The 142,382-nt window shown below is 50.9% G+C and overlaps 2 protein-coding genes and 2 long non-coding RNA genes across 12 annotated transcripts in view; 1 reads left to right on the plus strand and 3 right to left on the minus strand.

Moving 5' to 3' along the window:
• The window catches only part of ZBP1 (Z-DNA binding protein 1), a 13,962-nt gene extending 6,156 nt beyond the window's left edge, over nt 1–7,806 (minus strand). Inside the window, exons 1-6 of one of the 2 annotated variants that reach the window (XM_086330926.1) lie at nt 7,531–7,806; nt 4,744–4,953; nt 3,918–3,983; nt 3,346–3,519; nt 2,005–2,166; nt 744–947 (exon numbers count right to left, since the gene is read on the minus strand). In XM_086330926.1, coding sequence (XP_086187052.1) covers nt 744–947; nt 2,005–2,166; nt 3,346–3,519; nt 3,918–3,983; nt 4,744–4,953; nt 7,531–7,564 — 850 coding nt within the window. In that variant the 5' untranslated portion in view covers nt 7,565–7,806. The remainder of the gene's footprint in view (nt 1–743; nt 948–2,004; nt 2,167–3,345; nt 3,520–3,917; nt 3,984–4,743; nt 4,954–7,530) is intronic. The other variant, XM_086330927.1, reaches the window with a different exon arrangement.
• Nucleotides 7,807–27,181: 19,375 nt separating this feature from the next.
• On the minus strand, nt 27,182–84,641 carry PMEPA1 (prostate transmembrane protein, androgen induced 1). 8 transcript variants are annotated; one of them, XM_086330935.1, is made up of 5 exons: nt 84,379–84,623; nt 42,168–42,415; nt 34,976–35,130; nt 31,872–31,925; nt 27,182–31,369 (listed from the first exon to the last, which is right to left on the minus strand). In XM_086330935.1, exons 3-5 carry the CDS (start codon nt 35,084–35,086, stop codon nt 30,821–30,823), a joined length of 714 nt encoding a protein of 237 aa, XP_086187061.1. In that variant the 5' UTR covers nt 35,087–35,130; nt 42,168–42,415; nt 84,379–84,623; the 3' UTR covers nt 27,182–30,820. The 8 variants fall into 8 exon arrangements, with proteins under 8 accessions (XP_086187061.1, XP_086187059.1, XP_086187055.1 ...); XM_086330933.1 differs by lacking the exon at nt 42,168–42,415 and having other exon boundaries at nt 84,379–84,641; XM_086330929.1 differs by lacking the exons at nt 42,168–42,415; nt 84,379–84,623 and adding an exon at nt 83,404–83,897.
• Nucleotides 84,642–85,231: 590 nt separating this feature from the next.
• LOC147360521 (uncharacterized) lies at nt 85,232–93,433 on the plus strand. The gene is made up of 2 exons (XR_015138653.1): nt 85,232–86,160; nt 92,648–93,433. It is a non-coding gene; the product is annotated as an uncharacterized LOC147360521 (long non-coding RNA).
• On the minus strand, nt 93,171–95,825 carry LOC147360522 (uncharacterized). The gene is made up of 2 exons (XR_015138654.1): nt 95,578–95,825; nt 93,171–93,402 (listed from the first exon to the last, which is right to left on the minus strand). It is a non-coding gene; the product is annotated as an uncharacterized LOC147360522 (long non-coding RNA).
• Between the last annotated feature and the right edge of the window lie 46,557 nt (nt 95,826–142,382).

Here is a 142,382-nt window from a genome sequence, read left to right on the forward strand (position 1 = left end):
GGTCCTCTGTGCCTCCCTGGGCACTCAACCACTGCCCCTGCGGACCCTTGTCCCTGTCTCTCTGCTGTCTGCCTTCTGGCAACTCTGGAACACCATCACCATCTTCAGTTAGAATCTTCACGTGGCCCCCGGCCCAGTCCCCAGCCCCTGCCATCTTGCTCCTGCCTCCCCTGCCAAACTTCAGAAGAGAGCTGGCCACGCTCTGTCTCACCTCCTTCCGCTGCCCTCACTCCTTCTGGCCCCTCAGGTCACTGCAGACCCCTTGTTGCCAGATCCCGTGACCCTCCTTTGATCTCACAGCCTCTTCTCTTCTGGAAACTTGTGCCCTGGCATCCCCAGGGCTCTTCCTCTCCCAGGCCTCTCTGCTGCATCTCCCCTAGCCTGGATGCTCAGTGCCAGCGAGGACTTCGCCTCAGCCCTCTGGTCAACAGCACCTAGGTGGCTCCTTAGATGCCTTTCCAGCCCAGCCATCTCCTTTGTCTCTGCTTCATCTGGCCCAGGAAATGATCCCTGCCCATTGTAGAGATGAAGACATCGAGGTTTCCTAGGTGGGTAGCAGGAATGGGAACCCTAGTGTTAACTCTGCCAGACCCCCTTGCTCTACTCTGTGGACAGCCTCCTGGTGGGATGGGAAGAATTTCCCATCATGCCTCTCTCCCCACAAGGACTGGCTCAAGTCCCATGTATCGAGGAGGCCAGATGGGGTGGGGTGGGGGCAGGATGGCAGCCCACTGTCCCGTTACCTGGGGGGCTGTCACAGGCGCCGTGGGCAGAGCCCTTGGCTGGGTTGCTGTGAAGTCTCATCTCATTGCCATGTCCCATCTGAACTCGCCTGAGCACAGACTTCTCCATCCGGATGTCCTGGGGCCCCCAGGATCCAGCCTGGGAATCCAGAGTTGAGGGATCAGCAGAAGCCATTGGAGGGAGGTAGCAGGGAGCCGTGGAGCCTGGTAGAGGACACGGAAACATGACCCTTAACCCCCACCCTCTGATACCGCTCTTCCCACCCCCTCCCCACCATGCACACAGATAAATCCTAGCCAGACAGAGGAAACAAGACTCTGAATTCTTTCTGGACACCAGCAGACTGGAAGTGACTACTTTAGGCTCTGAATTGAAGAGCAGGTGGATCGGCAGAACAATTAGCATGGGTTTCCAGGGTTTTATAACTGGGATGCCTGGGGTGTCAATGGGGCATTGAAAACCCAAATACTGAGCTCGCCCTCTGTTCCTAGCCATTCTCACCCCTCTGGCCTATTGGGAAAAAGTCTCCTTGGGGTGACCTTCGTGGTTTTCAAGGAAATGCTGTAAAAGTTTACTTTAAAATGAATTTGAGTAGAATAAAAGGTAAACCATTTAGCAACACCAAGTAAACAGTCAGCCAGGGACTCAGCCAAAATTACAGAAGGTGGAGCTCAGAGGACTGAAGGTGGGGGAAAGGTTGATTTAGAGTCTAGAACAAAGTCCTCATTTCACAGTTAGGGAAATTGTGGCCCAGAGTGGGGAAGGGCTTTCTCGAGGTCAAGGGGGTGTCCCAAATTTGGGGTCAATGCTTTCACTCATGTCCCATAGCTGGACTGAGAGGTGGCCCTGTCCCCTCTCCCCACAGTGCCTGGTACGGAGTAGGTACTCACTTGCTTACTGTTATTTCATCAAAGCCAGGATGCACCCAGTAAGAGGGATCCCAGTTTGTGAAATGTTAACATGAGGGAAGAAACAGTGTCTTGGAACAAACACAATGTTACAATGATGCCTTGTGCCATCTTAGTGAGAGAGAATGAATGAAGTTGTTTCTTGTGGAAAATGTGGCAAAAGATGGCAGAGTAAAAGGAATGCAGGAAGGGTTTGATCCAGGCACAAGGAGAGACAGCCTGATTCTTGGGGAAGCCAGAAAGGACCTTGGAAATCTGATAGCTGCCCTTTCTCTCTGGAGACATGCACCCCCTGCTCCTCAACCCACCCAGATGGACAGGACCCCTCTCCCAGGCATCTCAGAGGACTCACCGTTTTCCACAGAGCCCATTTGTCTCACTAGGAGATTCCCATGTCCAATCTGGATATCTTCACAGTTCTGGATGGAAATGTGGCTGTTTGGTCCCTTCTGACAGATCATGTTGATTGGATTTTGCTGGTAAATAACCGGGGTGGACTGATTTCTAGAACCTTCTGCAAAATAATATTCCACTCAATCCTTTTGGCCTCTCAAGGGGATGGAAGTTCCAAATACTAGTCTACAGCACCAGAATCTCCTGGGTGGGTGGGGCGGGGGTGGGGGGTGGGGCTGGTTAAAACACGAATTCCCAGGGGCCCACCCTGGGGTTCTGAGTCAGTGAGCCCAAGTGGGCCCCAGGAGCCAGAGTGTTTACCAAACGCTGCAGGTAAACTTGTACTTTGTCCCACAGGCCACCCTACCCATGTGTCCTCTGCCACTGTGGGAGGGCAGCTGGTGCCTGCTTGCACCCTCTGCCCCCTCCCACTGCAAGGAAACCACAGCTCTAACCTCCGCTTTCCTATAGGGACCTTTCCTCTCGGGACCTTTCCTCTCTCCCTTTAGGGAGCTGTGCACGGGCTGCTTCTAACCATGGGAAAAGCTTTGTTTGGTTCACAAGGCAGTTTTAATAATTTGGAGTAGTCACCACTGTTTAACATCTAGCATTTAAGATGCTGAGACCCTCCTTGGGTGCCATAAGCAGGGGTGTTAGCTCCACGTGGGCTCCACACAAAGGGCCACATTCCCACCTTCGTGGGCCCTTAGCTCTTGTGTCTTTGTGAGCCCTCAACTCCATAAAAAGTATTTAAAATTGCATTTAATGACTGTGTTTGGATAAAGGCAAATATAAATCAGCTGGAATTATTAGTTATTCATTCTTACTATGATATCCATTTTTTTCTTCCAATTTAAAGAGAAATTGAAGCATTTGGTGATCTCCTAAAAGTACTGGAGTCTCTAGGCCTTGGGCCTGCTGTTTGTAATGCCTAAGTCAGTTCTGGGACTCCACCTGTGGGAATGTAAGCCCAGCCTAGCCGACTCCTTCAACAACTTTAAAACTCCAAGTTGGGCAAAATGCTTACAGAAAACTGTTCGCAAACTCAAATTGAGACCTGTGTCCCAGGGTTGATACAGTCAGGGGTGGACCCCACCTCCAGGAAGCCCTCCTTGGTTACTCCTACCAGCATTCCCCTCCCTCCTGGAATCCCCTGCCAGGGACAGGTCAGCAAGACTCCAGCTTCTGACAAGGTGGGGCAGCCAGAGTACTTAGCAGGAGCCCAGCAAGGACCAGGGCTTGAGTGTTACAATTTCTCTTCACAGCTCTGCCCTCTACCCTGTCCAGAGTAAGGGCCTACCTGATCGATAAATTGTCCAAGAGTTTGATTTCTGGTCAAAGTCCAGGAGGTGCTTGTCCCTCATTGCATACAAGTCTGGGTTGACTTCCTTCGCTGTCTTCATCCCCAGGGCCTTGGCGATCATCAGGGCTTTATGGGGCCCATGGGCTTCCAGAAACTGGTAGATCTCTTCCTCTGGGAGGTGGGAGGCCAGTGGTTAAAGAGGACCCTGGAGGCTGAATCTACTCCCCTGCTTACCAGCCCCTGTGCCCATTTTCCTCATCTGTGAAATGGACACAATAATAATACTGCACCACAGAGGTCGTTCTGGGGGTTGGGAATTCTCTTCAGCGGCTCCGAACAGTGCCCGCCCACGCTAGGTACACAGCAAATGCTAACCATTCATCAGACAAATGATTTCTCAGTCACTTAGCCTCTCCCCAAGAGACAGAGCCTTGCCTCTGAACACTGTGTGCAGTGGAGGGACCTTTCAGTGGGTGTGGTGGTTGTCGCTGGACACGTGTAGCTTCCTGAATGACCATGAGAGTCTGGGGGCAGAGGGAACTGGTGCTGAATGAAACCAGGATGCTTACCCTGTTTACTGAGCTGGGGGCCTGGCTTCTTTGGAATTGCAACTGTATCTTGCTGGGGCCTCTCCGCTGGAGAAAGAAAGACAGTCAGAGGGTGAAGGAACGGGAGAGGGGATGTGGATTCTGCCAGACAAAGGCGGGCTGCTCTGTAGAGGACCCAGCACACGGGTCTCCAAACTCAGATTCTAGAGTTAAAGGAACTTAGCTTCAAATCCTGCCCCATCCACTTCTGGGCTTCCCTGGTGGCTCAGACTGTAAATATGGGAGACCTGGTTTCAATCCCTAGGTTGGGAAGATCCCCTCGAGAAGGGAACAGCTACCCACTCCAGTATTCTTGCCTGGAGAATTCCATGGACAGAGGAGCCTGGTGGGCTACAGTCCATGGTGTCGCAAAGAGTTGGACATGACTGAGTGATTAACACTTTCACTTTCAGCCCCCCCTCCCCCAACCCTGGTCCTGCAACAGCTTTTTGTAAGTACTTGACACATGTCAGCTGTTTAGGTCCATGGGCTGCAGAACCAGAGAAGTAGATCTCATGCGATGCTAAGACTGTTCAATTATTATTGTGTCATTGGTAGTGTCATAACCATTATTATTAAAGTTTTGTTGAGCATCTACTATGTGCTGGCATGGGCTTAGCCCTTTGCATCAAATCCTCTCGCCTCCATTGGCCAGAGAAAGAAATCAGGATGCAGTGAGAAGACTGCATGCACCCTCAAGGGCAGAGCCCATACTTGAACCCAGGTCCAAATCTGGGCTTGGCTGATACCAGGACCGCTCATGCTGGGTCCCGCACCCCCACCTCCCCCGCCCGCGGTGACAGGTTACCCCGCTCTGTGGGAACCACTTCTTTGGTCCCGCCGTCGCCCAAGCACCACGTCGCAGGGCCTGCGAGCATAACTCCTTTTGACTCCTGCTTCATCTTGTGGAGGAGCTGGTTGAGCTTCTTCTTGGGCACTTGGAATTTCTTTAACAGTTGGGCGGTCTTCACAGGGGAGCCAGCATCCCTCAACACCTCCAGAATCCTCTGCTCAAGGTCTGGGAGAGCAAGACAGGGGCAGAGACAGAACTGAGGTCCCCACGACGCAGCCTGGGCCGTCGGGAGCCCTCAGAGAGGGATCCAGGGCAGACGGAGGAACAGAGGTCAAAGTAGACATCCATCAGTGTCTCTGTTCAGGGAGGGGTGCGTGGGCTGCTCAGAAATGACCTGGGCCGGACAGTCTGGTGGCCAGAGGAGCCACCAGGCCTTCCGAGTGTCCCCCGCCTGTGTGAGCACTGGAGGACAGTTGGGAACGGTCAGCTCTCAGGTGTCCTCAGAGCAGAGGAGAGTGGAGGCCGCAGGATGCAGGAGGGTAAGGGCGGAGCAGAGGAGCGGGGGGAGTGAGGCCTGTCCCTGGTGCTCTCCATCCCCCATCCACCCTGCCTTGTGGAATCTACTCCTTGGGCTCACCATCCACAGGGGCGATGTCACTGTTCATCCCCATCAGAAACCTAGCAGGCGTTCAGAAACAGAGCTTTCACCCTGCTGCCCAACCATGGAGTCCTGGTGGTACTGCTCCAGACTCTCTCAACCCCTTCTTCTCCTTTTCTCTGCCTCCACTCCCCACTCCTTGTCAGCATCCCCTCAATGACAGCAGTTCCACCAACTCCAGGTTCCCTCCAGTCCACCCTCCTCTTGGCTGGCAGAACGGGTTCTGCCAGCCTCATCTTTACCCACCCTCAACTGCCCTTCAAGTGCCAACCTGTTTGAATTCCTTTCAGCCATACTCACCCCTGGGCCTTTGCACATGCCGTTCCCTTTGCCAGGCGTGCTCTTCCCCCCCTTTCCACCTGTCCACTGTGAGTTCTCACTCAGACTCCAATGCTGGAAGGCTGTCCTGAGTTCCCTGATCAGGTGGGATGCTGGTCCTGTGTGGGTCCCCTGCAGAGTGTCCCCAGGGATCTGCTGCTGTGATTGCCAGATTCACTGTAGTGGTTCTGTGTATAGCCATGGGCCAGGCATGCAGTAGGGTCTCAGGAACTATTTACAGCATTTGAGTGGAGGAGGGACTGGATGAAAGAGTGAGTGTCCACTACTGGGTAGGTGTGTGCTCAGATGGCCTGGGCAGGGGATGGGCGCTCCTCCAAGGCCTCTGTTTCTGCCTCCCCTCTGCCAGAGTTAATGGTCCTAAGCAGGATGCCTCGAGGCTCAAAGAGGAACTTTCCAAATGGCCCCAATCCTCGCAGGCAGGCTCCCATAAACCCAAGCCAGCTGCCCTGCGGGGAGTGAAAGAACTGGTGGACGCAGAGCCAGCAGTGCATGGAGCTGGGAGAGAAAGTGTCTGCCCCTGAGAACGCCGTGGGAATGCAAAGCAGGGCCTTTCTTGGGAAGACCAAGTTACCCTTCCAGGGCAGCAGCCCAACCCTTTGACCTCTGGGTTCTTGCTGGATTCTGAGTGGGCAGCACTAGGGGATGACCTGTTTACCAGCTCTGCGCTGGGCAGTGTGGCTTGCTCTTATGAATGGAATGTTTGCATCCTTCTGGGGGCAGGTGATGGGTATTACCACCCCTGGGGTGACCCAGCCTGAACTTCACTCACTAAACACTACCCCCGAGACTGTCATACCCATCCAACCCACTGATGCTTTGCCTAGCCTTGAAAAGAGTTTTGATTCCTGAAAAACCTGCTCCTGGGTGAGCCTCTCTCTCTTCCTCCTCCTGCAGTCCCCTGACCTCAAAGAGGAAATGGGGTCCATGCAGTGAAGGCTGGGCTTGCCTCCCCCACTGAGTCTTCTGGCTGCTGAACCAGAAATTGAAAAATGGGATGAGGGATCAGTTAAAAGGAAAACCTGCTGGGGAACAAGTTAAATTCAGTTACCCAGTGCCCCTGACATGTCTCCTTTGGAAAATATAACAGGAACCTGAGAACCAACCAGCCTGGGATCCTGGGCCACTCCCAGTTAACCCCCCTCCCTGACACAGCATATTTTCCTGGGTTTGAGCCAAAACTCTGCCATCTACCAGCTGTGTGACCTCGGGTCTCCATTTCCCCTTCTTTGAAATGGTGAGATTCGTGACTACTTCAGATCGTGGTGAGGTTCAGATAGTTACTGATCACAGAACAAAGACAGACAAAAACCGCCTCAGCCCCCAGCCCACATGCTTTCAGTGGGGACCCTAGAAAACAGCTCTGTTCAGTGCCAGTTAAGTTGCATGTGTGCTGTTCAATGAAAGAACAGTAGCAGGGGGAAAGCCACGTATAAGCACTTGCCACTCTTAGCAAAGCAACTTCTCTCCTTCTTCAAAACCAAAGTGAAGACGGGTGTTCAGGCCCCAAGCTCAGCCGTGGTTCCCTGAGTCATTTCACCTGTGCCGCCTGTGATTTCAGGAGTGAGGTGGGAACCTCAGCGGGCTTCCCCTGAGGGTTCCTGCAAAACGCACACGGAGCGTGTTGCAAGATGCCTGGTGTAGAGCAAGGCTCTGAACCCGATGCAATGCTCTCTCCCTCTCTTTCTTACGGTTGTGCCTTCAGATATTAGCCTATCGTGGTTGTCATCTGAACCAAGAAAAGGAACCAGAAGAAAATTTAAGTCCCACCCGGGCACTCCCATGGGTCCTTAGAGGGAAAAAAGTACCTGTGTCTCCTGGGTCAGCAGGGACCTCGGCCATTCTGGCAGCAGCTGTGAGGGGCCTGGGAGACTTGGAGTCAGCAGCAGGCTCTGACTCTGGAGCCTGCAGAAGGTGGGTCCGGTCAAGGCTGGGTGTACTCTTGTGGGCCAGGCTGGTGCTTCTGGCAGCTGTGAAGACACTCCAGCTTCATCCGGACGGCTGTCGGCTGTCAGCTGTTCACACCCCAGAAATGGGGCCCTAGGCAGCCAACCTTATCAGTCTCTGGAGAAAATGAAAATGAAACTTCTATGTGTGGTTTTTCAGAGAAACAAAACCGAAAGCTGAATTGAGCAAGACACAGGCCTTCTACTAGATATTGGTAGGGAGCTGCTGAGATGGAGGAGACCAGAGCTTCTTCTGGGGCTGAGGGGTTTCCCACTGCTGTCCACCTTGACTCCCCTAGCCACAGGCCAAGATACCTGGGTGGGTGGGTGGGTGGCTGAGCACCTGTGATCATCAAAACCACACAAGTGTGTGCATATCAAACCGACGACAGTGTTGATGTATGGCAGAGACCACAACTTTGAAAAGCAATTACCCTCTAGTTAAAAAAAAAAAAGGAAGACTCTCTTTAATGAGTACCTATTATGTACTTTCCAACCTCATGTGCCCCTGACTCATCTAGAGGTTAGGGTCTAGTTAGGGTCTCTTTTCTCAGGAAACTGAGGCTTGGGTCAATGAGGCCACTTGTCCAAGGTCACAGAGATGCTCAGGTTCTAACTCAGCCCCACCATTTACTGGCTGTGGGACCTTGGGCAGGTTATTTTACCTATTTATGTCTTAGTTTTCTCATCTATGAAATGGGCTAATAAAAGGAGTGACCTCAAGAGGTGGTGGCGAGGACTAAAAGGGTTAATTCAGGCACCTCTACAGCCGTGAACACAGCTGGGCACCCACTGACCTGGTTCTAGAAAAAAGACCCATCGCTTCTGAAACTTCTTACAGGGGCCACTGATCTCCCCAAACAGTTCAGAGACACTGCTCAGTCCAGGTGACGGAAGGGGAAACTGAGGCCAACAGAGGTGAAGGGCTTTGTGCGAGGCAGCCCAGAGGGTCAAGGGCTCAGGGTCTCAGCTGAGGCCAAGGAGTGGGTGCCAGTCCTGGGCTCCCAGGGGGACACCATCCCCAGCATTTCTGCAAAGGGAGGCACTCGGGAACAAGTACAGCCATGGAAAGGGCCCCGAAGGCTTATCTCAAAGTTCTCTTTGTGTTCCCGAGTCCAAGTCCTCCCGGCTCACTGCACAACCGGCCAATGAATCAGAGACGAGGCGTTGAGGCAAGAAATACAACTTTATTCGGAGAGCCAGCTGACCGAAAAGACGGCGTACAATTGTCTTAAAATAACCATCTTATGGGGTCTGGATGCTGGGTTCTTTCACAGATCAGAGGTGGAGGGAGATGAGGAAACAAAGTAAAAAGGCCACTAATCTTGCAAACATCTCCTAGAATGGCAAGCCTCAGGCAGGGGATGTGTTTATTTCTTCCTTCCTGCCATCTACAGGTGGACAGGGTTCTGAACAAAGGCACTCTAGTTTAACAGTCAGGCGGAGGGGGCAGGATTCTGAGGCAGGCCAGTATGCGTGATTGTAACAAAAGCAACAGAGAGCAAATTAGAAACAGCTCCAACGTGGAGACAGAAGTGGTTTATTCCTGCAACATTTGCAGAGCAAGCAAGAAAAATCCCGATGCCCTGTCCACTCTCAGACCAATTAAGTCCCCATCTTGGGAGGCAGGGCTGGAAGTCCTAGAGGACTTCACTTGAACCAGAGGTGAAGTGTTGGACAACTCAATAAAAATAGGAAGCCGCAATGATGGTTTTGCTCCTTTTTAATGTCAGGAGGAGAAGGGGACGACAGAGGATGAGATGGCTGGATGGCATCACCAACTCGATGAACGTGAGTCTGGGTGAACTCCAGGAGTTGGTGATGGACAGGGAGGCCTGGCGTGCTGCAATTCATGGGGTCGCAGAGAGTCGGACACGACTGAACGACTGAACTGAACTGAACGGAACTGAATGTAAAACAGAAGAAACGTGTGTCTCTATGTGCGTTGACAACGTTCATTTTAAATGAGGATTAATTGGGTGTTTTGGGAGAGATTGTCAGGTGTCTTCTGAACTCAGGCTCAGGCTGAGTCACTGTGGGCGGCTGGGAGGCGCCACCCCGGGACTGGCCACTAGGTGGCGCCCGTTCACTGAGTCCCGGCTCCCTTTGCCCAGTTCCTCTCATTTAGCGGGGGTGGCTCTCACCTGCCCCCATCCTAGGATAACCCCAACTCCATCCGACCATATTCTGGCTTCTCAGCCATGTGGTCCTTAGTGTGGACACTCCGACTTGAGCCTAGACCTGGGTGCCTGGGAGGTTTGCAGGTCACACTAGAGTCTGATCTGAGGGTCAGCTGCTTCTGGTGTGTGTCTGTATGCACATGTTCGGGTGGCCCTGTGTCCCCATCACCCACCTCTGAGCTGCAACCCTTCTTCTCCCTAACAGTGTGTCGCTTCCTCTCTGAGCCTTGGTTTAATTATAAAACAGAAATAACAGATAAGAAAAAGCATGTTTATCTGTCACTTAGTAGGTGTTTATAAAATTTGCATCATTTAGAAAGTGCCATGTGGTTGATAGATCTCCATAACATAACTTTAGACACTGTGCTGTGCTTAGTTGCTCAGTCGTGTTTGACTCTTTGCCACCCAATGGACTGTAGGCTGCTAGGCTCCTCTGTCCGTGGAATTCTCCAGGCAAGAATCCTGGAGTGAGTTGCCATGCCCTCCTTCAGGGGATCTTCCCAACCCAGGGATCAAACCCAGGTATCCTGAGTTGCAGGTGGATTCTTTACTGTCTGAGCCACCAGGGAAGCCCAAGAATACTGGAGTGGGTGGCCTATCCCTCCTCCAGGGGATCTTTCTGACCCAGGAATTGAACCAGGGTCTCCTGCATTGTAGGCAGATTCTTTTTGAGCTGAGATGCCAGGAGAGCCCAAGTTTAGACACTAGGCAAAAAAAAAAAAAAAAAAAGCAAGTGAGAAAGAGGAAGGAAAAAAAAACAATTTAATGTAGATGGGTCCTCCTTCCTTTGCGTTCCATGGTACACCTGGAATGGAAACCATGAACCTGCTGTGAACATCTTACCACATTGAATGGAGTTCTTACTTTTGAAGTTTTAATTAGCTTGCATTTCCTCTTCTCTACTTAAGAGAGTTTCAAGGTAATTTTGACTATAAGGATGGTCTTTCACTGAAATATCAGTGACTTACACTATACAGAAACTTCTTTCTTTCCCCTATAACAGTCTGGCAGGTAGCCCAGCACCACAGTGCTGAGACCCAGGCCCCTTCTATTTTGTTGCTCTGTCATTTCTGGGCTTTATGTTCTAAGATGGCTGCTCAAGCTCCAGCCATCACAACTCCATTCCTCACAGGAGGAAGGAAGCAAGGGAAGAAGAATAAGTATCTCTCCTTTAAGAACACTCACGAATTGCACAGACATTCCCCTGACATCCCTCAGTCTTCTCAGAGCCCAAGAGGGAGGCTGGGAAAGGTCTTTATTCTGGGCTACAATGTTACCTAGCTAACACTGGGGGATTGATTAACTTCCAAATAGGGGATAAGATATTGGAAGATACTTAGCTGTCCCTGCCATTTTGAAGCTGTTTTCACCCCCAAGAAAGGAGCAGGGAAACCTCCTCTATGCTTTGAAGCATATCTGTTCAGCGGAGCTTCTGTATTGAGCAGGTCTGAGGCTGGCTCACAGGTAGTTCCTACACTCTCAGAGACTCCCGTCCAGGGTGGAAGACAAAAGGGGAGAGGATGCTAGGGGCTCCCTGCTCTCCCTGGGAAGGACCTCAAAGGCCACAGGAATTTCAAAATGGCGCCACTGCCTGCTGGAGCCCAGGTCCCTTTTTGCCTTGAAAAGCACACTCCTTTTTCATTGCTTGTGTTTTTCTGGAAACTATTAGAATTCTCCGCCCCAACCAGATGATAATTACATGTTACTGATCTTGAGTCTTTAAATTTCTCTCTCTTTCTCCCTTTTAAAAGAGAGATATTTTTGCTGCACATTCTGTTGGCAAAACGCAGTCTCCTTTCTACCAGGCAGCCTGAATGTTATGATCATGGTTTCTCTGTGAATTCACCTCAGGGGGAGGGAGTGGAAAGGTCTGAAGGCACCAAGTGGGGACAATAATTACTACCTTTGTCCAGGGGCAAAGGTCAAAGGACCAGAGGTGGCCAGAGGGAGACAGAGATTACGCAAGATCTCAAGAGTTATGGTAGAGGGCGGGGAACAAAGATCAGACCAGGGGCTACGGGAGGCAGCACGTTCTCTGTGTAGCTTCCGAAGGTTCTGCCCCTAAAGGCGTCTTCCCCAGGCTACATTCACTGCCCTTCAAGGAACAGGTCAGGGAGGCTCCTTGGGCCATCACTGTCTCCTGGAGTTGGACAGACTTGGGATTCTGATCCGGGGTTCTGATCTCGTGGCTCTATGCCCTGAACCCCTCACTACTTTTTCTGGGCTTCAATTTCTCCCTTGGAGAAAGGGGATCGTAGCAGCTCTGCCAGGGGTCTTTCTTTGCAAGCTTCCCTAAGATCATCCCCCGGAAGGTCCCAGCAGAGCACTGGGAGCAAAGTGTGTGCTCCAAGAGCAGGCACTGTTGTGTCTTCATACTGTGACCCCCATCTGTCCCTCTCTGAATGACAAAGCAGTCCCATTCACTCATCTGGTTTTGCATCAAGTGATTCCGTGTGCCTCCTTTATCCCAGGCTATGTGCTGGGTGCTAGAGCCGGGAGGGAGTGGGGGTTGCTAGTCCTCTTGCTAGTTCCTGGTTCCACTTCTCATTTCAACTGCAGAAAAAGCCAATCTGCTCAATCGAGGTATTGATGGGTGACTAAGGCCAAGTCCTGAGTCCCCCACCACTCCTGGAAGTGTTGCCTGGTAAGAGGAGTTGAGCAGCTCAGTTCAGTTCAGTCGCTCAGTTGTGTCTGACTCTTTGCAACCCCATGGACTGCAGCATGCCAGGCCTCCCTGTCCACTCCTGTCCTAGAATTTACTCAAACTCATGTCCATTGAGTCGGCGATGCCATCCAACCATCTCATCCTCTGTCGTCCCCTTCTCCTCCAGCCTTTAATCTTTCCCAGCATCAGGGTCTTTTCAAATGAGTCAGTTTTTCACATCAGGTGGCCAAAGTATTGGAGTTTCAGCTACAGCATCAGTCCTTCCAATGAATATCCATCCTTTAGGATGGACTGGTTGGATCTCCTTGCTGTCCAGGGACCTGTCAAGAGCTCTTCTAACTAACACCACAGTTCAAAAGCATCAATTCTTCAGCACTCAGCTTTCTTTATAGGCCAACTCTCACATCCATTCATGACTACTGGAAAAACCATAGCTTCAACTAGATGGACCTTTGTTGGCAAAGTAATGTCTCTGCTTTTTAAGAAGTTGTCTAGGTTGGTCATAACTTTCTTCCAAGGAGCAAGCGTCTTTTAATTTCATGGCTGCAGTCACCATCTGCAGTGATTTTGGAGACCCCCAAAATAAAATCTGTCACTGTTTCCACTGTTTCCCTATTTGCCTTGAAGTGATGGGACCAGATTCCATGATCCCAGTTTTCTGAATGTTGAGTTTTAAGCCAACTTTTTCACTTTCCTCTTTCACTTTCATCAAGAGGCTCTTTAGTTCTTCTTCACTTGATATTTCTCCTGGCAATCTTGATTCCAGCTTGTGCTTCTTCAAGCCCAGCATTTCGCATGATGTACTCTGCATATAAGTTAAATAAGCAGGGTGACAATATACAGCCTTGACGTACTCCTTTCCCGATTTGAAGCCAGTCTGTTGTTCCATGTCCAGTTCTAACTGTTGCTTCTTGACCTGCATACAGATTTATCAAGAGGCAGGTCAGGTGGTCTGGTATTCCTATCTCTTTCAGAATTTTCCACAGTTTATTGTGATCCACACAGTCAAAGGCTTTGGCATAGTCAACAAAGCAGAAATAGATGTTTTTCTGGAACTCTCTAGCTTTTTCGATGATCCAACAGCTGTTGGCAATTTGATTTCTGGTTCCTCTGCCTTTTCTAAAACCAGCTTGAACATCTGGAAGTTCATGGTTCGCATACTGTTGAAGCCTGACTTGGAGAATTTTGAGCATTACTTTGCTAGTGTGTTAGGTGAGTGTAATTGTGTGGTAGTTTTAGCATTCTTTGGCATTGCCTTTCTTTGGGATTGGAATGAAAACTGACCTTTTCCAGTCCTGTGGCCACTGCTGAGTTTTCCAAATTTGCTGGCATATTGAGTGCAGCACTTTCACAGCATCATCTTTCAGGATTTGAAATAGCTTGACTGGAATTCCATCACCTCCACTAGCTTTGTTCATAGTGATGTTTCCTAAGGCCCACTTGACTTCCCTCTTTTGCATTCCAGTCCCCTATAATGAAAAGAACATCTTTTTTGGGTGTTAGTTCTAGAAAGTCTTGTAGGTCTTCATAGAACCATTCAACTTCAGCTTCTTCAGCATTATTGCCCGGGGCATAGACTTGGATTACTGTGATATTGAATGGCTTGCCTTGGAAATGAACAGAGATCATTCTGTCATTTTTGAGATTGAATCCAAGTACTGCGTTTCGGACTCTTGAGCAGGAGAACACAAGTCACGGGGTGGGCAGGGATCAGGGCATTGAAAGCTATGATTTGCAACTTGTGATTTTCCCTGAGGGCAGAAGAAGCCCCACTGGAAGGTGTTCATCCAAGGTGAGCGGGGGATTTGGAGAGGTCGCCTGGGTGCTGGAGAGTGTTGGCAGGAGGTCAGCAGGGGAGGGGGCTGCCACCTTGAGGAGGCTGTATGAGTCCAGGGGAGGGGGCTTAGCCAGCATCAGGCTCTTCTCCCCTTCTTCCCCCTGCCCTGACTCTTTTTAGAAAGTCCTTCCCCACATCCCCCCAAAATAGATTGAAATGAATTCACATCTAACTCGTATATAATCATCTAACTTGTTTATAATCAAAAGATTTTTTTGATAATGCTGCTTCTAAAATGCTTTGCCTACAAGAAATTCATTTAATTATAATTGGCCACAACTCCTCCACCAAGGGGTCAGTATTCTTGGGCATTCTTGCACAATGAAGAGATCTCACCTATAAATTCGTTTCAGACATAATGAAGTATCCTGAAATTTTTATGGTGATTAAATGGAGCAATTAATGAACCTGACATAATGCTATGTCTTCTAGATGTTTAATTAAACAAACATCTGATTTTGCAAGGTTTTCCCCCATATTTTGGAGCTCAAGCATTTTCATGGGCTCTTGAAGCATCTGTAGGTCTGAGGTACTAAGACTTCTATACCTAGAAGATAAAATGGGGAAACGCAGGGACTTCCCTGGTGGCCCAGTGGCTAAGATTCCATGCTCCCAATGTAGGTGGACCTGGGTTCAGTCCCTGTTGGGGCAAATAAGGTCCCACATGCCATAAGTAAGACCCGGCAGAGCCAAATAAATAAATATATTTTTAAAAAAGGCCTTCACCTTTAAAAAATAAAATAAAATGAAGAAATTCAGAGAGACAGACCATGAGGGCCAGGGTTCCTGGTCTTTGGGGGATCATGGCCCCAGGAGAGTTGTGCTCTGGGGTGTTGTCAAGCATGTGATGGAAGATGGGGCAACGGCAGAATCTTTTACATGTTAATTCATGACTTCTTTTCATTTAAAAAAATGGGAGGAATATGCGGAAAATATGCAGGTAGAATATTGTTTTTTAAAAGAATGAGTAATTAAAAATGTGTTGTTTTAAAGGCGGCTTAGTTGAAATTTCCAGGTGGCTCAAGAATCCGCCCTGCGGTAAAGAATCCACCTGCCAATTCAGGAGCGGCACGTTCCATCCATGGGTTGGGAAGATCCCCTGGAGGAGGAAATGGCAAGCTACTCCAGTATTCTTGCCTGGAAAATCCCATAGACAAAGAATTCTTAACAGACTATAGTCCATAGGGTCATGAGTCAACACGACTTAGTGACTAAACCACACCCTACAATGTGACCCAAAGATGTTTCTTAAAAGACTTAGCAACTGGATAGCAACTGATTTATTTAGTGCTTATTATGGACCTTATTTCCAGTGTTTTACATTATTTTTTCAATTCTTCTAGCTATCTTATTGTTGCATTTGTTCAGGCACTAAGTCGCGTCCAACTCTGTGACCCCATGGTCTGCAGCATGCCAGGCCTCCCTGTCCTTCACTGTCTCCCTGAGTTTGCTTAAACTCATGGCCATTGAATCGGTGATGCCATCCAATCATCTCATCCTCTGTCGCCTCCTTCTCCTCCTACCTTTAGTCTTCCCCAGCATCCCATGAAACAGTGAAGTGAAGTGTTAGTCACTCAGTCATGTCTGACTCTTTGCAAGCCCATGGACTGTAGCCTACCAGGCTCCTCTGTCCGTGGGATTCTCCAGACAAGAATACTGGAGTGGGTTGTCATTTCCTCCTCCAGGGGATCTTCCTGAACCAGGAATTGAACCTGGGTCTCCTGAATTTCAGGCAGATTCTTTACCATCTGAGCCACCAGGGAAGCCTGGTTCTTAGATGCTATCTTCTCAATGTGCCTTCAGCAGGAGCGGGGGAGGTGGAGCAAGCTCTCTTGTGTTTCTATTATAAAGGCCCTAGTCTCAGGATTTCCCTGGTGGCCCAGTAGTTAATATGCTGCCTTCCACTGTAGGGGGCGGGGCATGGATTTGATCCCTTGTGAGGAGGTAACATCCTGCATGCCGCACAGAGAAGTCAAAAAAATAAATGAAATGAATAGCTTTTTTTAAAGACATTAATCCTATCGTGGGAGCTACCCCCTCATGACCTCATTTAATCCTAATTACCTCTAAAAGTCTCCACCTGCTAACACCATCATGTTGTGGTGTAGGGCTCCAACAAATGAATTTATTGAGGGGAACCAAACATTTCACTTCCCACTTCAGTTCAGTTCAGTTCAGTCACTCAGTCGTATCTGACTCTTTGTGACCCCATGAATCATAGCACACCAGGCCTCCCTGTCCATCACCAACTCCCGGAGTTCACTCAGACTCATGTTCGTTGAGTTGGTGATGCCATCCAGCCATCTCATCCTCTGTCTTCCCCTTCTCCTCCTGCCTCCAATCCCCCCCAGCATCAGGGTCTTTTCCAATAAGTCAACTCTTCACATCAGGTGGCCAAAGTATTGGAATTTCAGCTTTAGCATCAGTCCTTCCAATGAACACTCAGGACTGATCTCCTTTAGGATGAACTGGTTGGATCTCCTTGCAGTCCAAGGGACTCTCAAGAGTCTTCTCCAACACCACAGTTCAAAAGCATCAGTTCTTCAGTGCTCAGCTTTCTTCACAGTCCAACTCTTACATCCATACATGACTACTGGAAAAACCATAGCCTTGACTAGACGGACCTTTGTTGGCAAAGTAATGTCTCTGCTTTTCAATATGCTATCTAGGTTGGTCATAACTTTCCTTCCAAGGAGTAAGCGTTTTTTAATTTCATGACTGCAATCACAATCTGCAGTGATTTTGGAGCCCCTCAAAATAAAGTCTGACACTGTTTCCACTGTTTCCCCATCTATTTTCCATGAAGTGATGGGACCAGATGCCATGATCTTCGTGTTCTGAATGTTGAACTTTAAGCCAACATTTTCACTCTCCTCTTTCACTTTCATCAAGAGACTTTTTAGTTCCTCTTCACTTTCTGCCATAAGGGTGGTGTCATCTGTATATCTGAGGTTATTGATATTTCTCCTGGCAATCTTGATTCCAGCTTGTGCTTCTTTCAGCCCAGCATTTCTCATGATGTACTCTGCATATAAGTTAAATAAGCAGGGTGACAATATACAGCCTTGACATACTCTTTTTCTTATTTGGAACCAGTCTGTTCTATGTCCAGTTCTAACTGTTGCTTCCTGACCTGCATACAGGTTTCTCAAGAGGTAGGTCAGATGGTATTCCCATCTCTTTCAGAATTTTCCACAGTTTATTGTGATCCACACAGTCAAAGACTTTGGCATAGTCAATAAAGCAGAAATAGATGTTTTTCTGGAACTCTCTTGCTTTTTCGATGATCCAGCGGATATTGGCAATTTGATCTCTGGTTCCTCTGCCTTTTCTAAAACCAGCTTGAACATCAGGAAGTTCACGGTTCACATATTGCTGAAGCCTGGCTTGGAGAATTTTGAGCATCACTTTACTAGCGTGTGAGATGAGTGCAATTGTGCGATAGTTTGAGCATTCTTTGGCATTGCCTTTCTTTGGGATTGGAATGAAAACTGACTTTTTCCAGTCCTGTGGCCACTGCTGAGTTTTCCAAATTTGCTGGCATATTGAGTGCAGCACTTTCACAGCATCATCTTTCAGGATTTGAAATAGCTCAACTGGAATTCCATCACCTCCACTAGCTTTGTTCATAGTGATGTTTTCTAAGGCCCACTTGACTTCACATTCCAGGATGTCTGGCTCTAGGTCAGTGATCACACCATCGTGATTATCTTGGTCGTGAAGATCTTTTTTGTATAGTTCTTCTGTGTATTCTTGCCACCTCTTCTTAATATCTTCTGCTTCTGTTAGGTCCATACCATTTCTGTCCTTTATCGAGCCCATCTTTGCATGAAATGTTTCCTTGGTATCTCTAATTTTCTTGAAGAGATCTCTAATCTTTCCCATTCTGTTGTTTTCCTCTATTTCTTTGCATTGATCGCTGAAGAAAGTTTTCTTATCTCTCCTTGCTATTCTTTGGAACTCTGCATTCAGATGGATATATCTTTCCTTTTCTCCTTTGCTTTTTGCTTCTCTTCTTTTCACAGCTATTTGTAAGGCCTCTCCAGACAGCCATTTTGCTTTTTTGCATTTCTTTTCCATGGGGATGGTCTTGATCCGTGTCTCCTGTACAACGTCATGAACCTCCGTCCATGGTTCATCAGGCACTCTGTCTATCAGATCTAGTCCCTTAAATATGTTTCTCATTTCCACTGTATAGTGTCCATATGAGCTGAGCACTGTCCTAAGTCCTTAGAGGGGCAGAACCCTGACACGTTAGTAGGCAAGAGTCTGATATTTAAGACTGGTGTTCTCATTAACAGTTTTTACATTCTTTCCATGTTGAAATGGTATTTTGGATATATCTGGTTGAAAACAAAACTTGGTGACTGTATGTCCACACCTGAGCAGACACACACAGCCCTGAACACAGACACACACACACACACACACAGGTCCGTCCATGCCTTCTTCACAGGGGACCCGTCTCGCCAAGGTGCTCTGACCTCACATTATAGTTTGGTGTCTTTTGCCAGCACTTTACAATTTGTTGTCTGAGCCTGGGAGCCCCAGAAGCACACCCTGAGGCACAGAGTTGAATGCAAGTAATTGTTTGGGAGGTGATGCCAAGAAACCCTGGGAGGGCAGTGGGAACCTGGGGCAGGGGAACAATGGACCAGTTGCCAACAAGCAAGCCACCTGGGTACACTTGGGGGCATTAGGAATACTGGGCACATGGGGAGCATCTTCTTGGGGTTCCCCACAGAGGGCGGGGAAGCTGACGTGCTTACCCTCCACTCCCATCCCTGGAGGAGGCTGCTCACAACCGTGTAAGTCCCCCAGGCTATCTGGCCTGCAGTATGGTGGGCAGAGAAGCTTCTGGACCACAGAAAGCCTCAGGCACCAGGGCCGAGGAGCGCTGGCTGGAAGCTGGACCCACGTGGACAGACATGGAACTGGTGAAGCAGTTTTCCATACGATGGGGAAACCAGTGGCATTTGCTACAGTTCTCTGGACAAGTCACTTTTCTAGGGACTGAGGCCCCAGTGGGTTAACTACTGGAAAGGGACAAAGGGCAGATGAGATGATTATAGAGCCAGACCCTGACTCCATCCTTTGCAGCTTCCCCTGCATTTGCTCACGCCTGAAAAGAACAGGCAGGAGTCTAACTCCATGAATTTTAAAAATTCATTTTTGCATTTGCTCACTCGATCAAGTTAGATGCTTTTAAAGACAAATTTAATTATTTTGAGCTCAATAAAAGCCTTTTAATAAGCTGAACATCAGAGTTTCAGCCTTCTGCTTTCAGGGTTATCAGTCATGGCAAGGAGGGGGCACGAAGGGGAGGGAGACAGGTGGTGGAGGGACGTGGAGAGGGAGAGGGGCATATCACACACATGGGCAAGAACACACACACACACCATTCACACATACACACACGGATGGATATTTATTTTAAAATTTTATTTGCACATTTAAACCTATAATCTGCTCTAAATCATTTGATTGTATAGCTTTTATAATATTTTGTTTTATTTTTAGAAAAAGTTCTTTTACTTCAGGACAACTGAACAAAGTGTTAAAGAAAATGCGATGCTGGTTTGGCACAGACTTCTTGTGTGTTCTGTCTCTCCCGTTGGCTCACACACTCTTCCTCACTCTGAACGTTCCGTCTATGCCTGCGACTGAGACAGGAAGCCAGACACACATGCTGAAATAATTTCAACAAATATCAACTCTAAACCAACTTCAAGCAGTCAAAATGGCAGGGCTGGTTCAGGCACTGCTGCCTTCCCCAGCTTGGTGCAAAGGAAACAGCATGGACCACACAAGGCAAGAATGTTGCCGTGTTCATAAAAAGCTTTCTTTTTTCATTATTCATGCATTTACTTGTCCAGTGTAATGGCACCTACTGGTTTCGACTGTCCAGCACCCAGCCCCCTTCTTCTGACACAATCACTCCAGTTTTCCTTTGGTGAATTCCCTCACTCCCATCTCATCCACAAAAGATGGGAGTAAGTTGACCTCAGCTCCAGGGCCAGAGCAGGGCGTACAACTCAAACCAGGCCAATCAGAGCACTCTCTTCTTGTGACTGCAGTGATTGGCTGAGAGATCGGTGCATGACCTGAGCCAGCCAATAGGATTCTATTCCGGGACTTATGATGGAAGATTGGGAACAAATTTCTTCTCACTTGACTTAGAGCTGTAAGGAAATGAATCTGGAGAAAAGGCAGTGAGAGGATAATCTGCCTGAAAAAGAAATCGGGAGAGATGATGACCAGTTTGATGGAGACAGACACCTTCCTAACATCATGGTGTGTACATCTGGACCTGGTCTAAGCCCTGCTCCCAGCCAGTTACAAGAGTCAACAATTCCGTCTTCTGCTGAACACAGTGGCAGTTGGTTTGAGTCACTTGTTTTTGGCCACCTGCATGGCATGCAGGATCTCAGTTCACAGACCAGGGATTGAATCTATCTACCCTGTGTGGAAGGTCAGAGTTTTAACCACTGACCCACGAGGGAAGTCCCTGGGTCACTTATTATATAAAGAATTAATGAGAGCATACATTATTATCAGACAGAAAGCTAAAATACTGGAGGACCTGATTCAAGGCCACTTGGTGGGCATCTAGGGATGGAAAGCATTTTTGAAGGAAGAGAGAGAGGACAAGAACCCTTTTGCCACATGCTTGGTATGTAGCCTCAGCTTTTTCACCCTCAGTTTGGAACACTCTGTTCTGTAACAACATTAATATTAGGTGCTTCTTTCTTTTACCCTGATGAGATACTATTCCCTATTGTATGCATGAACTATTCATCACAATTTAGTTTATAAAGGTATTGTTGTTCAGTCGCTCAGTCGTGTCTGACTTTGCAACCCCATGGACTGTAGCACCCAAGGCTTCCCTGTCCTTCACCATCTCCCAGAGCTTGCTCAAACTCATGTCCATTGAGTTAGTGATGCCATCCAACCATCTCATCCTCTATTGCCCCTTTCTCTTCCTGCCCTCATCTTTCCCAGCATCAGGGTCTTTTCCAATGAGTCGGCTCTCTACACCAGGCGGCCGAAGTATTGGAGCTTCAGCTTCAGTCCTTGTAATGAATATTCAGGGTTGATTTCCTTTAGGGTTGACTGGTTTGATCTTCTTGCATATATATATGCAAGATATATATATATATCTTTATATATATATAAAGGTGAAGGAATTATAAACCTAGATGTCCAACCAAAGGGGACCAGTTAATTTGGAAATCTGCACAATAGAATGTTCTGGACATATGAAAAAATGTGATATATAGAACTGATTTATGGAGAAAAGTGTTCATATTATATTAAAGAAAGATGTTTATAAAACTAGAGTATGATTCCATTTTTAAATACATGTGATTACATATAACACAGAAAAGTGCCTAGAGAGAGTATGGATTATCTTTTAGCAAAACACAGATGATTTGTATTCCATATTTTCTAATATTTTTCTACAATACATGTGGATTGCTTTGTATGTCTTGTCCTCTGGGGCTGCCATAACAAAATATGCAAAAGAATGGTGGGGAGGAGGTGCTTAAAGAACTGAAATTTGTTTTCTCACAGTGCTGGAGGCTGGAAGTCTGAGATCAGTGTGCCGACCTGGTTGTGTTCTGGTGAAAACTCTCTCTTCTTGGCTGACACATGACTGCTTTCCACCTGTGTCCTCAGAAGATTGAGTAAGAGAGAAAGAGGTAGAGAGAACACAAGGTGGGAGTTTGGGGGAGTTCTCTGGTGTCTCTTGTTATAAGGACACTAATCTCATTCTGGGGGCTCCACAATCACTATCTCACCTAAACCTAATTGCATTTCAAAGGCCTCATCTCAGGGGTTGTTGTTCAGTCGCTCAGTCGTGTCCTGTTCTTTGTGACCCCGTGGACTGCAGCACATCAGGCTTCCCTGTCCCTCACTGTCTCCTCACCTTCTCCTCAAGTTCATGTCCATTGAGTTGGTGATGCCATCCAATCTTCTCATCCTCTGTCATCCCCTTCTCCTCCTGCCTCAGGCCTTCCCAACATCAGGGTCTTTTCCAATGAGTCGGCTCTTCGCATCAGGTGGCCAAAGTATTGGAGCTTCAGCTTCAGCATCAGTCCTTCCAAGTTTTCAGGGTTAATTTCCTTTAGGTTTGACTGGTTTGATCTCCTGGCTGTCCAAGAGACTCTCAGGAGTCTTCTCTAGCACCACAGTTTGAAAACATCATTCTTCAGCACTCTGCCTTCTATATGTGGGTTAGGGGCTCAATATTTGAATTTGGAGGTGGGGGACAAAATTTAGTCCATAGCTCTTTGTAATAAAAAATAACAGAACAGTCCTTTTTACTGAATGAGACTTTGCAACACAATGAACAATATACATGTAGTCACAACAATGTAAAGAGCATTTACTGAGTTTCAGTTTTAGGATCAACTCACAAATAAAGCACAGAGGACTGAATTAGGATACAAGGCAGAATAGGAATGTCACTTGTCTTGATAAGTTGGAAGTAAAAATGGAGAGAAGGCAGGTAGAAAGGAGGTGAAATAAGATTGGGAGGAGGGGGTGAGCTAAAGACCAGGCCGGCGGCAGCACAGTCTCAACTTGCCAGGTGGGGAGTCCAGAGATCCTGTCCCCTGGAGGGAGCACAAAATAGTGTAGATAACAGTAGTTGAAGTCACAAAGACAATCATAAAAGGAACCCAAAATAAGAACATCTTTATGGGAAGTAGGGAGATGTGCCCATGTGTTAGATCCTCGTTTGTCAAAGCAAGAAGCCAGTAGGTAATGTCTAGACTTTGGAAAACCACAGACTTAGAGGCAGAAGATTATTGTTTTGATGACAAAGTGGTCATTCTCAGAAGGAAGAGGTCTAAGGACTGTCATCACCTCCAAGAACTGGGCTGTGAGTTTGGGAAAGATGGAGCATGGGCCGTTGCTTTGGACTTGCTGTTTTACTTTGATTAAAAATGTAAAATATACACAATTTAAAAGAACTGTAACTTCGCCTGTTACAGATGATAAGGGACAACATCCTGCTGATCTCAGGGGGGCTCTCAGTGAGGGGACAGGACTCACTGACTCACCGCCCAGGCCTGTTTCCGGGACGAAACTAGGATTCAGATTCATAAAACAACTCACGTCTGCAGGACCTTGGGGGGTGGGTGGTGAAACAGGTGAAAGAAGCCCAGGGGAGTTTCTCAATACAGTGAATCTCTTGTGTATGATACTGTACTGCTGGATACATGACACCATGCATGTGTCAAAGCTTGACAATATAAAGAATGAATCTTGAGGTATGTAAATTAAAAAAGCATTTAGGAGGTCAGAGGATCCCAGGATGGCAGAACATGGCAAGACAATGTAACTATCTGACAAATGTGTGTCACGGCCTCAGGGAAACGGGTTGGGGGAAGTGGTGCTGACCTGAGTATCTTTGGAAATGTGTGACCAAGGGGTTGGGGGAAACGGTGCTGACCTAAGTACCGTTTCTTTGGAAATATGTGACCCTTGATAGGATGTGATGAGAAGGGCACTTTACCTCTGGAGTCTTCCTCCCCAAAAACCATCACCCCAGTCTAAACCATGAGAAAAACATCAGGCAAATTCTGATACATCAGACATCCTACAAAGTACCTGCCTAGCACTCCAAACTGTCAAGATCATCAAAAACAAGGACAGTCTGAGGCTCTGTCACAGTGAGAGGAGGAGCCTGAGACCTGATGAATAAAAGTCATGTGGTGTCCTTGGTGGCATCCTGGACCAGGAAAAGGATGGTATGGAAAAGCTAAGGAAATCTGAATAAAGTTTAGACTTTAGTTAATGATAGTATATCAACATTCATTAATTAACTGTAGCAAGTATACCAGGCTGTACAAGATGTTAATAATAGGTGAAGCTGGATGTATGGAAACTCTACTATTTTATCAGCTTTTCCATAAACATTAAAGTGTTATAAAAATAAGGCTTATGTTTAGCTTTATGTTTTTTAATAAGATGCAAAGGAGAATGGGATTCTTTTTCACCTCTGAGTGTGATGCCTGGAGCTGCAGCCATGTGACGTTCTAAAGCAGAGACTGAAAACTTTCCTGTAATGGGCGAAATAGTAAATATTTTAGGCATTGTGGACCATTTAGTCTCTGTAGCAACTGGTCAATTTTTTCAATTGCACAAAAGCAGCCAAAGATGATGTGTAACTAGACTGATGTGGCTGTGTGCCAATAAAACTTTATTACAAAACCAGGCAGCTAGGGATTTGATCCCTGGATCATAGTAGTGTAGAAGGCACTGGCTTTGGATCATGAGGATGGTGGGTGATGAGGCGACCAGTTGACTTGATTTTTAGGTAACTGCTGAGGCTCCAGTCTCTAGGAGGGCCCATTGCCTGCCCCCACCCATCTCAAGTCCATGTGAGACCTGCTGGAGGCCAGGGAGGGGCTCTTCCTGTTTCCTGCAGCACACACCAGCCTTGGGGGTGCAGAGGGCAGGAGGTATCTTGTCACGTGTCCCTGGCACACGGAAGGTGTGAAATATCTGCTTATCAGATTGTCTCTAAATGAAACTTTCACTCCTCTCTTGGTCACGTGGTCCACCTGGTGTTCCTAACCCTGCTGGATTTCTCTGTGCCCCCACGTCCACCTTGTCCGGTGCTCAGCTTCCCCCCTTCCAAGGCATCACATTGCCTGGTGAATCCCCTTGCTGCCTCTGCTCATGCAGTCACCTGGTTTGGTCTCTACCATCCTGGTCTTCCTTTCTCATGTCCCTAAGCTCCAAATCCAGCCTTCATAAAACTCTTCTGGCTCCGGACAGTCCAGTCTTCTTGCCCTCACTGTCCTGGGCCATGATCCTAGGCTGTGACTCTGTCTCTAGAACCAGAAGGTGAGCTCACTGAGTTCAGGATTGGATCTGATGCACCAGCAGCCTCCAGCAGGGCTCAGAAAATGCTTTTTTTTTTTTTTCTTTTTGCAGGGGCCGAAGGGCAGTGAGTGCAAGGTGAAGCTGCTCCCTTCACTCAGATCTTAGCATCATGCTTGGCAGCTTGTAGATGCTGTTGTTGTTTTTGTTTAGTATTGTTGCTGTTGTTTAGTCACTAAGTTGTGTCCGATTCTTTTGTAACACCATGGGCTATAGACCTATTCTTCTGTCCATGGGTCTCTCTAGGCAAGAATACTGGAGTGGATTGCCATTTCTTTCTCCAGGAGATCTTCCCGACCCAGGGATAGAATCCAGGTCCCCTGCATTGCGGGCAGATTCTTTACCACTGAGTCACCTGGGAAGCCCTTCAGTAAGTAACAGCTATAGAGGTTTCGGCCATTATTGGGCCAATACAACAATGTCTGCTTTAGCTAAACTCAAAGTGGGGAGGAGTGTCATCTTTTTGGTTAGAACTCGTGACTCCCCTCTCAGGTGGGGGACAAGCTCTACTCTGACACTATGGCTTGGGGAGGTGGTGTTGTCTGTGTGCTTGGGACCTGAAACCTAATCCAGAAGCTTCGAGGGATATTCAGTGATATGAAAACTGTCCCAGAGAGCCTGTTATTAATAAGTGGCTAATACTTACGTCTTCCAGGCACCCTTTGGCATTATCCAATCAGACTCCACCTCACAAGCACTGCTGTTAACCCATTCTGCAGACCAGGTGAGCAAGGGTCAGCAAGGGGAGTGGCCACCAGAGAGAGGCACTTGGGTTCCAGAGCTGGGCTGGGCACAGCACCATGGTCCCTGCTCACACCAGCCAAGAGTAATGAGTTCTCTTGGTGTCTCCCCAGTTCTTTATAATCTGAGGCTTATCTTCACTAGATAAGAGGAACAGGTAAGGCAGAGGTGTGTTTTGGCTTGATCATAGGGCTCTATGGCCCAGAAGATTACAAAACCCTGGAATGAGGCCAAAGTGTTCATCCCTGGAGATCAACTCAGTTTTGGCAGATTAAAAAAAAAAAAAAAAACACTTTGACTAGACATGAAAAGTGTTAATCGCTCAGTTGTGTCTGACTCTTTGTGACCCCATGGGCTATAGCCCCCCAGGCTCCTCTGTCCATGGAGTTTTCCAGGCAAGAATACTGGAGCGGGTTGCCATTCCCTTCTCCAAGGGATTGAACCTGGGTCTACCCACATTGTGGGCAGATTCTTTACCACCAGGGAAGTAATAAGAAGTAGTAGTGGGCACTGCCTCAGCCAGACCCTGTGGCATCTTGTCCCTGCTTCCACGTGAGTGGCTGCTAAGGGCTTGCACCTGGCAACATCTTCAGGGGGCCACCCTGGGACCTGGGGGACCCCTCTCTGCCTCACTCTTAGGCAGGAAGAACCGGGAGCATCTGAGAGCCTGCTTCTCTTGGGGGGAGGGGAGGTGGATCTGCAGAGCTTGCCACAGATCCCCTGGAGATCAGCCTGAGGCTGGGGCTTTGCCTAAAACAGTCCCCCTTGCACAACTTTTTCCTCTGCCCTTTTCCTGACTCCCTTCATTGTCTCACTTGGGAGCACAACCTGGATATGTGCCTTCACACAAGTATACGCCTCTGGGAAGAGCCCCACCTGAGACAGTTTCTTGCAGCCCTTATCAGAGCTTTCATCATGTCCTGGCAGATGATATCCCAAGAGGAAATATACAATGTTTTGTAAACTCTTTACCCCCACGAGGCCCAATGTACTCCCTGCCTGTGCAAGTGCTTTCTCTGAGCGCCCTGAATGCTGCCTGAACTAAAACAGAGAGGTCAATGGAATTGCTTAAGGCCACAGAGCAGCCCAGCAGAATTTGCTTCCTGCCCTCGAAAGCCATCCAGGGTTTGGTGCTGAGAGCGGCAGAAGGGACAGGGGAAAGCAATGCAGCTCAAGAAAGCGGAAGAGCCTGGCTCCAAAGAATTGTAAAATTTATTGTATAAGTATTGCAGCTTTTCAGAATGTCATCATTGCCACTAATGATTACTGATACACAACAAGCGATTTCATCAGGCCTGTGGATTGGCATCCAAATACAGAGTCTTACGCAGCAGCAACGTGGGCACTGCACCCAGCGTGCCACGGAGTTTACACACATGTAACTTGAACAGAACTTGGGAAACGGGGCTGCAAAAGAGAGCGGTTCCAACACCAAGGGAGCAACGTAAAAGCGTCGCCATCAGCACAACCACCGTGGAATCAGGCAGGCAAATGAGAGCGCAGCGGGTCCTTCTGAGCTCTATAGTACAGCAAAATGTGAAGCGCAGTTTCCGGAAAACCAAACTGAACATTTTTCTCTCCTTTATCACCAGGATGTTTTATGGATCTGGAAGCTTGGTGTTGCATGTAGAAAAAAAAAACAAATTCTCTGAAACGTACAATTCACAGAGCAGACAGACAAGGAGGGGAATGGGTTCAGTCCTTGGCCTGCCCCGGTGTTCGCTAGACGTGGAGGGGAGTCGCTTTCAGCTCCTGGCAAAAACGTGAGGACGCGGACGGCTCTGAGTGCACTCTGCTAAGGCCGTCTCTGTAGACCTGGGCTTTGCGGGGGAAACGTTTCCTCCAGAGGAAATGTGATGATGGAAATACAGGGAAATAACGTGAGTAGAAAAAGCTGAGCTCCGCCACCTTCTCTGAGCGCAGCCTGGTCCCCCTCCAACCAGCCACTGCCGAGGACCCCTCCTCTTCAACCTTCTCCTGGAAAAGTGGGCCCTCCCAAGGGATGCTCAAAGGCCTTTCAAGAATAAGAGCATGACAGCCAACACCCAGAGGAAGGCTGTATCCTCAGGGCTCTGGGTTCGGCAGGGAAACCAAGAGCTCTGCAGAAACGCACCCATGGTCTTCTTGGGAGGTGCCCTGGCCCTGACAAGTTGCTCCACCATGAACTTCTGCAACTGTCATTTGCTGGGCACGGAGCCCAGGCATGATACTGTGGCATCGAGGACTGGACTACAATACTGGGGCACAACAAGGAAAGGATGCTCTGCCCTCAAGCCAGCTGAGGTCAGTAACCCCCGCCCCTGCTTCCTTTTCTAATTCGTTGCCCATCTGGCAAATGCAGACCACACCTTCCCCCCTACAACCCCAGTAACAAGATGCAAGTTTTAGCTCAAGAGGAAGGACCTCGGGGACCCCTTGGTCTGGCCTTCATCTAACGCTGGAAACAAGGTCTGCATCTAGGTTCTGACCCAGATGGGAGTTAAGTACTGACAGGAGGCTGGAGGGGTGGCCTGACCAAGGGAGGCACAGCCAGGGTGGAGGGAGGGTGGGTGGGACACGGCACGAGGGTGATGGGGGCATTTTTAAAGCAGTCACCTCTGTCGCCCACGAGTGGGAAAGGCAGGCCTGGGTGAGTTAGGGGCGCTGTCCTGGAACACTGCTGCCAGGGGACAGAAGGGGTCAACCGCTTCCTCAGTAAGGCACTAGGGAGACGCTTCACATAAAGGAAAGATACGTTTTTTTTAAAAAACTTTATAAATGTGTCCCTGTACCTTTCAGGACAAACTCTAGGGATGTCTCTGCATGAATGATCTTTACAAAGAATCTTCAAGAGAGAGGCAGAGGTTAGGCTGAAGACCCCACAGAGAGGCAGGTTTTATTGTCAAGGGACCAGAACTTTCTGCCAGGCTGGTGAGCGGGCACTCAGACACCTCAGTCACCTATTGGTCACCATGTTCTTACAAGGTATATAATAGAAATAGTTCAAATGGTCAGAACTTCAAAACTGTTCTCAAGTTTTTCAAGCAATAAAAAAGGTTGTTTAAAACAATAGTTATTGCCTCTTATCCTTTTCTTTTCTGTTAACCGGCTAGTTGGGATTCTGTCGAAAATGAAGAGACAGTTCTGCAGGATGGGCGGGGTGGGGGGGTGCTACTCTCTTGCCAGGGGTGTCACCCCATGGAATATTAGCCCGTCCTTGGTGGCAGGAAGGACTCTCATTTGCTCAACTCTCTCCCGGTCATCTCCATCTGCACACACACACGCCACCAGTGAGGGGTCCCACCAATATCTAAGCAGTAAAATCCTGGTAAACAAGAGTTGTGTCTGACAAAGACGCTTGTGAAAACACAGACACACAAAGACACTAAAAACGATGGTTTCCACAGGGAAGGGAATGAAAATGCGAAAAGAGAGAAGGGGAAGAATTCTGCTTCTACGTCCTAAAGCTTGAGTTTGTGTTGGTTTGACAGTTTTTCTCATTTTCACCCTTTTGCAGTGTCCTGGGAGAAACCTGGGCATACCGCTCTTTCGTCTCTGGTCTTCTGGTTATGGGCCTGTTACGTGAGAACTGATATAAAGACAGGGGTGAGGTCATGCGGCTAGTCCTTTGGGCCTTTCCTACACGCCAGCAGGCTGCACCACTCAGCTGGTGCAGTGTGGAGCCGGCTGAACTGCCGAAGCATCCTGCAAGCCTGAGCCACCTAACTGCCTCTGGCAGGGCTCTGGCAATGCAGGCAGGGAGCACCTTGGCGAGCCCCTTCCTATGGGGACCTTCATGGTTCAAAAAAGAAGAGAAAAAAAAAAAACACCCAAAAACTAAGATTCCTTCAGTAACAGTTAGTCTTCATTTCGGGAAGAGCAAAGCCCACCTTCCTGGAACTTGGGGCCTGGAGTTAACTTTTCCTATTTCATTTGCGATCCAAAGGCTGTCCTGGCCCAGAGGAGGGCTAAACAGGTCTCCTTCAGGAGGGAATGTAGACCGAGGTAATTACCTATCACTAGATGAAGGCTTCCACTCTGCAGGAGGTCAGCCCTGGGGAGCCTCTCTCCAGCCCCAGCGTGGAGCCCACGCTCTGCCTGAAGTCGACCGGGATATTCCGACATTTCTCCCTTAAAAGTCTTGACACACGTGGATAGAAGTTTCCATCAAACAAGCACTGACATATTTATATTAAAAAATAGTGCAAAAGCTCAACATTTATATAAATAACTCTAAACCCCTGCTTTGTAGTTTTTTTTTCTTTACAAGGTAATACACACTTTCTCAGTTGGCACTCAAAAATTGCCATTTTTTTTTTCTCTTCTAGTTCAGAAAACAACTTTTTTTTTTGTAATAGGCCTCTTCTAATACAAAAATACTCCTGCCCTCGCACATACAGTTTCTCTTATTTTATATATATTTATATATATAATATTGCAGATCTTTAAACAAAGGTTTTGTGCAAATATGTCTTTAAAGTTAAGTGAAATCATCATAAACAAACAAAAGAAAGTAAGCATTCACGCACGCAGCTCAACTAGAAACAGAAAAGACTAGTGTAGAATATTTTTTTTTCTTTTGCCTTCAAGACACAGCTCAACAAAGAAACGTGGGGTTGTTTTTTTTTTTTTTTTTGCTTTTTTTTTTTTTTTGCAAGCTTTCTTAGCTTGTGCATTCAGACCAGACAGAACACGTAAATATTTATACACAGAGAGGTGGGGGACGGGGGGAGGAGGATGGTTACGCGTCGCATTTTCTGTGTGTCGCCCCGGCCTCCTCTCTCTTTTCTTTCAAGAAGTGCGGAGTGATTTACGGTTTTTACCTACTGCGGCCCCGGCCCGCCCTCGGGACTCCTAGAGGGGGTGTCCCTTCTGTTTATCCTTCTCTTTGCTCCAGGCCGCTGTGCTCTCCAGGGGGGCGATGTGTGCGGGGTGCAGCCGGGTGCCCTCCAGCAAGGAGGCCGGCCCGCTGCTCTGCTGGTGCTGGAAGGTGGAGGCGCCGGGATAGTGGCCGATGACCTCGCTGTAGGTGGGGGGCGGCCCCTCCATGCGCCCGCCGCCCCCGTAGCACGTGGCGCTGATGCCCGAGTTACTGCTGGGGGGGCAGGGGCCGCCCAGCATGGCACTTTCCATCAGGTCGCTGTCGAAGATGGTTCTGTTCGGGGGTGCGCGCACTGACTCCCGGTTCAGCTCCAGCTGCTGCTCGGGGTCCCGCAGCTGGAGCGTGCAGGGGCCCTGGTAGGGTGGGGGCTCCTCCCCGTCCGACAGCGAGATGGTGGGTGGCAGATCGATCTCGTGCTGCAAGTACGGGTAGGTGGGCTGGAAGCGGTGGAAGCGGTCCCGCTGGGCGAAGGCGGGCACAGCCAGGCGGTCGGTGGGCCGGGGTGGGGCATACACCTGCGGCTGGAGGGCAAGAGCCAAGTGAGGGTCCTTCCCCCACGTGCAGCAGGGCCCAGCGTGGGGGTGGGGGTGTTGGGGAGTTGGTGGAGGGTGCTGCCTATGACTCTGCTCTCTGGGGAGTGAGGATGGGGGTAGGGAGCGGAGCCCGGAGTCCAGCGCCTGATGCCTGGAGAGCCCTGGAGTGTCACACAGTGGCGTCACACGGTGGAAAGAGGGGCAGCCCGAGTCCTTCGGTGTCGCAGAGATTAAGGGCTGCTTGCTGGGGCTGGGGACCGCACAATGTCCTGGCGGGGACCATCCCGGCTGCCCAGGAGGGTTCTTCAGAGAAGAGTAGGTGTGGGCCTCGAGCAGCCACTCTACTAACAGGGGAGGTGCCTCCAGCCTGGGGAAGGGAAGCTACTGGGCAGAGGGGCGTCCACGACAGCGGCCTCGGGAGCAGGGGACGGAGGGAGTCCCCCTCCATCACTTGGGAGAGTGATGGAGGGTAGGCAGTGCTAGGACTCACCTCTGGAATTCCATTGCCTGACACCGTGCTCTCTGAAGGCCACAGGCATCCTTCCTGTATGGGTAGAAGGCCACAATCAAGATAATGAACATATCCATCACCCCAGAGTTTCCCTGGGGACCTGTTTTCTTGAGGATCCCCAGATAAGGCGGTTATCACCGGCAGTCTTGGGGGGTGGAGGGCGGGGGGCGGGGCGGGGGGGGGCATCGCCTGGAAGATTGTAATTTCTGATATGGCCGTTAGGGGGCTCTGTGAGTCTCAACACCATCCCATCAGGAAAGCAGTTACGCCACACAGACTCACTGGGGTCTAGTTTATTCCCGGCGTGTGGATACAGAGAGCAGATACATACTGTTACTGTTAATATGGTCACCCAGGGCCCTTTCGGTACTGATGTTAGGAATGCCTTGGTGCCAGGCACTGTGCTCAGCTCTTTAAAGCACTAACTCAATTCTACCGACAAAACACCATGGAGCTGAAGGGCATCTGCCCAGCTGCTAAGAGGCAGGGCTGGGATCCAAACCTTTTCTGCTGCCTCCAGACTCATTCCGACTCAAGCCGGCCCTGGCAGGCTCTGTGGCCCCCGGGTGGGCCCCTGGCACAGCCCACATGGGCATCAGGAAGACAGATGAGGGCACACCTACCTGCTCCCCATTTAAGTTGGGAGCCCTGGAAAGAGGTGCAAGCAGCCAAGGTCAGCTTGGATCAATGTGAACTTGCCTAAAACCCCTCTGTGAACCCCTCCATTCAAGGTTCAAGCCATGTCTGCCCACCCACTAGCCCAGGGAGTCTCCACTAGGGAGCTTAGGAATACACCAGTCAATGCTGCGAGGCCCCACTGCAGGCCCCAGGATCACCGCCATCCTTGTCACCTGACTAACCCCAACTTGTGCACCTGGAGGTCACCTCCTCCTCCAGGGAGGCTTCCAAGGACCACCCACCCACCAGAGGCCCCTCCCCAGGCTCCCACAGTATCTCTGCTCCTGTGCCAGCCCGGCCCCGCTGTGAGTAACCCGGCATCAGCTTGCTGCCCTGCACCTGCCCCCGGCTGAGTCTTAACTTACCCTGTTCCCTGACTCAGTGAATGGCCCTGACACCTTTCCAGGTCCCAGTGCCAGGCCCATGCGCTGCTTCTGGCAGCTCCTTCTCTCACCCCCTCCACTCCCCAACACTTCCTTCTCTTCCTAAAAGCATCCCTTGAAAGCCTGTCCAGCCTGCTCATGGCTTCTCCATCTAGATCAGGGGTCTTAAAGCTGACTGCATCAAGGGCCGGGGGGTCTGTCACACCACTAACACGGCTGCTGCCGGTGAAAGCAGCCACGGTAAGAGTCCAAGGGAATGAGCCAGGAGAATCTGATGGAGCGGGCAACCGGCCCAGGTCTGTCTATACCCAGGTGGCCTCCGACCTGCCCTCAGCTGCAGACTTCGAGCTGCGATCTGTCACTGCGGTGGCTGGCATCTCCGCTGTCATCATCATGCGGTATTTTCTAGCTTCTCTGGCGCAGCACCAGCTGGGACGTGTGGTCTCAGGGCACAGGGCTTACCTGAACATGAACCCCACCCTCTGACAGATGAGGAAATGAACTCCCAGGGGTCGCCCTGAAAAGAGGCCACAGCAGGACAGCTATGGCAGGGGTGGTCCCTGTGCCAAGCAGACAATGGCTGTCTCTGGGTCTCTCTGGGAGGTCACGGGGCCCCAAGACTGTGCAGATGTGCCCTGTCTAGCAGGAGCCCCAGGGGACCGCTACACGTATTTCAGGTCTAACAAGCCTGTGTTTACCCAGCCGGGCATCCCCAGGGGCCCGTGCAGGTGGCTGGTAGATGTCGAGGGGTACTTTCTTTTAGCCTCAGATGTTCAGGAACCAGAACCTGGATCCTGGCCTCCATCTGTGCACGAAGTCCCAGTGCTGCCCACATGGCTGTCCCCTTTCCATGGTGACCAGGATCCCTCACATGGGAACCTCTGCCATCTCCCCAGCTCTCACCACTAACATCACCCTTCCTGTGACCATGCGGGAGGATGGGCAGGAGAGAGGCTCGCCCCTCCCATTTTACAGATGTGCACACTGAGGCTCAGAAGGGGTGAGATGCCCCGCCCTGGAGCACAGCTACCGGGCTGCAGTCTTCCCATTTGTCCAGAGTACCCTCTTTTGCACCAGGATCTGAGAGGGGTAAAATAGGCCTCAAGCTGTTGCTTAGAAGCTGTGTGCTGGGGCTGCTGCTGCTAAGTCGCTTCAGTCGTGTCCAGCTCTGTGCGACCCCATGGACGGCAGCCCACCAGGCTCCCCCGTCCCCGGGATTCTCCAGGCAAGAACACTGGAGTGGGTTGCCATTTCCTTCTCCATAGAAGCTGTGTAGCTTCAGGCAAATGTTCCCGCCTCTCTGAGCCCCAGTTTCTCCTAAGATGGGCAGATCACTAAGTGCAGATGTGGCAGTGCAGCTGCTGGCTCCGTCCCTTGGGCAACAGCACATAAACACATAGGTGAGCCTCAGATGCTTCTGAGCAGAAGCGCAGTGCCCTCGGGCACACTGGGCCTGGGGGTTGGGGCGCCCCGTGTTCGCGGTTCAGGGACCTGAGCAGACGTGCTCCTTGCCCTGGCAGCCTGGCGACGTACACAAGCAGAGATGCCCGAACCCGCCAGGGATAGGCCTGCCAGCCCGAACGTGACCAGAGACGTCCCTCAGAGCTGAGAGGCCACGCTGGCCGCCCCGGCCTGCTTCTGTCACTGCCCCCCCAACACAGGCTCAAGGACGTGCTCCCCGCAGAGCCCGGGGGCTGCCCTCTCTGTGATCTGCAGCCTGCCAGTCACGCACCTGCTCCTGTCCAGGTTGTTACACTCCACCTCACAGGTGTGGAGATGGAAACTGTTTAGAAATGGACTCTGCACCGCCTCCTGGTCCATCTGCTGAGCAACACCCACCGGCAGGCAGGGGTGGCCCGAAGGCGCAGGCGAATGAGGGGGGACGTGGGTGCTGAGATCTGGGGGAGGGCGAGGGCCCATCCTGCTGGGAGCCGCTCTGTCTGCCCCAATTGTGAGCACTCAACCCCAACACCACACGCACTTGATGGGGGCATCCAGGCCCCTGGAAGCTCAGGCACTCACCGAGGACAGGGCATCTTCCCTCCTCCTGCTCTGGCTGTGCCGGCCGATGAAGGAGCGAGCGGACAGCTTGTAGTGGCTCAGCAGACACGTGATCACCACCACCATCACCATGACCACCACCACGATGATGGTGATCTCAACGAACTCCAGCTCCGCTGCAAGACCAAGGGGACATGTGAGACGTTGGGGATCCCAGAGCAGGCAGGGGCTCGGGGCCAGCTTTCCTGAGCACCCATACACCCCAATACACACACACACACCAGCACACGCACCCCAACATCCCTATACGCCCCCAACACTCCGCCACACCCATACCCACAAACACAAACACAGATAACACACCCACGCACAGACATATTTATCACACACACGACGCACAGAGACACCACCCTCGACAGGATGGGAGGGTATGAGGGCCACCCCCACCTCAGACGGGAGGGTATGAGGGCCACCCCCACCTCCAGGAAGAGGCCTCAGAAAAACCACATTCCGGGAGGTTGCAAACACTGCAACTCTCATTTCTTTTTTGGGGGGTTGTTTTGTTTTTTTCCCCCAGAAAGCGGAAAAACCCTCAAGTGCTGGAAAAGGAAAGAGGTTATTTTGATCCTGCCAGAGTCGGGGCGGTTTCTGCTGACTCGAGCGGGTCTGTGTTGGGGCCGATCGGCAGCTGGCCATGCGCCCTGCCAGCAGAGCCCCCAGCAGTGGCAGGTGAGAGGCTGGGGGCCCGGGCAGTGACCTGGCTGCAGGGGGCTGGGGGGCACAGCCAGCCTCCCCTGGTCTGAGGCTGCCCACGGACAAGCCAGGAAATGTGTCTCCCCAGATCCCAGAGGGCAGGCAGGAAGACCCTCCCCGCCCCCCTGCCCCTTGGCACTGACAAGCAATTAGCCGAGGTCTCCCCAGGGGTACAGGTTCAAGCTCAGGGCCACTGACTCAGCGCTTCCTCTTTTCAGACAGACACAAGGAAGCTGGAGGAGTGGGGGCGGGCGAAGGGGGGCCTGGAAAGCAGGCAGTGAGGTGCGCTGTGTCCCGTGTGCCATGTGCCGCTCACTCGGGCCCTGGCCGGGGCCTGGGAGGGCAGCCCCTCCTGCCACCAGCCTCTGCTTCCAGCGGGAGATCGACGCATCCCAGGTGGACGTTCCTGCTGGTTCAGCAGAACCCCTCCGCACGCAGCCCGCCCACCGCCCTCTCTGGAGCCCTGGCCACCCCTTCTTCCTACCCAGGCTCTGCGGGACACCCACCTTCTCCCACCATGTTAAGCCTTTTTGCCCAGGCGTGCCAAAGTCTGCCTGATGCTGTTAGTTGAGTGGGTCTGCCCCCTGGGGGACCCGTAGCAATGTCTGAGGACACTAGTGGCTCAGACTGGTGGCACTAGTGACACACTAGTGACACAACCGAAGGCGCTCCCAGAATCTAGAGGGTGAGAGCCAGGGTGTTGCTTAACAGCCTACAGTCCATAGACCACAGGGACAAAGAATGTGCCGGGGCTCAGCGTCTGTGCAGCGCTGAGCCTATATACGGTTGCCTTTTCATTATCCCGCCTCACAGGTGAGGGGACCCAGGTTCAGGTCACGTGACAGACTGCTCGCTGGTGACTCCCTCATTGGATATGGGGGTGGGAGCCACATCCTTATCTTGCCCTGGGAGGGACCAGGAGGGACGATGAAGTAGCCAGGGACTTCGGTGAGTCCCTCCTGATGCCCTAGTAGGCTGGGCCCCGCCTGGCGGGAAATAGGACAAGCCTCAGACCCTCAGAGGGACTCGTTCCCTTTCCCGCCAGGAGGGTGCGGGGCCTGAGCTGGCAAAGGCCAGGACGTTGGCCTGGAACCCAGTGGCTGTGGCCACACCTCCTGCCTCCCCAGACAGGCTGGTCTGGGGCCTGTGCGCTAGGGCCTGGGATAAAGCTGCCCATTCAGGGGACACACAGGCTGGCTTTGTGCAACACCCACACCCCCTCCTCAGAGGGGCCTGCAACCCCTCCTCCAACACCGTGCACTCTTCACCCCAGCCTGGACTTGGGGGTAGGCACCCTTGCCCTCCTCCGCCCGTCTCCAGGGGCCCTGCCCACGCCTGGCCTGAAGCAAGGGAGGTGTCTGCGTCTCCGTCCCAGGCCTGGTGGCCTGCAGGCTCCTGGCCAGGTCGCTGCCCTCCTCCAGGTAACATCCAGTGAGGAGGTAACAGGGCTGGAGGTGTCCTATTGGGGCAACAGATGAGGCCCCACGGGCTGAGTGGGCGTGAACAAAGCCCACATCTCTCCTGACCCCCAAAGGGCGGGAGGACCTGATTTCTGGGGTGCAGTGTCAGAGTGAGAGAATCACCCCCAGAAAGGAGCCCAGGGTGCTGAAGACACTAACATGACCGCACTGGTTCCTGGGCCACAACCCCACACAAATCCACATGGGGGACGACGGGGCGAAATTCTCAGGAGACCACGAAGTGCTTCCAGGCTCTATTCTGGAAGCCAGAGGCCTGGGGTCGTGGCCAGAAGGGAAGGGAGACTCCTAAGGGTTGCAGAGTCCCTGAGGTGGCTCCAGGGCCGGCACAGCACTCCATGGGGACGCCCAGGCTGGCTCTGTGACCCTCACTCACTCTGAGTCCATCCCGCTTTCCCCACATGGAAGGGAGAGGCTGTGTGGGGCCCACATGGTCAGCACTCAGGGAACACTCCCTCAATGTGACCATGGTTAGTAGGGGCTCCCCAGCACACCAGCCAAAGCAAACAAAGACAGTCCAAACCCATATGTCTGAAGACAGAGGGTCAAGCAGGACCCAGCTGGATATTCCAGGGTGTGCAAAGACACGGGGTCTTCCTAGGTGGTGTTAGTGGTAAAGACTCCACCTGCCCATGCAGGAGACGTAAGTGATGGGTTCAGTCCCTGGATCAGGAAGATCCACTGGAGGAAGGCATGGCAACACGCTCCAGTATTATTTCCTGGAGAATCCCATGGACAGAGGAGCCTGGCAGGCTACAGTCAATGGGGTCACACAGAGTCGGACACAATTGAGCGACTGAGCATGTGCAAAGACATGGAGACATGGGGACAGGGGGATTGAGGGGGTAAGGAGAGGCCCCCCAGCCAACAGGTGATACATCCCAACCCATAAGGCAAAAATAAGCCTAGGCTGGGTGTCTTGACCTTGGCCATGGGGTGAGGGGGCTCTGGTCCCCTGGATAGCACAGTGAACTTTCACACTCAGGGTGCTCCTTCCTAGAGACTCTGCCTTCAGGGGACATGAACTCACCTCTTTGGGACATGCATCAGAAAGCATCTGCTGGAATACGGGGCAAATGGGGGCCTGAGGGCATTTGCATCCACAGTCCCGTCCCCACTGAAGCAACAAACAGAGCTGTGGGTGGCCACCCTCTTAACACAGGCTGTGCTGTCCACTTGCCCCAAGCTCCACCTGGGCCCTAGTTCTGCTTGACCTCATCTGCCTGGCCCCTCTGGATCTTCGTGCTCAGCTCCTCACTCCTGCTCCCACTGCAGGAATACACTAATTGAGCAAGAGCTCCTCATCAGGTCCACAGGGTGCTCCAGACATGCACTGCTAGCTGAAACCCCAGCAGGCCAGACAGCTCCCAGGCAGGCTGGGTCAGTGCAGCCATAATTCCCCATCTCTCCAGAACCTAGAAACAGTTGGTGAAGCTGCCTGGCCTTTAACACCGGCAGCATATTCAAAGAATTTTAAAAGCAACGAGAGGCCAAAGTCTGCAGGATGGGTGGCTTCTAGACTTCCAGCCAAGAGAGGAGTCCCCAAGACACAGAGCCACACTGATCCTGCCTCAGCGTCCTCAATCTCACAGGCTCCCTTTACCTGGACGTGGGACCAGGTGCCCGGCACACTGGCGGAAGGCATAGGTCCAACTGCTGCCCTCCACTCAGTTCAAGTCTCCTGTGACCACGGGGCTCACAGCAAAGCCTGGTCACAAACAAAGGGGAATCAGAGCAGGAGGGGGTGGCGGGCTGGTCCCCAGCCCAAACTCCCTGTTGTCATAGCAACCACTCACTGGGACTACAGTCAGGATGCTAACATGTACAACACGTGCACCACCCTGCGCTGAGCCCACCTCCCCCAGGTCTACGAGCGCCATCACCATGCTATTGTGTAGACAAGCCAACCAGGGGACAGACAGAAGTTCCTCCAGATCAAAGGGCAGGGCCGGTCCCAAATCCATGAGTGAGAGGGGAAAGGGCCTTTATCTCCTGATAAATGCTCCCAGCTTTCCCGAAGTATCTGTCAGTTCTCCCACCTATGTGGGAACACCTCAGAAGATGCCTATCCTTCCATCTGCCAGCTGCTGGCCGTGTGACCCTGGGCATATGCATCCCTGAGAGCTCCAGGAAAGATGAAAAAGTACATGTCAAGGGCTCAGAATGGGGCAGGAGACAGTGGGTGATCCACTATCACCACCGTCACAACCCCTACATGCCTTTGGGACAGCAGGCTCCCCTCATCCAGGCTGATGCCCTGGAAACACTGAGCATGCTTTCACGGGCCTCTGTCACAGGGTCAGTCAGAAAAGGTCACCCAGGGTGGTGGCTGGACTTAGGGGCACCAGTCCCGGCTTAGAGGACCTGTGCAGAGAACAGGAGTCTTTGGGGAGGAAGCATCACACTTCCCTCATTCTGATCTGGGCGTCAGGTCCGCTTCCCATGGGGCAGCGGTCCTGTCATTTTTCTTGGTAATTTCCCCTTTGGGGCGGGTGATGGATGCAGCAGGTTCTCTGGGGGTGGCCAAGCCCATCTTCCACATGCAAAGTAAGGTCACTCTTATTTAATTGAGGGTCTTCTTTCCTCATGAATAACTTCAAATTAACAGCTTCGTCCGCCTCATTGGAGCAGCCTGACTGCTTTTGTGTCTCCTCCTCCAGAGACGGATGCAGTCACTTTGAGGTGTGCACACGGGCATCTCTGGTCCTTTTCCAGCTCGCCTGACACTAGTGAGGGGTAGCGTCTGGGAGCCCCCTCAGGGCCAGGTGTGGCCCGAATCTCTTTGGGTATCATCATATTGAATCCTCAGCTGCATTCTGTGAAACAGACACTAATATGACCCCCGCCGCCAACTTTACAGATGAGGAAACTTGAGGCTGCGAGACGGGAGATGACTGGCCAAAGGCCACACAGTTCAAGACCCCAGACCCCCAAGCCTGTGCTTTCAGGGATGGGTTAGGCCAACAGCCCCACACCCAATGGTCCTGGGTACCGTGGTCCCAGAATGTCAGGAACAGTGTTGGTTCAAGTCAGGCGCTTGTGTGGAATGGGACTGGTTTCCAGGGTAGATCGAGACTGCCTAGAGGATCACTTGCCATGTGGTCCATGAAGCCAGTATCTTGCCCAGTGGTCCCCACCTCCCCACCAGCACAGAGGAAAGCCACAGGATGGTTGTTAGAAAGGCCTCATGCCATGCATTCGGGGGAGCTCTGGGCACCTCCCACGAAACTGCATAAAGACACAGCTGCCTTCTCCTCTGTCTCTATCTGAGTGCCAAGCGCCTGTCCAGGACAGGACATCCTTCCCCACTTAGTTCCCACAAACCCCTGAGGGGCAGTGTCGGTCCCGTCAGGCCAGGAGTCAGAGAGCAGTCCTGACCCCATGGCTTCCTTCCCTGGCAGCTGGGGGAGCCAGGATGAGCTCTCAGAATGCGTATTTTAAAATAAAATTAAACTGAATAAAAATTCATGTGAGGCTTTAAAAGGAACCCAACTCTATCAAAATATAGTTCTCAAACTCTCAACCAGACTTTCGATAAAGAACATACAGGACCACACAAGTGACCTGGGATACTAGCACATTAAATGCGACCAGGCAGGTTTCCATGGATAGGAAGTCTGTGGTTTCTACTGGCGACCGGATTGCAAGTAGCTGCTGATGCCCTGTGGTTTGGTACCTGTGTTCCTGTTAGGGGTGGTTAAGGTGAAGATGCAATTCTTTTGCAACCAAGTTTATGGCTCCCTGTTCTGAGTGATGGAGCCAGACCAAAACCAAACGCAGGAGCCTCAGTTCAAACCCCTGTCTGGCTGCTTCCCGGCTGTAAATGGGGAGAGGGCTGGTGCAGAATTTGCCATGCAACGTGTGGGCACAACCGTCACTGGGTTTTCAGTTAATCATCGGAAAAGCAGCCGGATGTTGGAGATCTTTTCTCTTTCCTTGGCTAGAGAGCTGGGCCAGAGTCCATCCAGCTCCTGCCAGCCCACAGGAGGTTTCCAGACCAGACGACCCCCCCTACCGCCCCCCGCCCTGTGTCTGCTCCGGGCGGAGGGGCAGCCGGCGTGCTCCCTGGTTAACAAGCAGTCCGTGCAGGCGGCCCTGTCTGGCCTCCTGGCCACACACTGAGGAATTAGGAATTGGCACTGTCTGAAATTTATGAAAATCTAATCTCGTTAGGCCTGCCTGGATGAGACTGGCCGGGGCAGGCCTCATTGTCATTCTGAGGAGCCCCAGCCAGCCTGGGGTTCCTGCCATTTCATTTACTGCCCCTCCCCCCCACCGCATTTGAATAAGAACCCAGCTCCTTTTCCCCCCTGGAATTTCAAATAAAATTGAGCCAGACGTCAAAGGAATAACTTTCTGATCACTCCTGGTGCCATTTCAAACACCCCTGACGGTACATTGATTTCTTAGGGTAAGACCATTTGTGAGTAAAAGAACGGATCTTTCTCTTAAGGTTCGGGAGGTGGGCAGAAATCTAGGCCAGTTTTCTCATTTTTAAAGACAGACTGTACGCTTACCCAGCCCCTACTCTGTGCCAAGCATGCAGCTGGGCGCCAGGCGCCTGATAGCGGAGCACGTAACCATGAGTACTGTCCACGACGCTGTCCAGTGTTGGGTGCAGGGCGGCGGGGGAAAGCCTTGCACTGGGGCCTGGGGCTCCCCGCACTGCTGCTCACGGCAGAATTCGGAGCACTGATTCAGAACACGAAGTGTGCCCCCAAGATTCCTGGGTTCAAATCCCAACTTTGCCACTTTAACTGTGACCTCAGGCACATCACTTAGTGTCCTCATTTGGGGGAGAAAACACAGAGGGCTGACCCAGTCCCCATCCCATCTGGCTGTGGTGAGAACTGTATGGGTCAGTTTGCAGCCACAGACTCAGGTTGGCAGCGCCTCTGCGAGGAAAACACCCGGGAAGCCTCATTATGTGGAATCCGGAACCCCACGCCCTGGGCCACACCTATCCTCTGCCCCACACAGACCTGAGCTGGGCGGTGGAATCACAGTGGCTGGAGAAGGCCCAGCAAGGCGGATCCCTCTGCCAGCACCGTAGCTGACAGATGGTGCAAGCTGGGAGCATCTCTGAAAAGCAAAGTAACAATCTCTCAAAACTTTCAAGCGAGAACTCCTGACCAGACAAATCACCTCCTGGGTATTTATCTCCACACGCAGGTTTCCTGGGATTCTCTGCCTTTAGCTCTCTGCTCTAGTGAGGATTTTGTTCTGTGCTCTGTGAAAAAAAGTGAAAAAAAAAAGTGAAAGTGTGAATCGCTTAGTCATGTCTGACTCTTTGCGACCCCATGTACTGTTGCCCACCAGGCTCCTCTGTCCGTGGGATTCTCCAGGCAAGAGTACTGGAGTGGGTTGCCATTCCCTTCCCCAGAGGATCTTTCTGACCAGAGCATCTCCTGCATTGCAGGCAGATTCCTCATCATCTGAGCCACCAGGCAGGGAAGCCCATGTGCTCTGTAAGAGGACCAAATACAGCCCACTCCAGGGCCTTTGCATGAGCCCCTCCTTCTGTCTGGAATGATCTTACCTACGAGCCTGTGCTTGCTCCCCCCTCACCTCCTTCCTGGTCTCCATTCCAGTGTCACTTATACAGGAAGCATGCTGAGCATCCTGTCTGCATCAATGTCTGCCCTGGTCTCTGGGACCCATGTCCCAAGCCTGCTTCACGGTTCTCTGTAGCCCTCATCAGGGGCTTGTGCCTCTCCCTCCCAGAACGCCAGTGTCCATCGCTCATTCTCTGTGTCCCCAGCACCTTCCCTAGGGCAGGCACACAAGAAATGCATGGCATAAAGGATTACAGTGTTCTCAAGTATAAAGAGGAGTGCAGGAAGGCCCACTGCAGGTGAAAAGGCAAAATCCCTGGGAACCACTTGAAGTCCGCCCCCTCCAAGGGGCTAACACAACCTAGGAAGGCGCTGCTAGCAGATTTGTGTACAGTGACAAATTACACACAGATTTGTGCTTCTTCCTGAGCAAGAGAAGCTATCCAATGAGACGGGACCATCCTTGTTTAAAAAAGCACAGACGTGTATTTTTAATAAAAGTGATTCGGGTGAGGCATATGAACTTCTGTGAGTGACTACATGCAGCTACATGGCCCAAGGGTCAGGCATGGTTACCCTGGGGGTGCCCGAGAGGGGATGGCTCCTTCCTTGTAATACACACTCCTGCACACTCACCTTCGAGCACGTGCAATTACATTCACAGTAAAAGAGACAAAGCATCTGTCGATCTCCAAACCAGGTGGCTGGTCCCTGGAATGGGGCTTCCCAGAGGTCTCCTGGCAAAGATGCTCTCATCTTGGGTCTGGCAGCATTTCTCGGGGTTGGGGGAGGCTGGGTCAAGCCCCTCAGTCTGGGATTGAGGGCAGTGGAGCCCTGGCCTCGGGTGCCTCTGATGGGCCCTGGGAGTTTAGGTGCTGAACTAGGGTTGCTCTTCGTGGGGCAGGCGAGGTGCCCTGGCTGAGGAGGCCAAGGTGATAACCAGGTGCCAGGTGGTTGTCTAGTCCCCTCACCTGGAGAGGGGAGACAAGTGTGGCTGAACACAAAGCTGCCCTGTGAGACTGTGTCTCCCGACTCTCTCCAGCACCAGCTGAACTGACAGCCGCTCTTGGGATGAAAGTGTTGTATTGTAGAGCAAATGGGACGACAGAAGATGGGCCACACTCACACCTCTCCCTCCGTCCACCTGAGCCACCTCCAGCCTTTCCTCCCCTGGCTGACTCCTTCCCTCCCTTCCCTCTTCCCCCACTGGACTGCGCCTGCGTGCACAAGTATGTATGAACACACACACACTTTTCTGCTGGGCTTCCCCCTGACCCCTCCCTGAGCTCCCCAGCATGCGGGCATCACTCTCTCAACTCTTGTCTACCCTACTCTGCTCAAGAGCATCTCAGGATGGGAGGACCAGATGTCAGCTCTGTGGCCTGTCCAGTGGAGCCTAACAGAGAAGGCTCCACACTGGCCTGTCCCGGTGTCGGTGGAAGCATTCGGAAGCCCAGGGGACCATACAGTCAAGGTGCACTAAATAGCCAGCAGATACAGGGCCAGGTTTAAAGGATGTGAACGATAAGTCTTCAGTCCCACATACCCTTCTGTGCTGTGCATCTCCTTTAACTAGTAAGACACCTAGTCCTGCATGTAGGCGAACTGCCTTCTTGAACCCAAGTGGCAAAGTGTGCAGAGCTTCACTCATTTTGGGGCTTCAGCCCACACATCCCGAGGTCACCTTGCAGGAGGTCACCTGAGAGAGGGCTGCAGCTGGGTGATGGGTGAGCCCTGAGTCTCAAAGTGTGTGTGTGGGAATGGGGAGGTAAAATCAACTCCAGGGCGAGCAGAGGGCCTGTGTAATCATTTTAGAGCCTCGTGATTAAACGCTCCTTCAATAAGGAAAGACAAAGCCGTGCCTTTTATCTTTCTTGCTATTACCCAAATGGAAAGAACTAATGGGATTTTTTTTCCTATTGTCACCGACACTGAACATCTTTAAACACCCACTGTCAGCAAAATATCAATCACCGTTCGAGAGTTATTGGCGGAATGGAGTGAATTTGCGGTGAGAGAGAGCGGTTTCTGTCAATGGACACGGAGCTGCAATGGAAAGTTATTTAAAATAAATCAAATGCGCTTTGTTAATTGAGGAGAGGAGGAGTGGGTGAGTGAGCTGTCTGTGGTGGCAGCGTCAATGACCGTAATCAGCTTGGAAGGCGTCGTGGCAGGACCTATCAAAATCTAAAAGGCACGCTACCTTTCCAGCTTGCAATTTTAACTTCTAAGATTGTACCCAACAGAAAAATCCGCAGAAGGACCTGAGAGCATACACGTATAAGGACACTTCTGCGGGGTTTTTTGTGACGGTGACCAACCAGAGACCATCTAAATTCCACTACGCTAACCCTCGTATATATGTATCTCACTGTCTGGGCATTATATGACCCCCAAATCCCATTCCTGGGCATGTATCCAGAGAAAACCATAATTCAAAAGGATGTATGCACCCCAGTGTTCACTGCAGCACTATTTACAACAGCCAGGACATAGAAGCATGTCCATGGACAGAGAAATAGATAAAGGAGACGTGCTACATACATACCATGGAATATTACTCAGCCATCAAAAAGGAACATATAGTGCCATTTGCAGAGACTTGGATGAAACTAGAGACTGTCATACAAAGTAAGTCAGAAGGAGAAAAAGAAATATCATTTATGCATGCATGCATGCTCAATCATGTATGACCCCAGGCTCCTCTGTCCAAGGAATTTTCCAGGCAAGAATACTGGAGTGGATTGCAATTTCTTCCTCCAGGGGATATTCCCAACCCAAGGATCAAACCCTGTCTCTTGCGTCTCCTGCATTGGCAGGTAGATTCTTTGCCACTCTGCCACCTGGGAAGCCCGTATCACTTATATGTCGAATATAGAAAAATGGTACAGATGAACGTACTGGCAAAGCAGAAACACAGTCACAGCTGTAGAGAGCAAACTTATGTGTACCACTGTGGGAAGACGAGTGGGACGAATTGGGAGACTGGGATGGACATACACACACTATGCATAAAATAGATAACTAATGAGAACCTACGGTTTAGCACAGGGAACTCTACTCAGTGATCTGTGGCGACCTCCATGGGAAGGAAATCTAAAAAAGAGTGGATATGTGTAGCGGTATAACTGATTCCCTTTACTGTATAATAGGAACTAACAACACTGTAAAGCAACTAAACTCCAATAAAAATTACGAGCACACAAAAAGACAGGTAAATCCTACAGTGGGGTTTCCCAGCCTTGGTGCTACTGAGATTTGGGGGCTGGATAATTCTCTGTGGTGGGGCCTGTGCACTGCAGAATGTTTAGCAATATCCCTGGCCTCTGCCCACTAGAAACCAGTAGCACCATCACGGTCAAGTTGTGACAACCAAAAGCGTCTGCCGACACTGCCCAGTGTCTCCTGGGGAGCACAGAACCATGCCTGGCTGAGAAGAGCTGACCTATATAGGTTTGAGGATGGATGGCTATTTTTGCAATTATTGCCGAGAAATAATGAAACTGGAACAGTATCTATAATATGCACCCATTTTTATAGCAAAAACAAGGATAAAAATCAAATTGTTCATGATGACTACTATGAAAGAAGGCATCTATCCTTTATACTTTTTGTATTTCTATGTTGGTTGCATTTTTTATAACACACACGGACAGCTTTAGTTTCACCAATCCTAATTTACATACGAAAGAGACCGGGGCGCGTGCGCTTGTGTGTGTGTGAGTTTCCGAACATGGTGACAACGTGACTCTGGCTTGCCCTCGCCACTCGGGAGTCACCGTGTGCTCCTTGGAAACCAGCAGTGTTTCTCTCAATTACTGATTTTCAAGAGCCTGGTGTTTCCCAACATGAGCTCAGAGGGGCTTGGGGGCAGCGCCAGGAGAGGGGATGTGAAGGGGGCTTGGTCTCCAAGCCTCTCTGACAAAGAGCTCCGCTCTGAATTGGCCCACAATGCGGCCGGGATTGAGCCACTTCTCAATAGCTCCTCCATCAAAACGGTGGCCGCGTGCTGGGGGCCTTTGGGGTCGGCGGGACCGGTTTGGTCAGGATGGGTCTCAGCGCCAGCTGGGGGTGCCCGTTTCCATTAGGACCACAAACAGCCCAGCTATTCTAGGTCTCATCCAGGGCAGAGGCAGGAGATGCAATGATGGTCAAGGTCACATGGCAGGAGAGGCCGGAGAAACTGTGAGGGCAGAATGGGTTCTCCTGCACCCCTGGGCTCTCTGGAATGGAATCGGATTCAGCAAATACCAGGAGCAGGGTGAGCAGAAGCCCTGGAGCTGGCTGCCTGGGCCCAAACCCCAGATCTACCCGTGGCCAGACGTGTGACCTAAGGACATGGCTAAATTCCTTATCAAGTGCCCAGTACATGTCAAGTAGCCCATAAGCATCAGCTGTTATCCTCAAGGACTTGCATGACTCTCCTGGGACCCGGGCCTCCCACTTTTCACGACAATTGCCTCCTGACAGCCTGCACGGTCCTCTCGGCCCGGCAGCATCTCAGCTGCCCTCTGAGCAGAACCTCTGCTTCCGTCTGGCAGGGCCTTTGCCCAGGCTGATCCACCTGCCCGGGACACCTTCTCGCCTCCTGTTCCTCCTAATCCAGCTTCTGATCCCAGGTCCAACTGCCCCTGCAGCCACTTCCTTCTCTGGCTTTCTCTGGCAGTTGTAAGCTCTCCCATGTAACTGGAGGCTTCTTTTGTAAACAGCAGCCAGCTTATCTGCTATGACTTCCAGGAAAATGCATGTCATGACTTAGCCATCCCTTGGTCTGCGTCTTACTGTCATTGTCCGTCTGCCCATCAGCATGAGGTCTCCTTGTCCTGCAGCCTCCCCACAGCCAGCATGAGACTGGCAAGCAGGAGCCTTTCTGCCCAGTCTTTAAAGGACTCCTCTTCAACCCTCAAAGCCCAGCTATGGTTACTCCAGAGCAACTTTTACATACTATTACAGTGCTGAACCCTGGCCATCACCATGTGGGACTCCCAGCTCCAAGGAAGGAGGCCATCCCCTTTACTGGTCTCTCTCTGGTATCTGGCCTATCCTGGTGCTCAGGCAGCAAAGAAACTTGCATTGGTCAACACACAGTCAGGCAAGCAGCCAGAAGCCTGGAACATCCAGAGCAGTGCAGGGGCTCGAGATGTAGACCTACAGTGGGGGGCTGGTGCTAAGATCAGCCAACAAGGAGTGGCAGTTCTCACCTGCCTTCCCAAATCCTCTGCTTGGAGCAGAAGGGTACCTTGTATTACGCACTCAATCTGTCTCCCCACCCAATCCCATATAATACATTCAAGCCATAACTTCCAAATGTGGCTGTATTTGGAGATGGGGCCTCCAAGTAAGTGATTAAGGATAACTGGGGTCACAAGGGTGGAGCCCTGGTCCTATAGGATTAGTGTCCTTATGAAAAGAGACATCAAAGGGAATTCACTGGTGCTTCAGTGGTTAGGACTCAGAGCTTTCACTGCTGGGGCCTGGGTTTAATCCCCGAGTTTGAGCAAGCTCCGGGAATTAGTGATGAACAAGGAGGCCTGGTATACTGCAGTCCATGGGGTTGCGAAGAGTCAGACATGACTGAGTGACTGAACTGTGAACTGCACTGGGGAACTAAGATCCTGCAAGTTGCAGAATGTGGCCAACAGAAAAAAAAAAAAAAAGGAAGAGAGACCACAGAGCTCACTTTCTCTGCACACATGCCAAGGAAAGCCCATCTGAGGACATAGCAAGAAGGCAGCCGTGTATGCCTGAGGAAGAGCCCTCACTGGCACCCTGAACTTAGACATGAGCTCACTAACTAATAGTAGGAGCTGATGTAAGGAGACTGGCTGGCTGCAAGCTGTGGAAGTGGCAAACCTGCCCTGCGTGGGGGGCAGATGGCTGGGGGGTGGGGGGTGGGTCTGTGGAGACACAAATGTACCTGTGGGGATAGCAGCAGCCTGCCCACAAGCCCATGCATGACGCCCAGGGCCTCTGTGATCTTATTTTCCATGAGGGATGTTCTCTTCTGTGGTCTACTTCCAACCTCAGGAACTCTGCTGTCCCACACGATCATTCTAGGAGCGCATTCACCAAGCACCTGCTATGTGCTGGGCCCAGACCCTGGGAGCTGAGGTTTCCCAGGGTGATAAATAAATCCTGCTCTCCACAGCAAAAGGGTCCAGACCTGTGCTGCCAGAAACCTGGCTAAATTTATTTCTGGTACAGATAACTGATGGTCTGGACTCTCCCAAGGCCATTCATTCTAACAACACACCTACAACAGGCATGGCCCCAGCTCCCAGGGCTTCCCAGGTCTGAGCTGTCATCTCACAGACCTTTCCCAGCAGCTCCAGGGTTGGGGGGCTTAGTCCTGTGGCATTCTTGTCACACGGACAGGCAACCTGAGATTTGGAATTCACACAGATCTCTTCATGGGGCCTGGTATCCTAACTGCTGTCCTCTGGACCAGAAACTCAACACAAAGCCGCAGCACAAGCCACCACCTCCCGGTAGCCCCAGCTGAAGTGGTCCCTCACTCTGGCTCACTTCCTCTTGTCTCGTAACAAGAGCAGCAGCCGGCAAAGGCCGATCCACCAGGGGCCAGGCTGGACCACAAAGTGACACACGCACCACATGCTGGCCAGGGAGGTAGGATGGCTCATCGCCTGGACGTGGGATGGAGGTCCAAGGGAGCGTCCGGACCCAGGGGGAGAGTTTATTTATAGGCTTGGGGGGTTGGGTGGGGGCTCTAGGAACCAAGGAGGGATATACTGACAGTTGGCCACTGCATGGACCCCCTGGCTGAGAGGAGCTCAGGTTGCGGGGGTGACTGCACCCCTGCAGGACCCCGCCCCCCACGCCCCAGCAGGTGGAAGTATTAGCGTCTGTCTCTGCCTCTCTCCAAGGGCCCACAGGTCAGGGTTTGTCTGAGGGTGTCTGTGCATCTGTCTCCCACTGTTGACTTCCTATGTCCATATGTCCTTCTCTTTGAGCTCTCTTTCTGAGGGTCTCCTGTGGGTGCATGTGTGCACGTGTGTTTCTGTGTGTGTTTAAGATTGTCTGGTGTCTAAATCTGTCCAGTCTTTCCCTGTGGTGCTCATGAATCCCTTCCTCTTTCCTTTTTGGATGATGAACGAAGCAAATCCCCAGAGGGCAGTGACAAGCCTTCCAGACGCCAGACGCCTCCCCGAAAGCGGTTTGCCGCTCCATGGTCTCCACCCCACGGGTGAGGCTACTCCAGCCCTTGTATCATTTCCTCTTGAACATCTTCGAGCAGCAGAGAAATCCCAAACAATGGGAAGAACAAGGTTCTCTGAGGGACGCAGAGGCTCAAGGTAAGACTGAGATGTGGACCAGCAGGGCAGTGGGAGGCAAGCGGCCTGGTTTCAGACTTGAGTCCAGACGTCCCACCTCCTGTGTGTGTGACCTTGGCCCCCTGCTCTGCTTCCCTATCAAAAAGCACGGATCAGTAACAGCGTCACCTGCCAGGATGACTGAGGACTACCTGAGCCAGTGTTCATGGGGTTCTCAAGGCAAGCATACTGAAGCAGTTAGCCACTCCCTTCTCCAGTGGACCATGTTTTGTCAGCAAATTCTGACATTTTGAGCAAACTCCAGGAGATGGTGAAGGACAGGGAAGTCTGGTGTGCTACAATCCATGGGGTCACAAAGAGTCAGACACGACTTAGCGACTGAACAACAACACTAGCACCTCAGAGAGGCCTCCCAGTGGCCCCACCCCAAACATACTCACCTCTCACCTCACTCTGCATCTCCCGATGGCCAGTCTTGGCCACGAGGGGCAATGCAGTGTATGTTAGGAGCCTGGATTGTCTGCTCTTTCCCACAGGGCTTCCCAGGTGGCTCAGTGGTAAAAAATCTGCCTGCCAATGCAGGAGACGCGGGTTAGACCCCTGGGTCAGGAGGATCCCTTGAAGAAGGGAATGGAAACCCACCCAAGTATTTTTGCCTGGGGAATCCCATGGACAGGGGAGTGTGGCGAGCTACAGTCCATCCGACTCTGCAACCCCATGGACTGTAGCCCGCCACACTTCCCTGTCCATGGGACTGCAGAGTCAGATATGACTGGGCACGCACACATGCACCATGGCTCTAGGGGCAAAGGACAGTCCCTCCCTGGTCTGCTCGAGGACAGTAATGCAGCTGCAGAGTGCCCAGCGTGTAGGACAGCGCCTGATAAGAGTAACTGTCTTTATTGACGTGCCTGCCTGCTGACTGCTGATCTCACCTCAGCAGCAGGAAAGCTCCACGCAAAGACCCTTGTTTATCTCGTTCTCACTGAATCCCTGGAGGGCAACACCATGCTTGGCACAATATGCTGCCTTCAATTAATAATTGAAGGAGGAAGGAATTCACGTCCAAGGTCCACTCTCCAGGACTCACATCTCTCTCCCAGAGGCCAGGGGATAGATGGGTGTTGATGTAACGTGGAAGGTCTTTTCAGAAAACGAAATCTGCAACTACCATATGACCCAGCAATTACGCTCCCGGGCTTTTAGCCCAGAGAAACGGAAACTTATGTTCACACAAAAACCTGTGCGTGAATGTTCATGGGGTCTTTATTTGTCTCAGCCCCAACCTGGAAGCAGCCCAGATGCTCCTGGGCAGGTGAATGGTCAAACTTACCCTGGGTATCTCCGTGGCACAGAAACAACAGAAAGGAATGAACTATTGATACATCGAATGACCTGGGTGGATCTTTAGAGTCATGCCAAGTGGGAAAAAAACCCATCTCCAAAGGTTACATACGGTATGATTCCATTTATATAACAGTCTCAAAATGAAAAAATTATAGAGATGAACAGATTACTGGTTGCCAGTGGTTCATCTGATAAAATTGCATAGAACTGAGCATGCACACAGGCATCCACAAATGCACGCACACACATGCTCACTCACTCGGATGAATGAATGTACACGGGGGGAACTGGAACAAGGTCAGTGCATGTCAATTCCTGGTTGGGATACTGAACTATCACTACGGAAGACGTCAGCACCGGGAGAAGCCGGACGATACATGTAAGAGTTCTCCCTGTATCATTACTCACAACTGCATGCGAATCTACAGTTATCTCAAAAAGTTTAAAAAGAAAAGTGAGGCCGTATTGGGGCCCCGTCCGGTAGAGGGCAACACCAGCTACTTCAAGCCACCCCTGGGGTGTGCACAGCCCAGGCCTGGTGCTGGGCGAGTGGTTTACTTGTGGATGGGGGGTTAGGAGCCGAAACAGAAGCCGCTCCCCCTACCCCGCCAGCCTCCCTCCGTCTCCCGCTCACAGCATCTGCCATCTGGCTGTTGCAGCCAGCCAAACGAAACCATCTCTCGGCTGTCATCTTTCAACTTGCAGGTCTGGCTCCCAGGTTTGAAGATTAAATTCTAAACATGCCATTTAAAATTTAGAAACGAAGAAAGATTTTAAGTAACCTCTAAGCCCTGTCTTCCCCCCAGCAAAGACCAAAGCACCTCCTACTTCTTTCCCAAAGGGAGGGAGAGCAGCTGGAGTTCCCCCAAAGTATCACCACATCCCCAATACAATCCAGGACCCCAATTCTGCAGGTCAAAGTGTCACATGTCCCCAAAGTAAAGAAGCACCGCTAAGTGTCAATGTGTTGCCAATGACGAAGTACCTGCAAGCTCTGCTGCCAGTCACCACCTCAGGCACAGAGCAGTCAGGAACTACAGGGGTCTGTGAACAACAGACCAGGGCATCTTGGGAGACACCTGAGTGTCCTCTCAAATACTGTTCACCTGTCTTCTCTGGAAACTTGGACTGGATCTGGAGTTGACCTGTCATGAGCACTGGTCCCTCTTCACCTGGGGTTCAGTCCAGCCCTGTGGTAGTTCTGGAGAAGCTAGAACACTCCAGTATTCTCACCTGGAAATTTCCATGGACAGAGGATTCTGGCAGGCTATAGTCCATGGGTCTGAGTACACAATATTTAAACTAATTATGATGACAGGGAGAGGAAGGGGTGGACACCTAAGTGGTTCAGAGAACCTTGCAGCGATGGGGGTCATGAATGAGGCTGGCTGAAAACAAACCTACGAGATGCTGGGCCTCTGGGGGAGGCAGCAGCTTGGAAACCCCCAATATGGTCAGACACAGAAACGACGGACCATAGAGGGAGGAGGGTTATTCAGAGTCACATAGCTACCTGGGCAAAGCTGGGGGTGGGGCCAGCATAGGCTTACCAGTCCCTTAGATATCAGCTGCCCACACTGGCATACCTGGCTGGGGTCAGCACGATGCACCACTCCAGAGAATAAGGGACATGATCTTGCCTGTCCTTCCATGAGCCTGCCTCATACTCACTGAAAGCCCCAAGGAAGCCTGGTGTGATGAATAAATGGTAGGCATGACTTCTGCCCATCAGACACACCAGTGGGGAGCATTTTAGCTTCTATGACTTGGCTGGGCTGTGCTATAAGCTTTACGTGCAAGCTATCTATCATTCACCTATCTACCTACCTATCAATTAATTATCTATACGTATCTATCATTCATCTATCATGTCTATGCCTTTCAGTCATCTATCATCTATCTCTATTATTCATCTATCATCTATCTGTCTGTCTATCTGCCAATCAAGGCTCCCAACCAGCCACATGTCCTCTGTCATCACCTACCTGGACAGATGCAGAGACCGCCAGCCTGCCCACAATCACACACTACCTTGAGGGCAGGCTCTGAGGGTAAAGGCAGTGGTTCTCACTGGGGATGATTCTGCCACCAAGGGACCTCTGGCGATGCCTGCAGACACTCTGGTCTTCCCACCTGGAAGGGGTACTGCTAGCATCACGGGGGGGAAGGGGCCGGGGATGCTGCTGAGTACCTCATAGCACACAGGACAGCCCCTCAGAGAGGGATTATCCTGCCCAATGCTGCTAGTGCCGAGGTCCAGAGACTCTGGAGTCACAGTGCCTGGTACATAAAACCTGCTCCCTAAACAGCAGTCAGGCAGCACAAGAGTCCTCGTTTAGGCTCAGCATGAAGACAGTGGCAAGGACGCGAGTTACACGTGGCTGGTTTAAGGACTAACAACAGCTCAGTCTGTAAATCTGATGTGAAAATAGACAAATGATGGAAAAGCCCTTGCTCAATGAACACCCGGATTATACGTTTCTGAGGGTTAGAGATGGAGCAACTCCCTCTTGTCCTAGGCACACAGTAGGTGCTTCATAAACGCTTGTAAAAGATGCATGTGTGCTCAGGTGTGGCCGACTCTTTGTGATCCCATGGGGTTCTCCAGGCAAGAATACTGGAGCGGGTTGCCATGTTCTCCTCCAGGGATCGAACCCACATCACCTGCACTGGCAGGCAGATTCTTTACCACTGAGCCACCTGGGAAGCCCTGTGAAAGAGTACATGAGTGAGCATGAGAGAAAGCAGCCCGTGTTGTTTCCAGGCTCTTCTCTGGAGGATGGAGAATGAACCGACTATATGTGGGGCCTGTATCAGTGATAAAAAGGATCTCTAGATGAGATGTCAACCCGTAGGAAAACCAGGGTTTCTGACAACGTCTGGCTTCTGCCTTTTACACAAACAGCAGTCACTATCTGAGAGCCCTTTTACCCAAACACAGAGAGACTGTAAGCCCCGGTGCCTCTAAGAAACCCAGTGTCTTCACTCAGTCTTGACAGAGAGCTGCAATGCCCCGGGTGGCCTGGGGTATAGCCTTCAGATGTAAAGCAGGGGCCCCTGATGGCTGGGGAACTCGGCATGGCCATCTTCCTGGCCAGTCTTCCTGAGCCTTGAGTTCCTACTCATCCATCCCAGGTTCTACCACCAATGGGGTGAGGCTGTGTCCAGGCCTACAACAAAGTGTGCCGTGATCGATTAGTGATGTCTGCCCCTGGCAGGACACACAAGAGACGCTGGTTCCAACTTCTGGTGGTTACAAGAAACGCTGCCTCACTGGGATCTACTATGCCCTCCAAACCTGCTGCCTACCTGAGACCCAAAGGGCACCCTGACCCTGGCATGGGTCTCCTTCCTGCCAGGGCAGTAAGGGGCAGTGGGCAAGCTGCCCTGAGCCTCTAATTCTAGACTCTACAATTTGCAGGTGAACATAAGTTTTTTTTTTTCTTCTTCTTTTCTTCTTCATCCTATAGAACGGCATCATTTGTGGCTTTCCCAGGTGAATCAGAAACTTCCCTACCTTTTAGTCAATCCTTGTTTTACAGAGCAAGGACTAAACCCTGATTCCTCCCCGATCCAGGTTTCACAGCCAGAAGATCCCCATGCCCTCACCATCACCCTTTCCCTGAGATTCTCTGCTCCACGTCTTTCCATTGCTGGCTGGGTCCACCCTTCAAGTCCCAGCACACATGTCAGCCTCTCTGAGAGGCCTCTCAAATCCCGTCCAGCACAACCTCTGGCATGGTCATGTGACCCTGTTTTAGTTCCTTCCTGGCATTACCACTGTCTGAAATAACTACTTTCTGCTCTCCCACTAGAGCCTGAGCTCCGTTGAGCATTGGCACAGACGCTTTTCAGTCACCACTGTCCATCTATAGCTGCCTCAGGGGCACACACAGTAGGAGCTCAACAATCTGATGGATGAACGCACAGTGTTCAGTGCCCCAGACACTGGGGTTGCCCCCCACCTCCCTCCACAAGCCGCATGGACACAGGCACCAGGCTATGTTTGGCTGGGAGTAATGGTATGTGGAAGGCTGAAGTTGGGAATGAATGCTTGAGTAGAGTCTGAACAATCTGGGTCATTTCTGGAACCAGCCCCAGAGCCAGGGGACCAGCTCCACCATCAATTTACCACCTGACCTTGGGCAAGCTGCTTCTCTCTGAGCCTCAGTGTTTGCATCCATAAAATGGGGAACGGACACCCATGTTTCCTTACAAACCTAAGCACGAACTCCCCACTGGTACGAGGTCCAGATCCAAGGTCTTCATATTAATGCCAGTTGCTTGCCCAGATGGGTCCCCCAAGACCAGCCTCCAACTGCCCCTTCTGACAAAGAGCTGCAAACAGCAACAGCAAAATGGGGTTCCTTAGCAAACAGCCCACTCTGAGAAGACCCAATGATGGGGTGAAGTACAGCTGCTGTGCCACGTTGGCATCCCCCCATCCTGCATTAAAAAAAAAAATTCCTTACAAAGTACCCACTGCCTACAAGAGTCAGTGTTGCCAGTCGCCAGGAGAAACCAACTTCTGGAGGAAGAAAAGTTCAATTGACGAGCTATAAATATTTCTGTTCAATTCTGCTGGGGAGCTGGGCTCTCTGGCTGAGCAGGCCCCACTGAAAAGAAAGGCGGCCCACCAGATTTGTTTCGAATTATGAAAATAGATGTTGTCTCCCAGCCACATCTGTTTTGCCTGACAAATGAGCAGCGATTCGCGTCCTAAATAAAGCCGCGCACCAAGGCAGTCTTGAAATTCCAGCTTCCCCAAGAAAAAGAAAAAAAAAAAAAAGGCCAGGCCTCCCAGATTTGAGACTCCGACACGAGACTTTTTTCAATCTCCTCTCTCAAGCTGCAGGCTCTTGGGGCGTCTGAGCCACGCGCACATCCTTAAACTCGGCTTTCAAAGCTCACATCTCCCAGTGTGAACAGAAGCTGCTTATATTAGAGGGAATGGGGTTCCCGCTGTTCTTTAAAAAGAAAAAGAAGACCAGGAGACATATGATCAAGTATAGAAATGCAACAAAAAAAGTCCCCCCAAACTCAAGCCAAGAGTGCATTTTTGATGTGCTGGAAAAGGCCAATTTTTGGAGCGTACATCAATAGCGGGGGCACTCGTTTCTCTATGCCACGCTGGCTTGGTGACTGGGTTAATATCATCATTTTCCTTTAATTACTCCAAGACAGACCCAATTAAGTGCAGACATGTCTGCCAGCCCGAGGATCCGATATTTAATAGCCCATCCTTCTTTAAGGACCATCCCTGCTCAGAAGCTTGGTAAGGGGAGTGGGGCCAGCAGTGTGCTCGCAGGCAGTACAGACTGGTGATACTGTTCTGGGCTCTCTCTCTTATTTTTAAGAGGCCCCTGACCTTCCTTTTGGATCGTTCTCCTTCAAGATGGATGTTATAGTAATGTGGGAGCAGGTAGAGACCCCAGTGACTGTATAACTAAAAATATTACAGTTCAGCCGCAAATCAGAACTTACAGATCGGGACTCAGAGACTTGCAGGGTGAGGTGACACACAGGACAGACGGCCCTCTTGTTCCCCTTTGGCACTCAGTTCACCTGCCCCCACAAGGCCGGTAATAAACCAGTGCCAGGCACAAAGGGAGATGCCGTGTCACGGGCCACTCCTGCCTGTGGGTTCTGTCTGTTTGGGGGAAGAAATAAAAGGATTGGGCCAAGAAGCCAGATCTCCCATCTCTTGCAGATGAAATGTCCAGGCCCACCCACCGCCCCCTCCCCAACCTGCCCAAAGAAGTAGATCGATGTGCTGGATCTGCTTGGCCTGGCAAAAATGAGATGCAGTTTAGGGATCCCAGGAGACATCTGGTCGGCTGGCCGGCCCCAGCCCCCTCCTTTTGTGCCCCCTACATGTAAAACCCAGAGGGCAGATTGATGAGTGCGGGGTGGAGAGTGAAAATTTACAGCTTGGCAGCCAGGTCAACAGTGATGACAATAGTTCTGGAGGTGGGGGGAGTTGGGTTTGGATGGGGGAGGGGCGGGAGGCAGGGCAGCGGGCTCTCCATCCAGCAGCTCCCACTCTAGAGGGGAGCTCTGGAGTCTGCCTCCCTCCCAGCCTAACTTTCAGCTGGATGGCAGTTACACTCCATTTCCTAACTCCTGGGCCTTGTGGCTGCCCCAAAGGGGAGGAGCGCTTGAGAAGACTCCTCAAAACACACCCCAACTTGCACTGCAGGGTTAGGAAACCAGAGCAGCCACTTGCAAACCACTGGCAGGACAATGTCTGTTTGCAGGTTCAGGTCCTACAGGGCTGGCGATTGGCGTCTGGGGGCCCAAGACCCTCCGCTTCACAGGCTGCCCCCACTTCACTGAGGCAACAATCACCTAGTCACTATGGCAACGAGGTTAATGCATGCATCTATTTCGAATAACTAAAACCCGGGACCCCACTCAAGTTGCCCTGATATTAATGTTTTCATCCTCAAAAAGCTAACCTCTGGTGTTTCATTAGTCTATATGTGCCACCAAAAAAAAAAAAAAGAATGCAAAAGAGTGATAAGAAGTGGGGGAAGTTGTAGGGAGGGGGTGGGAGGGGTCTCCGCTCACTCTTCAGAAAGGAGAAAACCTGGATGTCACTTTCTCTCTTTTTTTGGTGATGGTATAAAATTAGCACAGTCAAGTAAATGTGTTATAAACACAAAGACGCTGCCAGAAGGCGAAGTGCCTTAATTTAAGAGAGGGAAGATGGCGGAAGAAGAAGGTTCTGGGCAGAGGGGGGGTGAGGGTGGCGGGGAGGGGTGGGGGGTAGGAGAGAGAAGGTCGGTCAGATGGTGGGAGGGGTGGCGTCTACAACCTTCCTACTCAGCGTCCCGTAACCAGAGGGAAAAGCCATTCCCCCCAGCCGCCCCCCCCCCACCCCGGGAGCGCACATCTGCAGGGCGTCTAGACGGTCATAAAGAGGACAATTAAAGAAAGAAAAAAGCTGCAAGCCCCAGTCACCCCTCGCCTCCTCCTCTCCAGGGCACCCGACTGCAGCCCGCTCACTGCCCAAACAGGCGAAAAATTATAAAAACAAGAAAAGCCAGCGTGGGCAAGGGGGAGGCTAGGGCGAGTGGGGTGGGGGGAAAGGGGGGAGTCTGGGCCGAAAACAGTTTATGAGCAAGTGTTTTGAAATTCTGCTTTAAATAAGCCGGTAAATGAATTCAACCTTGTCAGATCTCTCTCCCTCACGCAGACCAAATATCCCGCTGGCGTGCTGTCTAGACACAGATAACAAAGGACTTTTTACGGCGCCCAGAGACGCGCTGACAAAGTCGCCATTTAAAGATGCAGTGTTGCTTTCTCCGTCGAAACCATTTGTCAGATGGACTTCAATGGAAATGCTAAGTTAACGGTCTGGTTCGGGGTCTGCGGGTGGACGGGGCGGGGAGCGGGGTCAGGCTGCCCCAGGAGAAATAGAAAACGCATCCTGTCTGATTGGGCCGTCCTCCAGGTTGCGCAGAAAAGAGGACTGTTTGACAGTCCGCGGCCCGCTGGCAAACGATTCTCGATCTTGTTTGAAGGAGCCGGCTGCTAAAATCTGTCTACACCCAGGCTGGGCAGATTCTGTGCGCTGGAAGGGTGGCAGAAACACGGGGTAACGTGGAAGTGCCCAGGTGGGGCTGGGGGGCCGGAGGCGGTGGGATGAGAGGCTGTTTCCACCCGCCTCTGGGGGACACTGAGAAGAAGTAGGGGGAGCGGGGATCTGGAGCACTTCTGACTGCGCTGTGCAGGTGCGCCTTTGCCCCACCGCAGAGTCAGGCAAAGGCAAAACGTCCTCCCTTCCCATGCTGGGACGGGGATGGGGGTGGGGTAGCCACAGGGGCGCATGCCCGGCACACAGGGTACTCCAAACACCTCCAAAAGCCAGGGGACGTGTTTCTACTCGGCCAGCCTGCGTCAGAGAGAGGAGACACCGCACCTGAGGTCTTGGGCCCCCGCCCAGGGTGTGGCCAGGACCTGGGGGGGCCTGATGTGGGGTGGGGGGGTCCCCAACATGGGGTGTCTGGTCTCTTCCATTCAGATTTGCCAACTTCTAGAGGAAGGCCTGGCGCCTGCTGGGAGCCCAACAAAGAGTCATTCTTTCCATCAACCCTCACTGCCTTCTCTGCCAGGGTGCTGGGGTTCTGGTCTCTTTGAGCCTCAGTCTCCCCACCTCTGAAAGGGGGTCCTGGCCACCTGACCCGAAGGGCTGTCCTGAGTATTAAATGCCCCCACCACTGGCTCCACACCCTGCAGGCCCACTCCCTGGTCTGGGTCTCACTGCCCTCACCTGGGAAGTGGGTACAGCCTTACTCGTAGGCAGAGAGGGGGAGGCAGTGGGAACACACAGAATACCACCAGGATCGGGGGTCCCACAGTCTATACCATCCACTGGGAGGACAGTGTGCAGATGACATAAAGCCTCAGTGGCCTCCCCTGCTGGTACTTACAGGGACCCCAATCCACTCAAATAAAGGGGGGGGGGTGTTGATTGTGGGCTACATGTCAGAGGACTCATGACAAGCACTTCCCCCTGTTCTGTTTTTGGTTTCCAGACTCATCTTTAATAACTGCTTTTAAGAGGCTGCTTCTAATCTCTGCTCTTCCCACAGCGAACAGCCCACGGGCTCTGCCGACTGTGGGCAGAACCCCTGGTTTCACCCAGACACACGGATGTGAAGGTTCTGGAAGACACCCACTGCTGTGGGGGATACGACGCTGGGGTTTAGAACAGTGTTCTCTCTGGTCAAGAGTTCAACCAGAGCAACAGGAAATGGGAGCCCATGGTCTCCTGTGCCCAGGGCAGGGCCAGCGCTTGGTCAGCACTGCTGTCTAACAGCTGGACTCCAAGGCTACTGACGATGTGACTTGGCCGGGTGACCTATGCAGGACTAGAGAGAACCCAGACGCTTCCTGCACTTGTGAGTTCCTCCTACACACACCTGCTGCCAGTCTCATCCCGCAACCACAGCAGACATTACTAATCAAGGAGTGCGCTTCCCCCCCCAACCCCTACCCCCAGCCCAGGCCTGGGGAGATTCCTGTCCCCAGAGTCCCAGGAAGTTAAGTGAAACATTTTTCTGCAAACTCTACTCCAAACATAGATGTAGGGAGTCTTTGAAAGGAAATGATAAAACATGGGGAGTAACTAGAAGTCCTGAAGGACAAGGTCTAGGGAGCTGGGAGGACCACTGATGGACTGACCCCAGGGATTATCACAAACACCCAGACACATCTCTCCGAACCTTTGCCCACACAGGCTCCTGCTGTGTGGGCTCCTGCCTCTCCATCCCGTTCCACTTTCCCAGACACATCTCAGACCCTCAGGGCCTCCCAGATGGCTCCTGAGAAGGAGCAGCTCTTCCCATGAGTGGAGGAAAGTGTCCAAGGGAAAGAAGCCTAGTTCCCCTCACCACGGCCACTGACCCTGACCATCCCAGGTCCTCTGTCCTTCTGTCTTGCTCTCAGCTGTGACCACCTCGAGGTCAAGCTGGTGGTCCAGGGCCTTCACCATAACCTTGACCCTGCCCTCCCTCCCCTTACACCAGGTCCAACTGCCGTCCCTGGTACCCTGGAACATGGCAGGACCACTTCTGCCCTGTCTCAACCCCATTCTCCACGCTGCAGCTGGAGATGGGTGTCCACTGGCCTCTGTTACCCCTCCCCCTCCAGCTCTAAACCCTTGCAGGCTCCCCATTACCCCAGCATCAATTCCAAACTCCCCTGAAACCTGGTGAGATCAGACCCCATCCTCCAAGCTCTAAGGGCCCCCGCTTCACCCCTCAGCTCCAGCCATCCTCGTGGCTTTGAAGGTCTCAAAGGCAACTCACAGGCTCTCTGACCTCTGCAGGAACTCTTCATCCCTGGGATGAAATCTTGCTTCTCCTTCTGCAAGGCTGCACCAACAGGTATTGTGGCTTGAATGGGTGATGGATACCGTGTGGCATCCCCATTCTAGGAGCTTCTCCCCAGCACAGCAGAGCTGGAAGGGGTCATTCAGAGCAAGCGACTGGCTGCATCACACAGCAAGTCCTTGGCAGGGCCCAGCCCCATTGGGGTGATTCTCATCCTGGGCACATCACCCCAAACCCAGCCCCTGGCTTCCCCAGCCACCCCCACCTCCCGATGCCATCCTGCACCCTAAGATGCTTCTCTTCATGACTGCCATGGCCTCTGCCCAGGTTGTCTACTGGCTCTGAATTCACCAGGGGGTTAGGAGGCTCTATCCCAAGACGAACAGCATCACAATTACCAAGGTCAAGAGGGATGGCACTCAGGGAGCTGAGTGGGTTAGCTGATGGGTTAGCTCATGTTTGCCCCAATTTACAGATGAGGCAGCTGAGGCTTTTAGTGCCTACAGACCTCACTAGTTAAGAACCAGGCCTAGAATTAGAGCTTCCAACTGTCTCTCTCCTTGGTCAGCGCCAGCTCCCAGGCAGAGACGCCCTGAGCTTCCTGTCACCAGTGGTCACAGACAAGGCGTCTTAGGGACATTTTGGTCTACTCCACCCCGGATGAAGCACCCAGACATGGGGAGAATATGGGGCGGACAGAGCCTGGAGGCTGGGGGATGTGGTAGGGACACATCTCTTCCCACGGGGTTTCTTGGGCTTGGGCTGGGCCAAGCGCTACCCTTGGGATCCGGCTGGCAGCCTGGCCCAGATCTCCTGGCACGGGCTGTGGGGTTTTATTTAGATGGTGTCCGCTGGGCAGCTCTGGGCACACAGGCCCAAGTGGGCGTAGCTCCATCAGGTTTCACGGCGCGTCTCCGCTGGGAGCAGCCTCCAGCATTACAAATCAGTGCGTGTTTTGCTGGGAGGCTGGTCACTGGCTGAGGAGGGGAGACAATGGGCTTCTTCCTCTGAAATGGGTGTCCCTTCACCCTTCCCCTCCCCTTTCTTCTCTGGGGGAAGATTCGGCCCAAGTCCCTTTCTCTGGGGCCTCTCTCCAACCCCTGACCCTCCAGAACAAAAGGGAGCGTGAGCGTCTAGACCGCCGGTCTGAACGTGAGAAGAGGGCATTGTATAACAGGGACGGAGGCCTGCCTCCCGGGTGGAAAGGTCGGGGCACAGCAGGGGCCGGGAGGGGTGTGTGAGGGCCCGACACCTCTGGGGTCCCCCTGCCCGCCCTCCTGGGGGACAGGGATGTGGCCAGAGCTCAGTCCCGAGGATCCGGTTTGGGTGGCTGCCAAGGCTGGATGTGCCATCTCCAAATGAAATGCAGGGAATCCCTCGGCCCATCGCTAAAAAACTAATTCACTCGAGGAACTAATTCACAGGAAGCCCTAGGAGCAGCGCCTGAATGCAGGCACGTACAGAAATGTCAGGGGCTTCCCAGGTGGTTCAGTGGGTAAAGAATCTGCCTGCCAATGCAGACACACAAGCAGACACAAGTTCGATCCCTGGGTCAGGAAGATCCTCTGGAGGAAGGCATGGCACCCACTGCAGTATTCTCACCTGGAAAATACCATGGACAGAGGAGCCCGGTGGGCTACAGCCTGCAGGGTTGCAAAGAGTTAGACATGACCAAAGTGACTGAGCCTGTAAACACACGCACATAAAAGTCAGCTGTTTATCATGACCAGTTTAGAAGCTTCAAGTGCGTTCCGGGCTGAGGTGACCAGGCTGGGTTAGCAGGGACCCTGGAGGTGAGGAGTGTCTTCCTGCATCTGGAAGGACTTGCTTTGAGTAGCGGAGGGGATGTGTTCTTGGACATCTGGGCGGCAAACACTGGCTGTGTGACTCTACCTTCCTACTCACCCTCTCTGGGCCTCTAGGACACCTTTGTAAAAAGAGGCTAGAGTAAGATCTGTGGTTTCTCAGACTATGTTTTACCAGGAAGACCTCTGCTTTAATAGAAGTCTGACTCAGGAGCATTGATCTATCGAGTGGATACAGAGGCAGCACTGCTTGGCCAATGTGAGGCCTGGAGGTAAGAGACTGTACAACCACCCCCCATAGCAACTGGGGTCCATCAGACACCCTCTTCATTCTGGGCACTGGCCCAGCCTCTCCAATGGGCATCAGCCCGTTTGAGACGTAAAGGCACAGGCTGCTACCCAGGCAGCCAGGATGAGCAGGAGGTCCCCACGGCAGTCTCAGACTCCACATCTCAGGGAGGAGACAGGGCACCCAGAGGGGACGTCTCCCTCCCCCTCCCCAAAACTGCTGAGGCGTGGTGGGGGCCCTGCACCCATCTCTCCAGCCACTGCTATCCCCCCTTTATCAGCCTGCACTGCAGGTGCCTGGAGACAGGCCTGTGGAACAAACTAATCTCCATGTGACGAGGCTGTGAGCATTTAGACGTCTGTCTCTGTCATTTATCAAATTCTTTGAATTTTTCTCAAATAAGGAGCATGTATCACTTTTTTTCTATCAGAAGAATCAGGCTATTTTCACTGTGAAATTATCATTATCTCTTTAGGGCGGGTAAACATTGCTTTGGGCATTCCAAGAGGTCTTCATGGAAAGGCAGAAGCCTGAAAAGCAAGCACACGGCTGGGCTAGCCGATAACTCCTCTGCTGGGCCTCTGTCCTAGGAAATGCTCAGAGAGGGCACAAGGGCTTCAAGGCCAGTCCTGACCCACCACAAACCCTGGGGGTGGGCCCTGGACGCCGGCATTGCTGGGGACCCTGCTCATCAGAATCCAAGACCGTGGGGTTTCGAATCTGTATCTCCTACAAGAAAACATAAAAATTCTGGCTCCGGGCACACCCCCAGTTTCCAGATCAGCGCCCCAGTGGGCAAGTCCAGAAGTTTCTGTTTTTCAGTTCCATGTCTGAGTTAAGAACCCATGCATCTGATAAAACGGGCTGCACTGGTCCTATGGGACACCCGCGTTTACAAGGCTGATGGAAAAGCAGAGGAAACAGAGAAAGCCAGCCCCAGCCTCCAGGCCCGCCTCTCCCCAGTCTCTTCCTGTGGGACTTGGGGAAAGCTGTTTCATGTTCACTGGTTCCCTTACTTCCTGTCTGCCCCACTCAAGTGGGGCTGGCTTCTCGTGGCTGTGAACTTCTAGAGCATTAGACCCAGCACACAGTAGGTGCTCAGCGTGGCGCCTTGTGTGTGCGTGCTCTGTCACATCTGACTCTTTGCGACCCCACAGACTGTAGCCCGCCAGGCTCCTCTGTCCATGGGATTTTTCAGTAACTGTTCCCTTCTCCAGGGGATCTTCCTGACCCAGGGATCGAACCCAGGTCTCCTGCATTAGCAGGCACTTTCTTTACCAGCTGAGCCACGTGGGAAGTTAATGTGCTCAGTAAATGTGTTGAATTCACGAATGAAATACTGAGGCAAACTACCCATTAGTGAGGCTCCTACATGAGCACAAAATAATAGATGACACACCCACCCAGCCTTCCAGCACACCTGTTAGTTAGGATGGGCTGAGGGCTCCTTTCCTACACCCACAGAAGAGCTTTGAGTGGGGGGCTGGGCAGGGGCCTGGAGCAGGCTCTGAAGGGGAAGGGGCAGATTCACGGGGGTCAAGGTCCCCCACCGTGCCGCAGGGCTGGGTCACCAGGGTCTCTTGGGAAGGATGGGACAAGGGTGAAGGAGGTGCCCGGGGAGCCCAGGTAAGCAAGGCAGGGTCTGCAGGGGGGCCCCCTGTTAGGCAGCAGCTCCCATTCCTCAGAACTCTTCTCCTGGCCCCTGGGGGGAGGGGAGAAGGAACTTTCCCCCGAAGAAAGCACTCGTCTGCGGTGGAAAATGGAATGGGTCAGAGTAGAGACGGGAAGATGCCAGCACCCTCAATCCCTCCCTGAGCAGGGAAGACACTGGCCTGAGGCTAGAGAGCAGGCTGAGGCCAGGTCCACAACTCCAGGTCTGGGTCTTGTCCACGACACACCTACCACAGGTGGCTCAGATCACCTCGCTGGTACCCAGCCTCAGTACTGATGCCACCCCCACTGTGCCTCTACTTCCTGTGGACAGCGGGGTGAAGAGAACCCTGAATGTGCCTGGGAGGGGCTGGTACCTCTAACCTTACGGGAGAAAACTTTCCCTGGGTAGAACGCCTACTCATGCCTCAAAGCCTTGTCTAACTTTCCCCACTACAGCCAAGGGCTTCCACGCCACTCCTTCCTCCCTTCTCATGGGCAGGTCCTAGGGTTCCCAAAGCCATCTCTCCCTCAATACTGGCCACGTCTTAACCATAGGAGAGGCCGCATTGGTGGAGCATCTACAAGGCACCTATCACTCAGTTGAGCAGGTCTTCTCTCCCGAAGTCCTCACTATGACCCCATAACGTGGGTGGCTCTCACCACCCCCATTTTGCAGGGGAGGAAACAGAAGCTCAGAGAGCAGCCACCCCAAAGACATTCTCCTAAGCTTCAGAGGTCAGAACCTGGCTTTCTTCTTCTTGGATCTGGATCCTCTGCCCGCTCACTCCCTGCACGCCAGGCCTGGCCTCACAAGGACTCTGAAGGCTGCTCCCCTTCAATGCACATCAGATGTGCTCCTGGAACCACAGGGTGGGGCTGATACCCACGGGGCAGCCAGGATCAAGGGCCTGGTCCCTCCCCCAGAAGCCCCCCTCCTCTGCTCCTTCAGGGAAGCTGGGTGTCCATGTGGCCTAAGGCTGGGAAGAGATGGACACGGCCAGTCCTGGTCACAGAATTCCTCGAGGGCCGAGGCTGCCAGATGGAGAAGAGGCAGGACGGCTCTCCCACACTGGCAAGCACCACTGGCTTGAAACCCACTGACGGGGTGACCCATGGAAGCTGGAATCAGTCAGCCTGGAGTCTGGGGCCCCTCTGCCCACTGCCACCTCACCTGGACACTCTTCACAGTCGAGAGAAAGGGCAGAGCTCTGCGACCCCAGGCCACCCTGGACTGGCCAGGCCAGTCCCTCCTGGCGCTGAATGGCAAGGCTGACCAGATCCACAAGGACCATAACCATTCCCTGGCCAAGCCCGTAGCCCACACAGATAAGTGTGGGAGCCAGACTGCTAGGGTTCAGGGCCCGGCCCACCACTCACCAGCCATGAGCCCTCAGGCCGCGCCCTCCCAGCTTCAGCCTGTGCGTGTCTATACAAGGGACCTAGAGATCACAGTCCTGCCGGGGGGCGCCGGGAGGACTCCACACTACAGCGCGAGCCCTGGCCCTCATTCTCTGGGACACAGTGCGGCTGCCTAAAAGCTCTTACTCATAGGACTAGTTTCCTGGCTTTCACACCTGATCACAATCAGCTCCTAATTTAGCCCCTGGCATGGGTTAAGGTCTCAGGGGAAGTGATCAGACCAAAATCTACCCAGAATCAAGGAGGTGGGACCGGGGGGTGCAAAGGCCAGACAGGCCCCCGGGCAGTGGAACTACATTGGCCCAGCTCACCTGTGAGCAGGCCAGGGGCCGCTGAGCCTGCATTCCCACCCAGGGGCCAGGACCCATGGGTCTGACGCCTGCCACACGCCCAGGATCTTCCACATTCCAGCGAAGCTGCAATGCCTCTGTGGGCTGCAATAAAAATTCCTAGACAGGTAGTCAGGGAGGCGGCAGGCCCGGATGAGCAGAGGGCAGGGGAGCCGGGGCTGTGTGCTCCCACAAGTAAGGCCAGCGGGTTGAAAGAGCGGCCTCTTTGCCCTTTCCTCTCAGATCTTTCCGGCTGGCCCCAGGCCTGGGATCTGAGACTTGGAGTGCAGGGGCAGGAAGGTCCTTGAGTCTGAGGCTCTTTGGAAGGAAGCTTGGTTCTCCCCATCGGACCAGCTTCTCCAGTGGGGCCCACCAGGGAGCTGTGACACCGCCGAGACACTCAATACCAGCCTCAGAAGGGGTCTTCAAACAGCTCTCTCCACCATCTGTCACATGCTTTGACTGTTTTGAAAATAGTTGAAATGAACACAGCTCTGCCAACCCCCAAGTCAGACAGGCGGCAGGACTTCCTCCAACGCAGGGGCATGACCCAGACATAATCAGGGGATGGTGGGGGCAGTGCAGCAGATGGCCGGTCAGGAGCCCATACCCCCGTGTGAGGCCCAGGACGGAGCTGGGACCCATGGGACTCTGTACTTCCCTTATGCCTGCCTCTCCCCAAAGCCAAAAAGGTGCATTAGGCGCCTACACAATAAACCAGGTCTATTCTGCAAAATACCACATCATTCCAGGCACTGGAGGGCAATTAAGCTAGGGAGAATTTTTTTTTCTTTTACAAAGAAAGAACACAGAAATCTTGATTCCAACACATACAGAGATCCGAGGACACACAGCTGTGTGGAGCAGGTCATGGATGCCAGGGCAATGGGTTGGCTTCTCCCCACCTTCCTGAGCATAAAGCCAAAGCCTGTCACCTGCAGGAAGCTGCTTGGAGCTGTGTGTCTAGGGGAAGGATGGGGGCTTCCCCCTCCATCCATAACTCCATGCCCATGAACTATCCCCTTGGCTTCCTGCCTCTGACATGACCCTGCGACCTTGATTTCATTAGAACTGAGTTGACCCTGACCTTCAAACGGCCGGCTGACCCTAGTAGGGCAAAGAGCAAAGTGCTGTGAGCCTATAATTGCTTATTAAAGTCCCCTGAGGACTCCTTGCGAAGTGCACCTTAAACATCACTTCAACCAGCCTTTCTGAGCTTTGCCATTTCCAAATACCCTGTTACAGGAATTTACATTTCTTGATATTTAAAAAAAAGTAAATATTCAGTCCCTTTGACTACGCAGCCTTGTTTTAAGCAACACTCATGAAATCAATGATGCACTTTGCTTGTCCCATCCTTCCTAATTTACATTCAACATCTTGTAACCTAAGGACATAACTATTAAATCTAAAATGCCCGTCCACATGCCATCTAAGGTTTTCTCACGGGCTGCCAGTCGGCTTTGGGTCTGTCAACTTCTCTGAACTTACAAAGTCAGGAGGTTATGACTCAAGTGGTGTCAAGGGGTCCCAGATCCAACTCAGCCAAGTATCCTCGTGTGTCCTTGGGCAAGTGATTCCTGTCCTCTGAGCCTCAGTCTGGCTGCCCATCTGAAAAACAGGTCTAGTAACAGCAGCTCCTGCAAAGCTGCAGGTAGCATGGTGCCTGGCATTCAGTAAATACCTATAAGTGAGCTGTGTGTTGTCACATGCAGCCCAGAGAGTCAGCACACTTACTAGCATCCCCATTTTACAGATGAAGAACTGAGGCCTGGGGAGTGACAGAGCCGTGATTCTAAACTGGCATTCTGTCTCTAAAGCTACTCTTGAGGGTCCTTTCCTTCTTCAGTAAACACTCGAGTCCAAGTGTCAAGGACCCCTTTTGCCAGCTCCACACTCTCCAATGAGGCATGCCCACACAGCTCTATCCCAAGGTCCAAGCTGTCCATCGGCGTCAGCCAGCAGGAACTCAGCCTCAGTGCTCTCTGCCTCTGAGTAACCACCTCCCCAGACATGATTCACACCTGTCTGGGGTCACCCACATCCTCATTCCTGGCAGAGGAATGCGGGCCAGGTGAAGCAGGCTGGAGGACTGGGCTCTGCGGCTGGTGCAGTCGTGCCAGGCAGCGGCAGAGGTATGGACTGCTGAGTTTCCAACGCCTCTGCCACTATCCTGAGCCCCCCGTGCTAGAGCTGGACAGACGCCCAGGTCCTCGATGCCCGTTCAGGGGCTCAGATTCAGGTTATAAAACCTCTTCCCCATGAAGGCTCCTGGAATTCCACCGTTAAACAGTCATTCCTTTGGGTTCATGTACCCCTTTGACAAGGCTTTCCCCTGTGTGAACAGCAGCCCTGTGGTTCATCCATACAATGGAGAGCTGCTCAGAAATAAAAAGGAACCACAACTGAGACACACAACACGGATGGATCTCAAAGTCAGGAGGCTGACTGAAAGCAAGCAAAAAGAACATACGGTGTGACTCCATTTATGCAAAGCTCTCCACTCGGAACATTTAATCTCTGGTGATGGAATCTGCAGTGACTGCCTCGGAGGGGCAGGGGCAGAGGGGCTTGTGGGGAGCCGGAAGGACCTTCCTCTTGACCTGGATGGTTGTCACAGACACAGACACTTACCAAAACTCATCACAGTGTACACTTACGTCTGTGCACTTTGTGCGTATAAATTATACCTCAATAAACACATCACAGCAGGGGAAAACACAGATTCCAAAAGGATGTTTAACAACTGAAGGGAAGAGAAGGGGCAGCTGGTGAGATCTGACTGGGCCTTTGCAGTATCTTCCTTCTCACAAGAACCCCGGGTTTCAATTAAGCCTGTTTTACAGAGAACAAAATTAAGAAGGGAGGAGATGGGGAGAGATGGTAGGGGACAGAGGTAGGAGCAGGGCTCATCGGGGGCTTCAGTGATGGGAAAGCCTTAAGTCTGGAACATTCTGCCTTTGGCTACAAGCCCACCAGTGCCCTGTGTGAGTGATGTCCCTTCAAGAAGCAAGGTGCCACCCCCAGTGAAGCAGAAAGCCACACAGAGGCAAACCAAGAATGCCGGAGGCAAAAGGAGAGGGCAGATCCAGTCGAAGGCCAGGTTTCAGGCCGTGGCTGGCAGCCACAGGAAGCAGAAGAGGAAGCCAGGACACCAGGTGCTTGTCCTCATCCTGGCGAAACCAGGTGCCCCACCATTACCCAATAGACAATAACATACAGCCCCTGGCTACCACTCCAGCCACCAGGCCCCAGACCATCCCCCTGCACCATGGCGGGCAGAGGCCTCAGGTGTTGCCCGGCTGTTCAAGCACCTGGCCCAGAACGCCAGACGGGTGCTGGAAGGCGAGGCCCGGGCCCCATGGGCCCGGCTGCCCGACTCACGGTGCAGCTTGCAAGCGTTGCTCCAGCCTGGCTCGCGCGGAGTCCCGCCAGCCCGCTGTCCTCACGGTGATGACATTATTAGTGGCAGTGCTCCCATCAGCCACAGAAGGGTTTCGTGCCCAGGTTTCCTGTACTTCCTCAACTGGATCTCAGTTTCTCTATCTGCAAGCACTGCCAGGTGGGGGCCAGCCCAGCGGGATTTGCTGCACCCTGGAATTCCCTGGGAAGTTTAAAGAAGCTCCGCTCCCACCCTGGGGTGCGTCTGAGGGTCAGGGTTGCAGAGGTACTGTGGCTGTGGCTTCCACGGTCAGCAGAATGGAGAAGGGCAGGGTTGAGAAGGGGACTGGAGAGGATCCTCAGTGGAATGGTCTCCAGACCCTCTTCTCACCCCTCTGCCAAGCAACCTCGCCGGAAGCCCAGTACCCCACAGGTCATCATGACCCCTTTCTCCTGTCAACGGCAATCCGACCCAGGACAGAGCTCTGCTCCCGCTGGCCCCGAGCCCCGGGATGACTGCCCATGACCATTCCAAGAAGGAGAGTGCGCAGAGGAGGGAGGAACAGGACGCCAGGCCAGCTGCAAAAGCCGGAGGGCAAAGGCAGGAGGCCTGGAGTCAGCCACACCAGCACACGGGTGACAGGTGGTTATGAAGCTGGGGGGAGAGACTCTGGAGCCCTGCGGCCCAAGATCAAGTCCTGCTCTGCTCCTGGCTGGCGATCTCTGCACCCTGGCACATGCCCTGGCTCCGCCTCCTCCATGCCAATGAGGCTGCCACAAGGGCGTGCATGATGCTTGGTGAGCATCTGAGAGCCACAAAACCACTAAGGAGATCGCCAAGAAAATAAAACAAACAAAGTCACTGGGGGCTCAGCCCCCAGATACTGACTGTCCAGCTTCTCTCCTCTCCTGCTCTTTTTTTTTAACCCCATCCCCATCCAGAGCTCATTCTCACTAGAGTGTAAAGGAATGCCACAACGCACATTCAAGGTGAAAACAGAGGTTTCTGTGACGTTTGAGTTGGTGACCCCGACTGTAAAGAAAGACAACTGAAGTACTGTCTGGGGGGGCAAGAGTAACATGGGTAGGGGTCTTATTCCAGATCTCATCAGGAACAAGTCCAGAGAACTGTGAGGAACCCAGGCCTGACAGCTGAAGCTGGGATTTGGGTCACATCGAGGTGGCGGCACAGCCTTAGATCTGACAGTAGGGACGGTTCCTGACTTGTCAGGCAGCCCAAGGGCCTCCATGTAACATGCTGAGCAGATGGGGAGTCTCGGTGGCTGCGTGCAGGACTGATTCCTCCTCTTCCAGGATTTCCGCAGCCCTTGATGCTTCCCCGTGCTGGGACTGATTAGCAATGTCTGCCACGGGCAACAAGCGGAGTGCTGCCTCAAATGCCATGTACTCATTCTTGATCCACACTGTGAAAGTCGCAAAGCAGCTCAGTAAGTACCAGCTAGATTCTCTTCTAACTGTGTTAAAGACATAGAGGAGCTGGGAATCCACAGATACCTGAGCTGATGCAGAGGACAGGAAACAATAGAGCAAGTCACACGGACAGAAGAAACCGGACAAGAGGACATCGGGAGAAAGGGCTGCAGGAAGAAATATTCCTTATCTCAACAGACCAACTTCTGGATTATGCACTAGCAGCCAGGGCCTAGATTTATGTGGACGATTGGAGGTTGGAATCTTAATTGTACCTCTAGGCCAAGTAGCAGGTGACTCTAATCACTCTCCAGATGGGAGGACAGTGATATTTTTATTTAGGGCCAAAAGTAACTAATAAAACTAGACAAAATAGTGGCTCCACGTGTAAGTCTCCAAATACTTAAGGTTAATGCAAAGCCTTGACAACCGCAAACAGCTAGTAACTATCCTTGTTAGAGAAATGGAGAGGGGATAGGCGTGGCCCCTAGCCCTTGAATGTGTATTGTGTGTATTCAGTCACTAAGTTGTGTCTGACTCTTGGAGATCCCATGGACTGTAGCCTGTCAGGCTCCTCTGTCCATGGGATTCTCCAGGCAAGAATACTGGAATGGGTTACCATTTCCTTCTCCAGGGGCTCTTCCTGACCCAGGGACTGAGCTTGCCTCTCTTACACTGGCAGGCAGATTCTTTACCACTTGAGCCATGTAGGAAGCCCCTTAAGCCTGGATATTTAAACTGTTCCATGGTGGACCCAGTGCAGAGACTTTTTAAAAAGGCAACATTCTCTGCCTTTGTGGCTTTTGGGTTGAAAACTCTGCTTGAGGCTTGATGGGGGTGTCCTTACATGTCAGCCTGCTCAGAGATCGGCAACCATAAATGTGGGAGAGATACACCCGAGATAGGAGTGCATTTAGCTGTGGTCCATCAAGGACCATCAACAGTAGCAAATGCAGGGATGCTCAAAGGGCTGGCCGGCGTTATTTAATCGGTTATACTCACCAATGTAATTGACACCCTTCCCATCACTACGATACAGCCACCTCCCTCTCGCATATCATAAACAGAGGAGGAAAAATCATTTCCCTATGGCCGTGACCCCCGTTGGCTGTTCAGTTCAGCCCCTTATGAATCAGTCTGGGCTCACCGCGACGGCATTCTGAAATGACTGCACGATAACGGGGCGGCACAGACACCAATAAATGAATCATGCCTTCCCCAGGACCAAACCTTTGGCTTTTACAGACACCAATTACAAAGGAGAAAGAAAAGAACAAAGAAATTACTCAGGGTGTTTGCGCAAAGTTGATTCATAGGTTTACAGAATTATTACCGACTAAACTGTTTTCAGGAAGGCAATTAGACCTATGACCAGCCTGAATTCTCAGACTTGGAAATTTGCAAAATGGGGGCCCTGGCAGTCACCAAATTCCTGCAGGGCTCTCCAGGCTGAAAGGAGCCTCCCTGCCCCCGCTTCACTTTCTACTTTCTTTTGGACATTTATTTAAGACCTTAAAATGTATAGCCACATGAGCAGTGTCTGGATGTAAGCACATATGCACTGAGTCTTACCAAATGTCTTGGTATTAACGTTTATTTCATTTATCTAAGTGTAGCAACCACAACAGACCATACAGATTCTCCTTTCCCTGATCAGGGTTTTGAAACACATGACCTACAGTCACCAAACTCTTCTGTCACTTCTCAACTGACATCCACTGGAGGAATATCAGCTACTCTACCTGGTATAAAATTTAGGTTGATTCAGAAACAGTTTGTGGTGGCCACGTGCAAATTCTGAGCTTCGCCAGTGGAAGTGTGGCCTCTGGGACCGATCACCCCACAGGGCTTGGGTTGATGCTTGTTGACCAGGCATCTGAACCTTTTGTTGTTGTTGTTCTTTAGTTGCTAAGTTATGTCTGACTGTTTTCCGACCCCATGGACTGTGGCTCCCTGCCATGCTCCTCTGTCCATGGGATTCTCCAGGCAAGAATACTGGAGTGGGTGGCCATTTCCTTCTCCAGGGGATCTTCCTGACCCAGGGATCGAACCTGTGACTTGACACTTGTGGGCCAGGCATCTGAACCTTATGGGGTAGCTTGAGCACAGCAGAAAAAATCCCCCTCAGCAATGTCTGACTCTGGTGGGCAAAGTCCCATGAGTGAGAACAAATCTGAGCTCACCCCTGGCTGATACTCTCAGCAGCAGCCTGTCTTACCAGCAGCTGCCTGGACCAACTCGGGCAATGCAGAACAAGGGGGCAGCGGGGCCGTCCTGCCAAATCCACTCTGGATGAACAGTTGGCAACCAGGTACCCAAGACGAGTGGGGCTGAGAAAACCTCTTCAGAGAAAGGGCAGTTTCTTTGCCACACATGTGCAGGAAAACGGACTCAGCACCCACTTCTATTGCTTCTGAAGGTTTCATCTGCAAGGGAGCCCAGGGTAAAGCCAAGGAAAGCCTCAGGTTCAGTCCTAGCACACCTGCAGGCAGAGGTGGGGAGGTCCTCCCATGGCCTTGAGTACAGGGATCTCAGAGATGTCTCCTAGTCTTGGGTGGAATGTACCCATCTTAAAATTTTCTGCATGTTTTATACTATCAATACATGTATGTATATTTCTTATATCCAGTGATACATGGTTTTATGGGCTTCCCTGGTAGTTCATTGGTAAAGAATCTGCCTACAATGAAAGACACATAGGAGATGTGGATTTGATCCCTGGATCAGGAAGATTCCCTGGAAGAGGGCATGGCAACCAACTCCAGTATTCTTGCCTGGAGAATACCACGAACAGAGGAGCCTGGATGGCTACTGTCCAAAGGGCCAAAAAGTGTCAGAAACAACTGAAGCAACTGAGCACATGTGCATGAACATGGTTTTATATATTAAAGCATATATTTCTGTATCCTTAACCACTGACACCCAAACAGATTCATGGCTGAATGTGTCACTTTGTCCCCACCTGCAAAGCCAGGCATGGAAACACCAGCTCCTATAGACCTTAAGGACCAACAGAGACTCTCCTGTCCCTAAAGCCCAACGTGACCTGCACGTGTTTCCCCATCTGTATGGTCAAGGTTGGCAGGCAGGCCAAGGGCCCGGAGTTTACAAAACCTCACTGTGGGTTCCCAGCAGCCCTGGGGGCAATGAAGGAACACCATAATCCACTCTTTCACCCACTGTTTCATTATTTATTGAACATCTACTCTGTGCCAGTATCACACAGAAGTGGTATCCATCCCAAGTAGAATGTGGCACTGCTGCCAGCCCCCATCACCACCAAAGGCCATATCAGGGACAAAAGATATGGGACCACTTCTCCAAACATCGAAGGGAAGCTGGTGTCTCAAACCCACGTGACTGCTTAATGGTTCAGTTGTATCTGTCCAGCCCCGGGGAGCCGAGCCCTGGCGCCATGCATGGAGCACCAGGAGGTGTTTCTAGAGGACAGTGGACAGTGGGACATTAAGAGCTGGCTTGTGGAGGTCAGAGTCACTCAGATTTTACACTCATTACTAAATAAGTAAAGCTCTCTTTTGGGCCAGGAGAGCCGTTTCCCAAGCCCACTGATACAACAGTGCATGACTGTAGTTACGAATATATCTAAGGGCTTCCCTGGTGGCTTAGATGGTAAAAAAAAAAACCGCCTGCAATGCAGGAGACCCAGATTTGATCCCTGGGTCAGGAAGATCTCCTGGAGAAGGGAATGGTAACCCACTCCAGCATTCTTGCCTGGAGAATCCCATGGACAGAGGAGCCTGGTGGGCTACAGTGCATGGGGTCACAAAAGAGTCAGACATGACTGAGTGACAAACACTTTCACTTTTTCTTTCCATAAATACATCTGAAGGGAAAGAAGAGAAATCAGACTCCACATTTCCCGAAGCTTTCGACATCGGAGCAAGTGCACTGCAGAGGCTCCGACAATAAGTCCAGAGACTTACCCCTTCTTCCTTCCACCCCCCAAAACAAATGCATTATCAGACTGTGTGGGAAAATTAGGAAGATCCACTCACTACCTGGAACCTCACAGTAGCTGCCTCACCCCTTCCAATCTACGGGTCTCACAGTTACGTTGGAGCCAATGCCAAACGGAAAGGGCAACCAAAGCAAGTGTGTGCAGAAAAGAGTTACCCTAGAAATCCTCCTTCTGGGGATGTGGGGCAGGTCCTGGTGATGTGCCTTTGTCACTTCTAAGCTCTTGTGTGTGTGCTCAGTCATGTCCAACTCTTGTGACCCCATGAACTGTAGCCTGCCAGGCTCCTCTGTTCATGGGATTCTCCAGGCAAGAATACTGGAGTGTGTTGCCATTTCCTTCTCCAGGGGATCTTCCTGACCCAAGGATTGAACTTGAGTCTCCTGCACTGGCAGGCGGATTCTTTACCACTGCGCCACCTGGGAAGCCTAGTGGCACTAAAGTGACACTGAGAGACCCCCAACCTCCCTGGGCGAGACGGCGGTGGCAGGGGCGTGTCTGCGTGGGCTTCTGCACCCGCCCTCACATAGGGCTCTGAGGTCTTCAGGAGAGATGGTGGGAGGAGGATGGGAGGGCACACAGCTTCCTGCCCCAAACAGTGGAAATGTCTCTGGTATTCAAAACGGCATTTTGTGCTAGAGGTGCTTTTGATTGCTGGGAGACTGTCTTGACAATTTCTGAAGTGGGTGTTAACCTCCCCGCTGTTCTGCAGAGGGGCAAGCGGAGGCCCAGGATGGAACCCCAAAAGGATGGTCTTGCAGGTCTACATCCTGACCACATCCTGTCCTGCCTGGAATCTCTTAGGAGTCTGCCTGTCCTTCCCTTCCATCCCCCTTCATACACAAAGTACCAACCAGGTTCAGAATATAATGAACAAAACTGATACTATCTCCAACCTCTTGGCACTTGGCAACCAGAAGAGAGAGAGATGACACAACTCATTACACAACATTCAACACTATGGATAGGTCTGGAAGGAGAGACCCAGAGAGGGCTCGCAGAGCCCAAACAGGAATGACTAGTCTGGGATGCTCTGCTCCACGCAGGTCCCCTGTAAAGTCTAGATAATCATCATTTCACCAGGCCAGAAGGCTGGCATGCCCAGACCCCGGACGACCTGGAAATCCTGGAAAAGTAAAGATATGGCCCCTCCAGGGACAGTCCTGGGTGACTTTCCAAGCCCCTGACACCAGATCAGATGGTGGTAGTTTGGAGGTGGGGGAAGGAGCTGGAGACAGCGACAGCCTGATGCAAGATACATGTTTGATGCAGACCTTTCCAATGAACAGTCAGCCAGCGCACTGCTAGAGTGAAAAGGACACAACTGTGTGGCCTGAGATTTGTTGGTGCTTCTCCCTAATGAATGGGAATTGCTGTGGTGTCATGGGGAAGAAATCACAGGAGCATGGGCTGCAGGGTCAGGGCACTGAGATGTGAAATCCCAGCAGAACATCAGTTCCTGGCTGTGTGACCTGGAGCAAGTGTCTTACCCTCTCTGATTCCCACTATTTGTATCTGCAAATTGGTGACAGCAACAGCTCTCTTCCAGAGTTGTTTTGAAGATGGAGAAAAATGCGTCACTAGTGCCTGGCACATAATAAGCTCTCCATATCCAGCTAGGAAAGGGAGTGGAAACAAAAATCCATCAGTCACCCTGGAAACAGAAGACAGAAGCTGCTCTGTGGCTCTGGGAAAGCCTGGGGATGCCCCAAACCTTTCTCGGCCTCTCCTGGGGTGCCGAAGCCCCAGCTCCTGTTGGCAAGCCATTCCGGGCCCTTTCCCAGCTTGCCGAAAGACACCTCACGGATGCCTGAGGAGGCCCTGGCGAGACCCTGCGGTGTCAGGGTTTGGCTTTGTGGTGTCACCCAAAAGAAAGAGAAGTTGACACGACTTCAGATGCTGGTGGCTCAGAGGCTGAGACTTGAGACAACCCCCCACCCCCCGGAAAAGAAGAATGGAGTATCTATATGATGGCCACCCCCCGACCCCCATACAGTCACTTGTTAAAAATGGAAATGAATTTTCAAAACAAGAGCCTCACACCCACATTCTGAGTCTCTGGGCTGTGAGCTCCCATCTTAAGGAATGGATCCAGTGGGTATCTGAGGTCAGGGTGGTGCTGACTTCAGGGCTGCACACAGCCCCAGAGCCCAGCTTCTGCCTCCAAAGTGGGCTGTGGGCTCCAGGAACCCAGCAGGGGACCCTAAGAGATGTCTGGAGCTTCTAGACCAAGGGTGGATGTGCTGGGGGTTTGCCAGCCAGGGACAATGACACACACAAATATTCAGTCACCTCCACTCTCAAGGTCATGATCCCGCACGGGCCTGTTCATTCCAACATTCCCAGCCAATTCTGGCACCCCAGGCTCAGAGTGGGGAAACCCTCTTCTGAAGGTCTTCTCAACAGGTGATGGGCCAGAGTGTGACTGCTGGGGACAGGACAAGTAGGTCATCAGGCCAAGTCCACCCACTGTCACTGCCGACCCCCAGAAACACACAGTGCAAACAGCAGGCCAGACTCCTCGAGAATCCTCACAACACCCCAGCACACGGGAGCTGTTGTCACCCAGCCTGACAGATGGGCCGAGGGACATGGGACATAGCCAGCATGCTGATACGGGGGCGGAGCTTCCATCCCTCTGGCTCTGAACCCACTGTGGTCCTCGGGCTGGAAAGGGTCTGCAAGCAGGTGAGAAAACAAGAAATAGCTTGTACTTAAAATCCAGGAGTTTTACAACAAAATCTAGCTCGGTCCCCTGAAACTGGGAGATCTGGCCTCATGGGGCACTTCTGCCCTTGGTTCTCTGCAGCTCCGCCCCCCCCACCCCGAGGACAACAAGTTTGCCACCCTGAGCTGTCCTCTTCGGGCCTTGGGAAGCCCCCAAGCAGCGGGTACATCCTTTCTGCTCCACGGGCTCACAAAGATGAACGGGCATGCGGCACACACAGCACCCAGCCCTACCCCAACCAAGGGTACCTCACACGCACACACAGGCACACGTGCATACAACACCTTTTAAAAAGCACAGAATGGGTCCTCAGCCTTGATCTGCTACTCAGCACGTGCACCAAAGTGCCCAAGGCCGGCAGGAGTATAGCTTCCAACACTCAACCTGTCAGAGCTCCTTCTCTTTGTTCAGGATCCCAGGTGCCCAGCTGCCTGCCAACTTCTCTCTGGGTGATAACACCAGAGGAGACAATGCCACGCAGGCCTTCTGGTGGGGGTCCACCACCAGCACCCTCCTCTCCAACACTTTCTTATGATTTGACAATTGCCAGACCCATAAGCGTTTAAAAACCCTGGCCCTGGGCTAGATGAGGTGGGGCAGGTACATGGAGGCGGGTACTTAGGCACACCTGAGCTGGTTGCTCTGGGATTACTGAGGTGCAAATGGATCTTTCGCATCTTGCAGTCCCAAACGTAAGAAGTGCCTGCCCCACTCCCTGCCTCCAGCCTCCTCTCCTCTGCAGCCTCACCCACAGCTCCATCTCCCTTCTCTTTCGAAGGGAGAGTGCATATATTTGCACAACTCATCAGGGAGGAAGTGTGTGTGCACTTTTTTTCCTTTTTATTTTTCTCACATGCCCAGAAGAAGCTGTAACCATTCCCAACACCAAGAGAAGCTGGTAGGAAAGGCAGAAAGGGCTAGCAGCTGACTATGTGAACCCATATGTGTGCGTGTGTGTTTGCATGCCGAGGGGTGTGTGTGGACACGCACGTGTGTGCTTGTGTATGCATGTGTGCACAAGAGCCACTAGTGGTTCTGTGTTTGGACAAACACTAAGTTCACCCCTGACCTCAGATCACACTAAGCGATGTAGCTGGCTTGACCCAGGCCTCCTGGGAGGCCATGGCCAAGGGCCTGACCTGAGATCCAGTCAAAACTCAGCCTCTTACAGCACCTCAACCTAAAACCCAGGCAGAAAACATGTGGGTTAGAAGTCCCAACTGAGAGGGCCCACGGGTGTAAAAGCTGATGTTGAATCAATAGTTTAACCAGAAACCTGAAATATCTGTTTTCATGGGTGCCTGCGTCTTTCCCGGTGGTAAAAGCAAATTTAAGGCGAAAACCGGAAATTTCATCAAGAAGGAGCTCCAATCCTCCCTGTGTGGCACACAACAGGTGCTCAATAAAGGCTACGTGGATGAGTGGCAGATGCCAACTTGGGCTTCACGGGGACTGATTTCGGAAGGGAACTGATGATCATCTCTGTCCTCTTCCCCCACCCAGTCCCCTTGGAAAAGCCAGTAACTGATTATAACAGTAGTTGTCAGCCAGGGACAATGTGCCTCTCAGAGAGCACCTGCCAAAGTCTGGAGACATTCTTGGTTGTTACAACTTGGTGGGGGAAGGAGAATCCTATTCCTGATCTCTAAAGGGTAGAGGCCAGGATGCTGAGTAAAACACCAACACCCAAGACAACCGTCCCCTTCGTCCCAGCAAGGAACTGTCTGGCCCAGGCATCCTAGAGCCCGGGTTGACATTCCCCGGCATTCAAGTGTTACACATGCATAGCACACGTGCCACACAAATTGCCAGAAAACTGGGCTGTCCTGTGAGCTTCTGAGTCTCTAGTGCTGAAGAAGATTTTCGGGATCGGAGAAGAGGTCAGAGAAGAGGAATCAGGGACTTATGATGCCACTGTTTAAAAAATAAACGCTCCCACATTAGACACTGCTGCAGAGATGCAGGGCAGGGTTAGGTCAGGGGCACCTCCCAGGATCCTCCTGAAATACTGCCACCAGAACCAACAGTTGGTTATTGTCTGGCCCCACAATTCAGCCTGTCCAGAAAGCAGAGTGGGCACCTGGCTGCCCCCAAAAGTCTCAAGCAGAAGCTGGAGGAGAAAGGGGGTGATTTCTAACAGGTGCAGAAGAACTAAAACGAGGTCAAAGAATGCCAAGAAAAATGCAAACGTATACCAGGAGGAATCCTTTCCTCAAAAGTCAGTGCATCCGACTCCTCAGCGATCATCTCCAGTGGGCTGTCACTCGAGCTGGCTGTGTCTGATTCTAAGACCCCTGGCTCATTTACAAAACGGGTGTATTTTTTCAAGGGTGTGTTCTGGGAACAGTGAATTCCCATCAGACAGCAGCCCTCACCCCTCAAGGCTCAGAAAAGATGGGGGCCCCTGGAGAGTCTGGGCAGTGTCTTGTCAAAGTCAAGATGATCCTCAGAGCCCACCCAATTCCCAGTCTCTCGGGGGCAAAGGAGATGCTGCTGATCTCCAGCCCACAAGGTGAAGGTGGACCCCTACTCTGGGGCCCCCATTCCATAATCAAGATGGTGTGTGCATTCCACGAGTACCTACGTCTAAGCGTTGACTGGGGGCCTGGGCAAAGCTTTTCACTGTCACTTCCCTGCATCTCTAAATTGAGGGTATGAACCCCGGTTGTGAAATCTGGTGCCACTGACGTCCACACCAGGGCCCAGCACTATTCAAGCCAGACTTTGGAGGGGAGAGGTCTCATCTTAAAAGATGGTAGAGTTTGTTTGTTTTTTCAACCATCATGGTCTCCTTTTTCAGATGAGAGAGCTGAGGCCCAGAGAACTTAAGGGACTGCCAAGGGACATCTCTTCATCTCTAGAAGAGGAGCCACCTGGACACTGCCCTTCAGCCCACTTCCAAATCCAACTCTGACCTACTTGAACCCCCAACTCAGGCCACGGGAAATGCACAGTGGCCACTGTCCGTTTCTTTCCTTCCTTTCATCCTTCCTTCTTTCTTTTTGTATAAAGAAACTCCAGGCCTTAAAGGCTTCCTCATCAGACCATTTCCGGGAAACCTGATTAGCACTTGCAACAAACTGTTATATTATACCTGCGCTTTAGAGACCGCTTCCCTCCCTGCCCTGGGCTTTCTTCCAGGAAGCAGGGGCCATGTGTAAAAAATACACGGAATATGGTGACTAATGGGCCACCTCGGGGCCAGCTGGAGCAGGCCCGGGTTCCAGGCGCACTAACCTCAAGGGTCCCTCTCGGATGCCGATGCACAGCAGTCACAACAGGCAACGGACTTAACAGCCCCTCCGTGTCAGCCAAGATACTGTCAGGGCTAGTTAGCCCAAGAAGGCACAGAAATAAAAATGAATTTTTTAAAAAGTCCTGAACACAAAGGAAGAAGAGTGGAATGTCTGACTGTGCCCAGCCCTCATAATGGATAAGTTCTGGCTGACACCGCCAACCCCTGGTGGGGCAGGGGGAGCTCCTAAGACAGCTTTACAGGAGGGGAAGAAATAAAGCACCACAGAGGGACGAAGCTCTCCAAACGTGTGCGAACATATTTTAATAATATCCTCGTGCATTTCATTAGCCTCCCAAGTTCACAAAGGGCCTTTGGAAGCAATGTGGTTTAGTGCAACTCAATTCCGCAAACGCTGGCTCTGGGCAGGTTCTCCTGGCATCTTGCTGGCCTGGCGTGGGGCAGCTGGGAGGGGTGGGGGGGGGGGCGGAGCAAGGCTTTCAATTCCAGGACTGGAGGGCGGGGAAGGGGGGGCACGGGCAGATGGAAGGACCTACCACCAAAGCCAGCCAGCCTGCCCCAGCCTGGCCGGTCACGGGTTATTTTTACCTCTTGCGCTTCACTGTACAGGCTCAGGGGCCGAAAACTGTGGCAGCCGCCTGCGGAAACTGGCTTATGAGTCACCCAGTGACTGCCCTCGCCTTGGTGGCGGCTGACTCTGGACTCCTGGTCCCAGCTGGAAGGCTGGCCCTTGCAGGGAAGGGCTGTGTGCCACCCCCGCCTGGAGTGACTGGGGGCAAAGACTGGGAATCTAAAGCTCAGAGAGGCAAGAGGTCCCCAAAAGGATGGGCAGGGGTAGGGAGTATAGGCTAGAAGGCAGTCCCCTGGCAGTGGCAGTCAATTCACCACCTAGACCAAAGCCCACATGGGTGGGCTACGGATGTTGGGACTCCAGGCTTATTCCCCTCTCAACTCTTCCGAGTGCAGGGCCAGTCAGCATCAAGCTTCAAACACTCCCCTCCCCACCCTAAGTCTACCTCCCCCTTTCGGAGCAAGGCAGTCCCAAATACAGACAGCCCCAAACTTTGACTCATTTGTAACCACCGTCCCAGCCAGACTGAGCCAAGCTGTCCAGACAGAGGCTATTTATAGGTGCGTCGGGGACACAGACACTCACACAATGACACACACTCAGGATCCACGTCTAGCCAGCGCTGAGCCCTGGACTCGGAAACCTGGACACAAATGGTCCCCAGACCCTCAGAGAGACGCACACACTCAAAAGAGGTACCCAGACCCGGACACAGAGGGACTCAGAGACCAAGAAGACTCGGGCACACACTCCTGGGGCAGCCAGACACACAGAGAGGGAAGCCGAGACCCAGACAGAGACACACAGTCACAGCACACTCCACGGACGGCACGGAAACCCACTCCCATAGACCGAGACCCACAGCGCCACGCACACTCCAGACACACACCCGGAGCTCCAGACACCGCGCAGGCCAGACAGTGTCTCACACGCCGGACTCCCCCCCTGCCCCCAAGCCAAAGTTGATAAAGAGCCGGCCTAATTGCTCCATTGCGACTGCCCCTTAGGGAAATAAAATGGAAACTTCACGGATCCACCCGCCCCAGCCCTCCCGCGCACGGCGCCCTGCCGCCCTCTGCGCTGCTCGGCCCCGGGTCCGAGTCCCGGCGGGCGGGGCGCGGGCAGCGGGGGCCGTGCCAGGCTCTCAGCGCCGCGGGACAAAGCCGGGCCGGCCGCCAGCTGCCGCGAGCCGGGAGGGCGCGCCCGGGGCGCGGCGGGCGCAGCCGGGGCGCAGGGCGCACAGCCCGAGGGGGCGCGCACGGCCCGGGCCCCCGCCCCGCATCTGCATCTCGATTCGGGGTCCGAACCTGACGGGGCCTCCGGGGAAGGGGGCGCGGGGTCACTCACTGATCTCCATGCTCTGGAACAAAGAGCGTTTGCAGTTGCACGTGCAGGAGACATTGGGCTGCCCAGCGGCGGCGGCGGCGGCGGCGGTGCTGTTGACCCCCATCAAGCGGTGCATGGACGGCGCGGCGGAGCGGCGCGGGGCGCAGGGGGCTCGGGGGCGGCCGGGGGGGGCTCCGGCCGGCGCCCGGCGCTCGGGCCCCGCATGCAGGAGGCGCGCGGCGGGGAAGGCGCGCCCCGGCTAGCCGGGCTCTGGGCGCTGCCAAGTTACCGGGGCGCCGTGGGACTCAGTGCTCGGGGCCGCGCTCCTCTGCGCACCCCCGGCTGCCCCTCCGCAGCCCCGGGGGCGTCCGCAGTGCCCGCGGGTGGCGTCCGGGAAATGGGCTGGCAGCCGGGGCGCGCGCTGCCGGCGGGGCTGAGCCTCTGCTGCTAGCTTCCCCCAGCCGAGCGCCTCCGCCGCCGCCGCCTCCTCCTCCTCATTCAAGTCCAAGGAGATCGGGTTTCGCTCCGAGACCGCGGTCGGAGGCAGGCAGACGGTCTGACGTCAGCGCTAGACGGGGCTGCCGGTTCCCACCGCGCGGGGGCCGGGGAGGGGGCGCGCGCTGCGCCAATCCCCGCCGAGGTTCTCCCGCACCCCCTCCCCGGGCCGCGGGGCGGGGTGACGGGGAAGGGGGCGGGCTCTTAAAGGGCCAGAGCAGGGCGGTCCGCGTAGACCCGGGACCCGCGAAGCGAAAGAAGGGTGCAGCGTCCCCTCCCAAACGGCGGTCAGTTTGGAAGCTCTGACCCTCTCAGGCCAGGCCCGGGAGAGCGGGATTGGGTCCCAGCCTTTGTGGGTGCGTTCCCCACAACCCGGACCTCGGGGTCCTTGACCGAGGCTTTGGGGGGAAGCTTGTCCCCCTTCAGAGGAGCACGAGGTCCCTCGGACTCAGGTCAAGGGAAATTAGGGAAAGGCGGGGAGCCCTTCAGATCATCCGTTACCTGATTTCGCAGTCAACTCCCCGATTCCAGATCTGCAGCTCCAAGAGGCCCCAAGCCCACTGCGCCCCCCGCGCAATTTATCTCGACCTAGAGGAGGTCGACTGGGGAAAACTAGAACTCCTGTAGACACGCCCCGGACTGCTCCGAGAAACGCCCGGGAACCCTTGTCATGTAAATACGTGTTGGGGACTTGCACAGTCCCGGCCAGCGAGGCCCGGGGCGAATCCACACCCTACGTCTGCTGCCCAAAGGGCCACTGGCCTGTGGTGGGCGATGGGGAAGAAGCGGCTCCCGAGTTCTAAAGACGGGGGAGGAAGTGTGGGGGTGTACTTTTATTTCAAGTTTTAATTACACAAGTGCTACAAGAACACAGTCTCCTGGAATTAAAAAGATATTAAAATATTATGTAAGAGGCCCCCCTGCCTGGCACACCTCCATCCTCTCAACAATTCGGTGTATCCTCTCCTAGACCCTGCCCTGAGTCTCTATTTATTTAACAAGTACTTACTACCTTGTGCCAGAAACTTACCAAACAAGAAGGCAATCAGACACCTACTCTGAGGGGCAGGTATATTATTGTTCCCATTTTACAGACACGGAAACTGGCGGGGTGGGGGTGTCACACAATGAAGGAATTCTAAGCTGAACCCAGGTCAGACCCCCTACCCCAGATATTTTTAGTTCTTGAAATATCCTCCACATATCCCTGTACTGCCTGGAATTTTTTTAATAGGCAGAGACAATTTTTGCATTGGCCCGGGGGTGGGGGGTGGGGGAGGCGAGGGCGGGCAGGGACCAGGCGGGCAGCTTGGTGGGGGGAGGCTTAAAAGTTGTGGAACCATAGCTGTATCTCGCAGAACTCAGACAAAGCCAGCCCAGGAAGTGGTGAGCTCTGTTCTGCAACTGGGCACAGTGATGCCTCTTGCTTTCTTAGCACAAGCTGGAAGCTTTTTCTAGAGGGTTCAAGCTCAGGGTGACTTGCTGGTGAGGAAGCCAAGCCCAGGGCCCTGGAAGGGAGGGCCTGCTCAGGACTTACCATGGAGGGCACCCATGTCACAGACTCATGGCAGTCTCAGCCCCTCCCTTAAAGAAGAGGCAGGTCTCACCAACACGTCTAAGGAAGGAGGGGGAAGGTCTTGCTGCAGTTTAACTTCAGCAGTTTAGAGGAAAAACAGGAGAGTCTTGAGCATTCCTTGGGGGCAGGGCTTATGGGGGGAGGTAGTGAGAATGTTGTCAGGGCCTGGGAATGACCTTGAGCCCCATTCACGTGTCAGGCCACAGGGGGTCACCAGCATTTCCCCTCCTTTAAGCCATTCCTTGAGTCATTCAAACAACAGACATTCCTTGAGCTGTAGCGAGCCCTGAGTGCCAGGAATTGGCTGAGGCCAGGAGCGGCTGTCTCTACTATCCTGAAGTCTTGCAGCTGATCTGGGCTGTCCGACCACAAGAATCACACAGGTTGATTGTCTTGGAAATGGGGCAGCATTTTATACAATCCAGGTTAAACCTCTGGCTGGCAAAAATAACCAGTTAATTCAGTGGATGAAAAAAACAAATCCACAATACCAACCTCTGGTTGATCTGTCTGGGACAACAGCACGGGAACATTTAATGAGCACCTACACTGTGGACATGCTGTTTTGATGGTGTCACCGGGAATGAGTTATTGGTCTCCGTCCTGTTTGCAAAGTGAGTTTTGCCTGGAGGCCTTAATGCAGAATGTCAGTGTGATGGTGGCAACTGCACCTCCAAAGATGAGTGGGACACAGTCATGTGACCTCGGTGAGTACCTTCATCTCTCCGACCTCAGTTTCCTTCTCTTCGAAATGGGAATGCTAATAGTGTCTTTGCCTGGGGTGATCCAAAGAGGTGAAGGAGGCAGTGGCTTGGAAGTTGGTAAGAAGAGGGTTGAATATATATTAGCATGCATGCATGCTCAGTCACTTCAGTCATGTCTGACTCTTTGCAACCCCATGGACTGTAGCCCGCCGGGCTCCTCTGTCCATGGGATTCTCCAGGCAAGAATACTAGAGTGAGTAGCCATTTCCTTCTCCAGGGGATCTTCCCAATCCACGGATGGAACCCAGGTCTCCTGCACTGCAGGCAGATTCTTTACTGTCTGAGCCACCAGCAATGTATATATTAGCAGTTAGGCCAGTTAATCCTCATAGAATCTTGGGAGGGGAGGAACTGGTATGATATTATTTTCTCTTTTACAGATGAGGGCATTGACAACTGGAAAGTCTTCCCACAATGACAGGGCCCCTGGCTGAGTAGGAAGCAGGCAGGGACAGAGGTGCTCTGGAAGAAGCAAGCACCTGACTACCCACACTCACGAAAGTTCTTGTGTGCGTGGGGCTGCCAGATAGATCAATGTGAATGTCAGACAAACCATGAACAGCTTGTTGTATAAGTGTATCTTGTGCAGTATTTGGGACATACTTACACTAAACATTTATGTGTTGCTTATCTGAAATTTAAATTTAACTGGATGGCTTGTGTTTTTATTTGCTAAATCTGGCAACCCTATGTGTGCCAGGCACAGCCCTATGTAATGCTGGGAATTCAGTGATGAGGAAGGGCAGAGCCCACTACTGGACCAGTCAGGGGATGAGGTGATGTGGGCAGGGTGGGAGAACTTGCCCTCTTGGAAGCGGGAGGTGGCCCACCTCTGTGGGACCAGCCTGAGTCCGTGGGAAGAAGACTGAAAGCTGGGGAAAGAATTTCCTTCCTTTGTGCCCCTCTTCAGTGCCAGGCACTGTACTGGGTCTAGTAGACACAGGGCAGCTACCCAAACAAACTCCCGGGGCTTCCCAGGTGGCTTGGGGGTAAAGACTCCACCTTGCAATGTAAGGGCCTCTGGTTCAATCCCTGGTGTGGGAAGATCCCACACGCCATGGAGCAACTGAGCCTGAGCACCACAATTATTGAGCCTGTGCTCTAAAGCCTGGGAGCCAAAACTATTGACCCTACTTATCCTTGAGGCTGTGCTCCATAACAAGAGAAGCCACCACAGTGAGAAGCCTGCACAGCGCAACTAAGAGTAGCCCCTACTCGCCCCAAGTAGAGAAAAGCTCACATAGCTACAAAGACCCAGCATGGCCATAAATAAAAAAATAGAAAAACAAACTCCCCACTCTCATGTGACATTGTGGGTGTGGGGGGGCGGTGGGCAAGAGAGACTATAGACAGGCATGCAAACCCATAGCTAAACTAAGTTACATCAGACATGGTAACAGTGAGATAGAGGCCGGGTTAGTAATCAGAGTAGCCCACTCAGAGGAGGTGGAGTTTCATTCAACTCATCTTTATGGAGCATCTTCCTAGGGGCCTCCTGAGGCTCAGATGCTTGCAGGTGAGACAGACAACAGATTTGTAAACATGTAAGTCCAGGCAATGGTTTCAGAGGGACAAGAGTCGGAAAGGAACAAAAGGACTCATCCTGGATGCAGCTGGATCCCAAGGGGTCAGATGGCCCCTCAGCAGAGTGGGACAGCAGGGAAGGAACCCCAGGCTGGGGACAGCAAGTGCCCAGGCCAAAGTTCTTGGTGGAAGAGGAACTAAAGGAAATCTGGGACTTAGAACACATTTCCCAACCCAGTTACAGGTGGTGGGGTTGTGAAATGGGTGTGTGTTCCCAGACAGCCGCTGGGCACAGGTGTTTCAGGGCCTCCAAACAGCACATGCTGCTGTCTGCCCTGAGCAGGGGCTGGATCCGCCACAAGGAGGTTTTCAGATAGAAACCGTGTGGTCCAGGCCAGTGAGGACGCCTCACTCCCACTACAGGGCTGGGCTTCGTGCACACAGCTTCACGGGTGTGCAACCCAGCCAGGTGCCAGTGTCTTATGCTCAGAAGGGCCCGTGCTTGGTTTGATGTTCTATTGTCACCATCTTGAAATTCTTCATAACTGATCATTTTTGAACAAAGGGCCCAGCAAATCCTGCAGACGTCCTGCTTAGGTGCCAAGCCCAGGTTGGCAGCCAGTTGGGGACCAAGGAAGCCAGCGTGGGTTTTGGCTGTGGCTGAGGGTGGCTGGCCGTGTCCTGACTGTGCCTGCTGGGGCCTGCTTTGACAGCGGACAGAGGGGACAAGGCAGATCCCAGCCTCTGCGGTCCAGCTCTGCCCTCTCACCTCCTGCTACCCCCAGGCCTGTGGGACAGAGCTGCCTTTTCAGAAGCAGTCTCCAACGGCCTGAAGTGGTTTAACCACTTCTACTCCCAACTTACCACCTTTGGAAACCCCTTCCGGCTGAGTCACTTTTTCCCCCAGCTCCCTACCCGTTAGTCCTGCTGGTGGTTTAAGGGGCCTATTGATGTTCCCAAATTAGTATTTTGGGACTTTGTATTTTTATGATTTTTTTGGTCTTGTTTTGCTTTTAAACACTAATAAGAGCATTTATTGGAAACTGCCTGTGTGCCAGGACCTCTTCTGGCCACTTCATATTTGTCCATTTAATCACTCGACAAATATGCATCAGAATCCTACAGGGAGCCAGGACTCAGTCCTCTGGATCCCCACAGCAGTCCCGTGAAGTATAAGCTAATGGCATTCCCATTGGGTGGGTGGGGACACTGAGGCTAGTGGACCTAGGAGGGAGGTGGAGCGGAATGTGAATTCAGGGACTTTGGCCCACAGCCTGTGGACTGACCTCAGCAGGTAGTGTTTCTGCTCCCCTGCCCCATCCTCATTACCTCTGCCTGGGTCTGCCCTGCCTTTCCCACTGGACTGGGTCACCACTGCTCCCTGGGCTTCATACAGGCTTCCTTTGCCTGCTGCCGAAATCCCACTTGGATGAACTTTGCAGCCCACATCTCCTCACTGAAGCCACGTTTCATCTGCCCTTAAGCAGGGCAGGAACAGGATTTCATAGGATAGGGGTCTGGGGAGTGTTTCAAGGTCTCAGCACAGTGACCAGTAACATCGGACATGTGTTTGCATGTTCACTGTCTGGCAACTGCTTACTGTTCACTGGCAATGCCACATGGGCAGGGCATTCTGGCTTGTCCCCCATGTGACTCCGGTGAGTCCATTGGTCAGGGTCTGGCATGCAGTGGGCAGCTAGCAAATCTCTGCAGAGTAAATGAGCAGTATCTGCACCTGTGGGGCTTCCCAGGTGGCACTAGGTAAAGAATCCACCTGCCAATGCAGGAGACTAGACTCGGGTTTGATCCCTGAGTCAGAAAGATCCCCTGGAGGAAGGCATGGCAACCCACTCCAATATTCTTGCCTGGAGAATCCCATGGACAGAGGAGCCTGGAGGGCCACAGTCCATAGTGTCACAAAGAGTCAGACATGACTGAATCGACTTAGCTCGCATGCAGGCACCTGCATATGTAAACAGATAAGTCACATGTGAGGCCCCCTTCCTGACAGGCTATCTCCTCAGGTTGCTCACCCACTCCACTCCCAGTCTCCTTTTGCCCACCTACTGCAAGCTTCTAACTTAGTATCCGGAAGCCAGAAACCTGGTCTGCGCCTGCCAAGAAAGAGTGCTTGCCTGGTACCAGAGCCTGATGTGGTAACCATAAAGATGTGAAGGGACTTCCTTGGTGGTCCAGTGGTTAAGGGACTGCCTTCCAATGAGGGGGCACGGGTTCGATCCCTGGGTGGGAAACTAAGACTCCACATTCCACAAGGCAACTAAGCCTGAATGTCATAACTGCTGAGTCTGCATGCTCTGGAGGCCGTGCACTACAACTAGAGACAAGCCCCATGTCTCAGAGAAGATCCTGCATGCCACAATTAAGACTAAATACAGTCAAATAAAAAAATAAAGATTTAAGAAAAAAAGATGTGAGGAGGGTGTGTGTGTATCTGTGTGGTTTGTGTGTTGTGCATGTTTGTATTTGTTGCACATGTGTGGGGTGTATCCCTGTGCATACTCGTGCTAGGATGGGTGTGTGTATTGTATGTTTTGTTGTGGTTTGTGTGCTTAGCTGCTGATACAGGAGTTCAGCTCCTGGACAGATGTCACATCATTGAGCTCTCAAACAACAAGCCAAAGGAGCCCTGCTAAATTGGTCACAGATGCAACTAGAGGAGTCTTTCTCTTCGGTCCAGTTTCTCATTTCCCACAGGGAACTAGTTTCCATAGAGAAGGCAGGGCTTTGGGACCAAGGCAAGGAGATGAGGTGTGGGCTTGAAGGAAAGGACAGAAGGAAACATTTGAGTTACATTGTGTCTTCTGATAGGTGGGTAAACTGAGGCCCAGGCAGGGACATGACTTGGCTAAGGGCAAGCTGCTGGAGCAAGGCCAGGTTGAGCCAGCATCCTGCTCCCAACTCCCAGCCCTGCAGAACCTTTGGTTACCTTAAATAGCTTAGTATATCGACTTCCCTGCTGCAGGCTGTGCCTGAGAGGGGTTTGGAAGATTCCAGATGTTCAACTCATGTCTGAAACACTTTCAGAAAGAACTGTTTGTCATTCAAGTTGATTTCATGGACCAGAAATACCGGAGCAGAAATGTTCTGTGTCTCTGTTCTCAAGAGCCATACATTTCACTGTTGTCAGGAGTGATTAATAATGTAAACCTGTGATGCTTGGTGGCATGAAAGGCCTTTGTGCCAGGTTGGGTGGTGGCATTCTGCTGCTGGGTTTGGGGGGTGGGGGCTGGTGAAGAAGGAAGCAGATATGAGGGTATCGGCCAGGCTAGTTGCAGAGGGTGCCAGGAAGACTGTGTCTGCCTGGCTGGGCTGGGCTGACAATGGGCACCCTACCTGGCACACAGAGACCATGCCACAAGGTGCCCATGGCAAGCCAGGCTCTGCCTGGGCAGAGTTTACCCTCTGGGGGCTCAATCATTCAGTGATTCATTCCCCAAGGACTGAACTCTGCATGCCCAAAACTGGGGTCACATTAGGTATAGGCCACCGCTGCTAACTGCAAGGCCTTGATTGGAAACATTACTTAATGAATCCAGGCGTCAGTTTCCTCACCTTTAAAATGGAGACCATCAAGGAACTTATAACACTATTGGGAGGATTAAATATGAAAATTCCCAGGCTTGGCTGGGAAGAGGCTCTTGAAAAAAGTTTATTATTATTTTTTTAATGTGGGCCATTTTTTTGTCTTTATTGAGATTTTCTTACAATATTGCTTCTGTTTTATGATTTGGAGGGTGGGGGGGGTTGGCCATGAGGCATGTGGGATCTTAGCTCCCCAACCAGGGATCATACCCATACTCCTTGCATTGGAAGGCAAAGTCTTAACCCCTGGACTGCCAGGGAAGTCCCCCAAAGTTAATTGTTGTTATTACTTCATGCTCTGCACTGCAGGAACTCCCTGTTCCATACAAAACCCCAGTGAACCCTAGAATACCCTCCTTCCCTTTGGAGAAGTTAGCCCAAATTGTAATTTTTAAATGAATTTGTGAGTTGCTTTGTTCAGTGTCTCTCGCTGGACTGTCCCTGCATGTCCTCCATGTTTGGTCCCAGGAAGGGACACTCAGAGGTCCCCAAGACCTCCAGAACACCAGACAGGAACCGTTGGAATCCAGAGGAATGGGGCATCATTATACCCCAACAGGCCCCCACCACCCAAGGATGTGGCACCCAGAAAACGCTCTAAGCCTTCCGTTTGCAGACCCTGTGCTGGAGCTGGAGACAGAACCTCTTCCCCTCTGCACAGGGAGCCCTGGGCTCAGACACATGGCTTAGGAACACAATGCTGGCTTCAGAGGTGATGAAACTGGCACAGTACTTTTGAAAGAGGTATGGGTTACGTATGTCTTGTTCTTTGCTGTATCCACAGCAGGAACTGGCAGGTATGATGGCTCAGTACATACCTGCTGAATGAATGTATGCAAGACAATTTTGCAATATGCATCAGGCCTTAAAGGATGAATGTCCTCACCCTCTGATTCCATTTCTACAACATATTTTAAGGAAATAATCAGAGAACTTGATCCTATTTATTTTCATTTGGAAAAGCAAAATTCAATGAAATTAAGGAAAAAATATAAGGGATTGGTTGAATCAGGAAGATCAAATATAACACAACTGTTTAAAACATGCTTTCAAAGATTATTTGACAATATAGAAAGAAGCCCTTCTTGGACTTCTTTTAAAGTAAATTTTAAAATGGGCTTCAAAACTGATCCCAGTTTTGTACAAATAAAATTATATTATTAGGAAAAAAGACTAAATGATACATGCCAAAATGTTAACAGCAGCTAGTTTTATGTAATGGATTAAGTGAAATTAACATTTCTCTTATATGGTTTGCTGTATTTTTTTACAATTAACGTTATTTTTAAAAAAACATTTAAAGGTTACTTGAAAGTGCCTCTGAAGCAACATGCACGTCTTCTCCCGTGCGGCTCCTTTAACTCCAGTTAAGACGCGGAAGAGGCGGGGGTGCCAGACACCGCTGACGTCAGAAGCAGCACGAAATGACACAGCGGACGAGCCAATCCCAAGTTTGCATTCTGGGAGCCCCTATTCGATTGGACACAAGTGCGGGCGGCCTTGCCCAATGGCGGAAGAGGGGCAGGAGCCGGGTGGCCGCGTGGGTTTTAAATCCACGTGGTGGCACAAGGGAAGGGCGGTGGCAGCGACTGAGCCTTAGGGGAGAGAGCGCTCTACCCTGGAGGGTGTGCATGGGTGCCACCCTCCATGCCTCCTGCGACGTGGGCCTGGTGCTCAGCCTCACCGCAGCTGTTTGTATCAGCAGGTACCTTATAGGATCTTGTGAGTATCCAGTGGTATTCGTTCACTGGACTGATGTTTGCTACCATCTACCGTGTTGCCAGGCAGGGCCCATGAGAGACACCCAAAAAATCCACGCTTCTGTGTAATTTCCAGCAAGTGGTTTATCGCTACCTCCATGCTGCTCTTCTCCATAGCTCTTACTCTGTTCCTCTAAGAAGATGTGAGCTTCACGGGACAGTGAGTGATGAGGAGATACCCTGTGCCTTGTGAAGTGTTCGCCCCACGTTCATGTTCAGTCTGTACTTGTGGAATAATTACTTCAAAGACCAGTTTTTGGCACAGTGCTTGCCACGTAGTCGGTTTGACAAATGGTAGCTATTTGCGGAATAAAGAACAATTGATTTTATCATTGATTAAATGACTATTAAATGCGTTCTGGGCACTAGCTATGTATTATTCATTTAATGGTTACAAAATTACATGTCTTATGTCATAAAAAAAGTAGGTTAAGTACTATTATTACTCCCATTCTACAGATATGGAAAACCAAAGCAATGGGAGGCCAGGTATTTTCTAAGATCCTATAGCTAGGTGGTGATAGGGTTAGATTCGAGAGGCCCTGATCTTAACCACTGTGCCATCCCAGTATTTATCCAGTACTTGTCTTTCTTTCCTAAGAAAATTCTCATAAATCATCCCTGTGCTCCTGGGAATCCAGAGAAAAGGGAGGAAGTAGCAATCAGGTGTGCGTGGCATAGCCAGGTGAGCTGGCATCCTGCCCTGTGCAGAATAGCCCAGCTTTGCTGTGTAGCAGAGGTCAGAGAGGGGTGAACAGAGAGGCTGCCTTTGGGGCATGTCAGGCCCTGTGCTGGGCTGGGCCATGGGTACATTGATGACAGACCCTCATGGGGCTGGTAGTCTAAACCAGCAACCACTAAATGGTGACCTGTGGGCAGCCTGCAGAAGTGCTTTAGGTTTTGCCTGCCTAATGTTTGTTACAATTTTTCTAAAATTTTCTAAATTGCCACGGTGTCCACCCCTCTATATTGTATCACATGTGTCTGCCTTTATTAACATGTCCCTACCAGCATCTGAGTCTCTAGCCCCTTGTTTAACCATGAAGGCAGGCCCCAGATGAGGCCCAGCACCTGAAGACCAGTCTCCCTCGGCTGGCACTCAGGTGGGAATTTCCACCTTGAGCCCTGAAGTTCTGCACCTCCCAAAGCTGAAAGGCCCTCCACTGGCTCCTGAGGTTGTGCAGCCCTCAACTGGAATTTCTGAAAACTCTGGCAGTGAATGCCAACGCTGGCTTAGTTAACCCTGGATTTGAATCCCAGCTTCACTGCCAACCACTGAGTGTTGCTCAACCATAACAACCTGGTTCTGTTTCCTCTTCTGCAAAATGGGGATAACAATAGTCCCTGATCACAGGGTTATTGTGAAGAGTCAGATGATGCAGGGAAGATGCTTGGCACTCAGTCGGTGTTCATCAAACAGGCTGCTGATCTTTCTTTAGGAGGCACTGGCACTGGCAGGAAGTTCTTCCTTACATCAAGCCGAGTCTCAGTTGCTCTATAACTTCCTTAACTTCATACTCCTGACACCAAATGTGTGCTTCTCTTTCCATGGAACAGCCCTTCAGAAATCAAGGACCCAGATACACATAACAGCTTCCCATTCAAGATGTGTTACATAATTTGTGGAGCCCAGTGCAAACTAAAAATGTAGTGCCCCTGGTTCAAAACTTAGTGAGAGTGTCAAGGGGATGACTGCAGAGTTCAAAAATTCCTTCTAACTGCACTCCTACACACCCCATGGAGTGGGCCCTGCTCCCATGGGTGGTCCCCAGTCCTGTAATGTCCTGCAGATCTGCATGTTGCAATAGGAGGTCTGCCTCCTATTGCAGGACAGAGTAAGAAGAGTTTCCAGCTGCACCCAGGGGAAGGCACCGACAGGCATGGTCTATACTTCCTTGGGAGTTCTGGTTCACAGATCCTACCCAGCTACCTGCTCTACATCTATCTGCTGGCTCTCCACACTTAACTTTTTGTCTGTTATGATAGAACATATATCTAGAGCAAAGTGCACAGATCCAAAGTCTATAGCTGAATGACCTTTTATGTTGTGTACACCTACGTAAACACTTCTTCCCCAGTGGCCCAGTGGTAAAGAATCTGTAGGAGACGGGAGTTCAACCCCTGGTCTGAGATGATCCCCTGGAGGAGGGCACGGCAACCCAGGCATGGCAACCCACTCTATTATTCGTGCCTGGGAAATTCCGTGGACAGAAGAGCTTGGTGGGCTCTAGTCCAAGGGATCGCAAAGAGTTGGACTCGACTTAGAGACTGAGCATGCACATTCATGTAACCACCACCCACCAGTTCAAAAAGTTCCCTTCAGTCCCATCCTGGTTACCACCCACCCCACTCCCTTGCAGGGGTGGCGGTCATTCTACCTTCTTCCTCTGAGGATATGCTTCACTTGTTTTCAGACATCATATAAACAGGATCCTTCAGTACACACTCTTTTGTGTCTGACCTTTTCACTCACCATTAAGTCTGGGAGCCTCATCCTCATTGGTGTAATCGTGGTTTGTTTCTTTTCATTGCTCTGTAGCAGTTGTAACACACCACGGTTCTCATGTTGATTCTCCTGTTCATTTTGGTTGTTTTCAGCTGTTGGCATTACAGGCAGGGCTGCTGTGGGGAACTGGAACCGTCTCCGTGTGCTCACCGCATACATGCACTCATTAACCTGGGGTCATTGCCATGAGTGGGGATGTGGGTCAGAGGTGGGCCTGTGTTTATTGCCAAACAATCTCCTGAGCTGGTTGTACCAATGTGTACTCCCAGAAGCAGTCACATGAGTCTTGCCGGGATTTCACAGCCACGCCGACACTCCACATTGCCGCTGTTTTAATTGCACTCTCCTAGTGACGTCACGCTTGACTTTTGGAACTGACCTAAGGAAGTTGAGTGCCAGAACTCACAGTTGCTGTTCCTTTCTGACCACTGACATTGAACCCTGGACGTTCACACACCCGCCCCAGAGCTCCCCTCCCCCTTGGGATCACTTGCAGATTTCACAAGCATGAACTTCATCTGAGTGACTGTTGAGACTCTGAACAGGACAGATCTCAGAGCAGGGAAAGCCCCAGCTTCTTCCTGGACACTCGTCTCCCCAGCTGGGTCTTAAGTCCTTGATCTCTCCTAACATGATCTTCATTTCCACATCTTGAACAGGAAGGTATCCGATCTTTTTAAAGTCACACAAACTATTGAAGAACATCTTTGAGGGAGTGGAGGGGTTCAGATCAGATTTTAAATGTACACAGTGATTGTAGGTTGCAGCCAAATGTGTGAATGATTGTGTGTGTGCTCAGTTGCTCAGTTGTGTCCTACTCTTTGCCACCCACTGGACTGTAGCCCGCCAGGCTCCACAGTCCATGGGATTTCCCAGGCAAGAATACTGGAGCAGGTTGCCATTTCCTCCTCCAGGGGATCTTCCTGACCCAGGCTATGAATGATTAAAATATGCAAAAGAATGCATCTCAGAAACACAACAACAATTACTCCTAACCCTTATAGCACATTCACTGTGGGAGGCCCTGTGCTGGGGGCTTTATACCTGTACCATATCAATGTGAGCTTTCCAACAGCCCAGGGAGGTTGATTTTATTTTTTAATTAATTTTAATTGTTTTAATTAAAAACTTTTTTATTGGAGTATAGCTGCTTTGCAATGTTGTGTTAGCTTCTGCTGTACAGCAAAGTGAATCAATTGTACATAAAATTATATCAACTCTTTTTTTAAGATTCTTTTCCTATATAGGCCATTACAGAGTATTGAGTAGAGTTCCCTGTGCTACCTGCTGCTGCTGCTAAGTCGCTTCAGTCATGTCCGACTCTATGCGACCCCATAGACAGCAACCCCGTCCCTGGGATTCTCCAGGCAAGAACACTGGAGTGAGTTGTCATTTTTTTCTCCAATGCATGTAAGTGAAAAGTGAAAGTGAAGTCGCTCAGTTGTGTCCGACTCTTAGCGACCCCATGGACTGCAGCCCACCAGGCTCCTCCGTCCATGGGATTTTCCAGGCAAGAGTACTGGAGTGGGGTGCCATTTCCTTCTTTGCCTGTGCTACCTAGTAGGCCCTTATTAGTTACTTATTTTGTATATAGTAGTGAGTATATGTTAATCCCAATCCTGGGGAGGTTCATTTTATCACCCCATATTATGGATAAGAACACTGAGGCTTGGAAATTGTAGCTTGCCTGAGGTTCACACAGCTGGTGAAAGATGGATTTGAACCTGAGTCCATCTGTCGCCAAGGCCTCAGCTGTTAACTCTCCTCCTGGACTGCTCCAGAGATGACCTTCCTAAATGCTGGCTGGGTTCTAATAGACCCAGTCAACAGGAGACGTTGGGAACTGGTGCTACCTATTGGATGTGTCTTGCTTGATTTACAGAACGCTTTAAATTTTTTTAAGTTAGTTACTTATTTAACAATGAGGATATTTCACCTTAACAAACCTGCATTTCTGACTGTTCCTGATAAATCAAAAGATGAGACCATCCTGGGTAAGAGCTGAGCTGGTGCTGTGTCCTAGGGGCGAAGACTCCTAGCTTGCCTCGTGTTCCCCACTCCCCACATTCCCAAGGCCCATCAGGTCTCCTGGTGGAAGATGGCAGTGAGCTCTCTATTCCAAGTGGACCTTTGCTGGCTCCCAGGAATCACTTTTTTTTCCTAGGCTTTTGGGGTAGGGCCCCTCACAGATCTGTCCTAGAATGTGGCTGTGGGGGATTCCAGGATGGTCATCTGATTAAGGGATGCCAGCCATGCACCTTGTTGGAAATCATGTCACTTAACCATCCACTCTTTGCAGATATGAGGAAGTTAAGGATCTCGAGATGGGATAGTTAGTGTGGGTTATCCAGGTAGGCCCAGCATAATCACAGGTGTCACAAGAGGCAGAGGGAGAGGTGACACTCAGAGAGAAGGCATGTGACCTCAGAGGTAGAGATTGGAGTGATTCAGAAGCAAGCTGCAGCACAGCATGGCAACCAGAAGCTGGAAGGGCAGGAACCCATTTGCCCAAGGCTCTGGAGGGAGCCCGGCCCCCAGGACACTTTGGTTTCATCCCTGTGATACTTACTGATTTCAGACTTCTGGTCCCCAGGGCAGTGAGAGGAAGAATTTCTCTTACTGGAAGCCACCAAATTTGTGATAATTTGTTCGGGCAGCCCCGGGAAATGAATGCGAAAGGTTTGGAACGCTGTTTTTCCAATGCTGGACCACACACCTCTGTATTTCATCAGCCACTGTGGGCAGGAGTGAGGGCATGCAAAAGAGTCCTTGCTTCTGGGGACTGAAAGCAACCGAAATATATTTTCTCATGGCTTTGGAGGCCAGAAGATCAAGATTAGGGCATCAGCAGCGGAGTGCTTCTGGGGCTCAGGGGCCTTTATCCTGGCTTCCAGTGATTGCCGACACCCCTGCGTCCTTCGTTTACAGAAGCCACGCCAATCTCTGCTGTCTTCAGGTGGACTTCTCTTCTTTGTTTTTAAAGGATTAAAAAAAATGTTATCTGAGTATTTATTTATTTGCTGGCCAGGGATTGAACCTGTGCCCAAGGCAGTGGATGTGGGGAGCCTTAACCGCTGGCCCACAAGGGAAGTCCCAAAGTGGCCTTATAAGGACACCAGTCATCTGATTTAGGACTCACCCTAACCTGGGTCGGGAAGATCCCCTGGAGAGGGGAATGGCAACCCACTCCAATATTCTTGCCTGGAGAATCCCATGGGCAGAGAAGCCTGGTGGTCTATAGTACATGGGGTCACAAAGAGTCGGACACAACTGAGCTCATAATCTTTCCTAATCTAGTAGGACTTCATCTTAGCTAACAAGATCTGAAAAGACCATGTTTCCAAATTTGGTCACATTCTGAGATTGCAGGTGGACATGAATTTGGGGCCACCATTCAACCTGGTACCACCCCCTTCTCTTAAGAGACTAGCCCTTGGTTTCTGAAATGGAACACAAGTTGCCGTGGCTATGCACTGTCATGCAGGGCTCCCTTTGCTGGAGAAGGTGTTCTTGGATTCCTGGCATGTAGCTCGCTCCGTGGGAAAGCCTCTGAGTTTGTTTTGCAGACCACCCGCACGGCCACAGCAGACACCAGAATCCACTGTTCCTCCCTTCGTTTATTCATCCATGTCCGGGTCTCTGCTGATTTGGTTCTGAATGGAGCAGATGCAGTCTCTGACCTCATGCAACCCACGGTCCAGCGATCAGAAAGGACTCCTGAGTTCCCCCGACTCTGCTCATGCCTCTGAGAGCAGATGTCAGGGAAACACAAAAACACAAATGCCCGTTCTGGACCAGATTTCAAATCTTACACCCTTTCCTCCTCACCCAAAGCCAGACAATGCAATCAGATTCCAAACGCATTGCCTGTGGATGAGAAGATCACCTTTCTCCCACCCCAGGTTGAATCTTAGGGACAGATGAAGCCTCCTGTCCGCCAGGGGCCTCCAGGAGCACCAGGTGAGGAGTCACTTGGGAGAGGCCGCTGCAGTGTTTAGACGCTTCTTCTCGCATTTCTACAAAGTCTGCATCCAGAGCTGGGCACTCAAGCTGCCTGTGACCTGCCCCATCACCTGCCCTGCCTGGTTTCCTCCTGCTGCTTCTTGCTGAGTATCCACAGCTATGTGACCTTGGACATGACCCCCAAAGCCCCACCCCAACCCGAGGTCTTGGCTCTTGTGTTCCCTCTGATGAGCATGGCCTTCTCATGGCCAGCTCCTTCTTGTCATTCAGGGGTGCAGCTCAAACATCATCTCCTCTTGGAAGCTTTCCCCTGGCCTCTGGTTATGTCCTACCCCATCACCCTGTTTCTTTCCCTTGGACCACCAGCAAGAATCCCTGAGTGTTGATGTGTGTCTTTGCTGTTCATATCTTTGCCTCACACCATAAGCCCACTGTAAGGGACCTGTCAGCCTTGCATGCTGCATGATCCCAGCTTCCTGCCCGGCACGGAGAAGGCCAGGCAGAGCTGCCAAATGACTGTGTGTCAGCTGAACTCGAGAGGAGGCAAACTGGCCTCGGAGGGGATGTCTGAGCCTGCTGCCTTTTCCTGTGGGGATAGGTCATCCTGTTTGGAATGCCATTTGCTGTGGCCACTTTGGTGAGGTCCCAGGGTTCAAATGACTGGGGGAGCTTGTGTAGGGGGATGGGAAACACCTGTCTGAGGTCAGCAGGGAACCAGCCTTGCCCATTAGTCCTGGAAGGCTTCTAAGTCTAGAATCCAACCAGCAGAAAAACTGCTTCTTGGTTTGACAATTGGGGGCTTTTTTTTCCTTTGGTTCTGCACAGGCAGGCAGCCCAGGCTTCCTTTTCCTGGAGGGTCTGGTTCCTTTTGGGGAAGGTCTTAGTTGGTCAGTGTAGAAGCCGTACTGTGTCTGCCCACAGGGCCAGTCAGTGCTCCTCGGTTCATGGCCAAGGACAGTCTGTTGCTCTGGCCTGTGGGTCCTGACATCCTTTGGTCACATGGACTTGGGAGGGAGAGAGAGAGAAGGGCAGATGGCATTGTGGAAAGAGTGTGGGGTCTGCAGTGGGCTGGCTTATAGTCGCAACAATAGCAACTATGAATTCAGTCTGTGTTCCTGCTACGTGCTGAGCACTGTTCTCAGGTCTCTACCTGAGTTATTGCACAAATAACTGTGATCAGCACCAGCTGCCCGGGAGAGTCTGGGCCCTGGGGCAGCGGGGGACGGCAGGGCCATCTAAGGGGCAGCTCCCTTGGCTTCAGCCAGGGTGGGCATGGGGGTGTACTGGTTCAGGATGTGTCTCCTTGGCTGGCCAACAGCACGTTTAATGGCGCCCAGTCTGTGTGCTGGCCGCTGATGCCTGGATACTCTGGAGACGACGCAAGCAGTTTCTAGATTTGGGGCCTCGCTCTGTGCCAACACCCCATGCCACCTTATGAGATGGGAGCATCTTCCCTTTTGCTGAGCAGAGAAGGCAACTTCTCAGGGGCTCAGGGAGGTCAGATAGTGCACTTAAAATCTGTCCTGGGGTCAGGATTGGAATTTCGACCCGTCCAGCCTCGTTAGCTGCTGCACTGTCCTGCCATCAGGACAAAGAGAGAATGAGGCACTTGTCTGTCCCTGGAGCCTGGGGTGTCATGTCTTTTAAGATGACGAGTGATCCTGACAGCAGCAGTGGCAGCGACAATGTCCCGTGGCTTCTTTCTCGCGAATCTTTTATTTTTGGCCTGAGACAGCTAATGCGTGGCCAACGTATCCAAGGAAACCAGGATGCTTGGAGCAAGCTGTACCAAATCTCCATGCTAAAACCATCAGACGGCTAATTCAGGCCTCTCCAGTTATTTATTTATTTTTAGACCCCTGTGTATCATGTTACACACCCTCCTGACAAGCTTGACCGGCAGCCACACACGTTCAGGGCACGTGACAATGTGCCTGTTCTTTTGGGGTTGAGGGGGCAGGCGTGCTCTCTTTTCCTGGTTTCTGAGCTTCCCAGGGGAGGCACAAGCTGACCCAGGTCTCCCTCTGTTTTCTCTTCTCACTCTGAAGGGGCAGATCCAGAATTTCAACCCCTAGGGGACTTCCCAGGTGGCACTGGTGGTAAAGTACTGCCTGCCAAAGCATGAGACATAAAAGACATGGGTTTGATCCTGGGGTCAGGAAGATCCCCTGGAGGAGGACACGGAAACCCACTCCAGTATTCTTGCTTGGAGAATCCCATGGACAGAGGAGCCTGGCGGGCTAGAGTCCATAGGGTTGCACAGAGTCAGACACGACTGAAGTGATTTAGCAGTCACACACACACACTCACACAGAGGTCTAACTCTAGACTGGGGTCTGTCACTGTTGACATTTGGGGCCAGAAAACTGTTTGTCCTGGGGAGCTTCACCTCCCCCATTCCAGATCCACAAGTCTGGGGTCACTCTGACACCTCCGTCTCATCCCTTATCCCCACCTCCAGTCTATGGGAAATCCTGGGTTTCTACCTCTATTCTAAAAAGTAGCTTTACTGAGTCGTTGTTGACAAACAATAGACTCCAAGTATTTGAAATGTGCAGCTTGACCCCTTTTGACCCAGGGATCCCTTGGTGACACCATCATCACAGTCGAGACCAGACATCTCTGTCCCTCTGAGAAGTTCCTGGTTATCTTTCTTACCCTCTTCCTGCTCTACGGCCACTGATCTGCTTCTACCACCATAGATTACTTTGCATTTTTCTAGAGTTTTATATAAACGGAATCATACAGTATGTGCTTTTTTGGGTCTGGCTTTTTTCACTCAACAGAATTAGCCCGAGATTCATGCATGTCGCTGTGTGGAGCGATAGTTCACTGCTTTTTCTTTCTGGGTAAAATTCCATCAAGTGGACAGACTGAGCTCCATTCACCTGCTGATCAACCTACGTCTTTTCTTACAATGAGATTATTTACTGATGTATAACATATATATGGGGCTTCTCAGGTGGCTCAGTGGGTAAAGAACCTGTCTGCAATGCAGGAGACGCCAGAGATACGGGTTCAATTCCTGGGTTGGGAAGATCTCCTGGAGGAGGACACGGCAACCCACTCCAGTATTCTTGCCTGGAGAATCCCATGGACCTAGGAACCTGGCGGGCTGCGGTCTACAGGTTGCAAAGAGTCAGACACCACTGAAGTGACCGAGCACAGCACAGCACAAAATACATACAGAAAAGTGTAACACATCCTACTTGACCAGATGAGTAAATTTTCACAGTGAACACGCCTGTGCAGCTAACACCCAGATGGAGAAACAGAATAGGAGCAGCAGCCTGGAAGACCCCTGCCTCCCATCCAGGGGGTCCCAGCCTGTTCCTGACACATAGATAAGCTGATGGTCCTGGAGCTTCATGTGAATGGATCCTACAAGATGTTCTTTCCTGTGTCTCTGGCTTTCTCAGTCGACATTATGATCAAAGCCTCCATCCTTGTCTTGTGTCAGCAGTTTGTTCCTTCTATTGCTGAGTAGCCCTCCAGCGTGTGAATACACCACAGTGAGTGTCCCTTCTCTTGTGAAGCACGTGGAGCTGTTTCCAGCAATCAGCCATTATGAACGATGCATCTGCGTCCAGCTTTGCTCATGTGAATCCCTTTCCTCCCTCCTTCCCTTCCTGCCCCCTTCCTCCTTCCTCCCTTCCTCCTCTCTTTCCCTGCCTCTTTTTTTCTCTCTTCCCCTCTGCCTCTTAGGCCACAACCCTCTTGAGGGGTAGGACTATATCTTACTTACCTTTGTAACTTGGTGCCAAGAGTCACAGACCCTCAGTCATGTTATATGGGGGTTGGGCTATCCCCACTGCCCGGGAGGGCATTGCATGTGAAACACCAGCCCTCGTGATTGTGGCTGGGAGCCCTGGAGGCACGTTCCAGGTATGTTCTGGCTGGGGAGAACTGACATGCAGACACACAGGGGCGCTTCACTTTAGGAATATCAATGTGACATTGAACATCTGGGGTTACAAAAGAGGAACTTGGGGTTAGGTCCTTGTCTTTACCTGTCTGATCTTTTAGGGCTATTCTCAGAGTGTTCCTGGGTTTGCTGTGCAGGCCTTTCCAGCAGAAGATAAGAGTATACACCCAGCTGTCCACTGTTGGGGTCTGCGGTAGGGGTGCCAGATAAAGGAAAGGACATTCAGCAAATTTGCATTTCAGTTCAACAGTGAATAATTTATTAGTGTACATCTGCCCCCAATATGACAGAAGACAAACTCATAGCACAGAATTCTTCATTGTTTAACTGAAATCCAAATTTGACTGGGCATCCCATGTTTTGTTTGCTAAAAGCAGACAACCCTGTCTAGCAGAGCTGAGTAGGGTGAATGAATTACCCGGTTTGTTTTAGTTCTCTTTTACCGCATAACATTTTCCCATAAACAGCAGCACAGAACAATTCGCATTCACACTACCGTATATAAAATGGATACATAACAAGGATGCACTGTACAGCACAGGGAACGACAGCCATCATCTTGCAAGAATGTTCAATGGAGGATAATCTGTAAGAATACTGAAGCACAATGTTGTACTCCTGAAACTAATTAATAGACTATTGTAAATCAGCTATACTTTAAAAAACAATCCTCATTCATCATCTCACAGTCTCTCTGTGTCAGGAGTCAGGTATGGTTTAGCAGGACTCTGTGTCAGGTTCTCATCTGGCTGAGATCAAGGTATTGACTGGGGCTGTGGTCTCACCTGAAATCAAGGGTTGAGACTGGGAAAGAATCAGCTTCGGGGCTCCTTCAGGCTATTGGTGGAACCGATTCCTTTGTGACTATGGTACCCAGAGCTGTTTGCTTATTCAAAGACAGTGAGGGAACCAAGCATTTGGAGGGAGTCTGGTATTATAGCAAGACTGTGCTCAGAGCACAAGGTAAGTATGGCAGTAACACGCCCTCAGCTTTGCCACGTGCCATCACAGGGCTGATACCCCATCCACTGACTGTCCCAATGGGAAGGGTTGAGTAAGTAGCAACCCCTCCATACTCCAGAGCAAATGCAGCAGTCATAAAGAAGACTTTCATTTCTATCTGTGGGTCCAGAGAGGTGCCCACACGATTTATCTTGAAGTACAGAAAGCAAGTTGTACATTTTTCCAAATGAAAAAGAGCTAAATCGGGTTTTACATCTCCACCCGCCCCCAATTATAAAAGCAATACATGCTCATGGCAGAAAATAGGGAAAACAGAAAATTATAAGGAGAAAGAAAGTGGAAAGAGTCCAGAATCTTACTGCCCAGAAACACTACTTCGAACGTCTTGATGCATTTTCTTCCAATCTCATTTCTATGCATATTTGCACACACACACACACACACATATATATATTTAATATATACTTAAATATATATTGAAGCAAAAATAGACTCGCATTACGAGTGCTCTTGAGTGGCTTGCTTTTTTCTACTTAGCTGTCACAGCTTTCCATGCTAATGAACATAGATTTCTCATCATCTTGCATGGCAGCAGAGCATCCAGGCTTGGGTGCATTATATGTGATTTGAGCAATCCCCAGTGGATGGACATTTAAGTTGCTTCTGTTTTTTTTTTTTTTAATTATTATTACTGTGTACCTGATGCTGCAGAAAACATTGTCCTCTGTGTAGTCATCTGATTCTTGTCTCAGGATAACTCCCCACCCATGAAATTGCTGCCTTGAAGGGTATTCAGAAGTTCAGTTCAGTTCAGTTGCTCAGTCATGTCCGACTCTTTGTGACCCCATGGACTGTACTACGCCAGGCTTCCCTGTCCATCACCCACTACTGGAGTTTACTCAAACTCATGTCCATTGAGTTGGTGATGCCATCCAGCCATCTCATTCTCTTTCATTCTGTTCTCCTCCAGCCTTCAATCTTTCCCAGCATCAGAGTCTTTTCAAATGAGTCAGTTCTTTGCATCAGGTGGCCAAAGTATTGGAGTTTCAGCTTCAGCATCAGTCCTTCCAATGAATATTCAGGACTGATTTTCTTTAGGATGGATTGGTTGGATCTCCTTGCAGTCCAAGGGACTCTCAAGAGTCTTCTCCAACACCACAGTTCAAAAGCATCAATTCTTTGGCGCTCAAACTTTTTATAGTCCAACTCTCACATCCATACATGACTACTGGAAAAACCACAGCTTTGACTAGATGGACTTTTGTTGGCAAAGTAATGTCTCTGCTTTTGAATATGCTATCTAGCTTGGTCATAACTTTTCCTCCAAGGAGCAAGCGTCTTTTAATTTCATGGCTGCAGTCACCATCTGCAGTGATTTTGGAGCCCCCCCAAATAAAGCCTGTCACTGCTTCCATTGTTTCCCTATCTATTTGGCATGAAGTGATAGGACCGGATCCATAATCTTAGTTTTCTGAATGTTGAGTTTTAAGCAACTTTTTCACGCTCCTCTTTCACTTTCATCAAGAGGCTCTTTAGTTCTTCTTTGATTTCTGCCATAAGTGTGGTGTCATCTGCATATCTGAGGTATTGATATTTCACCCGGCAATCTTGATTCCAGCTTGTGCTTCCTCCAGTCCAGCATTTCTCATGATGTACTCTGCATATAAGTTAAATAAGCAGAGTGACAATATACAGCCTTGACGTACTCCTTTCCCTATTTGGAAACAGTCTGTTGTTCCATGTTCCGTTCTAACTGTTGCTTCTTAACCTGCATACAGATTTCTCAGGAGGCAGATCAGGTGGTCTGGTATTCCCATCTCTTTCAAAATTTCCCACAGTTTGTTGTGATCCACACAGTCAAAGGTTTTGGCATAGTCAATAAAGCAGAAGTAGATGTTTTTCTGAAACTCTCTAGCTTTCTGATGATCCAACAGATGTTGGCAATTTGATCTCTGGTTCCTCTGCCTTTTCTAAATTGAGCTTGAACATTGGGAAGTTCATGGTCCACATACTGTTGAAGTCTGACTTGGAGAATTTTGAGCATTTGTTTGCTAGCGTGTGAGATGAGTGCCATTGTGCGGTAGTTTGAGCATTCTTTGGCATTGCCTTTCTTTGGGATTGGAATGAAAACTGACCTTTTCCAGTCCTGTGGCCACTGCTGAGTTTTCCAAAACTTGCTGGCATATTGAGTGCAGCACTTTCACACCATCATCTTTTAGGATTTGAAATAGCTCAACTGGAATTCCATCACCTCCACTAGCTTTGTTCGTAGTGATGCTTCCTAAGGCCCACTTGACTTCACATTCCAGGATGTCTGGCTCTAGATGAGTGATCACACCATCATGATTATCTGGGTCGTGAAGATCTTTTTTGTATAGTTCTTCTGTGTATTCTTGCCACCTCTTCCTAATATCTTCTGCTTCTGTTAGGTCCATACCATTTCTGTCCTTTATTGTGCCCATCTTTGCATGAAATGTTCCTTTGGTATCTATAATTTTCTTGAAGAGATCTCTAGTCTTTCCCATTCTGTTGTTTTCCTCTATTTCTTTGCATTGATAACTGAGGAAGTCTTTCTTATCTCTCCTTGCTATTCTTTGGAGCTCTGCATTCAGATGGGTGTATCTTTCCTTTTCGCCTTTGCCTTTCGCTTCTCTTCTTTTCATAGCTGTTTGTAAGGCCTCCTCAGACAACCATTTTGCCTTTTGGCATTTCTTTTTCTTAGGGATTGTCTTGATCCCTGCCTCCTGTACAATGTCACGAACCTGTGTCCATAGTTCTTCAGGCACTCTGTCTGTTGCATCTAATCCCTTGAATCTATTTCTCACTTCCACTGTATAGTCATAAGGGATTTGATTTAGGTCATACCTGAATGGTGTAGTGGTTTTCCCTACTTTCTTCAGTTTAAGTCCGAATTTGGCAATAAGGAGTTCATGATCTGAGCCACAGTCAGCTCCTGGTCTTGTTTTTGCTGACTGTATGGAGCTTCTCCATCTTTGGTTGCAAAGAATATAATCAATATGATTTTGGTGTTGACCATCTGGTGATGTCCATGTGTAGAGTCTTCTCTTGTGTTGTTGGAAGAGGGTGTTTGTATTCAGAAGAGGGAGTGCCTTGTGTATGTGTGATTATAACAATGGGTCCTGGAATCGAGGGCATGAGGGTAAATCTGCACTCTCCCCCTCACCAACCATTTTATCTGGATCATGTTCCTTAACCTCTCAGTGCCTCTGTTTCCTCATCTCTAAAATGGGAATTATAACTGAATGTTATAACTTTCAAACTGTGGTGCTGGAGAAGACTCTTGAGAGTCCCTTGGACTGCAAGGAAATCAAACCAGTCAATTCTAAAGGAATTCAACCCTGAATATTCATTGGAAGGACTGATGCTGAAGCTGAAGCTCCAATACTTTGGCCACCTGATGTGAAGAGCTGACTCACAGGAAAAGACCCTGATGCTGGGAAAGATTGAGAGTAGGAGGGGAAGACAGTGACAGAGGATGAGATGGTTGGATGCCATCACCGACTCAATGGACACGAATTTGAGAAAACTCTGGGATATAGTGAAAGACAGGGAAGCCTGGTGTGCTGCAGGCAATGAAGTAGCAAAGAGGCGTGACTAAACAACATCTAAAGCTCCTGGAGCTGCTGGGAGGGGTCCATGAGTTGAAGAGTACTGAGGACTTGTGTTGGCTGGCCCCTCGGGGAAGCCAGGACCACCTTGGATTTCCTCCTGGAAAGGTATTCTGGGGACGTTGGCACTTTCCTAGAAGTGGCGAATCATAGTGCCATACTGACAGCTGACACTGTGGGTGTTTCCTGCATAGCCCACTGTTCGAACCTCCTTAAGAACTTATCTAATACCCAGAGGAGCCCAGGACCTGGGTGCCAGCGCCCATTGACAGTCAGGGGAAGATGAACTAACTGGGACTCCACAGTGGCGTGGTTCTGGAGCCTCCATCACTACCTTGATGCTGGAGGGGCGTGCTTGGGATTAGAAAGGAGAACTGCTGTGGTTGGAGGAACCTGTGTTCAAATCCTGACTCTGTGCTGAGTGGCTGAATATCTGGAGGGTGGGAGACATGGGAGGAGACAGGGAGTAAAGGAGCAAACAAGCGAATGACCCTGAATGATGGCAGATTCTGGTACTCCTGGGGGAATGAGAAGGGAGCAGGAGGAGCCAGGGGCCTGCTTTGGGATCTGCAGGTCTGGGAGGGCCTCCCTGGAGATGAGACCTCCGTGCTGAGGTCAGAAAGACCAGATAAGAAGGACTTCCTTTTGAAAAGAGGCTGGAGTTGCCAGGAACCCTCAGGCCCATGTAAGGGCAAGACCTTGGTGAGTTTGAGAAACTGGAGAGGCCTGCTCTGGAGCACCAGGAGGGAGGAAACACATGCTCTTAGCAGACAACACCGGTTCCTACCTTGTGGGATTCTTAGAGTCAGTCATAATTATCTGAGTGAGAGCTCCAGGAGGGGGCTGTGTGCAGCAGCACAGGCCATTCCTTCTCATGACAGGTGATTCCTATCATCTAACTCCCCATCATCTTGCTTGGTGACCTTGAAGAAGCCATGTTTTTAGAATAGCCCTAGTTTTGTTCAGAAAACAATAGAGTGGGAACAATTGATCCCCTGATGTGCTTGCAGTCCAAGGGTGTGCTTCATGCATTTAAAATGCTACCTGTACTTGGTAACATTCAAGGAACACCTCCTCCATCACTCAGCATTCCCAGTGGGAGGAATGCAGCCTCCAGCTACAGGTGCCGCAGGGATCTGGGAGTGAGACTTGGAAATGACCTAAATTCTCTATAAAAAGGAACTGAGTATGTAACAGTACAGCCACTCTGGGATACCTGGATACTGTGGGGGGAACTATCCACAAGGGTGAGGCTGAAGCCAGGCTCTGCTCATTACAGCCCTAGGGCCAAGGATGGTGAACTTCCTGTTTTTGTAAATAAAGTTTTATTGGAACACGCCATTTATTTACATATTGTCTATGACAGCTTTCAAGCTGTAATAGCGGAGTTGAGTAGTTGCCATGGAGACCACATGGCCTGCAAAACCTACAATATTTACTATTCGACCATTTTTCAGAAAAACTTTGCTACATTAAAAAAAAAAAAAATCAAAAACAAGGTGGAAGTCTCTCCAGGACTTACTGTCATATGAGAAAAATACCTAAACTGAGATGTGTGCATTCATGCATGTTAAGTCACTTCAGTCATATCCTACTCTTTGTGACCCTATGGACTGTAGCCTGCTAGGCTCCTCTGTCCATAGGATTCTCCAGGCAAGAATACTGGAGTGGATTGCTGTGCCCTCCTCTAGGGGATCTTCCCGACCCAAGGATGGAACCTGCATCTTGTATATCTCCTGCTTTGGCGGGTGGGTTCTTTACCACTAGTGCCGCCCGGGAAGCCCTGAGCTAAGATGCACCACAGCATAAATAGAATGATTTTAACTCTGTAAAGAAGAGTGAAAGAACAATGAAACAACAAAAATTATAGAAACATGCATACATGTGTGGGCTTCCCTGGTGGCTCAGACGGTAAAGAATCCAGCTGCAATGTGGGAGACTTGGGTTCAGTCCCTGGGTTGGGAAGATTCCTTGGAGGAGGGCATAGCAAACCACTCCAGTATTCTTGCCTGGAGAATCCCCATGAACGGAGGAGCCTGGCAGGCTACAGTCCTTGGGGTCACAGAGAGTCGGTCACAACTGAGCACAGCACGGGGCAGGGCATGCATCAGTATTTTATAGGTGCACAAAAGTCTGAAAGGAGATATCCCTATCTACTGACAATGTTACCTCTGGAATTTAAGAGGTTGTGTACTTTACTGAGTGTTAACTAGGTGCTAAGCAGTATGCTGAAGGCAAAGAGTCTCTCACTTAATCTTACAAAACTAGGAGGTAGGGGCTATCCTGACGCCCTTTTAACAGATGAGGAAATGAAGGCACAGAGAGGTGAAGTTGCTTGCCCAAGGTCACACAGCTCTCCAGTAGCATGCTTAGTTGCTCAGTCGTGTCCAACTCTTTGTGACCCCATGGACTGTAGCCCACCAGGGTCCTCTGTCCGTGGGACTTCCCAGGCAGGAATTCTGGAATGGGTTGCCATTTCCTCCTCCAGGGGATCTTCCTGACCCAGGGATTAAACTCTTGTCTCCTGCATTGCAGGCAGTTTCTTTACTGCTGGGCATCAGGGACTTGAGTAGCAGAGCTGGGATTCAAGTGTGGGGGAGAAGGATAAACACTTCTTATTTTACATAAGTATATATCGCTGGGCAAGCAGGGAAAAGACAAAAATGTGACTTAATTCACACAATTCCTATCAGGTACCCTCTGCATCTCAGGCTCTCTCCTAGCTCCCAGGGTTTTCTTCTGAGTGGGGCTCATGGATGACTACTGGGGAGGTCTCTGGGAAGGATCCCAGGCCTGCTCGCGAGATGGGGAGAAAGACTGGGAAGCAGCTGGGCTGGGGACAGATTCTAAGTGCCTGAGTAGCAGGGGCACCCTCGTTTAGCTTGGGGCCTACCAAACTGAAGATACAGTTCACAGGCAAGCTGAGTACTCACCTGTTCTGCCCAGATTTCCCACAGCATTGTGTTTCATGAGTGTTATCAAACGGTGATATTTCGGAAAGCAAGTCGTGGGGTTGTTGTTAATACTGATTTAATGGTGCTAAAATGATTAAGCATGGCTGGCTTTTAAACAATGAGGTTCATAAAAGGTGTTAATAACCTCTTAAGTGCCTGAATAATCTTCCTGCCTATCATAAACTGCTCCCAATTAAGCCTCTTCATTTCCCTTTACCCAAGGAATGAGTGGGTTTCCCTGGTGGCTCAGACAGTGAAAAATCTACCTGCAATGCAGGAGACCCAGGTTCAATATCTGGGTTGGGAAGATCCCCTGGAAAAGGGAATGACAGCCCACTCCAGTATTCTTGCCTGGAGAATTCCATGGACAGAGGAGACAGGTGGGCTATAGTTCATGGGGTCACAAAATGTTGAACACGACTACACAACAAATACTTTTCCTTTACACACTTTAAAGGAATGAGCCACAAGTTGGCTGGATGGCCTCTCCTACTTTTGTCTCTTGGGCTCACGATCTCTGCTCTGTGAGGTCCCTCTGGGCCAAATTGCAGAGCCCAGAGCTGCTCAGGGTCTGGCTGGCTCTGCTGAGGGGGTGTACCCTCCCTGGGGCAAGGCTCTGGGTGGCCCAGACAGCTTGTTCCCCTCGAGCTTTGAGCCGAGGTCCTCTGGGTGGGGCCTGCAGCATGGCCTGTGAATGCCCTCGGCACAGAGCCCCGTCACACTCCTCCTCCCTGGGCCAGGCCTGTTTGCTTCTAATGTGTTTGGATTTCCAGATGGGATCATTTTAGCAATATTGCACTTTTATATTGTTTAAAGGGAAAGATAAAAAAAGGCAGTGCTTTCCTTCCTGCCCTTTCTCTCAAGATCTGCAAAGATGACATTGGACCACCAGCCTCACCAGGAGCCCACGAGTCTGCAGCCAGGAGAAAGTCCTGGGAGATGGGGAGGAGTACACCCCCTCTCCCCATTTCCTGCGAAGGAAAATAAACTTGTACACATTAGCAATAAGTCATGTGCCAGTGTTCTTCACACCTTGCTCATTTGCTCTTCCTGGTCAAAGTTTTTGTCATTTCTTAGTGCTCCTGCTGCTGCTAAGTCGCTTCCATCGTGTCCGACTCTGTGTGATCCCATAGACGGCAGCCCACCAGGCTCCTCTGTCCCTGGGATTCTCCAGGCAAGAATACTGGAGTGGGTTGCCATTTCCTTCTCCAATGCATGAAAGTGAAAAGTGAAAGAGAAGTCATTCAGTTGTGTGCGACTCTTCGCGACCCCATGGACTGTAGCCTACTAGGCTCCTCCGTCCATGGGATTTTCCAGGCAAGAGTTCTGAGTGCATGCCAAATTGCTTTCAGTTGTGTCCTACTCTTTGCAACCCTACAAACTGTAGCCCACCAGGCTCCTCTGTCCATGGGATTCTCCAGGCAATACTGGAGTGGGTTGCCATGTCCTCCTCCAGGGGATCTTTCCCACCCAGGGATCGAACCCACGTCTCAAGTGTCCTGAACTGGCAGGGGTGTTCTTGACCACTAGTGCAACCTAGGAAGTCCTATCTCTGGGTAGCTCTTACTTAACTTCTTTAAAACAACTTAGTTAAAAACATTTTTTATATAGTATTAAAAAATCATTTGTATTTGTGGAAAATTTTAAATACTTATAAGAGTAGCCTGAACAACATTGTATAAGATACCCATAATATATAATGCATAAAACACAAACCATACATAACATAACATATTATATAAAATGAATACTTTTATATACCTGGAAAATGAAATGGCTATGCATTCCAGTATTCTTGCCTGGAAAATCACATGAACAGAGGAGCCTGGCGGGCTATAGTCCATGGGATCACAGAGTCTGACATAACTGAAGTGACTTGGCACAGTTATATAATACAATTATTAATTATATAATCAATAACATAACTCAATGTTTTATATGTAATTTATAATGTAAAGCGCAGGCGGCTGCGACGGGCGCACTAAAGCATGGCCAAGAGGAGTCACCCCACATCTGAGGTCAGGAGCAGAAGCCGGGAGGACCCCATGCCTGAAGGGCGGCGGCCAAGAGGAATTACCCCACGTCCGAGGTCAGGGGCAGCGGCCGAGAGTACCAGACTGTGACGGCGCAGGAACGGCCGAGAGGAGCTACCCCGCGTCCGAGGTCAGTGGGGGCGGCCGAGAGGAGATACCCCGCGTCCGAGGTCAGGGGCGGTGGCCGGGAGATGCCCCACGCCCCAAGCCTGAGGCCAGGGGTGGCGGCCGGGAGGAGCAACCCCAGGCCCGAGGCCAGGGGCGGTGGCCGGGGGGACCAACCCCACGTCCAAGGAGCCATGGCTGCGCGGGAGCAGGAGGGCCTAGAAGAGCTATCTCACGCTGAAGGTCAGGAAGGGTGGCAGTGAGGAGATACCCCTCATCCAAGGTAAGGAGCAATGGCTGTGCTTTGCTGGAGCAGCCGTCAAGAGATACCCCACGCCCAAGGTAAGAGAACCCCAAGTAAGACGGTAGGTGTTGCAAGAGGGCATCAGAGGGCAAACACACTGAAGCCATACTCACAGAAAACTAGTCAATCTAATCACACTAGGACCACAGCCTTGTCTAACTCAGTGAAACTAAGCCATGCCGGTGGGGCAACCCAAGACGAGCAGGTCATGGTGGAGAGATCTGACAGAATGTGGTCCACTGGAGAAGGGAATGGCAAACCACTTCAGTATTCTTGCCTTGAGAACCCCGTGAACAGTATGAAAAGGCAAAAATGATAGGATACTGAAAGAGAAACTCCCCAGGTCAGTAGGTGCCCAATATGCTACTGGAGATCAGTGGAGAAATAACTCCAGAAAGAATGAAGGGATGGAGCCAAAGCAAAAAGAATACCCAGCTGTGGATGTGACTGGTGATAGAAGCAAGGTCCGATGTTGTAAAGAGCAATATTGCATAGGAACCTGGAATGTCAGGTCCATAAATCAGGGCACATTGGAAGTGGTCAAACAAGAGATGGCAAGAGTGAATGTCGACATTCTAGGAATCAGCGAACTGAAATGGACGGGAATGGGTGAATTTAACTCAGATGACCATTATATCTACTACTGTGGGCAGGAATCCCTCAGAAGAAATGGAGTGGCCATCATGGTCAACAACAGAGTCCGAAATGCAGTACTTGGATGCAATCTCAAAAACGACAGAATGATCTCTGTTCGTTTCCAGGGCAGACCATTCAATATCACAGTAATCCAAGTCTATGCCCCAACCAGTAACGCTGAAGAAGCTGAAGTTGAACGGTTCTATGAAGACCTACAAGACCTTTTAGAACTAACACCCCAAAAAGATGTCCTTTTCATTATAGGGGACTGGAATGCAAAAGTAGGAAGTCAAGAAACACCTGGAGTAACAGGCAAATTTGGCCTTGGAATATGGAATGAAGCAGGGCAAAGACTAATAGAGTTTTGCCAAGAAAACGCACTGGTCATAACAAACACCCTCTTCCAACAACACAAGAGAAAACTCTACACATGGACATCACCAGATGGTCAATACCGAAATCAGATTGATTATATTCTTTGCAGCCAAAGATGGAGAAGCTGTATGCAGTCAGCAAAAACAAGACCAGGAGCTGACTGTGGCTCAGACCATGAACTCCTTATTGCCAAATTCAGACTGAAATTGAAAAAGTAGGGAAAACCACTAGACCATTCAGGTATGACCTAAATCAAATCCCTTATGATTATACAGTGGAAGTGAGAAATAATAGATTTAAGGGCCTAGATCTGATAGACAGAGTGCTTGATGAACTATGGAATGAGGTTCGTGACATTGTACAGGAGACAGGGATCAAGACCATTCCCATGGAAAAGAAATGCAAAAAAGCAAAATGGCTATCTGGGGAGGCCTTACAAATAGCTGTGAAAAGAAGAGAAGTGAAAAGCAAAGGAGAAAAGGAAAGATATAAACATCTGAATGCAGAGTTCCAAAGAATAGCAAGAAGAAATAAGAAAGCCTTCTTCAGCGATCAATGCAAAGAAATAGAGGAAAACAACAGAATGGGAAAGACTAGGGATCTCTTCAGGAAAATCAGAGATATCAAAGGAACATTTCATGCAAAGATGGGCTCGATAAAGGACAGAAATGGTATGGACCTAACAGAAGCAGAAGATGTTAAGAAGAGATGGCAAGAATACACAGAAGAACTGTACAAAAAAGATCTCCATGACCCAGATAATCACGATGGTGTGATCACTGACCTAGAGCCAGACATCCTGGAATGTGAAGTCAAGTGGGCCTTAGAAAGCATCACTATGAACAAAGCTAGTGGAGGTGATGGAATTCCAGTTGAGTTATTCCAAATCCTGAAAGATGATGCTGTGAAAGTGCTGCACTCAATATGCCAGCAAATTTGGAAAACTCAGCAGTGGCCACAGGACTGGAAAAGGTCAGTTTTCATTCCAATCCCAAAGAAAGGCAATGCCAAAGAATGCTCAAACTACCGCACAATTGCACTCATCTCACATGCTAGTAAAGTAATGCTCAAAATTCTCCAAGCCAGGCTTCAGCAATACATGAACCGTGAACTTCCTGATGTTCAAGCTGGTTTTAGAAAAGGCAGAGGAACCAGAGATCAAATTGCCAACATCCGCTGGATCATGGAAAAAGCAAGAGAGTTCCAGAAAAGCATCTATTTCTGCTTTATTGACTATGCCAAAGCCTTTGACTGTGTGGATCACAATAAACTGTGGAAAATTCTGAAAGAGATGGGAATACCAGACCACCTGATCTGCCTCTTGAGAAATTTGTATGCAGGTCAGGAAGCAACAGTTAGAACTGGACATGGAACAACAGACTGGTTCCAAATAGGAAAAGGAGTTCGTCAAGGCTGTATATTGTCACCCTGTTTATTTAACTTATATGCGGAGTACATCATGAGAAACGCTGGACTGGAAGAAACACAAGCTGGAATCAAGATTGCCGGGAGAAATATCAGTGACCAGATATGCAGATGACACCACCCTTATGGCAGAAAGTGAAGAGGAACTCAAAAGCCTCTTGATGAAAGTGAAAGTGGAGAGTGAAAAAGTTGGCTTAAAGCTCAACATTCAGAAAACGAAGATCATGGCATCCGGTCCCATCACTTCATGGGAAATAGATGAGGAAACAGTGGAAACAATGTCAGACTTTATTTTTGGGGGCTCCAAAATCACTGCAGATGGTGACTGCAGCCATGAAATTAAAAGACGCTTACTCCTTGGAAGGAAAGTTAAGACCAACCTAGATAGCATATTAAAAAGCAGAGACATTACTTTGCCAACCAAGGTCCGTCTAGTCAAGGCTATGGTTTTTCCTGTGATCATGTATGGATGTGAGAGTTTGGACTGTGAAGAAGGCTAAGCACTGAAGAATTGATGCTTTTGAACTGTGGTGTTGGAGAAGACTCTTGAGAGTCCCTTGGACTGCAAGGAGATCCAACCAGTCCATTCTGAAGGAGATCAGCCCTGGGATTTCTTTGGAAGGAATGATGCTAAAGCTGAAACTCCAGTACTTTGGCCACCTCATACAAAGAGTTGACTCATTGGAAAAGACTCTGATGCTGGGAGGGATTGGGGGCAGGAGGAGAAGGGGACAACAGAGGATGAGATGGCTGGATGGCATCACTGACTTGATGGACGTGAGTCTGAGTGAACTCTGGGAGTTGGTGATGGACAGGGAGGCCTGGCGTGCTGCGATTCATGGGGTCCCAAAGAGTCGGACACGACTGAGTGACTGATCTGATCTGATGTTATAATAAATATATTAGCGTACTATAAATATTATATTATTATAAATCTGGAGTGGGTTGTCTATCCTTTCTCCAGCGGATCTTCCCGACCCAGGAATCAAAGTGGAGTCTCCTGCATTGCAGGCAGTTTCTTTACCAACTTTTAGTATATTAACTTTTTAATACATTTTATCTAAAATTATATATAAAACGTATTTAGAATTATACTTAATATACTATTCTACCCAATAGCTTAGCATCAAAAAACTTCAGCTCATGGCCAATCTTTATGTACCTTTACTCAGAGTCTACCCTCATGCCCAGTTATTTTGAAGCGAATCCTAGACATCATGTCATTTCATCCATAAATATTTCAGTATCTGTCTCTAAAACACTGGACTTGCTTTCAAAACTGAGTTTATCTTAAAAGCGAACTTCAGTATCAAGACCTTAAAAGGAAATTTGGGGTCACTCTTTGTAAAGATGGAAAAAGAAATACAAAGAAAACAAAGCGTCATCAACATCTAGGGGGTGCTAGTCTGCTCTCTTTGTCCCGGAGGGAGCCTAGTAAGGGCTGAGTGGGGGTGGTGTTCAGGACAAGCCACAAGCTAACACCCCACGGAGAGTGTGTCCGTAACGGATCTCACTAGAAAAGATGAGAGACAATGGAAAGGGAAGAGCCCTCTCTGTGTAGTCTTTTACTTGATGCTGGGTCCAGGGACCCCTGACAGCCTCACTGGGGATGAGCTACTCTTGACCCCCTTCTACTGATGAAGAAACTGAGGTCTGGGGGTTTGTTCCACGTCCAAGGTCACATGCTCAGGAAAAGGTACCCAAGGATCGGAACCCAGGTGAGCCTCAGGCGTGGCCTGGGCCCTTCACGTCTCAGCAGCATCTCCCTGACAGTAGTCGGCCTCTGGTGGTCCTTGGCCTACAGCAGTGCCCTCTGGGCTGGGGCGGCATCGCTCAGGGTAGGAATGAGATGCTGTTGCTGAGACGTGAAGGGCCCAGGCCACGCCTGAGGCTCACCTGGGTTCCGATCCTTGGGTACCTTTTCCTGAGCATGTGACCAACCTTGGACATGAGACAAACTCCCAGGCCTCAGTTTCTTCATCAGTAGAAGGGGGTCTAGAGTAGCTCATCCCCCACACGGTTGTCATGAGGCTCAGATGGGCTTTTTCAGGCTAAGTGTTTAGAGCAGTGATGGGCAGGGTGAAACCTCAATAAACAGGAGCTGTTATAATTATTCTTGTTGTTCCTGATTTTGTTATGTTTAGCAGGTAAGTTTGCCACCTCCATCAATTCCTAAGTGGAGCCTAACCGGGGTGAGGGTGGAATCTCACCCCTTGCCCCCCAGGCATCTGGCCCCTGGGTGCCTGAAACCTCATGCAACATCTGGGGCTCTCCTGAACCCTCGAGCCCAGCCTGCAAGCCTGTGAGTCACTGCTGTCTACTGGGGAAAACCAAGCAGCCCAGAAAACATCCAGACTCCCATGGGTGTCCCCAGCTGCCTGCTCCTGGCATGAGCCGCACCGCCCCCCACCCCCGTCCCTGCCAGACAGTTGGGCAGACTGCCAGGCCCGCGATTCACACCCGGGATGGCAGCAGACAGCCCCCACCGGGCCGGGCTGCGGGCATGTGTGTTGCTTTCTCTCCCCTCTCCTCGGCTGGGTTGTTTTGCTCTGGGTTGCAAATTCATTTTTAGATCCCAGCCTCCTCCCTCCCCCAGCCCCGCTTCTATTCTTAGAAAGCAAACTGGGATGTGCTTGGGCTTCGCAGTGAAGTCAGACAGAAGTTTGCCCACGTGCTCCGGCCGCCTGAGATATGGAGCTAATTAAAAAGGCGGCTTTGAGTGGCAGGTTCACTGGCCGGAAACGCAGCTGGCTGGCGCTGACTCTGTGGGCGAGGATGGCTGTTCTGGTCACCCTGGCGTCCCAAGGCCCGGTGGGGGTGATGCTCCTGGGATGGGACTGCCCTGCCCAGACAGGTTGAGTTGACTGTGTGTTGGTTAAAAATGAAATCTTCCAGTGTGTTGGGCTGCTGAGAGGTTTTTAATTAGATAAATAAATTTTAAAGAGTTTAGGAGGTGCCTTCAGCAATGGGAGCTGGCTGAAATGCACTGTGTCTTTGAAGGAAGCTGACCTTCCTTAAGGCCACTCTGGCTGCAGAAATGAGGGAAGAGAGATGGGGGCAGAGGAAAGGAGAGAGGGAGAAACCTACTGGATGAAGAGGGACTTGGGGGCTACTTGAGGGCAGAGAGAGCACCCGAAAGGCCAGGCAGCCCAGTGAGAGGATAAGGGTCTGGATTGAGGAGCCAAACTTTGGGAGTTCAGAATCATAGTTCACGACTTTCCAGCTGTGTGACCTTGGGCAAGTCACTTAACCCCTCTGAGCCTCCATTTTCTTATCTGTAAAACTGGAACCCTGATCATCATAGTACTCCTCTCTAAGTTAAGACAAAGTGTTTCAGCAATAACTGGCTCAAAGTGGTGATTATTGATTAATTGATCTGAGTTTAAAATTCAGGGAAAAGAGAGAAAAGAGAAGCAGGGGCTCCCACACTTATAGTTATTCTGTCTTGGCCCAGCACTTGCTCATGGCATTGAACAGAGGAGGGTGAGGCAGGTTCTACCAGGACTTATTCCTCTTGGATTAAGCAGGTGAGACCAAGAAGAAACCAAGAAGGAGGTGAGACCAAGAAGAAGGGCTCTCTCTAGGACTGTTCATCCATTGATTCAGGGAGAGACAATAGGCTCTGAGAGCTCAGATGCCTCCTTCTCCAGGAAGCCTTCCCTGGCTGCCAGATCCTTTCAGCTGCCCTCCTATATCCTTTTACTGTTCTTGGCTCCCTTCTTCACACACATTATGCTGTATGGTGAAGTCTCTTGTCTAAAGTTGTAAACTTAGAACATCTTCATAGTTTTCAAACATTCTTATTATAAAAGATAAAAGAGATCCAGAAGCAAAGGGAGTAAAAAGAAGCAGTCTTACCCCCGCCTAATCCTATGTCTCTCCTTCCAGTTTTGTATGAGTCTTTCCTGACCTTCAGGAGGGTGATTGTGAGTGTGTATATGTGTATCCCTTTCTTTTGTCTATAAATGTGATTGTACTATGCATATGAAGCAAAACAAGTGAATTTCAAAACAATGCCTTGGCATCTTTCCACACTAGTGCTTGTCTAACTTATTCCTTTATTTTCAATTTTTATAAATATTTCCCTTGAATCGGTGATATAGACACATAGTGAAAAAAAATTGTGCAAAATGATAGAAAGTGAAATGATATGTCTCCATTTCCTGACAGCGTCCCCAGCCCCCATTTCGCCTCCCCAGAAACAAGCCTGTTACTAATTTCCTGTGCATCCTCACAGTCTGTGCGTGTATAAGCCGTTACTATAACCACATTCCCCCTTTCTTTGCACTCTTCTCTACCCTTTGCCTATTTTCACTTAAATCTGTACCTCAAATGAGCATGCCTATCAGTGCATCATGCAGTTGCCTCATCCTTTCTGACAGGTGCTTAGTATCCCATTATGTGGTAGTGGTGGTTTAGTCGTTAAGTCGTGTTTGACTCTTGCGATCCCTTGCACTGTAGCCCACCAGGCTCCTCTGTCCATGGGATTTCCCAGGCAAGAATACTGGAATGGGTTGCAATTTCCTTCTCCAGACGATCTTCCCAACCCAGGGATCAGTTCAGTTCAGTTCAGTCGCTCAGTCATGTCCGACTCTTTTCGATCCCATGAACCACAGCACGCCAACCCTCCCTGTCCATCACCAACTCCTGGATAGAACCTGGGCTACTGAATTGCAAGTGGATTCTTTCCCAACTGAGTCACCACGGAAGCCAGATTTCATTATATAGATGAGCATGAGTTATTTAACACCCTAGTGATGGGTGTGGAGGTTTCAATGCACATCCCTAAATTCTCTGCCATTCCTCTCACTGAGAGATAAGATCTAGAGCTTCCCTGGTGGCTCAGACAGTAAAGCGTCTGCCTGCAATGTGGGAGACCTGGGTTCGATTCCTGGGTCGGAAGATCCCCTGGAGAAGCAAATGGCAATCCAACCCAGCATTCTTGCCTGGAAAATCTCATGGATGGAGGAGATTGATAGGCTACAGTGCATGGGTTTGCAAAGAGTTGGACACGACTGAGTGACTTCACTTTCACTTTCCCTCCCTCGAAGGTGGGTGGGTTTGTAACTGCCTCAGCCAATAGTGTATGGCAGGAGTGATTCTATCTGACAACATGGTGGGTTAAAAGTGTCTAGAGTGTTTCTGCCTGGTTTGCCCAGGCTCTGAGGCTGCCATGCTGGGAGGAAGCCCAAGTCACATAGAATGGTCCAGTGATGGTGTTCTGGGTCCCTGCTGAGCGCAACCTACAAATCACTCTGGCCTGCGTGCCAGACTTCCCAAGTGGCTCAGTGGTAAAGAATCCACTTGCCAATGCAGAAGCCGCAGGAGACATGGGTTTGATTCCTGGGTTGGAAAGATCCCCTGGAGAAGGAAATGACAAACCACTCCAGCATTCTTGCCTGGAGAATCCCATGAACAGAGAAGGCTGGCAGGCTACAGTCCATAAAGTCACTGGACACGACTGAGTGACTGAGCATGCACACACAGGTCCCAGACAGGTGCGTAAAGAGGCATCCAGAAGACTCTCTGGCTGTCTGAGTCTTCTCAGTGGACTCCCAGGACATAGTGGAGCAGAGACAATTAATCTCCGCTGTGCCCTGTCCAAGTTTCTGACCCATAAATTGATAGCAAAGTAAAGTGGGTTGAAGTCTCTGGATTTTGGAGAATTTGCTATTCAGCAATAAATAATCAGAATAATGTGCTTTTATGTGTCCTTGCCATCCAAATAGTAGGCCTCCTCTGGGATTTCTCAGAACAAGGATTATCTCATTGATTTTTAAAAACAGAGGCAAAATAAACATAATATAACATCAACCATTTTAATCCTACAAGTCAGCAGCATTTCATACATTCCCAATGTTGTATAACCACCGCCTCTAATACATTCCCAGATATTCTCATCACTCCCAAATGAAGACACTCGCTCCCCATTTCTCCCTCTCCCCGCCCCAGCCCTTGGCCACCACTAATCTACTTTCTGTCACTATGGATTTGCCAGTTTGGGGCATTTCATATCAATGGAAGGCTTCCCTGGTGGCTCAGACAGTAAAGAATCTGCCTGCAATGTGGGACACCTGGGTTCGATTCCAGGGTTGGGAAGATCCCCTGGAGGAGGGCATGGCAACCCACTCCAGTATCCTTGCCTGGAGAATCCCCACAGACAGAGGAGCCTGGCGGGCTACAGTCCACTGGGTCGCAAAGAGTTGGACATGACTGAGTGACTGAACCCAAGGACATATCCATGGAGTCACACGACGTGGTCTTTAGTGGCTGGCTTTTTGACTTGGCATGATGTGCTTGAGGATCTTCCATATGTAGCCTGGGTCGGTACTTCATAGTTTTTCTGTGGCTGAAGAATATTCCATTGTGTATATTCACCATGTTTTGCTTCTCTGTTCTGATGGACATTTAGGCTGTTTCCACCCTTTGGCTATTATGAATAATGCAGTTATAAATGTGGGTGTACACATCTGTGTTTGAGTCCCTGTTTCAATTCTTTTGGATACATACTTAGGAGTGGAGTTCCTGGATCCTGTGGCAATTCTATGTCTAACTTTTTAAGGAATCGCCATGCTGTTTTTCATACCAGTTGAACTATTTTCCATTCCCACCAGTGCTGCATATGAGTTCTGATTTTTCCACATGGTCACTAACACATATTCTTGTCCATTTTTCTGATTTTAGCCATCCTATTGGGAGAAGGTGATGGCACCCCACTCCAGTACTCTTGCCTGGAAAACCCCATGGATGGAGGAGCCTGGTAGGCTGCAGTCCACGGGGTCTTGAAGAGTCAGACACGACTGAGCGACTTCACTTTCACTTTTCACTTTCATGCATTGGAGAAGGAAATGGCAACCCACTCCAGTGTTCTTGCCTGGAGAATCCCAGGGATGGGGGAGCCTGGTAGGCTGCCGTTTACGGGGTTGCACAGAGTCGGACACGACTGAAGCTACTTAGCAGCAGCAGCAGTGGGATTAAAGTGGTATTTCACTGTGGTTTTGATTTGCATTAACCTAATGACTAACGACATGGAGCATCTTTTCATGTGCTCACTGGCTATTTGCATCCCAACCTTGGAGAGGGTCCTGATTTTGCATTCACACTGCCTCCTACAGAGACTGGTATGGACTCAGACTCCACACCTCTCAGCTGAATGAAGGGTGTGTGCGTGCTCAGTCACTCAGTCATGTCCCACTCTTTGTGACCCTGTGGACTGTAGCCTTCCAGGCTCCTCTGTCTATGAGATTTTCCAGGCAAGGAATACTGGAGTGGGTTTCCATTTCCTCCTCCAGGGGATCTCCCGGACCCAGGGATCAACCCAAGGATTGAACCTACATCTCGTACATCTCCTGCACTGGCAGGCGGATTCTTTATCACTGAGCCACCAGGGAAACCCAAATGATGGAAGTGTAAACTGGGGCTCTTCTTGGTACTCTGTCCACCCCAGGCTCCTGTGGATACACAGCTTCCTGTGACTCCAGGCGTCCAAACGCAGTGGTTGGATCCCTTCACGTTCCAGGGAGGATGAGTCGTTACAGAGCCGTCTGCCCTTCATCCCAGACTCTGCAAGAGGACCTTAAACAAAGGGCCCATCTTGCTTGCCAACCCCCAGGTCACAGCTTGGGGCTTTGCCAACACTGCTGGATCCCACCAGGGTCAGAGTCAGCTGTGGACTGGTCTGGAACTATGAAATGAGAGGAGAAATTATTCTTGAACATGTTGATTCAAAGTAGCACTTGCAATACTACATGCAAACACAAAACACATCTCCAAAGAGTTGTGTTGAGTAAAAAAAGAAAAAAAAAAAACAACAAAACTCTAGACATGAAAAAGGAGGGCAGATTGGAACTGGAGGCCCAAGGTGGGCTCTATAGAGATTGTTAGGTTCTTGGGAGAGAATTGCAGCCTGAGTTGCAATTCGAGTGGACCAGAGAGTGATCCACTCTCTGCTGCGAGACCCGTGTCTGTGGGAGCCCTGAGCTGCTGTGTCTGGATGGAGATGGGAGTGAGGAAGGGGAAGAGGAGGAGCAGCAGAGACGAGTGATGGTGCTGATGCCTAGGTTTTCTGCGAGGCGGTGGGGTCGGGAAGGGCGAGGAGGCCCCAGGAGACAGATGGCTACGGCTTCCTCATCTATTTTTTAAATACTTTCCAGCTGAGATCTAACAAACCTAGAGTAAACTTAATTACTCTTATTTGTACAGCTTGATGAATTTGTACATGTGTGTCCACTGTATAAGCAGCTTCCAGAACCCATCTGGCAGCAACCTTTCCCTAGATAACGACTGCTCTGATGGGATCACCACTGGTTGATTTTGCCTGTTCTTGGACTTCATGTGTGTGGAACCACATGCCTTCTGGGCACTTTTTTTGTGTCTAGCTTTTTTTTTTTTTTCTTTTTTTACTCAACACAATGGTTTGGAGATGTGTTTTGTGTTTGAATGTAGTATTGCACCTTCTCCCTCCCTTCTGAGCTTCCGTCCTTCTTTCTTTTTATTGTCTACAACAGTGCTCCTCAACGAGGGGTTGTTTGGCCTCCAGGGGACATTGGACAATGTCTGGAGACAGTTTTGATCATCACAACTGAACAGAGGACACTACTGGCAACTAGTGGGTAGAGGGAAAATCTACAAGATTTGAACGTGTTGATTCGAAGTAACATTGTTATATTTCTAATTTCAGGGGATTGGGAGGGGATGTGTGGAGGCCATGTGTGGAGCATCTGCCTTATTTAAACAATATCGACAACAGTAACTGTTTAAGGGCTTGCGTTGCAGGAGGCGCTGAGACCATTTTCCCTGCATCATCTCATCTCATCATCCTCACAGGGATTTTTAGAACCACGCCCTCTCCCCTATTGGAGAAGTAGAAACTGAATCCCAAAGGCTTCAGGTGATCAGCCCACGACATCGTAGCTGCTGACCTGTGTCCAGTTTGCCTTGGACTCCAGCCCTGGGCTTCTAACTGCCGCTGGATACAGATCAGCAAGCACTGAGACTCCAGCTCTTGGCCCGTCATCCGTCAGCTGGAGCTGTGACTGGGTGATGATTGACAGCATCAGCAGGATGTAGATGGGGTGGGGGGCGATCACTTGCTTGTCAGCTTGCGGGTGTGCACTTGAGCAGTTCACAGACAACAAGAAAGAGGTTGCCTTCATTCATCGCATCTATATTAATGATGTGACTGACAGACTGAAGGGGGAAATGATACATCTTTTCTCCTGGTTCTCCACGGAGCATCCGGTGGTCTGTTTTATCTTGGCAACAAGCAGGAGTTCCAAGCTCACACAGAGAGAAAGGTGTGCTGTGGATGGACGGGGCATCCAGAATGACCAGGGACAACCAGTGCTTTGCTGTGCTCATGTGGGAACTCAGGCTGTCTCTTTGGCTTCATTCTCCATCTACAGATCCTGCTGAGCACCCCCTCCCCGCTCCCAGCCATGACGTCTTTCCTGAGTGCTAGACTGATGCTGCCCAATAGAACCTTCTGACAGTGAAACGCTTCTTTCTTCTCTGACACTCTTGCTACCAGCCAGGGGGGCTACTGAGGGCTTGCAGTAGTGCAGCTGGGGACTTCCCTGGTGGCTCAGATGGTAAAGAATCTACCTGCAAGGCAGGAGACTTGGGTTTAGTCCCTGGTTTGGGAAGATCCCCTGGAGAAGGAAATGGCTACCCACTCCAGTGTTCTTGCCTGGAGAATCCTACGGACAGAGGAGACTAGCCGGCTATAGCCCATAAAGTCTCAAAGAGTTGGACATGACTGAATAGCTAAAACACACACACACACACACACACACACACACACACATACACACACACACAGTAGTGCAGCTGAGAACCCAAGATTTAGTTTCATGCAATGCTGAGTCATTTATATGTAAGCGTGAATAGCCACATGTGGCTAGTGATGACCGCATTGCAGAGGGAGGTTCTTGACCTTTCATTTCGTCTACCTGGGTTAGGTGGAGGGACGTGATTTATTAGGAAAGTGCTCCCAGGAGGGACTGTGATGAGTGGGGACAGAAGAACAGGCAGGAGGAGAAGCCGAGCAAGGTGTGAATGTGCAGCCTCAGGGGAGGACCAGCCCCCTGATGCTCAGGAGGCTGCAGTGTAGACCGTGCCTCTGGGTTTGTCCTGTTTGGAGGTGCAGAGCTGGGCTCTGGTCCCTGGCACCAGGTTGAATGTCAGGGTCCTTTCTCTCCTACCTGCTTCTTAGAAGAGAGCATGTTTCCAGCACTGGATTCTCACCAGTTCTTAGACTTCCTAGCTTCATGTCTTGGGGGGTTTCCTCATCTGTGAGCCTTACAATACAGGACCATTGGATAAACGAGAAAACATGTGTTTTTACAGTGCCATGGCCAAGGTTGTTCTCATGGTTATTTTCACAAGCATCTCTCTGTTGCTCTTGAAGAAGAACACAAAGTTGGCGCTGGCCAGTTTTTCAAGCCCCGTCAGTTCCTCCAAATAAACTCTGGGAAAGGCATCTTTCTTTCCTGCCAGAAAAAGAAAACTTAAAAATGATGCATTGCAGTAATTCATAATTTGTTGTAATTCATAATTTGTTATAATTCAGAATTTTCACCTTCTATTTCCCCAAACCAGCTCTGCTACGTAGACGCTTGCTGCCCCAGAGATACTGTCCACACAAAGAAGGGGTGTTGGGCTGCCTGCTGGCATAAAACCGTGGCGCCTGTGCAGGATAAGGTGACAACAGAATCTGACCCTGAACCTGGGTGGGCTTTCACTTGACCTCCTCCACCTGGTTCATTTGTGTTTTGCACACTTTTCACTGAGTGTCTGTCACTATGCTAGATGCCAGCGTGACAGCCGCAAACAAGGCCAACATGATCCTGTCTGTACAGATGGACGTCTGGTCAGAAATCTGGGCGTGAGTTCAAGCATCACATCCCCATGTATAAAGCACAGATGTGCAAAGGGTGTGGATAGACCGCAGAGTTATGTGTGTGCAGAAGACAGGGACTTGATTTGCTCGGGAAGGCTGCTGGACTGCTCTGGGGAAGTAACATTTCAGCTGAAGTCTGAAGGATGAGTGGAATTTAACAAGAGTGAAGCCAAGTGGGGGGAGGCTGGACCAGCCTGTGCACAGGTGGTGGGCGGAGCACGGTAAGTTCCAGAACAGATATGGGGTTGGGGTGGGGAGAGATGCTGCAGGGGTTTGGGAGGATTTGTTAGAGATGTGTGCAATATGGTTGAGACTTAGCAAGTAAAACTAGAAGATGCACAGATACCTTTGAATTTCAGATAAATGCCAAATACTTTTTAAAAATATAAGTATATCCCAAATATTGTATGGAACATGAGATAGTGCAGGCTAAGTTGCTTCAGTTGTGTCTTACTCTTTGCGGCCCTATGATTCTTCAGGTGAGAATACTGGAGCGGGTTGCCATGCCGTTCTCCAGGGGATCTTACCGACCCAGGGATCAAATCTGTGTCTCTTACTTCTCCTGCATTGGCAGGCAAGTTCTCTACCCATAGCGTCACCTGGGAAGCCCCATTGTGTGCGACAAGCTTGTACTAAAAAATATTCATTATTTATCTGAAATTCTAATTAAACAGGATATCGGGTAGTTTATCTAGCAATCCTATGTGTAGAGCCTTACAGACTACACAAGGAATTTATTCTCAGACCCAGGGGTAGAAGCTGGGAGCAGCACGACCCAGGCCACGCGTTGGAAAGATCGGGTGGCCGCCATGGGCATGCAGTTGGAGTGGACCAGCGCAGCGGGAAGCCAGGTGGAAACTCTCCCTGGTTGGCCAAGGCTCATGATGTTGAGGAGCTTCTCTCGGCAAGCTTTGCCCCAAGGACCAGAAAACCCTGGAGAAGAAACCTCTCTGGCTGTCTGGGTGGGAGGGAAGTGGTGCCTGGGTGGCAGGATGCAGGGGGACAGAGCAGCCAGGCCAGGACCCTTGCCTCAGGCCCCAAGAGCATCACCCTCTCCTTGCCCTGCCCCTCCCCCAGGGTGCTGCTGGACCCAAACAAATGCCTTACACCCAGTCTGTTTTCATGATTAAAAAATGAGTCATCCACCCCAGGCAAGAGTTTGCAGAGGGCCTCTCCCAAGGCTGGGAGAGTAGGGTGGGGTGTCGCTCCCTGAGGCTCCTGAAGTGAAAGTCAGCCTCCTGTTGCCATGATCTGCTCAGTCAAGTGAGAGAACCTTAAAGATTTTCTAGCCAGAGAGTCCTGTGCTCAGATCCTGACTCTTGAGACTCACTTTGCTCATTTATAAAATGAGGATAATATTATTGCCTCCTCCATGAAACTGTGTGGGGATTAAAGCATTGATGAAAGTCTCCAGGTACAGTAGGTCCTCAGTCACTACCCTTTGCCCCTTTCCCTCCCTCATCAGAGAGCTGGGAAGGTGTGGGTATGCAGCAGGGGATCAGCCATCACTTTCCACTGAAAGCCAGACAGTGACTATTTAGGCTTCATGGGCCACTTGGTCTCAGCTGGTCAGCAGGCCTTCTCCGATGGCTGCACCTGATCACCTACCCACAGAGATGGGCAGGCAGAGGAAGCAGAGGCTTTTTCCAAGCCTGAGGACTCCCATTCTGGGACATGTTTTGTGAGATGATAAGCGTTCATATTCTACTGAGTTTGTTTCAGGCCCAGGTCCCAGAAGCAGGTCCTGAGATAGGGCTTGGGCTGCTCTCTGAGGAAAGGAGGAGAGTGCTGTAGGATGGTGGGGAAGTTGCTGAGCATGGGTGTGGTCTCAGCTTGAGTCCAGCCTCAGCTGTATCCCCCAGGGAACCTGGAGTGTATTGCACAACAGGGCTGGCTCCCCTGAGGCAAAGGAGTGATGTCAGTCAGATTTTGGTCTCAGATTTCTGGCCCCTTTGAAAGGTGTCACTTCAGAAACGGGAGTTAACTGGGAACCATTAAGAGCCAGCATCTACACACAGAAGCAGGGGGTGGATGCCCCTAGTCAGTGATGGGGGTCAGGGCAGAGGGATAGCCACCACACTGAAACTCCCATCATCATTATTGTTGCAACCAGCATCACCACCTTCACCGTCATCACCATCTTCACCATCATCGCATCACCACCACCACCACCATCACCATCATCATCACTACTACCACCATCACCACCACCACCGTCACCACTACCACCACCATCACCACCAGTACCACCACCATCACCACCATCGTCACCACTACCACCACCATCACCACCACCATCACCATCACCACTGCCATCATCACTACCATCACCATCACCACAACCACCACTACCATCATCATTACCACCATCACCATCATCGCCACTACCACTACCGTCACCTCCACTACCACCATCACCATCATCACCACTACCACCACCATCACCTCCACTGCCACCACCACCATCACCACCACTACCACCATCACCATCATCATCACTACCACCACCATCACCACCACTACCACCGTTATCACCACCACCATCACCATCATCACCACTACCACCACTATCACCACCATCATCACCACTACTACCACTACCACCATCATCACCACCACCATCACCATCACCACTGCCATCATCACTACCATCACCATCACAACCACGACTACCATCATCATCACCACCACCATCACCACCATCATCACCACTACCGCCACTATCACCACTATCACCACCATTACCACCACCGCAACCACCACTACCATCATCATCATTACCACCACCTCCAAGACCATCATCACCACTATCATCAACATCACCATTATCATTATCATCATCCAGTATTTCATTTGAGCCTCTCAGGGCCCACAAAGCAGCTGAGGAACTGGAGTTATTACTGAACTGAACATGGAACAGGAATGGCCTTCAGAGTTTATGATGAGCTGAAAGTCCTATGGGGCAGTGAAGAAGAGGCTGGACAAGATAAAAATGCCCAAATCTTCAGCCCACCATCCCAGCTGTGAGCTGAAGGCCCTGGAACCCGGCTGACTCATCTCTGGCTTATCTGGGACCCTAGTTGGGGGTGGGAGGATGGATGTGTAGAGCCTAGGGGGAGAGTGGTCTCCATCCTGGGTTGGCACAGCTCACACTCTGGTCCTTGGAGACTCACACCATGTTGCAGCTGGGCTTGCGATCCTCCAGTGGCTTCCAAGGGCACTTGGGGGTAAATACAAATTCCTCCTTGCAGCTTGGGAGGTCTGTGTGATTGGTCCCTGTGGACCTTCTCTCAAACAGCACATTCCCCACTTGTCACTCATGTTCCCCCATGCCAGACTCCTTCCCTTCTCTCAGCAAGTTGGGCCCACCCACCCCAGGGCCTTTGCACTTGCTGCTCTCTCTGCCTGGAGTGCTCTCCTCCACCTCTCTCTGTCTGTTGCCTTCTCATAGTCTGGGCCTCAAATCTCCCCTCACTCCAGGGTCTCCTTCTTGGAAGACTCCCTCCTCTTACAACTAAGCAGGCCTCTTAATCATCAGTCATCCTCTTGCTCAACCTTGGACTGAGAGGGTGAGGGCAGGGAGCCCCTCTCCTGATTCTCTGTCTACCTGGCCCCACAGCTCTTCATGGTGCCAGGTTCTTGGTCAGCACTGGCCGAACTCATCTCCGGAGTTCGGGGCTGTGGGCATGGGGCCTGCAGGGTGCTGGGCCGAGCTGAACTTGGGGGCCTGGCTTCTGCTCTGCTCATGCTGTGTGACTTCAGCCAGACTGGACCTCATCCCTCTGGGCCTGTGGTTAAAGGAATTCAGTTCTCCTGGCCTCCAGGGCTGGTGGTAGAAATAATCTGACTAATTAAAAGAAACTGAAGCCTGCAGAGAGGCCCAGGGTCACTGGGAGAAGAGGGACATTCACCGGGTCTATGGCGCCTGCTGTAATTAGGATTTCTCTTCCCTGGACCATCATGCCCCCTTCCTGGCTTCACCCTCCCTCCTTGAGGGCATTGCCCTGCCAGTTCACTGAGACCACAGGCCCCAAGGACCCCAGCCAGTGCGCAAGATGTCACTCCTCCCCTTCCCTTCCTTTCCCCAAGAGGCTGTTGGTCCAGGATGAATAAACATCTGCAGATACCTTCCAGAGTGACGTCCATTCTGTACTGACAAGTGCAACATGGGCACCGGCTGGGGGCAGGCAAGTAGCAGAGGTTATGACTCCCATGACCCGGGAGGCTCAGAGAGGTGAGGGGGCCTGCTCCACGTCACACAGCCTGGGGGCGGATTTCAACCCAGTCTGTCTGACTCCAAGCCGGACACCTGCCTCTGCTCAGGCCTGTCTGTGGGGAGACAAGAAGGGAAATGAGACACAGGCTGGTCTTTAAGGAGTTCCTGGCCAGAGGGGTGTTTGGAAAACCTCAGATCCTCTGAATGTGAACTGGCTTTTGTGGCTCAGACATGGAATCAGTCATAGAGGGTGGTGGAGGGGATGCCAGGAAAGGACAGAGTTGCTCTGTCAGGATGTTGCTTTGAAGAAGAGACTGCTTTTCTGGAAAGTTCCACACTGGCCCCACAAATTCCCTCCCCTGGTAGCCTACAGCAGAAGATGACAGAGGCTGTGCCTCCCCTCTGCACAGCTGTGTGAACTGGGGTTGTTTCTGTACTCCCCTGACCCCAGTTTCTCATCTGCCAAGTGGGCATCATTATGCAAGAACCTCCCAGAGTGGGGGCAGCCGGCCGAGTGTAAGGCTTCCGGGGTACAGAGCAGGGCTCAGTGAGTGCGGGCCATGTGAGGATGAAGTGGAGACAGAGCCTGATGGACAGTGACTCAGCCCTTGGTCAGTGGAGAAGGAAGGAAGAGAGGCGCCAAAGGGGAAACGGAGACACCATGGGGCCCCCGCAGCTGGTGATGGGAGACGAGACCCCGTGTCTGAATGGCAGAGCAGGGAGGTGATGATTCGAGTCTGAGGCAGGAGGCTCAGGGACCATTTGACTCCAGGCCCAGCTGGTCCATGCATACGATTTCATGCACCACTCCAGCGTGCCAGGGCCTGAGGAAAGAGGAAAGATGGAACAGAGGAGGGGACCGAGGAAAGATGCTTGGGGACTTGCTGCCATCAGGTGGGTCACGCTGGATGGGAAGCAGAGGGGGCTTCTCTTCTTTCCCCAAGGCTCCCAGTGCAGGCCCTCAAAGCCTGGCTGAGGTGGGGAGAATGCCCCCTGCCACCTCAATTTCTCCTCATTAAAGTCAAGGTTTTCTAGAAATCCCACCCCTTGGAGACAGGTGAGTTGACGCCCTGGACCAGCTCTGAGTGCGTGTGCAACAGCAACTCACACCTTTGTCATTCTCTCTTTATTTCCGTTAGTCCACGCTCCCAACCTACCCCTCCTGTAGCCATTCAATGTTGATGTGTGTCCTTTGCTGTTCTGTGTGTTTTATTTCGTGGAGATGACAGAAGCCTTATAGGTCCCACAATTTCTTTTCTTTCTCACCGTCCTATTTTAAAGCCCGTCCGTGTTGTTATGTGTGCATCCAGGCTGATGCTTCTAAATGCTTCCTATCTGTTTGTGGGTTTCATCCTTCAAGAAGGATGTCAGCTGGTCAGCAGGGTCCCCGCACTGACCCAGTGATGAAAAACCCATTCTCTGACTTTGGTGGGCATTTCTTTGGTGTTTACATCCAGAATTGCTGAAATGCCAGCAAGTGTATCAGACACCCTGTGCCCCGGGGCCTCTCTGCGTGCCCCTCCAGCCCTTGGCTGCCTGGTAAATTCTCCTCAGACCTTGCTTTCATCTGCAGAGCTCTCATAGCTAATGAATTTAAATATCTCTTCCTGTGCTTATCAGCTTTTGAGTCTCCTTTTCTATAAATTGCCTGTTCACATCTTTTGTCTGTTTTCCCATCGGAATTTTTTTTCTTTATTTTTGTTGATTTGCTGGAACTCCTCGTATTGTTCCTGGTTTGTTCACCTTTGGAGACTGAATACTCACAGGGTGGGACTCTCGTCTTGTCTGCTCTGCTCACCGCTACGTTCTCAGCACCAGGCAGGCAGGCTGGGAGCACAACTGATGCTTCGTGAAGGCTTGGTGACGAGAGGAACAAACAACTCCACAAAGGTGCGGACGCGTGGTGGGCCAGCGCACAGCAGATGTAAATGCTTCCTGCCTGTCCTCCAGCCCCCAGGTGTCCCTCACGTGTAATGTCCCTCCTCTCTCCCCAGGCTGCAGTGAGATGCAGCTGAGTTGACAGGGATAGCAGATTGGAAAGGGCATACTGCTGAGCACACGCATGGCACTGTTCTGGGGCTCCAAGTGCTTTCTCAGAGGCAGCAAAGCCCCTCTCCTGGGGTCCCTGTGGGTACCACCTGTGGATCCATGACTCTTGAGTGTAACGCCACAGAGGGGGAATGCCGGCCTCGTCCCTGCTAGTTCCCTTGCAGCTGACATAAGCTTGAAGAAAGTGACCGAGTGCAGGAGATCAGATGCATAAAATGCAAAACAGAAGCCAAGGTTTTATTTGATTGTAACAGGAAAGAGAAAAACCTCAACGTTTTTGCAAAGATGAGAACAAAACCTAGGAGAAAGAGTTCACACTGAGGCATAACTCAGCTGGGAAGCTAGCTTCACTCACAGCTTCCCAAAGAGACCTTCACAGCCCAAAGTCACATCACTGAGCCCTGCCCACAGTCAGACTGCTCTCTCAGAAATTGTGCTTGCCTGTATCCCATGGACAGAGGAGCCTGGCAGGCTACAGTTCATGGCATCGTAAAGAGTCAGACACGACTGAGCAAGTATGCACTTTTTTTCAAGCCCTGGATCAGAAAGATCCCCTGGAGAAGGGAATGGCAACCCACTCCAGTATTCTTGCCTGGAAAATTCCACAGACAGAGGAACCTGGAGGGCTATACTCCATGGGGTCACAAAAGAGTCGGACACAACTGAGCACTTAGAAGAGGAAAACCGTCTCTGGATTTCTGACCTGAGAGAAGTGAGAACCAGTAACCAAGGGACGGCCTCACAGGGCCTGGAGGCCTGACAATGCTCATTTCTGCCCAGCTCCAGCAGGGAAGCCCAGAGGCGGCCCTTCCCAGCTGAGCTATCTGGGGCTCAGCCCAGGCAAGTGAAATTCTCCTGGAGGAGATACTGACATTAAATCACAGCAAGGAAACAATGAGGGTAAAAGCATGTCCTGGTAAGAGCAGGGCTGCAGTGAGGAGGGGAGGGAGCGTGGGCTGCTGCTGAGGGTCGGGAGACGTCTGCTGTGTGACTGTCCTGGGCTCAGAGGTACCCAGCTCCTCCAGTGAAAGCCAAGTCCAGAAAGGGGCGGCCAGTATCCACTCAGGTGCCCCTGCCCCTCCCCAGATCCACCCAACTGTCCATCCAACCACACTCTGGGGAGAGGAGGGTGAGGATGTTTGATGCAGGAACAGGGGACGCTGGTGTGGAATCTAGTCATGGGCTCAAAGCAGGTGAGCCCAGGGGACACTGAGGTCTGGAGATGGGACCCAATCTCTCCTGGCCTCCTGGCTCCCTTTCCCAAACACTGAGCCCCTCTATTCGTTCATTCAACCTTCATTCATTCACTGGGGACCTGCTGCCACCTGGGCACTATGCTGGGCCTCAGGGGCCTGGAGTGAGGCCAATACCCTGCCCTGACCTCATGGACTTACTGTCTAGCAGATGAGACAGAGAAACAGGTCAAGCACGTGCAATCGTTGCGGGTTGAGCTAAGTGCTTTGCAGGAAACAAATAAGCAAACATGTTGGTGGGGCCAGGGGAGTCATCATTAGAGAGGGTGCTTGGGAAAGGCTTCCCCAAGGAGGTGACGATGAATTTCTCTGAGAACATCTGGAGACGGAGTGCGGTATCCATGTGAACAGCGCATGCAAAAGCCCTGGGGTGGGAAGGTGCTTGGGACAGGAGCAGAGAGAGGGCCTTGCAGGCAATGAGTGCTCAACCAGGGTCAGGGCGTAAACCCCATAATGGTGCCTGCAGCCATCATTGTCCAGGGAGCCCTCTCCTCTTCTCTGACCTCCACATGGAGACATTTTCTCCTTGGGAGCATTGCTTAAAGGTTTCCCATAACATCATTAACATTCAGCAAAGGAAACCGCCAGGCAGTCTGTGCAGGAAAATCCTGGACAGCTTGCTAGTTATCAACTGGAGATAATTAAATCATGCGTTTACAGCAGACCCCTCAGGACCAGGCATGCTTCTCTCTTCCCTCCTGTTTTTTGGCCTGTGATGTGGAGAGGGAAGTGGGTTTGCCCCCAGGAGAGAGAAGGAAAAGTGAAATATTCCTCAGCAGAGAAAAACAAAAGAATCCTAATGAGTAAGGAGCCACCTGGAGCCTTGAATTGATCTTTTCTGTCAGCAGGAAAGTGCTGTCAGTCATCAGGGATGTGGTGTGTCACATTCCCATTTTGAGAAACTTTGCCCCCGACAGCTCCTATGAGAATAATGTGGCTCCCACGGCCCAGGGGGCACTTGCATAGGATTGAATGATCAGAATTTGGTAGACAGGAGCTGAGAGCTTTGTTTGTAATCTTTTCATCTCCCCAAAGGATCCACGAGGGAAGACTGAGTGAATTTTATAGATGAAGAAGCTGAAGTTCCGAGAGGTAAAGGAACTTTCCCAAGCCACAGACTTGAGTCTAAAGCCAAAATGCAAACCCTGATTATGCCAGCTTCAGATCCAGGCTCTGGCCTTCTATGCAATTCTCCCCTGTGCTCCCCAAATAAAGGCATGAGCCCTGGGCTCTGGGTTGAGCTTGAGGCCGAGCCCAGCATGTGCCAGCCGACATGATAAGTTACTCATCTGTCCCTGCCAGCTTCCTTTGTGAGAGCCTGGGAGCAATTTTTCTGAGGAATAAGACTGGGGAGCCTCCTAGGCATAACTTGTGTGGGTGGGAGTTCAGGAATGGCTTGATCAGGCTTCCAGGGATTGCCTCCCCACTCTCACTGGACTCCTTTTCTAATTCCTGCACCGTGTGTCCTGTTTTTTAATTTTCAGTATCTCATCAGGAGTGTTGATGGTGTGATGGAATACAAACCCTAAATCCTGTTGTATTTGAACCAGACCTAAGTTCCAATCTTGCCTGCTACCTCTTGGGCCTTGTGACCTTGGGCAAGTTACTCACCCCACCTAGACTCAGTTTCCTGACCTATAAGTAGGGATACCATCTATCCCAGAGATGTTGTGAGAATGCAGCGATTGAGTTTGTAGGACTGTTGGCACAGGGCCTGGTAGGTGGTGAATCCAATAGATGGAAGTTGTTATGACCTGGTCAGAGGCAGAGATCATTATTCCTGGGGCCGTTCCCCACACAGATAGGAACGGAGGTCTTTCCCACTGTAGACAACTTGCCACACCTACAGCTACCGAGTTTGCAGAGCTCAGTGTTAAAAAGGAAACAGTGGGGGCCTTGCTCAAAAATTATTTAGAACTTCAAGACAGTAGCAGCTGAGCCTTAACCCAAGTGTGTCAAGTGTGTGGGTCCCTATCTTGGGGCCCACCGCATGATGGGTGTCCCAGAAGCCAGCTCCCTGCTCCACAGAAGGGAACAGGGGCTGTTAACTCTGGTCAATTGTGTATCTTCTGTGGTGAAGCATGTGTCCAAATATTGTGCCCATTTTCTCCCAAATTGGTTGACTTTTTCTTATTGGCTCAATTTCTTTATATGCATTCTGGATAGCAGTCCTTTGATGAAAAGGATTTCTTTTTCTAACACAGCCTCAAAACAGATGAGCAAAAGGAACAGCCAACGGGAAATTGTGACAACAGGATTTTAGGACTTTTCAAGTCAGGAAAAGTAGGAGCAGCGTGCGGTGTAGAAAAGAAAGTGGATCCGTGCACCTCTGTTGATAGGGAGCGGCTCGGAGCCTCCCGTTACCACTTCCCGGCTGTGAGCTTCTGGACCGGACTTCACTCTCTGGATCTCAGCTCCCCGCTCTGTAGAGTGGAAACAGAATCTGTGTCCACGGGAGCTCGTTATGGAGGTGAAAGGCTGAGGCAGGCCCAGTTTATCATATTCACCCCAGAGGGCAGCCACAGAAGTGGCAGGGGGTGCCATGGGGTTGGGAGTGAGCACTGACTTGGGGGTCCATAGCCAGTTTGCTGGGCACAGCCTACCGAGGGTGTAACCTCTCTGGGCTTGTTTCCTGGGAGCTCAAGCCTCAGCCTCTTCTGAGCTGGGTGATACATGGGAGGGGTCCAGGCAGATGGGGGAGGTACGGGGCCCTAAGGTTCGTCCTGCAGGCTCTGCCCCTTCCCCAGACAAGGGCAGCAAGAGTCCCTGGGGAGCTAGTAGAGGGGAGGGGCTGAGGTTCCCTGATGGCTCAGCGGGTAAAGAATTCATTTGCAATGCAGAAGACACAGGAGATTCGAGTTCGATCCCTGGGTTAGGAAGATCCCCTGGAGGAAGAAATGGCAACCCACTCCAGTATTCTTGCCTAAAAAAATCCCAAAGGACAGAGGAGCCTGACGGGCTATATAGTCCAAACGGTCACAAAAAGTCGGACACGACTGAGCAACTAAACATACACAACACAGTGGGTGAGGCTCCACTTTAAGCCTCTCACCCACATACAGGAGGTGCAGAAGAAAAGGAGATGCAAAACTAGGCCTGGAGGAGTGAACCCAGGGCCATGCAAACACGAGTCAGTGGGTCCCTGGGGACAGGATGGCTGAGGCCGCTTGTGGTATTGCTCTGCTCCCTCCCCTTATAGCCCCACCAGGTCCTGACCCGAGAAAGAAGGAAGCAAGAGAAGGAGGAAGCTGGGGAGAGAGGGAGGGAGGAGGCATATCTTCTGACCTCGGGCCTTTCAAGATGGCACCTCAGGTGTGAAGAAGGGGGCCAGGGGAGTGCGGTGAGGCCTCTGGACACAAGTGGTTCCAGTTCAGTTTCTATCCCTCTTAAGTGAGTGAAAGTCGCTCAGTCGTGTCTGACTCTTCTGACCCCATGGATGATAACCTGCCAGGCTCCTCTGTCCCTGGGGATTCTCCAGGCAAGAATACCGGAGTGGGTTGCCATTTCCTTCTCCAGGGTTGCCATTTCCCAACCCAGGGATTGAACTCATGTCTCCTGCATTACAGGCGGATTCTTTACCACTGAGCCACCAGAGAAAGCTCATCCCTCTTGAAGGTGGGGCCTTAAGCAAGACAACCTGCAGGGTCTTTGTTTGCTCATCTGTAAATTGGGAATAGTGATTATACCCACCTTGGCCCCAGAGCCTGGCCCTTGGAATGAGCATCCACGCCCTTTAATGCCCTGGAGTCTGAGGCTTTTGCTCAAGGAGGAGGGGCTTCAGGGGTGGGGACCCCTTGTGATCACACCCTGGATCAATGCTCTGCTGTCGTTGCCATCTCGACATGTGGAATCATCTTTGAACTTGTTTTGTAAGTGAAGTCCGTGGGGCAGTGGAGGGTGTGGGTGAGCAGAGGGGGCACACACGGTACATGAGTCCTCAGTCCCTGAGGTCCGGTCCACACGGAGCAGAATTCTGGGGGCCTAGGACTCAAGGGGACTCAGCAAGACTCAGCATGTTCAAGGGGAGCAAGCTCCGTCCACAGCAAGGCTCTCTCTCTGAACCAGAAGCTACTCCTGACACAGAGAGAAGGCAACGTGGTTCTGAGAGCCACCAACAACCCATCACAGCCTTTCTCCTGCTGCTTCTCTGTGCCAGCCAGATCCATAGGCTGGAAACTGCGCTACAGAGAGAAAGGGAGAGAGCAGGCAACTCCAGCTCCTTTCTCATCCGCGAGCCAGGGACAAAGTGTCTGCAGAATGCGCACATACCAAGAAGTAAAACAAAAACAGTCGTGTTCGTTGAATGCGGAGTTTCTCCCATTGTGTGTGATGTTTTTTCTGTTAAGAGCAAAACACGTGTGCTGTACAAACTACAAAATACCAATTGTGTCATGTCAGTGATGCTGCCTATAAGTTAAACATTCTTATATTTGTATTTAAAACTGACATTGTGTAATACAAAGGTAAATGATAAAATTCATGCTGACATTCTTGCCTGTAGAATTTCATGGACAGAGGAGGCTGGTGGGCTAGAGTCCATGGGTTGCAAAGAATTGGACATGACTGAGCAGCTAACTCATGCTGACGATTTAACATTTTTTTCTTTACTTAGGATGACTTTGAACGGCAGCTAGAAAACACTACAACCAGTCAAGAGACAGCAGAGGGAAAGGAAAAGGATGATAGCTTAGTAATTTTAGAGGCGCTTCCCCCTGCTTTTTGCGCAAGGGGTCCCACATTTTTCTTTTCCACACGCTTAGTTGTTCAGTCATGTTTGACTCTTTGTGACCCCATGGACTGTAGCCCACCAGGGTCCTCCGTCCATGGGATTCTCCAGGCAAAAATACTGGAGTGGGTAGCCGTTTCCTTCTCCAGAGGATCTTCTCAACCCAAGGATGAAACATGGGTCTCCTGTGTTTCCTGCATGGCAGGTGGATTATTTACTGGCTCCCACAAATCCTGTAGCTGCTCTGCTCCAGGTGAGAAGCAGGGTCCTGGTTTTATGGTCCCCTGATCTGCTTGTTGTCGGAAACTAGACAACAGGATGTGATGATGACAAGATCCAGTGTGGCTGCTCTTCCCAATGCCCTGCTATGGTTTAGCCTGAATCACTTCATTTAATCCTCCCAACAACCCTAGGAAGCAGGTACTGACTGCTATTATCCCCAATTTGCAGACGAAGAAACTGAGGCTCAAGAAATGGGGAGCTGTGTGCAAGCTGGAATGTGGCCAAGCTGATACTTGGTTGCAGATCTCTGTCTTTAACCCCAAGATCTCCCTACCACCCCGTGCTCTCATTTTGCAGACTTGTACTCAAAATCATTTCTCTTGGGCTCTTTAGCGTCTCAAGATCCAGTTTCTCTCAAACATTGAATCTAAACACCCTTGGAATCATCTCGCCAACTGTTTCCCTCCCCTCTCAGACAAGTTTCCACATAAAATCTCTGAGAGAGACAGGGTAGGGAGGAGAAACTGAAAAAAAGGCAATGGATTTTTAATGTTTTATTGATTGTTCACTGTTCAGAGTTTCCCCGTTCAAGGCTGGTTGGAATCCCATTTGCCTTGGCTCTGCAAATCAGAGCGTCAGCAGCCACCTCCCTGAGACCCGGAGTGTCAGTTTAGGTGTTAATTATGTTTTCCTATCTGCCTATAAACTCCTGTTTGGGGGAGCCCAGGCGTTCTTAAAATAAATGGCAATATAAAATTGAAAACAGCTAGCGCTCCCGAATCAATTTTCACATCTTCTGACTTTGCAGCATAATTCACGTCTCCTTCCTGCGCCTGCGTGGCCGTGGGGACAGCTTCACACTTACCGTATAATTTCATGAGGAGCAAATCAGTTCATAATCGGCAGTGTCTTCGTGTCTCCCTGCCCCTTGGAGCCCTGAAGTAAAAGCAAGAAGTGCCAAGTCTCCCCACTTGATTAAACCATGTGGGCAAAGAGAGTGCAGAAAAGATGTATAATTTATTTTGTAAACTGGAGAGACAACTGCAAAGAATTCAACCTATAATTGTGAGGATAATCGCTCCCATTACTCGAGCCGTGCTTGTCGGCTGCACGGGGAGGAAAGCGGGAGCTGAGCTCGCACGTGTCAGAAGTGTGACACCAAGCAGAGCCGTGGAGGAGAAGCCCGCCTTAGCTGCCGTGTTACTCAGAATAGGGTTTTCTTTAAATATACACGTATTTAAATGGTGGTTTCATATACATACAGCAAAGTGCTCAAGTCTTACCAAACACGCTGCTCAACACATTCTTGCACCTATTACATAGCCACTTTGAATTTTTGCACACATGCATGCCTGTCTCACCTCCACCATGACCAAGATTTAGAACACCTTCAAACCTATTCTTGCTTCCTACTAAGGTAAAGGCTTGTTCACCTACAGTTATCCCTGTAGGTAACCTTGTCTGATTTCTCCTGTCTTTGTATTAATGGAACCACACAGTGCATCATGACCTTTGGTGCCATCCTTTCCACTCATCATGATTTGTCTGCATTTTGTCCACATTTTCATGCATGATGGGAGTTTGCCCTTTTTCATGGCTGTGTAGTAGTCTACTGTATGATTCATCTATTCTGTTGTGGGTGGGCATTTGAGCTGTTCCCAGTTTTTTGACTGTTACAAACCAAATGTGCTACCATCAACATTAGAAGGAGTTTGTCTTGCTTGTATTAAAAACTGGATCCATAAGTCCTGCACACACACTTGAGTCTTGACCTGCACATCTTTTAGTTATTTTCTCCTTCTCGGTTTTGGCTGAATCAGGAGCCAAGAGGGCAAACACCCTCAGCACTGGACAGAGAACCTGTTTCTTTCAGGAAGAGAATCCATCATTTCTAAGCCACCAGCTCCTTATTTTGCAGCAACTCTGAAGTCTGCGAGTTCCCGGGAGACTGCCTTTCCCTTGCTGGTTCTGGCTGCACGTTGCCTTTATTCTGAGTTAACTACTAGACCTAATTAAACAGCACCATCTCCTCCGAGTGGCTGGTTCTCTTCCCGTCTGAATACAAATTAAACTCCCATGCTGTTAACATTCAGGTCAGTTGATCAGAATCAACCTCTTTCAAAACTCTAAGGCCAAAGTGATTCCAATGTCAGTCACTGGGAGGGGCCGGAGTGCAATGCTTTCTAGCCGATTCCACTCCAGAACAGGCTGAGGAGGAGGGCTTATTCACAACTGAGGGGGCTGGGGCTGGGCTTGCCTGGGAGGGAGTGAGGATCCATGGCCATTGGAGCCCACGGTGTGGCCTAATTTATTGGCTACTGCACTCACTCCCTGCTACGCGGAGATTTGAAAACCTCTTTATTTCGTTTCTCTATTAATAGTTCATTGAGCAAATATTGATCCTGCTATGTGCTGGGCCCAGAAGATGACTGGGTGCACAGGACGCACACGTGTGGGGGGCAACAAAAAGGAATCAGCACTGAGATGCGGAGTCTGTGATTCCAACAGCACGGTGTGCTGAGAAACAGCAGGGCTGTGAAAAGTACTGGGGCTCTGATATAGGCTCTGGAGGAGCAGAGCCTGACTCCACATCCCAGCCTCCTTCTGGAGATGATTCGGTGGGTCCCAGAATCCTTCCAGGCCTGACTGGAGGCAAGCTTCTGATTTAGGACGTCTGGGATGGGTCCTGAGAATTTGTGTTTTCTGACAAATTCCCAGGTGATGCTGACGCTGCTGGCTCAAACCCTGGGACCCAGAGGCCTGAACAGCACAGGGGTTTCCAGGGATCATTGGCCAAGAGGTGTGGGCGCTGGGGTGGGACACATGTGCCTGGATGTCTGGACTTGCATTCTGCATGTGCAGCAGAGGCTCAGAGCGGTGAGCTGAGGTGAAGGCTCTTGGGCAGCAGCTCTGCAGTTCACATTTGAATTTGTACAGCTGTAGTTGTGGGCTTTTCTGGTTTGTGCCTCTGGCTGCCTCTCTACTCCCCCAGATTCTGTCCCAGTGGGACACCCTTGGAGCTCAGGGTGGGTCTTAGGAGGGTCTTAACTTCATGTGTTCATGCTCCACCTGGCCAGTTGGTGACAAAGAACTG

This window comes from Bos grunniens, chromosome 13, assembly GCF_055505025.1.
Source record: "Bos grunniens cultivar Pamir isolate PY7600 chromosome 13, Bosgru_T2T1.0, whole genome shotgun sequence".
Lineage (NCBI taxonomy): Eukaryota > Metazoa > Chordata > Mammalia > Artiodactyla > Bovidae > Bos > Bos grunniens.

Coding starts and splice junctions, on each gene's coding strand:
- PMEPA1 (XM_086330929.1), bottom strand. CDS start 83,518: ATGCACCGCTTGATGGGGGTCAACAGCACCGCCGCCGCCGCCGCCGCC. Junction 31,926..34,975: donor GGGAAGATGCCCTGTCCTCG/GTGAGTGCCTGA, acceptor CTACCCATACAG/GAAGGATGCCTGTGGCCTTC. Junction 31,370..31,871: donor CAGGCAATGGAATTCCAGAG/GTGAGTCCTAGC, acceptor CTTGCCCTCCAG/CCGCAGGTGTATGCCCCACC.